The sequence below is a fragment of the Panthera leo genome, chromosome A1 (assembly GCF_018350215.1).
Source record: "Panthera leo isolate Ple1 chromosome A1, P.leo_Ple1_pat1.1, whole genome shotgun sequence".
In the NCBI taxonomy this organism is placed as follows: Eukaryota; Metazoa; Chordata; class Mammalia; order Carnivora; family Felidae; genus Panthera; species Panthera leo.
Window position 1 is genome coordinate 201,890,585 of NC_056679.1, and position 144,179 is coordinate 202,034,763.

General features: G+C 36.2%; 1 long non-coding RNA gene across 1 annotated transcript; it reads left to right on the forward strand.

Annotated features, from left to right (window-relative positions):
- The first annotated feature begins 37,375 nt into the window (after positions 1-37,375).
- LOC122201864 lies at positions 37,376-119,253 on the forward strand. The gene is made up of 4 exons (XR_006194354.1): positions 37,376-37,447; positions 95,725-95,848; positions 99,107-99,262; positions 118,903-119,253. It is a non-coding gene; the product is annotated as an uncharacterized LOC122201864 (long non-coding RNA).
- The last annotated feature ends 24,926 nt before the right edge of the window (positions 119,254-144,179 follow it).

Below are 144,179 nucleotides of genomic sequence, written 5' to 3' on the forward strand. Positions count from 1 at the left end.
GATAAAGTTCCAAAAAACACAAAAATGTATATGCTTAAATTTGAATTGATACATTGCTTACAACTGCAAAACATTGGAACAATCTAAAATATTCCAACATAAGTGACTAGTTGAATAAACTATAGTATTCCCACACATTGGGGAACCAGGAAGCTCTATAAAAGAATGAATAAGCTTCCTAGGAATTGAAATGGAGGGATTTCCAAAACACATAAAGTTAAAAAAGTGAAGAGAAAAAGGTTAATAGTAGTATTCTACTTTTATATAAGAATATGGAGAAATAAGAAAATCTAAATATATGTATTTAACATTATAAAGAGGAACACCTGAAGAAATACCAAAAACTAGTGGGATTGGTTATTTACAGAGAATGGGTGGGATCAGGATGGGAGAATTGAGGGTGTAGGAATAGAAGAAAGGCGTGGGGAGAGGAATGATAGTTCTCTGGGTATTTTATATAGCCTTGACTTTTGGAACCATGATAATGTTTTCTAATCTAAAATGAATGAATGAATGAATGAATGAATGAATGAATAAAATCAACAGAGATTAAAAAAAAATCTTAAAGTACAAACAGCAACAAGTCTCAAATGAATACCATAAGCATGCTAACAAGACGAGAAAAGAAGGAATACTAGTAACCTTTGAACACAGTATTTTAAATATGTCCATTAGGATGAAAAAGACTGCTAACCAATATCGAAATCTAGTTCCTAGCTTTCTTCTCCAAATCCCTAGTGGGATGGGTTGGCAAATTTGAAAGTATTTCTGGTGTATTCTAGCATTAAGCAAATAAGTAAATATACTGATAGTAATCTGATTCAGATATCTGTGTTGAAGAGAGGGTCATAGCGAATACTGTGTTATGTCCCCAATTCCTATTTTAGGACTGAAGAATATTTCTCTTGGCTACTAGCAATGCTGCCTCGCTCAGTCCTGAGCTGTCACCGATCCATGGGAATCACCCATAGCCAAATAGAGCTGTCTAGCCTTTTACAGAGTGGATGATCCCCAAACTCAGCATACCACATCCTTTATAGAACTATTTGGTTCTTAGTTTAAATGATATACATGAAAAGTAATGTTAGCCAGGGATTTTCAGTCTGTGGCCCATAGGCCAAATTCAGACAACCATCGAATTCAGAAGCTGCTTCCCTCTGGATCTTCAGAGTGAGTAGTTGCTACAGATACCATATGGCTCACAAAACCTAAAGTATTTACTTTCAGGCTTTTGTCAGGGAGGAAGAACTTCTCCCCTTCAAGGTCCTTCTAGCTGGACTTAGAATCAAATTGACGTAAGAAGATTAACAGGAGAAAATCACATTTAATAATGTACATATGAGGAATCTAGTTAGGTTCTAACAGGAGGCCTGAAGGCCAGCAAAAAGAAAGCCATGGCTGCTATGGGGCAAGTCAGAGGCCTGTCCAAAGCGTGTTTTGGCACACTCCAAAACAAAGCCAACAGAAGCCAGATCAACCCAGACAGGCCCAAGATGGCAGGTGTCATGACAGGAAACACTTGACTAAATAAGGAGGAAAAAGTGTGAAACCCTGCTTCCAAGAAATCCCTGCCCCAAGTAATGAATATTTCACCCCCTTGTTAACCATTGTCAATAAAAGAGAAACTCAAATTCTGGTGTATGCAATCTCTTGGGCTTGAGCTTGCCTGCTCTTATAGCTCCACAGTGTACTTTTGCTTTCATAAACTTTCCTGCTTGTTCTGCTTATCCACTGTGTTGTGTCTGTCCTTGAATTCTTTCTCCTGAAGAGACCAAGAGCCTTCAGTGACATCTTTGGGAGCGATTGGGTTGAGGCCTCAGGTTCCAGGCTATCTCCAGTTCACCTGGCAATGAGGCTGCTGGAAACTCTATAGGCAAGGTATCTGGCCAACATCTCCAAGGGGCTCTGTTGGCTCCCTAAAGTCAGCCTTAGTTCCTTAAACCTGTCTGGTCATATCTGAGTTTATGCATGTCTCAAATATGACATTCCAGTCGAAGTCTTGATAATATAACTAAAGTTTCCAATGGTGTCCTCTTACAAGGAGGACAGATTCTGGGGGCAGCTGGGTGGCTGGGTGGGTTGAACTTCGGACTTCGGCTCAGATCATGATCTCATGGTTTGTGAGTTCGAGCCCCACATTGGGCTTACTGCTGTCAGCACAGAGCCTGTTTCGGATCCTCTGCCCCCCATCCCCCGCCCCTCCCCTGCTCGTGTGCTCTCTCTCAAAAATAAGCATAAAAAAAAAAAAAAAAAGAAAAACAAGTAAAACAGATTCTTATTGAACTTATGCAAATAAATATATTGCCATAAAAATATAAGAAAACTCAATGGGTTTTTGAATTCTGGAGGGTTCAGTAGGGAGAAAAGGGAAAATTTTCAATTCTACTTATAATGGTATAATTTATCAAATTGCTATGGGTCAGTTAGCTTAAGAAAAGATTTCCTTAGATCTGGAAAAACAAAACATTTTTAAAAAGTGGCTGAGTTTTAAACAGAAAGCCATAGAAATTATGATTATCTTCCTCAGTTCATTCAGTCCATGTTAATTCTTGTTTTGTTAGAATCCAGTTGTTCCGCTAGTTTTGGAAATTCTAATTTGTGACCTTAATGTTAATCAGAAACTTATACTCAAGAGTTCTTTTTATGAGTCACTGAAGAGGAAACACATTTGCAATAGCATCAGTGTAAAACGGTAACTTAAAAATGGCCATGGTTAAAAATCTGATTAGAGTTCATTATGATGCAATGGACCTTTTGTTATTTCTGTGACACACACCACAAGGTAATAACATACCTCAATATCATAAATAGGGTTTTCTACAATTTTTAGAACACTTATTTTAATTACAAGCTACACAAATGTAATCTAACAAATAGTATTGCTTATTTGACAATGTTTTCCGTGTAATTTAACACACCAAATAAGTCTAATTAGTCTAATTTCTTACAAAATCTTTGAAATGTTCCAGCTCTCTGGAACATCTCAGTTAGATTGTGGTTAGAAGATTTCATTTTAGAATTTGACTTTGGGAAGTACGTCAGAAAATATCAAAAGATTTGAACATTTGATTAAATAGGATCATAGATTATTATGAAATAATATTTAATTATCCATTTAACCTAAGTGACAATAAAAGATATCAAAAACAAATACATAAGGTTACACAGATGTGAGAAAAATTTACCTTTTTAATCCTTGTTTTCTAGGCAGAACTTGAAAGATAAAAACATTTACAATGTCTTATTAAGAGTAGATCAATTGTCTAAGACAACTTTTTTTTTTTTAACAAAGAACTTGGTTATTTGAATTTTTATATTAAAACTCATTTACTTACATTTATTCCAATCTTAGCCAGCATTGCATACACAAAATTCCCTTCTACACCATTCCCTCTCCTTAAACCTTCTATAACTTTACTTTCAACAAGTTTTTTCTTCTTTAAATAACCAGTCATAGGACAAAATTACTTTCTTTTCCCTTAAGAAAAATGTATTTCCATTCCTCACTGTTTTTTTTCCCCAAAAATTTCAACTCTTACTTTTTCTGCTTACAGCATTGTTTCTCATATTTCTAGGAGTCTTAATTACATTTATTCGAATTCTTAACTCCAGGGCACCTAGGTGGCTCAGCCAGTTAAGCATCTGACTTTGGCTCAGGTCATGATCTCACGGTTTGTGAGTTAGCACATCGCATGGGGCTCTGTGCTGTCAGGGCAGAGCCTGCTTTAGATCCTCTGTCCCCCCTCTCTTTCTGCCCCTCCCCCATTCACTCTCTCTCTCTTAAAAAAAACATTAAAAAGAAGAATTCTTAATTCTTAGAAACCTTAGTTTCTAGTGAAAACTAAGTAGTAAGGAATTGTGAACAGTTTGCTATACCAGTATTTTTTAGATTAGCAAATTTATGAATACATTTTATAATTTCTAGAAATGTGTTTTTTTATTTTATTAAAAAGAATTTCATGTTTATTTTTGCGAGACAGAGCATGATTGAAGGAGGGGCAGAGAGAGACAGAGACAGAGACAGAGAATCTGAAGCTGGTTCAGGCTCTGAGCTGTCACCACAGGGCCTGATGCAGGGCTCGAACCCGCGAGCTGCAAGATCATGACCTGAGCTAAGTTGGACCGCTTAACTGACTGAGCCACTCAGGCGCCCCTAGAAATGTGTGTTTTTAATGTGCAATTTTATTAAAGCATAAATCAAGTTTACTAACAGACTCATACGTATCTTTAGTTTATTGACATAAGACAAAAGTAGACAAATCTATATTTAGTGCTTAACATTTCATTATTTTATCTTGTTTGGAAAAGCTAGATATGCAACAAATTCAACTTTTATCTAACTCAGCAAAACTCTGAACTTTCAGGTTACCAAACATTTTGGAGGCCACCCAGTAGTTTACATATAAACCTTTCAATCTTATTTACATGTATTTAACCTACTTATTCTTAACAATAATGTTTAGATTACCCACAAACATGATGGGCATTGGACAAAGTTAACCATTATTTTCATTTTTCTTTTTGACAAATAAGCAACAGAGACAACACGAACCTATTCGACCTTCATTAAACACAGATAAATTAAAAGTCTTCCAACTAACGCATAAACAGAAGGCAATTTTATTTTAATTAAACCAACAACCTTAAATTCACTTTAGTACTGAATATTTTCCCAGATTACGTAAACATGAAAAAAAAGCATTTTGATTTGTTTCTATCTTTCAGGATTTTGGAATGCCCAATTTTTACAAGTGCTTGCTTTAGAACCACCTAAAAAGAGCTCTTTTGCAAATTAATTTTAGCAATACCATCCAGAGGTGGAAAAAATGTCTTATGTTTATAGCATATATGAACACATACACAGACAAAATTCATGGAAACACACACAGACAAAATGCAAACAGTCTTCTGGCTTTTATTCTATTTGTGGAAAGGACATTAAAGGCCCAATTCCCAAATACATTCTTTTTTTTTTTTCTTTTTGTGAAAAACTTTCCTGAAAGTCCTCCATAATTTTTTGTATTTCAAAGAATGGCTCTTAAGTCCTAGAAAGGTGGGGGTAGAAATTTTACATCATAAAGACAGAGGAAGTATTAATGTTTTCTCCAAAGTAGAGATTTGGTGGCTATCTGTCTGTTATGAGAGGTGCAAGAGTCTGGACACAAAAGCCATTTTAGCAGTTTGTATTAAAACAAAAAACAAAAAAACTCGGGGCATGGGTGGCTCAGTTGGTTGAGCGTCTGACCTCAGCGCAGGTCACGATCTCCCTGTTGAGGAGTTCAAGCCCCACGTTGGGCTCTGTGCTGACAGCTCAGATTCTGGAGCCTGTTTCAGGTTCTGTCTCTCTCTCTCTCTCTCTCTCTCTCTCTCTCTCTCTCTCTCCCTCTCTCTCTCTCTCTCTCCCACCCCCCCACTCATGCTCCTTCTCTCAAAAATAAATAAACATTAAAAAAAATTTAAAGTCCTTTTCCCTTTTATTTCCTCAATTTCAAGCAATTGTGTGCTGTGTTTATGTTTTAAAGACATGTGGCTTATAATTTGAAGGGATAGAAAGAATGAATTTGTTGTTTGTTTACAAAGTGTCAGGGTAATTGTGGTTTAAAACTTACCTTTTTTTCTTAAGTACAGGACACTTGTTTTAAAGTCTTGATCTTTCATAATATCTACAAACATTTTGGAATAGGTGAGGTTTGGGGATTGGTAAAGAGTGGTGAGCTCTGACTTGTTTCTAGAGTTGCATTTCTGGTTCTGTAAAGATTTGAAGGACAAAAAGTTGTTTATAATTCTGCAGAGAACTAGATTACAACTTGAATCTCAAGCAACTGGACTGCCTTTTAAACAAAATTTGCTTCTTTTATATTGGGAGATTTTTAACTAAAATTGGAATCAAAAGATTTTCATCTTTGTAAAACCTGTATAAAGCATGTTAACAAAAGCCTTCTTTCCGGGTATGTAATTCAACCTTGGCTTCTATTGGCCCTGAAGAACATTGGCCTTTCACAGATCATTTGTAGGAGAGCCCAAGAGAAATTTTTGGTCTTGTTTTCCTGTAAAGGGGGTTTGTCATTAATCTTCTTAATCTCTAAATTTGGTAGGAACTTTTCAATGTGGAAGTACAGGGCTTTATCATTTAAAACTTTTTGCTATGGAGGAGACAGGAATTCTTTTGCAGTGGGGATCCAGAATACACCTGTAAGGGGCATTGCATAGGAATGCCTGAGGCTGGCAGGGCTGGATTATCAATCCCTGGAAGGTAGGATCAAAGCAAGCCTTACAGCCATTCTCAGGTGCTTTTGTTAGATGTATTTCCTGGCTTTAGTATTTACGTGAGTAACACGTACACTTTGAACTTCGAGATTAGGCTTGAGTGCTCCCTGGATATCTTATAAGAAAGGTAAGTTAAAATAGGTAGATGAGGCCAGATTTTAAGAAAAATTTACATTGGAGGTGGAGATTTATTTTTAAATCTTAAGTCTAATTTCTTTGATTTCATTTTTGTCAAGGGAATCCCTAAGGTTAGCCATTATTATCAATAAGACAATTGAGAGCTTTCTATAAAGATTATTGTTCTTTCACAGGTAGCCAGATTAAAGGATCTTCATCTGGCCAATGACAACTAGGAGCTAATAGTGACTCAAACAACTAAGCCTTAATGGCTTAGCCAAAGATGCAAGATGCCTCCAGAGAAGGCAAAGGTGATACAGCCCCTTGATCCAAAAGTTTACTCCCAAAACTAGTCTAAGAAAGGAAGGACCTTTGCTGCACAGGCAGTAAGGATGGTGTGTGGTGAAAATAATGTCTCTGGTCTCCCACAAAATTATGAGATGCCTCTAGTCACAGACCCACTAATGTGTGACACCAAGTAAGAGATACTGGTATGGGACTTTTCAGCACTAATAAGCAACAAAGGTTGAGACAACAAAGATTCCAATGGGCTGGAACCTCTCATGACAAACACCCCTGACAGCTGGCACAGTCAGAGAGAGACAGAGAGGGAGAGAGAGAGAGGAAGCAAGTTAGAGTCGGATCCCTAGTCTATTTGGTCATCAAGGTGAGCCTTGGTAGGTACATCTCCAAATGGTGGAGAACAAAGACCAAAAAGAATGTTCTCACTGGTCACAAAGCCAAGCTCTTAGGATACAGAACAAGACAACAGGGAAATCTATGCACATCAACAAACTTGGCTAAGCCCTGGGTCTCTTGGAGCTACACGAATACCTAAGAGGGATCCGCTGTGGGGTTAGAGACCATGTGTTGGTTTAGACTGTACCTCATTGCATGGAAATTTTCTTGAGGTTGGCAGGTGACTGCGTGTCAATCTAATTTGTTCTTTGACCAATTTATCCTATCACAGGAGTCTTTTTGAGGTGGGAAGCACTGTAACAGCTTTTAAGTGTTTGACCTGTGCCCACCAGTTTTGTGACTTTGACTTCTGAGGTATATCTTAGCAACAGTTTTACCTTATGTGCACACCAAACAAAAGAGACAATAAAACAAAGACCATCTCTGGGAGGAAATGGATCAGTATCCAAAAGAGTACTCTACCAAATTTAACCAAAGAGTTGCTAGGCCCAAGGAACTAGTTCTACAAATATTTTCTCCTGCTAATCTAAATCTAGAAAGAGAGAAAGAGGACTGTCACCACTCTTGTTCCATAGGACTCCACGGAGATTCTGGGAGTCTGACTTAAGAAATCTCAACTTCTGCTGGCTGCTTGTCAGGTGTCCCAAGGATCTCTCAGCTGTAGCAGAGTCTGCGGCCAGCGGTGTCCAGCAAGTGAAAGTATCCTCCCAAATCTGCCAAAAGTCAGGGAGAAAGACTTTCCCCTCCTCTTCAAAGTCCTTCTAGTTGGACTTAGAATCAAATCGACGTTAGACAGATTAACAAAAGAAGATCAAATTTAACAACGTATACACAGGGAATCCACACAGACGTGAAATTCCAAAGACAGTGAGGCAACATGAAGCTTATATGAGCTAAGGAGAGGAGTAGGGTCGAAGATATAAAGGGGAGGAAGGCCATTAGCAAGAAGATGAAAGAAAATGTTTTGAAACAAACAAACAAACACACAAAGATTGCCCTATTATGCAGATAAATCTCTTAGGTAAAGGGGAGTCTTTGTTAACAGCTCTCTTCCTTCCAATGTCAATTTAGGCAACTGAGGACCTGGAAGAGAGCTTTTCTTGCATTTGCTGAATTTTGATTAGTATTAACTCAAAATAATGTTCAGGCCAAAGTGGCCTATCTTGGCGTAGCCTGCTCTTGATCCCTACACTCTTTACAGAAAAAGGTGATGCCTGCTCTACAAAAGTATAAATTTAATTGTTATAAAATATGCACCAAGGGGTGCCTGGTTGGCTCAGTCAGAAGAGCATGAGACTCCTTGATCTTGGGATTTTGAGTTAGAGCCTCATATTGGGTGTTGAGATTACAAAAAATAAATAAATCAACTTAAAAAATATGCATCAAGGTAAAAATACTCATAGGACTTAAGTCAACTGCATTGTATAATCTCTTTCATTAACAGCAAGAAGGAACCCATTCAATGGATATTTTATTGATTGGTGAAGTCAGTTTTTTTTTTAACATTTCCTGCATGGAATATTGAAGTCTGTGGATATTATTTTTTAAAAAGTTCTGCAGTGAAATACTTTTTGAGACATGTTGCATACCCTCTTCCTGTCCTGGAAAGTCCTCATATTCATATTAAAGCCCTAAGTAGCCAGACTTCCTATTTTCATTGTGTATGGAAAATAAAACATGTATGTACGACTTGTGACTTTTTTTTCAAGCACATAGTAGTTCAAAAAGGAAAACAATTATAGCCTCTGACCTCACTGCACAGATACAAATAAAATTAAAAACAATTTAAAACAATAGTAAAAACTGCACATATATAAGAATAGAAAACTCAGCAGTATGGAAAGTTATAGGACTAAAAATAAAAACCTCCTCAAAGCGCCTGGGTGGCTAAGTCAGTTAAGCATCTGACTTTTGATTTCAGCTTGGGTCATGATCTCACAGTTCCTGGGTTCGAGTCTCCCATTGGGCTCTGTGCTGATGGCCTGGAGCCTGCTTGGAATTCTCTCTCTCTCCCTATCTGCCCCTTCCCGAACTCGTGCTTCCTCTCTGTCTCTCAAAGTAAATAAATTGATTTTTAAAATTGTGTAAAAACATAAAAATAAATAAAAACCTCCTTCGTCCATTTTCTTTCATTCAACTTCTCAGATAATGACTGATTTTTTTCCCCCAAATTTTCTAGTTTCTCAAAAGGAAGAAAAAAAGAAAATTCAGGTATGTCTATTTGTATATTCTTTTTGTTGTTGCTTTCCAGGAAAGAAATCACATGATACATAGTGTTTTGCATCTTGAATTTTACACCGAACATGTACTTTTAAGAGTGTGAACGACTGGTATTCACTTTTCTTTTCTACGGTAGCCATTTTTCTTGGTAGGTATCCTGAAACTTATTTAACCAGTCCCCTGCAGATGAGATAGTTGCTTTTGTATTTGCTGTTTTGTTGTTGCTGTTAATTTATTTTTGCACTCACAAAAATGCTGAAATGAAATCTTTGTACCTATATTTTGATACAATTTCTATACCTATCTATCTATAAGTAAAATTCTGGCCATGGGATTTCTAGGTAAAAATTTAAAATATAATTAAAATGTCTTCTGTAAAAGTTAAATTGTTATATATACTCAACAATGAATGGAGTGTTCTTTCTCTATAGTCCTATTAGCAATAAAAGTCCGTTTATTTGAAAACTACTTTTAAATGTCTCATATTTAAAGGTAGATATTGAGGAAATATTGTACTCTGTTACAATTGCTCTTCTGTTTATGAAATGAAGCACACAGATAATGAAGTGAAAAACTAAAACTAAGAAATAAGCATATATTTATATTTTATTATTTGTAAAGCTATTATTTATCCTTTATAGGATATTTGTGAGGTCAAAATTTATAAAAATGTATCATGGGGCTTAAGAAACTGAACTGAGTTGCATTAAAGAAAGACTTAAGCTGATTACCAAACAAAGTTATCATTGTGTGATTACTAAACTCATCAGAAATAACTCCAAAGAATTCCCTTGCTAAAATTAGATGGAAAGGATATCAGAGAAAAGATACTGGTATCCTGTAGATGTTATTTTGATAGTTGCTTACATTTGTTTGCTGGATTCAAATGGCTAGGGATTTGAAACATATCCAAATGACCTCCATCTGTTTTCCTGTTTGTCCTTATTGTTAGGTAACAATCTTGCTGGGTATTTTAGATTTCTCTCAGGGATATCACGTTTACATTAAGCACGAGCTAACAATGTGATGTTACCGCAAAGAGAAGAATCAGGTGTCCAGTTAAGACTACAGTTGTTTTCACAAAGAACCTCTTTCTGGTTAGCTCTTCTGTAGTCTTAGGTTTGAGAGTCTATCAGTCCCTTCCAAAGTTAAGGCTTTGGGGATTCAGGGCCAACTAAATGCATTTATATGTGTATGAGGCTGCATATAGTCACACAATAAGAATTTACATCAAAAGGAGACTGTTTTAAAAGCTCCTTGTAGCCTTTGAAAAGTTGGCTTCTTGTCTGATTCAGAAAGTTGACATATCTCTTAATTAAAGGAACCAGATACCTTCTTACTGTTCCTTCCCTTTCTGTGATTCTGTGATTTTTGTGGTATAAGTGGTTTGACTGGCAATAGCTGCTTTTATTTTCCTAAAGGAACTCCTGATATTTCACAGAGCCAGAGTTAGGGATTAGCTGAAAATGCTGGAAAATTCCGGATTCCTCACTGTCAAAAGAGTAATAGCAAAAGGCTTCTTTTTTTCAATTTCACTCGAAAAGGATGAGTGTTGGTTAGGGTGGTTTTCTAGGATTCAGGGAAAAGGCTATGTTCATTCCTAAACTTCTGCCCTGCTCTCCTTCCCCCAGCAGGTGTACTTTCTTTTCTCCTGCTCCTTATTTAAAGGATATTCACATTTACAAGCTCAGCTACATTGTCCTCCTGGAAGTGTTCCCTAAAAGGTCAGAATTCTTTTCCAGATTCTCCTCTGAATTTCTTTGTAAGCGTCCTTTTCTTTTTAAATAACTTCATTTCAATCGATGAGATAGGCACAGCATATAGACAGCTGCCTGTTTTGTAGATGTCATAGTGAGGCTTCTCGGTTAAATACTTTATGCAAAATTGGCCACAGGTATAAGATAGAGCTGAAACTAAAGCTGTATTTCTCACTTCAGTGTTCTTTTGCCTTAATGTGCTGCCTGTTTCATTATAAAAGGGTTTATTCTGCAATTGTTTATTGTGTGCAGACTATGTGCCTGATAATCTACTTGGTATTGAAGAAGGATATAAACAATGTAAAATATCTTTATCTTCTAATGTACTTATAACCTAGTTGGATAGAAAGAGACATATAAAATAATTGAAGAATAATATAAACTAAAAGAATATTGCTGGGTGGGGGGGGGAGACAATGTGATTCAAAAAGGTCAAAGGTCAATTGTGAGGTAAGATCCAAAAGATGGGTAGGGTGCGAATTTTTAGAGTGAATGGCAAGGAGAAGAAATTTGAGATGAGAAGTGTTTTTTGAAGAATATCTTACCTAGAGTTGTGGGCAATGTTAGGCAATATGGTGAAACTGACTGTTTGAGATAGGGATCTAGAACCGAATGCAGGGGACCTTTGTCCATTTGCTCCTTGATGCTCTTTCCTCCTTTCTGCTGCCCAAAGTACTCTTTCCCATTTTCACCTATGGGGTTTGGGTAGTATTATTAACTTCACTCAAATTCTTTAAGCTAAATTTGTACCACCTCAATGATTAGTACAGTGTTGGGCAAATTAGAGTCAGTGAGATGTGACAAGATGTTTAGTGGGACTCTGGGGAATGGGAAATACCTCTTTCTTTCATAGGAAATGAGGCTGAAAACTTTGATAATCATTTTCTTAACACAAAGGAAGAAACTGGATATTCCGGAGATAAGTAGGTCAAGTCCGAGGATCAAGACAGCACCTCAAAAGACAGGCAGAAGCAAAGAAATATGTTAGAGTTGAGCCTGATCAAGCCTTGCTTGAAGATATCATTGCTCCTTTTTACAAAATAGTAGATCTCCTTTTTGCTTAAATCACTCTGAGTGCTCTCTTTCCACACACACACACACACACACACACAACACACACACACATCTGAAAATCAAATGTGTGGCAGTTTTAATTAAAGTCATAAATGGGATCTGTTTATAAAGGATACCCAAACTGAACTTTGTAGAATATCTACTTTTAGGAGGCAAAAGACATGTGTATGATGAGCAATTAAAGGAGTTAGGGTGGTGGGAGGAAAAAAAAAACATAGTTCAATATAATAAAAGTGAAGAGGGGACAAAAATCCTACAAGAGTTAGATATCAATGCCATGTCTGCAGTATTTGAGCTCTGCATCACTCAGGATGAGAAGCTTCTGGAGGCTGCAGATGTGAGATCTATTGTCATCCCAGTCAAATGAGAGAACTCCCCTGACCATTGATTAGTGCCTGCTGTGTTCTAAGACTTTTCTCTGCATACTGTGGTTCATGGACCAGCACAGGTCATCTCAGACATATAGAGCCTTGGTTCCTGTTCTCTACCTTCAGATTCAGAATTTCCATCTTAATGAGTTGCCCAGGTGAATGAATGTGGAGCCTGAATTTGTTCTTTTTTAAAACCTATATCAGAGAGTGATAGAATCCCCACAAACAATGATCTTTTACTACCTAATTGTCCCTGTAATGTTTTCTTCTCTCTTCTTTCTAAACCAGTCCATCTATCTAATACTGATTTTCCCATTTTGAAAACCATACCCCCCTCTACCTCTTCATTATAACTAACCTCCCTACTCCTTCCTCCAAATCAATCATTTATTCCTGTACGCTATGTTGAATTTAAATGGAATGGTAAATTTAACTTGTTCAAGTATTCATTCATTCACGTATTCAGACATGCATATATTCAGACATGCATGTATTCATTCATCCCTCTATGTCTGAGGAAGAATCAACATAGAGTACAGCTCAATAATGGTGAGTGAGAATGTCGATAACAGCCACGTGTGCTATGTCTTCCTTTGGTAACTACATTCTGAAGTCACCATCCTCTTTCTCTTTCTCTATCTCTCCTCTTCCATGTTCTCATTAAAGAATATAGAAATGAAGGGGGGACACAGAAGCATCAGTGGAAGAAGGAGAAAAGGAAAGAGAGAAGATAGAGTCATTGTCTATTAAGGCCGTATATTTATGGAATTGGTGCTGTTGCAGTCAACGAGATGAGATATCTGGAGGATAAACTTACAGAATGACAGAATGCTACCTAGATTTTCTTCCAGAGACATTCTCTTCTCATGTATCCTGAGTTCTAAAGTGGCCACTTTGGATTCTCTCCCTCAGTCTGTGGGAAATTCAAGTATCACCCACAGGTGATGAGCTTGAAATGATTCACACTTCCGTGGGGTGTTAGGTTGAAAGACCCAGGGAGTGTCATAGAGCACAGACTCCCAGACAACTGTGAGCATCCTATGATCACGTAGCAATTTCTTGAAAAAAAAAAATGAGAAAAAAAAGTCAATATAATGAGTTGTTTAAAAAATTAGTCTTTCTTATATTTTGCTGTTGCAGTATCTTTTATTTTATAAAATAATATGTAGAAAAGGTAGTTGCTTTAAATGAATCGTCCTTGGCAAAATAAAAAGTTGGAAACCGTAAGTATGATTACCTACATGGAAATTTGAAAATTTTTATGGTGTCTTCAGGATGTAGGGAATCCTTTCCTTGGTTCCTTGTCTGGAGAACTGTTTTCTTCCTGTCAAGGCCCTGTGTAGCCTAAGAGCCTTCCTACAGCAAGGGTGTAAATCAATTAGCAAACATTGGAGACAATGACAAGACAGAGCCCAGGAGAAGGAAGGTATTCGTGAGGCGATCAACAGTAGGTATTTCAGATGACAAGAAAATCTCCCCAAATGTATATTTTGTAGATCTAAGTAGTAATTGTAAGACGTAAGGATAACTAAGTTATAAAAATACCGTTGTTAGGATAGTATGTTATATAGTTGTAAAAAAGCCTGTTTTTCAAAAGGCCACCAAGGTTATAACAGGATTAGCAAATATACACCTCTGGGACAAGGAAGAAAAAGTTTCTACAGTCTCTTCCCTACAACTTCCCAAGTATATGTGTGTGTATACACGCATGTGTATTTTAATTCCTTGGGAAGGATGAATTAAAAGTTAACATACGTTTAAGATGACTCCAGAGGAAATTTAGGATGTTAGAATGCCTTGAAGTTATCATTATGGACATTTATTATTATGGCAGTTACCTTGCCTAGCTGTAAAACATCATCTTTTACAACTCTGCATTTGGATAGGTGATTTGTTGCAACAGATTCCCAGAACATTAGACTTGGAAAGGACTTGGAGGACTTACAGTTACTGTCCTCATTTAAGAATAAGAAAATTGAAAAAAAAATGAATAAGAAAATTTAAGAGATTTTCCTTGGTCACAGATCTAGAAAGTGGCAAACCTAGGTCCTGAATTTAGGTCTTCTGATTGTAATATAATTTTTTTTTAAGTTTATTTATTTATTTTCAGAGAGAGAACACGTGAGAGGGGGAGAGGAGCAGAGGGAGAGCGAGAGAATTCCAAGCAGGTTTCGTGCTGCCAGTGCACAGCCCTATGTGGGGTTCCAACTTGTGACCCGTGATATCATGCCCTGAGCTGGAACCAAGAGTCAGACGCTCAACCTGCAGAGCCACCCAGGTGCCCCATAATTTTTTGATTATACTACACCAATTATAATATTTTTATTTTTTTAATTTTTTAATGTTTTTTATTTATTTTTGAGACAGAGAGAGACAGAGCATGAGTGAGGGAGTGGCAGGGAGGAAGGGAGACACAGAATCTGAAGCAGGCTCCAGGCTCCAAGCTGTCAGCACAGAGACCAACGCGGGGCTCGAACTCACAAACCAAGAGATCATGACCTGAGTTGAAGTCGGACACTTAACCGACTGAGCCACCCAGGCACCCCTATAATATTTTTAAAATAGGGTGATTGTTGTCTCCCTCTCTCTTTGCCCCCCCCCACTCGTGCTCTCTCTCAAAATAAACTTTAAAAGAATTTGTAAAAATAGTTTTAAAATGACAAAAGAACATTTCAGTCAAAATTATTAATAATGAATAAAAAATTATTAATGGCAAATGCCCTAGAAATTAAACTACCAGTGAATTAGGATTCTGCTAAATTTGTCAACTAAATTATCACATTAACATGTGGTCTTCCTTTAAGTATATAATAAAGAATTTACCATTCATTCATTCCATAAATATTTATTAAGGGTTTATTAACTGCCAGGAAGACAGATAAAATTAAGGCTCTTGTAGAATAAAATAAATCCCAATCCAAACCAACACTTTTTTTAAATATTATCTTCTTAAAAAAATTTTTTAATGTTTGTTTATATTTGAGAGAGAGGGAGAGAGAGACAGAGCATGAGCAGGGTAGGGGCAGAGAGTGAGAGAGGCACAGAACCAGAAGCTAGCTCCAGGCTCCGCACTGTCAGCACAGAGCCCCATTCGGGGCTTGAACTCATGAACTGTGAGATCATGACCTGAGATGAAGTCAGAGGCTTAACCGACTGAGCCACCCAGGCACCCATTAAATATTATTTTCAAGTTAAGCTGTTACTTTGGTCTTCATTTGTTCAATAATTAATTCTCCTCATAAACATTTTCTGACAACACACCATTTCAGGTATCATTCTAGGTACTAGGTATACAACACAGAACAAAACAGACGTTTCCGGCTTTCCTATGGCTTCCAGTTCAGTTGGGAGGACAGAATAAAAATGTATTAATTGTGTTATGGAATTACATCGGTGATAAGAAGTGTGGTATGGAAGTGTAGGAGATTTTATATGGCATGATCACAGGAAGCATCACTCAAAGAGTTCTATTTGAGCAAAAACTTGAAGGAGTTGAAGAGCAGTATAGAGATCTTCTGAGGCATAGAAAACAGTCAGTACAAGGTTCTGAGGTGGAAGTATATTTGGAATGTTCAAGAACAGCCAATAAACCAGTGTGGCTACGTGATAGTGAGCAAGAAGGAGCAGGCAGACATGAGAGCCAACAGGTCACAGACCAAAATTAATAAAAATCATTGATAAAGAGAAAAATCTTAGAAGTTCTTTGCTTCTCTGGGGTATATTGGAGAAAAAATTACATAGGAAAAAATAAAAATAAAGATGCTGGCAGATTTCTCACAGGAAATAACACAATGAGAATATCAAATATTTCGGGAAGAAAAAAACACAGGAAATAGAAAAGGAGATGTTTCTCAACTCATTTAATGAGGCCAGCATTACCCTAATACCCAAACTAGACAAAATATATCACAGAAAAAAAACCCTATAGACCAATATCTCTCACGAATATACAGACAAAAATTCTTAACAAAATTTTAACAAATTTAACTATATGTTAAAAAAATAACAAACACATCATGACCAAATACAATTCACCTCAAGAATGCAAGGTTTGTTTTAACACTCAAAAATCCATCAATATAATTTACCTTAGTAACAAAAAAACAAAAGTGGATTAATATCTCAATAGATGTAGGAAAAAGAATTAGAAAAAACCCAGTAACTATTCCTAATTCAAATACTCTTTAAACTAAGAGGGTACCATTAAAACCTACAACTAACATCATACATAATAGTGAGAAACCGAATACTTTCCCTCTAAGATCAGCATCAAGGATTTCTACTCTCAACGCTCCTATTCAACATCTAGTCAGTGTAATCAAAGAAATAAAAGGTGCTCAGATTGAAAAGAAAAAAAGTTAAACTGTATTTGTGGACATGACAGTCAATATAGAAAATTCTATGCAATTGGCAAAAGCAAACAAATAAAAATTAATTTAACAAGTTTAGCAAGTTTGCAGGATACGAGATTAACATATAAGAATTAATTGCTTGCATACCATCAAAGACTGCCAGTAACACACTTGTAATTGAACACACTGAAAGAACATACACTGTGCAAGGTATGAGTTTTAGGCGATTTGGGAAGGATCCAAGTAAGCAGGGATTCTAAATAAGGTGCTGCAAGAAAGTGGGGACAATACAATTGTGCATCTTGATTAACCTTACCTAAAAGGAGGGCAGAACAGAGCTAGGGTAAAGTCATACTTGGTAAAGAAGGAGCAGATAAAGCATATTACTGTAGAGTACCGTACTATAAAGAAGTAATATACTCAATATAGTCATATTGGCCCAGGGAGGAAGCTATTGGATATTCTGCTGTTTGCCCACTGACCTTGTTTTCTTCTCTGCTTAGACAAAATTATCAAGCGGCCTTGATTTGTCACACAGCTTCTTGGTAGCAGAGTGACCTTGTTGTTCTGGGAGATTCTTTATGTCCAACAAGATAACAACATGGGCACCAGGATAGCTTCTAAAAGCGCCATGGCCTGTTTGTGTCAGGTTGGCTTTCAGATGTCAGGGATTCCCTTTTCCTTTCTAACATATCTCTTCTAAGAAGGTCAAGTTTTTGAGAGATGAAGCAAGAGTGGAGGAAGGAGCTGCGAAAATCCGTCAGGCTCTCTCACAGGCTCCTGCCCCTGAAATTTTAGCTGCTTTGTATGTTGAACATCTTTATAAAATTCCTGCTCTTACTTAAACAATCTCAAAAGCCACTCTGTGCGTGTGTGTGTGCTTTATTAATATATCATGAACTGAGGCAGAGATATGCAATGTGTGGGTTGAACTGCTTTTGGATATGATCTTGCAAAGAGTAGATGAATTCAGGAGCACTTGGGGGCTCAGTCAGTTAAGCTCCGACTTCAGCTCAGGTCATAATCTCATGGTTTGTCAGTTTGAGCCCCATGTTGGGTTCTGTGCTGGCAGCGCAGAGCCTGGAGCTGCTTTGGATTCTGTCTCCTCTCTCACTGCCCCTCCCCCACTCATGCTCGCGCGCTCGCTCTCTCTCTCTCTGTCTCTCTCTCTCTCTCTCTTTCTGAATCTCTCTCTCTCTGAAAAATAAATAAACATTAAGAAAAAAAGAATAGATGAATCCAGAAATTAGATCAGCAGAAACTCAGCCCTATCAGTATTCTTTCCACTACATTGTGCTATATATTTTTTTTCATTAGTAGGAATTTGTTTAGTAAATCCCAGATAATACTTCAATGTGCCATATCACCTCATAGGTTTCCCATATTAATGAGCCAGATCATGAGCCAGCATGGAACACATCTGACATAAATTATGTCGGAAAAGTATGTCTTACTTTCATTAAGATGTAGAAACTAAATAAGTGGAAGAAAAAAATGGAGTTCATACCTCCATTTTAAATTTAATTTTTATTAATAAAGCCTTCCTTGAATATTCCTCTGGAAATCATATTTTCATTTGTTTGTCTACATCTCATCTCTACAAATGGTATTTTCCAGTGTAAGAATTGACACAACTCTCATTCCTTCTTATACTAAGTCAGTGGTTCACACGAATGAGGACTCAATGAATAGTTGCCTGTTGCTAACATTTGGAGTCACAACATAGATCTCTGTCATACCTCATTTTGCTGCAGAATTCAAATATATTTAATGTTAGTTTTAAATGCCTAAAAGAATATTCATCTTGGGCAGTGGCCTTCAGTTTTTGATGTGTAAGAATATCTAACTTATTTTAGTAAAGAAAAGTTTCAATGAAGATATTCATTTCAGTACAACTCTAGGTAAAATTGGAAACAGTGAGGACTTTAACAAAAAGTGAATGATTAAGTAAATCAGCATATACTCAAAGCATCCATGAAAAATGAAGATGCTAATGATTACGTGAAAAAAAAATCTTAAATAGGTAGTGATAAGTATAAAGACCAAAATATTAATATGCAAGTCATTCTGATTACAACTCTGGTAAGCTGAACATAACATATAGAAACTGGTGAAAACTGGTTAAACTCCTGAATGGGAATATAGTTTGTATTTGCATGGCGGGGCAATATATCTTCATTTTACTTAATGTTTTAAAAATAATCAATTTGGTAAGGTTGTTACATTATTTTACAATAAAAATTATAAGGATATTTATAACTTAACTCAGTTTGAAATTTTATCATATGATAGTTTTTAAATAAAATTTAAATAATATTGAAATTTAAATCTTTCTTAAAACTTCTGTTTAAAATATTGACCCACGTTTCAAGAGCACAAAAATATAAAATTATATACAGATTTAAGAAAAGTAGAACCTGAAATTCCTATCAGAAAGAAAAAAACACTGATGATTTTTGCTTCACAGGGGAGCAGTGAGTTTTATAAACTGAAGTTAAATTTTAATTCCAATTTTGACAATTGTGTAACTTCACAGATAGCCAGCAGGTGTCAGACTCACACTACCTTATACGATATAAAAATTCACGTTGGGCAAAGAGTTGGAGTTTTGTGACTTTTTCGAGATACTCAATAAAGTAAATTGAATATAAGGTGGGGGGGAAATACATAATTCTATTTTACAAGTTGGGAGAAGAACCTTTAAGACATGCTTTTAGATAAGAACTTGATATTAATGCACTGATTGGAAAATGGCAAGATCTGGAAAGTTATTTGGCATTATTTATTCATAGTTGAAATTTAAAAATTCATATTGCTTGAATTAAAAAATGAGGGAAACATTTATGCATGTATATGAAAATTATTTCATAATATTATTAACTGAGAAACAGCAGTATACAGTTATCATTACATTTGTGTGTGTGTGTGTGTGTGTGTGTGTGTGTGTGTGTATCTGTAACAGGTATATTGATATATTAAAGGGTCATAATTTTAAAAAGTGTGTATACCGACTTTTGACTCATGTCATGATCTCATGGTTCATATTTTCGAGCCCTGCATCGGTCTCTGTCCTGACAAAAAGATCCTGGATCCTGCTTCAGATTCTGTGTCTCTCTCTCTCTCTCTCTGCTCCTCCCCTGCTCATGTGCTCTCTCTCTCTCTCTCAAAAATAAATGAGTAAAAAAACATAAAAAATGTTTAAAAAATAAAAAAAATGTATATACATTAAAGGGCATCGCATTAACAGTGATCATTTATGGATGGTGATACTGTGCTTAAATGTTTTCTTTTTAAATTTTTCTTAATGTTTTTATTTGTTTTTTGAGAGAGAGAAAGAGACAGAGCATGAGCAGGGGAAGGGCAGAGAGAGAGGGAGACATAGAATCTGAAGAAGACTCCAGGCTCTGAGCTGTCAACACAGAGCTCGATGTTGGGCTCGAACCCATGAACCGTGAGATCATGACCTGAGCCGAAGTTGGCTGCCTAACTGACTAAGCCACACAGGCACCCCTTTAATACAATACTTTTAACATTAAAAGGAAGGTAGTTTTGTAGTTTCCCTCACCCTGCTGTCTGCAATGTTTTGTTTAGCCTTTGTTTGACCCTTGAATATAATGGCTCCGTTTCTGCTTTTGTTATGTCACTTGCTTATTTCTTGTTTTATTTATCAAACCCTTAAAAAGCACAAATATTAACATATTAATCCCATAACAACCTTATAAGATAGGTGCTATCGTTAGTACATTAGAAAACTGAGACACAAAGCAGATAAGTGACTTGCTGAGCTCATCATTTAAAATCAAGTAGCCAGATTCCATGTTCTAAACTCCTCTGGTAAACCTAGAAATGCCATATGGATGGATGATAACATTTTTAAAGTGACAAGTATTTTGAAAATTAGCTAAATACAAGTCTCAGTCAGCAAAAGTTAGATGATGTATAGAAATACAACTTTATGTTGTTTCTGCCTTTAACACTACTTTAGATCTAGTGGGTTTTTCTGCTGTTTGTATGTCGTTCTTGTGGAAGGAACTGCTCGGCTGCCTCTAGGGCTCACCAGCTGAGGGAGCTCTCTCCAAGGACTTAATTTACAGCCCTGTCTGTCCATGCATGATAGAGATCTATTCTTACCCTGGAATATTGCTGTTTCTGGGCTATTATACTTCTGAAGCATCATACATACTTGCCTATTCTCAGATCCCACCAATTTATGTGTGGTGTTCATTCTTTTTCAGGCCTCTCTCGGCTGTTCGGCGTCTGTCCCCTCTTTCTCAGATCCTCTAATCACTCTCAACTAGCATCTCCCTTTCTTTCTTTCTTTCTTTCTTTCTTTCTTTCTTTCTTTCTTTCTTTTTCTTCTTCTTCTTCTTCTTCTTCTTCTTCTTCTTCTTCTTCTCCTCCTCCTCCTCCTCTTCTTCTTCTTCTTTTTTTAAATTTTAATGTTTATTTTTGAGAGAGAGAAACACACAGAGTGTGAGAAGGGGAGGGGCAGAGAGAGAGGAAGACACAGAATCTGAAGCAGGCTCCAGGTTCTGAGCTGTCAGCACAGAGCCTGATGTGGGGTTCAAACTCAGGAACTATGAGACCATGACCTGAGCTGAAGTCAGATGCTTAAACGACTGAGCCACCCAGGTACCCCTAACATTTCCCTTTCTTGAGGAAATGAGCATTAGAAAAACCCAGGGAGCTTGAACATGGCAAAAGGCAAATGAGAGTATGGGAGAAAATACCAGTAAAACATATTAATATTTCACAAATATTTTCCAACACATCATGAACTATTAAAAGGAGAGAAGCAAATTTTGAAAGTCAAAGGTCTACCTATTACATCATGCAATTTTTATAGATTTCATATTACATTATGATCTCAGAGCTTTCCCCAATTTCTGAAATGCGTGGGAATAATTTTATTTGGTATGGGTGAATAGTAGCCACATAAAGAGTATCATTTTTGAGTTTCCCTTCTCTTTAAAAAAATTTTTTTAACGTTTATTTATTATTGACAGAGACAGACAGAGCATGAGCATGGGAGGGGCCAAGAGATGGGGAGACACAGAATCTGAAGCAGGCTCCAGGCTCTGAGCTGTCAGCACAGAGCCCGATATGGGGTTTGAACTCACGAACCGAGAGATCATGACCTGAGCCAAAGTCGGACCCTTAACCGACTAAGCCACCCAGGCATCCCTCCCTTCTCTTTTTTAAAAACTTCATAGAAAAGAGAGAGACAGGGAGACAGAACCAGTGACAGAGATTGAGAGAAAAAGAGATTCATAATTACTCTAGGGCAAATTAATCTTTTTCTTGCTGCTATTTCCCAGCTCTCCACTGTTTCGAGCCCTTGTTTCATACTTCAGCGGGTCTCTTTACTGAGTTTTGTTTAGTTTTTGTATGCTTCTTACAATCTTTTATTTACCTCTTCTTAGCAGTGTCTCATATATGCTATTTCTAGCTTCCAATAGCATGTGCATTTTCTGCAGAATTACCATTTGGTATACTGCTGCTGGTCTGATTAAAAGGATGAACTCCGTCAGCTAGTGTGGACGGCTTTGCTTACTGATACTAAGTTGCACCAGGCACTCACTACTGAAACTATTTTCAAAGCTTCCCTCTGTGAAATATGCATTCTGAAGCTTCTGTAGTAGTTTTCAACTATCTGTTGAATTGCATTACTGTACTTTGGCTGGAAACCAAGATATGCATGTATAGTTGAGGTTTTGTTGTTGGTTTTGTTCATTTCTTTGCTTGCTTTTTGATGTGAGCTGACCAGAGATGGACGGTGCACTCTAGAATGAAAGGTAAAGGCATTGTATGTTACTATAGATGTGCCAGACTATTGTGTCCACTCATTTCTTGCTAGGGTAGACTTTCATATCTGTTCAGATGAGGATACATGCTTATGTATAACACAGCATTCCAGAATAGATTTCCCAAACTTTATGTAGGAAGAGTGTTCACTTGGGAAATAACAAGATAGATTATTTATGGGTAAAAGTATTATCTATTCTTTGTACCTTCCAGAAATGTTTGTCCAATAGAGGATAATTTGCATATTCCCTAAAATAAAAATTCTGACAGAAGTTATAATTGCTGCCATCAATGACTGAAAAGCTTTTAGAATATTTTACCTTCTAAATAAAGTTCTGAATAGAGCTACCCCTTTATCAAAAGTGCTTTTTAAAAGTCCCTTAATTGTGAAATTACATAGAAAAGCTTCTAATTGAATATCTTTAGTTCTGAGTACTAAAAACTACTAAGCTATTCAAGCAGGCATCAGCTGTCAAGACATAGGGTTTTTAGTCTCCTGTGAACACATGTAACCAGTGCAACCTTTATGGAAAGAATTCCATTAAATGTTAGAAGTACATTTGAGTGCAGTTTCCATTTTCTAGCGAAATGGCTGTTTTCTTTGTAAGATTTGTTGGTTTTTATAAGGATTAAATGTTCTTTTTTAAAAAATTTTAATCATGGACATGAACTAATTTGAGAATAACACAAAAGTTTTCTGAATGAGTTAACCATTATTTCAAATATTTAAAATTTACCTAAAATTATGATACTAATAATGCTTTATAAATTTTTTTGTTACATTTTGTCCAAGTGCTTCTGATGACAAATATTTCTACATGAAAAGAAAGTCTTAATAATAGTCACTAGTAAAGAGAAAAAAAGAAAGAAAATAAAAATTTATGTATTAGGAGTTGAAAGTTAGCTAGTAATAAAAGAAGGAAAAAAAAAAAGAGAAAGGAAATATTCATTTCATGAAGGATGACCCAACTTTTTGAGCCATGTTTTAAGCTTCTTATGAAATCAGACAGAGCAAATGGACCTTTGGGTATCTAAGCCCATATAAAAGGCAGTTTAAGCGAAGAATTATCTGTGGTTGAATACACATGTATATGTGTGTGACAACAGGCCAAGTCTATTGTGTTGTTAGCCAGGGAGGGCAGATTCAATGAAGATTTTGATACAGCCCATAGAAAATTTCTCCTTTCTTTTGAAAATCTATGGCTGAATTCTCCTTCTTCTTCCTCTTCTTCTCCCTCCTCCTCCTCCTTCTTTTTTTTAAGTAGGCTTCTCTCCCAGCACAGAGCCCAACATGGAGCTTGAGATCTAGACCTGAGCTGAGATCATGAGTCCAATGCTTAACCAAGTGAGCCCAGGTGCCTCCTATGGCTGGATTCTTAAAACCTCCTATGAAGATAGATGACAGTCTTTGTTAGCTGTTTTTCTACACACAATAGTGTTTTTTCTTTTTCTTTCTTCCTACCTCCCCCCCCCCCTGCCCCACCCACTCAGGGGTAGGATTATGGAATATCATTGTTAGAAATAATATTAATTTTTTTTTGAGAAAAAACTTACCAAAAAATCAATAGTTCCCAAACATGCAAAATGTCTGTTCTTTCTCCAGGAAGGCCATCTTATTGATTCCCCTTAATTTCCACTTCCACAAGCTTTTCTTCAATTGCTGAATAAATATAAAATATTTTTGTACAACTCCTCGTCATCAGAGGATATCTAAATGGTCTTGATCTCCATAAAATAAAATAATGATTTGTGTCACTGTAAGTGTCCCTCCCCCCCCTTTTTTATGTAACCACTCAGGTGCCCCTTCTTTTTTTAAGTGTTCCTTAAAACATTTAAATAATTCTATATTTAAAAAATCCCTACTGAATTCACAGTATGATCAACCAAACAACTGATAGAAATCTCTTTTCTATAGCATCCAAAGAGAGCTCTTCACTGGACAGATGATAACTCAGCTTTGAAACTTGAAAATAAATAGTTTGGCATTGCTGTGTGAATTAAAAGATCTGTTTTTCATTAGCATGTCATTTTTTAAAGTTTATTACAATTGTCAGCGCAGAGCCCAATGTAGGGCTCAAACTCACGAACCATAAGATCATGACCTGGGGCAAAACCAGGAGTCAGATGCTTAACTTACTGAGCCACCCAGGTGCTCCTAGCATGTATTTAGAATGGTCTGATCCTGCCCTTCTCTCTTCTTTAACTCTACTCAAGAGACCATTTCTGCAATGTTACAGAGACTTCTGTCACATAAACAAGTCATCTTAACCAACTGATGAGGTGCTTTTCTCCAAGGTCTGTGAATCTTGAATCCAATTTTGCCTTTTGTTCTCTGTATTCTCTAACTTCCTGCAATAGAACCGTCATGCTTCATGCTATTACCCTCTATTGCTGTGGACTGGATGTTGGCTTATAAAAGCAGTATCTGCTGAGATGAGTAAGCTCTCATTTATATACAAAAATGATTCCTCCATAGGTTAGTGTCCAAAAATGATGATATATTTTTACTTGTTTCTCTATGCTTTCTTCCTTTGATTTTTCTCACATTTTCGGTTTGGCCAGATGGAATTGGGGGCACAGTCACTGGAACACGCTCTTTGATTGCTAACGCTAGCCCTGACTAAGCACTGATTTGTTCTTAGAATGTGGCCCGGGCCTAGCCAGTACTAAGCACTTAATAAATGGTTGAATGAATGACTACATAGAATTTATGGAGGAAGAACAAAAGAAACTAACTGGTCCATGAGGTAATTGAACTTATAATCTTAGCTTCATCTGTAGAAGTGTTTATGTCCAAACGTAATTGTATGGAATCCACATATTTATTTCATAAAGAAGCTTTGAGCAATAGTTTGGCTGGAATCCTCCCCAAATACCATTTTTTTTCTTTCTTTCTTTTCTCTCTTTTTACCATTTAGTAAACCAAAATGTGGAAACACTTTAAAATAAAAATTGAGATCAGACAAGAAAACTAACCATGCTTGTCAGGTTGCTGAATCAAGTCTGTGCATGAAATCTGACAGAACAAGTGCTCTCTGGGGCCCTAAGGTTGTTCAAGTACATGAATTGCAGCTTAAGCATGCAGGCTTCTGGGGAGAAAGCCAGCTACAGACAGTGTCCCACTATTCAGGGACATCCCTTGTCATTGGCGGGTGGTGGGGGGGGGGTCAGAGTGCGCTCAATTGCTGAAAACCTCTGTTTATTTGCTCTTAATTTTAAGCCACAAAGTATTAGAGTCTACTCGTCTATACTGTCTTATCTTTACCTTATTCAAAGTCCCCTCTTTTTTTATGTATATATATTTTTTCTTTTTTGATGTTTATTTATTTTGGGGAGGGTGGGAGGGAGGGACAGAGAGAGGGAGAGACACAGAATCCAAAGCAGGCTCCAGGCTCTGAGCTGTCAACAGAGCCGGATGCAGGGCTCCAACTTATGAACAGTGAGGTCATGACCTGAGCCCGAGTCAGACACTTAACTGACTGAGCCACCCAGGCACCCCAATGTTTATTTATTTTTAGAGAGAGAGAGAGAGAGAGAGAGCGAGAGAGAGAGAGCACATGCATGTGCATGTGAGTGGGGGAAGGGCAGAGACAGGGAAAGAGAGAGAGAACCCCAAGCAGGCTCCACAGCACAGAGCCTGATGCAGGGCTTGAACCCAAAGGACTGTGAGATCATGACCTGAGCCAAAATCAAGAGTCAGTTGCTTAATCGACTGAGCTACCCAGGCACCCCCAAAGTCGCTTCTTTCACAACAGCACCAACAGTGAAAAAATCCTGTGTCACATTTAAAAGGTTCCTAGCACCTGAACTTATCACATTGTTTAGAAAAAAAAAAATTCTAAATATAGGATTGCTGTTCTTACTACAGATAAATCCCAACTTTCTTAATAACTCCTCCTTTCCAGGAAATAAATGATGCTGAGAAAATGTGACATTGGACAAAAATGTCTTATTCATTATTTATGGCACCAAGAAAGAATAAATTACCACATGCATTTAAAATTTTTTAAGTCAGTGTGAAGGCTTCTTCCAGTTCTAATGTCTTGTGATTCTAAGAATAGGGGATATATTTTAATGGTTGAAATCATAAGAGTCATCAATGTTTACTAAGCATTTTCTACATACTCGACACTGTTAAGTAATTGCCTTGTCACATTTCATTCTCAGAAAATGTCTATAAGAAAGGCAATGCTATTACAGCCCATGACAAGGTGGGGAAATGAGGATTAATGAGGTTGAGATGGGTCTAAGTTTCCAGAGGAAAAAAAGTAGAACTGACTTTTGAATGCAGGCAGTTTGATTAAAGGGCCCAAGTTTTAGGCACTCTATACTAGAACCAAAACATTGCAAGCTTTTGTTTGCTACTCTAAGATTTTACCTAAAATGGTTTTATTCACCAAGTATATAGAGTCAATAGAAATTCTGAAGGTAGTATTTATGAGCTAAAAGGGAAGATTAAAGCTTTTTTAAAAAATTCTTTTTAAGTTTATTCATTTTTGAGAGAGAGGGAGAGAGAGAGAAAGAGAGAATGTAAGCAGGGGAGGGGCAGAGAGAGAGAGGGAGACATGGAATCTGAAGGAGGTTCCAGGCTCTGAGCTGTCAGCACAGAGCCTGATGCGGGGCTCGAACTCACAAACCTGTGAGATCATGACCCGAGCTGAAGTTGAACGCTTAACTGACTGAGCCACCCAAGCGCCCCAAAGATTATGACTTCTTTATAGACTCCAGTCTCCCTATCAAATCCCCCATAAATGAACAAAAAATGTAAAGAAAAAAAAAAAAGAAACTGACAATAAATTTACCATCACCACATAGGGTAAATAGCATCATTTAATTCTAAAACCAGAGCAAACATACAAACAAAAACCAATGTCTCGGTAAAGAATGAAACATACATTTCTGACCAGAATAGAAAAGCATAGCCTGGTATTGTTCCTTATAGTAACCACAAACCCCAAACGCCTCTTAGTGAGTGGAGAATTTTTACTAATAACCCCAAACCTGGAGAAAAATAGAATGTTGATACACTTTCCCCCTAACTTCTAAGGAAGCACAGTGGAGATCCTTTCTGGTAAAGATGAAGTGAAAGAAAATAATAGGCCTTGGGAATTAAAGTTCTAGCACTATGTTCTGAACTGGGGAAATGATTCAAAGTTCAAAGGTATTTCTCCTATAGGAATGGCCTGCCCCACTCTCTAATCCCACTCCAAACTCAATGCAATATGGGCTGCTAGATTAAATGTTTATAATGAGGGGTGCCTGGGTGGCTCACTTGCGTAAGTATCCAACTTCAGCTCTGGTAATGATCTTGCAGTCTGTGTTCAAGCCCTGCATCGGACCCTGTGCTGACAGCTCAGAGCTCAGAGCCTGGAACCTGCTTCAGGTTCTGTGTCTCCCTCTCTCTCTCTCTCTACTCTCCCAAACCCAAGCTCTCTTTCTCTCTCTCCCTCCAAAAATAAATAAACAGTAAAACATTAAAAAAATCATATAACAAACAATTACTTACTGTTTATCCAGAACTCAAATTTAACTGAGTGTCATGTTTTTATTTGCTATAGGATGTGTAGGTAAATTTGGATTTCAGATAAACAATGAATATTATTTTAGAATAAGTATATAGAAAATGTTGCAAGGGACATACTTATACTAATAAAAATATTGCTGATCTTAATCTGTTTTTCTTCATTTCAACATTGATGAGATTCTTTAGGAAATAATATTTCTTGTCATGAATATATATTGAAAGTTTTAGTTTTATTTTTTCCTTATTAAATTAAGTACAGGGGCTCCTGGATGGCTCAGTTGGTTAAGTGCCCGACTTCAGCTCAGGTCATGATCTCATGGCTTGTGAGTTTGAGCCCTACATCGGGCTCTGTGTTGACGGCTCAGAGCCTGGAGCCTGCTTCAGATTCTGTCTCTCTTTCTCTTTGCCCCTCCCCTGCTTATGCACTCTCTCTCTCTGTCTCTCAAATAGAAATAAACATTTAAAACATTTAAATTAAGTACAAATAAATGAAATGTTTTAAATAAAAAAAAAAAACCTCTTTATTCCTATTTTCGTTTTAATAAAAATAGTCCTAACATCTATCTACTATCTTCTTAGTGATTTATGTACTGGTCTACCTTGTACATTTCCACTTTCCTATCTGTGTATTCCAAAAAATTAGGATGATATTACCTAATAGCAATGATGATAATTTTTCAGTGGTTGTTTCAGGGTAAGTTTAAGGTTTTTTTGTACTTTCTGCACTGTTTGATTCTGTATGAGTATATATAATGTTCACAGAAACAAGAGAGCAAATAAAAGAGATAACTGTGATCCAAAAAATAAGATGTTAAGAGTGGAAAATCTGGGTCATGAGTAATTATTTTCTTATGTATTGTTCTATTTTCTTTTTTCTTTTTTAAAAATTTTAATGTTTATTTATTTTTGAGAGAGAGAGAGAGAGAGAGAGAGAGGCAGATAGAGGAAGACACAGAATCTGAAGCAGAATCCAGACACTGAGCTGTCAGTACAGATCCTGATGTGGGGCTTGAACTCATGAACCATGAGATCAAGACCTGAGCTGAAGTCAGAAACTTAACCAACTGAGCCATCCAGGTGCCCTGAGTCTATTTTCTTTTCTTTTCTTTTTTTCCTTTAATTTATTTTTTTTAATTTACATCCAACTTAGTTAGTTACCATATAGTGCAACAATGATTTCAGTAGATTCCTTAATGCCCTTTACCCATTTATCCCATCCCCCCCTCCCACAACCCCACCAGTAACCCTCTGTTTGTTCTCCATATTTAAGAATCTCGTATGTTTTTGTCCTCCTCCTTGTTTTTATATTATTTTTGCTTCTCTTCCCTTATGTTCATCTGTTTTGTATCTTAAAGTCCTTATATGAGTGAAGTCATATGATATTTGTCTTTCTCTGGCTAATTTCGCTTAGCATAATACCCTCTAGTTCCATCCACATAGTTGCAAATGGCAAGATTTAATTCTTTTTGATTGCTGATATATATATATACACCACAACTTCTTTATCCATTCATCCATCGATGGACATTTGGGCTCTTTCCATACTTTGGCTATTGTTGATAGTGCTGCTATAAACATGGGGGTGCATGTGTCCCTTTGAAACAGCACACCTGTATCCCACGGATAAATGCCTAGTAGTGCAATTGCTGGGTCGTAGGGTTGTTCTATATTTAATTTTTTGAGGACCCTCCATACTGTTTTCCAGAGTGGCTGTACCAGCTTGCATTCCCACCAGCAGTGCAAAAGAGATCCTCTTTCTCCGCATCCTCGGCAACATCTGTTGTTGCCTGAGTTGTTAACGTTAGCCATTCTGACAGGTGTAAGGTGGTATCTCATTGTGGTTTTGATTTGTATTTCCCTAATGATGAGTGATGTTGAGCATTTTTTCATGTGTCGGTTGGCCATCTGGATGTCTTCTTTGGAGAGGTGTCTATTCATGTCTTTTGCCAATTTTTCACTGGATTATTTGTGTTTTGGGTGTTGAGTTTGATAAGTTCTTTATAGATTTGGATACTAACCCTTTATCTGATATGTCGTTTGCAAATATCTTCTATTCCATCAGTTGCCTTTTAGTTTTGCTGATTGTTTCGTTCACTGTGCAGAAGCTTGTTATTTTGATGAGGTCCTAATAGTTCATTTTTGCTTTTGTTTTCCTTGCCTCGGGAGACGTGTTGAGTAAGAAGTTCCTGTGGCTGAAATCAAAGACGTTTTGGCCTCCTTTTTCCTCCAGGATTTTTATGGCTTCCTGCCTTATATGTAGGTCTTTCATCCATTTTGAGTTTATTTTTTGTGTATGATTTAAGAAAGTGGTCCAGGTTCACTTTTGAGCATGTCGTTGTCCAGTTTTCCCAGCAGCACTTGCTGAAGAGACTGTCTTTATTCCATTGGATATTCTTTCCTGCTTTGTCAAAGATTAGTTGGCCATACATTTGTGGGTCCATTTCTGGGTTCTCTATTCTGTTCCATTGATCTGAGTGTCTGTTCTTGTCTTGTCTTGATGATTACAGCTTTGTAATATAGCTTGAAGTCCAGGATTGTGATGCCTCCTGCTTTGGTTTTCTTTTTCAAGATTGCTTTGGCTATTCGGGGTCTTTTCCGGTTCCATACAAATTTTAGGATTGTTTGTTCTAGCTCTGTGAAGAATGCTGGTGTTATTTTGATAGGAATTGCATTGAATATGTAGATTGCTTTGGGTAGTATTGACATTTTAACAATATTTGTTCTTCCTATCCGGGAGTATGGAATCTTTTTCCCATTTTTTTGTGTGTGTCTTCTTCCATTTCTTTCATAAGCTTTCTGTAGTTTTCAGTGCATAGATTTTTCACCTTTTTGGTCAGATTTATTCCTAGGTATTTTATGGTTTTTGGTGCAATTGTAAATGGGATTGATTCTTTGATTTCTCTTTCTGTTGCTTCATTATTGGCGTATAGGAATGCAACCAATTTCTGTGCATTGATTTTATATTCTGCCACTTTGCTGAACTCATGGATTGGTTCTAACAGTTTTTTGGTAGAACATTTTGGGTTTTCCATATAAAGTATCATGTCATCTGCGAAGAGTGAAAGTTTGCCTCCTCCTGGCCGATTTGGATGCCTTTTATTTCTTTGTGTTGTCTGATTGCTGAGGCTAAGACTTTCAATACTATGTTGAATAACAGTGGTGAGAATGGACATCCCTGCCATGTTCCTGACCTAAGGGGGAAAGCTCTCAGTTTTTCCCCATTGAGGTAGATATTAACATTGGGTCTTTCATATATGGCTTTTATGATCTCGAGGTATGATCCTTCTATCCCTACTTTCTTGAGGGTTTTTATCAAGAAAGGATGCTGTATTTTGTCAAATGCGTTCTCTGCATCTGTTGAGAGGACCATGTGGTTCTTGCCCTTTTATTGAAGTGATGTATTACATTGTCTGTTTTGCAGATATTGAGCCAGCCCTGCATTCCAGGTATAAATCCTACTTGGTCATGGGAATAATTTTTTTAATGTATTGTTGGATCCAGTTGGTTAATATCTTGTTGAGGATCTGAGTCTATTTTCTTAAAAAAAATTAAAGAAATTCTAAGCATATACATAATCTCTGTATCATTTAGAACTAGAAAGCTAGAAGAAATGGGAAGGCAGCTTATAAAATACTAGAAATTTCCCACCTGCAAGAAATGAATCCACCTGTAAGAAAAACAGTAATATATATATGTATATATATATATATACATATATATATACATATATATATACATATATATGTATATATATATGTATATATATTGGGCACAGTGGAAAAACAGGCAAGAATAGGGAATAAAAAAAGACAAAGTAAGAAGATTAAAAAATCTTCTGTTGAGAGCTAATTTTAGACATTTTATAGAAAGCCAGCCTTGCATTATGAAATCACTTCATGGCACAATTCTCATTTACTGCCTGGTATGTGGACTGGTTTTACACTAGGTGAAGACTGTTTAATTTCCATTGTCTTCTATCATGGAATTTCCTTGCTGATTACAGAGAAGCAGAAAGAGTTAGGGCTTTCCCATCCCAGTTTTCCACTTTCCTTAACATCTGGTGACTGACTGTTTTACTTACTGTGAGAAACCACAGACTTGTGTCCAGGACTAATAGTGATAATTGATGACCTGATCTCTCCAGGCAACCCTTTCTCCACTGTCAGGATATGTTTCATAACTACCTTTCCCAGATCTTGAACTAAGCTCAAATATCTCATTCTGAACTATTGGTTATGTTACCCAAGATACAATTAATCTAAAACGGCTAACTAGAGTATTAAGTAAATTTAGATAAACCAGGGGATTCTTTTCCTTAAACTTTATTTATTTTGAGAGAGAGAGACAGAGTGCGCACACATGCAAGTGTGAGTAGGGGGAGGGGCAGAGAGCGAGAAGAAGAGAGAGAATCCCAGGCAGGTTCCTCACTGTTGGCACCCAGCCCCAGGCAGGGGGTGGGGGTGGTGAAGAGGGGAACCCTCACACCATGAGATCATGACCTGAGTGGAAATCAAGGGTGAGAAGGCTAACTGATTGAGCCACCCAGGTGCCACAATTGGGAGTTTTTTTAATAGAAAAACTTTACAGGGGTGTTTTGTTGCTGCTGCTACAATTATGAAACCTGAAGAAATAATAATAATAAAGGTAATAATTACAATGGTGAATCAAGAAATTATAATTGTTTACATGTTTATTGTTTATGCAGATGTATAACTTAATGATAGTCTTTTTTTATATTTAAAGTTACATAATTTACATGCATAAACAAACATTTACAATAATCATAATTACAATAATTGCTATTTTGGCCGTAAAACTCAGCCCCTCCTCCATCCCACTCTAATAATGAATCTCATCACATTAGATGCTCACTTGCCCATTTGTGTCATCTCCTAACAGGTTCCACCACCCTCCCACCCTTGCTCGCATCTGATTGATCAGGAGACTCTGTTGGAGGTGTTTGGCCACAACTACCTCAAAGAGACAACCTCTCCGCCTGCCATCTCCAAGCAAGAAGATAAGTATGGACACAGCCAAGAACAAATTGGTGGACTAGGTGTTTCAAGCAAATCTACCCAGACTCATCATTCTGGAGTCTGGCTCACACCATCTCTCAAGCAACCCTGAGTCCTCCAAAACTTCCCTGGAAACAATGGTCAAAGTTCCATCTGGATGTCGATGTTTCCCAGGAGCCGGGCAAGGACTGAAGGGCTGGATTCTGTCTCAACAGAGGTGCGAAGGGAAGAGGGCCAAACGAGCCGTGTTTGGGGAGGGAACTCCACATGCACCTACCAGGAGTCTATGACCTTCCAGGATGCCCAGGGCCCTGAGACCCAAGACTCAGGATACAGGGGCAGGCTCCTGAGGCAGTAGGTCTATGTCTGTCTGGCAAGGTCAAAGGTCGTAGCATCCCCAATTCACGGTTCCATTATCCTTGAGGCCAGCTGTTCCTCCCTGAAGCTGGGTCAGGTCTAGAACTTTCCCCAGGAGTCTATTGCTCCAACTCCTCAAGCTTTTCCCCTGAAGGACAACCCCAGGGATTTGATCTCTTTCAGACCCAGCCAACTAGCCAGCACTCTGCACTTGGGGACCTGACCCCTTTACCTAAGCTCCTCTATAAGAAAGTGTTTTCCTCCAGGTGCCTGGGTGACTCAGACTGTGAAATGCTGGACTTGCGGTCAGGTCATGGTCTCACAGCTCTCCAGCCCCACAACTGGCTCTCTGCTGACAGCTCAGAGCCTGGAGCCTGCTTTGGATTCTGTGTCCCTCCCGCCCCGTCCCCCCCCCCCCCCCTTGCAATCTGTCTCTCTCAAAAATAAACATAAAAAAAAAAAAAAAGAAAAAGATAAAACGGAAGTGTTTCCCTCGTTTGAATACCATGGGGGAAGCCTGTGGGCGGGCGAGGACCGGGAGCTGGTGGTGCGGCTGTGTGTGGGGATGGAGGGTGGGGTTCCCCAGGAAGGTAAACAGGAACCCTGATATCTCGCAGGGTGCACTATGTGGCTTTAGGTGGGTGGGGGGAAGAAGCGCAGGTCCTGGTGGAAGGGCAGGGAGAGAAGGGGCTGGGATGCGCTCAGCATCAGGAGAGGCTCAGAAAAAGGCTGGGTCAGGCGTGAGGCACGGCTTCTGCAGCCACTCTTCCAGGAAGAAGCCCGATATCTCGAAATCTTAGAGATCTACGGGTGCCGGCAGGGGAGTCAACACCGCGATGTCAGGTGCAGAGGTTCTTCTCCCAGACTCCTTTGGCTTATCAAGAAAACTCCAATTCCTTCCCTTCCATCCCCCCGAGAGACAGTGCTGCCGGCGCTTGGCTCCAGAGGCCAGGCCAGGTGTGGGGAGAACGGGCTGTGGCCCAAAGGCGGTGCAAAAGCGCACCCGCCGAGCGCAGACTGAGGCGGTGAACTGCGCAGGCGTGGACTGTGGGCCGCAAAACTGTTGTTTCCCTGAGGACCTAAGGCTGCAGGTGGCCCTCCAGATTCTGGTGCGGAGCTCTGGGATGCAGCCGGAAGTCAGCCAGGGTCCCAGGCCTCAGCAACCCCAACTCTCTGTTCCCTTAGCCTCAGGGCACTTGACCCTCCCACGGCTGCGAGGTGTATAGAGTTCGTCCCAGGAGATCAGCTACTGGTAAATAAGAAGTACACTTAAATAAGTTGTTTTTAATGATAATCGTACCATTCACACCAAAATAGCAGGAGAGGCAGATAATGGGCTGTGAGCTAGCTATGTATTTTGGAAAGCCTCTCCTATTCATTATACTGTACAATTGTACAACTATATTTTACAAGTATCTTGAATGTTATTTTTAAACAGCCTTTATTTGTAGGCTACTAAGTATTTGGGTATTTAAGAAATTTTGTGTAGGTATTTGTCATACAAATAGAGTGAAAAAGATCTTTTCTGTTGAATAATGTCAGTGGAGGGCAAACATGGTATATGGTGATATATCTTTCCTGCGATTGGTATAGAATATTTTAGCACATAGGGAATTGAAAAGTATGGTCAAAATAGAGCAGTTTTCTGGAAAGCACAAGTAGGATTTTCTTTTTAATTTGCTGCTAACTACCTGTGGGACTCTGAAGGAGCTCCATCAGCATATTTTCTGAACAAGATTCAGTTTCAGGTGGAGAGATAACCCAAATTGTATTGGCCAAACTGAGGTCATCTGTCCACCCATTGGTCAGAGGAGAATTGAGCCCCTTGATTTACAGTCTTATCAAGGACATGCCCTAAAGGGAAAGGTTCTTTTGTTGAAGAAAAATTGATACATTTTTTATGAGAGGGGGGAATAGATTCCTGTAAGACAATAAAATGGATTTCCACTTAGGATAGGTGGTCATTAGTGTCCTAACAGCCTTAGTTTCTTAACATTCTGAAATTGATTTATTCTATTTACTGTACCTTATTTGCTGCTGTTTTATTTAGAAGTTGCTAGAAACTGTGCCAAGTTCCAGTCTTTTAATCTTAGATGAAAATAAGCAAGGTCAATTTTTAAAATGTGACACAGTTGTATTGCATTTGTGATGTACATTTTTTACCTTCTGTCAAAAGATAAATTGAGTCACATAAAAATTTTCAAGAATTTGCAAAAAAATTTTTTCCCAAGAATTTGAACAACCATTAGTTTGAATCAGGCAGCACCAAATCAAAAGTGGTTAGGAACACTTTGCTAGCATGACCTAGGATAAAGGCTTTTTATACAGCAGATGTGGAAGCACAGCAAGAAAATTAATTAACTGATTAGGTACAGCCTAAGCAGTTGCCTTATTTGGGAAAGCGTAGTTGCCTCTTTGTGATTGGTTGTTTATAAATTTTATTTTCTCTGATACAAGTTGTATTTACAGGAATAGACTCTGGTTTAGATTTTGGTTTGCTTATGTAGGCTACTAATGCTTTGGAGCTGCTGTAAGAAAAGAAATCTCATTTAAATCTCTGAGTGAACTCTTGGGGAGCCTGGGTGGCTCAGTCAGTTGAGTGTCAGACTTTTGATTTTGGCTCAGGTTGTGATCCCAGGGCTGTGGATTAAGATTCCCTCTCCCCCTCTTCCTCTCCCCCTCTCCCTCTCTTCCTCTTCCTCTCTCTCTCTCCCTCTTCCTTTTCCTCTCTCCCCCTCCACCCCTCCCTGACTCATGCTATCACACACACTCTCAAAATAAATAAATTAATTAATTGAAAAATCTCTGAGTGAACTCTTCCTTTCCAATATTTTTTACTCCACCTATATGATGATGAACCCTATACCTATATCTAGAGCAGACCTCTCTTTTTGAGCACTGAAGTCTATTTGTCCTGTGACACTCTGTCTAGACATCTTTCTTCCCAAACCCTCTCTTCTTCCAGAGCTCTAAATCTTAATGGCTAAGCTGGAAAGCTTGGAGTCATCTGTGACTTTTCCTTCACCAAACATTAATTAATTGTTTAAAAATTGGTCGTCCCTACCTTCTAAATCACTTTGTTCTTTGCCCACATTTTGATTTATGTGTTTAATGCTTGCCATTAATTAATTGAGTAATATAATATGTTACCTGCTAACTGAGTCATTCACAGAGGTGGAGAAGATAGACAAAACGAAATAATTTTAGTTATTTAATAAATGCTGTTTTGGTGGTATGAATAAATTGTCTTAGGTACTTTAGATAGTGTGCAGTAGTGGGAAAGGGATGCTATAGAAAGACAGGCCTGTATTTGAATCCTGATGAGCTGTATGGCTTTGGGCAGATAATACAATCTCCCTTAACCTCCTTTCCTCATCTATTAAAGTGGAGATGAAGATATCTATCTTATGGGACTCATGCAAGCGTTATACATGATTATGTAAGTGTATCATATAAATATATGTATATTATGTGAGGTTATATATAGTATACACATATACTATATATATATGGCATGAGATATATAAGTTTACACATTTGACATTGGACATGCATTTATTTGCAGGTACTGTTTGTTAGCTACTGTTAAAGTTTTTATAGTGCCACTATTTAAGGAAATTTATAATCTAGGGGATAAGACAAAAGAACAATAAAGGCTAACATTAGAGATGGCTTCTGTTATCAGTACTGTTTTAATACCCTATGGGTAATAATCCATTTACTTTGTAGAATAATCCTTTGAAGTAAGTGCTATTAATATATTGACATTAGAATAAAGACATTGAATTACTGATATAATAACTAATTTGCTCAAGGTCATACCTCTAGTTAAGTATGGAGCATGGGGTTGAATTCAAGGACTAGTAAAGTTTCGGGAAAAAAGATACAGGTAAGAATAAAAAGTCACTGATTTGTGGAAGTTTATATATAATAGATACTGTTTTCTTGATGAAGCAGTATTTAAATTAATCTTCTAAGAGTAAAGGGAGGTGTTGGTAATTTTACAGTTTATCTTAGAATGTAGTGAATTACATGTTCAAGTAAACTGTTGGACTTACAAATCACAGAAACAGATGAATAAGTTTATAACCTAATCTATGCTATTGGATTAAATTCCCTGCAATGATATTACTTAGATAAATCTATTCATTGAACATGTTTGCCAGCATAAATGCCTTTCTTTGGGTGCATGCATGTAGAGAATCATCTTTATTTTCTTATTAGAATACCTCAACCAAATGCCAGAAGTTGGGCTGGGAGTGAGGAGGATAGGTTTTTAATGTTTTGCCTTCTTGTAGATGATGAGTGCAATTTCACAAGCATATCTATCTTACCTTTATGGTTTGCCATCCTTAAAGAAACTTGTTACTCTTGAATAGGACTGGTGAGTTACTAGAAATTGCTCAGAGCAACGGCTTCTTTTTTTTTTTCCCCACTAAGGGGAAAGTAACCAACAGGAGCCAGACACTGGATGTATCTTTTACAGCTGGTACGCACGTAGTTTAGCAGTTTATATTTGATTTATCTGTATGCCACTCAGTAGAGCTTAGCATTTTTTAAAAACAAAATGTGATGTGAGGTTAGCAAGATCACTCATAAAAGTAGATCTGAAGAAAGAGTCTGAATTCTCTTTGAATTTCCATCTGAGCTGTTTAAATGCTGACCCACTGGCAGGTGCTTACATGAACACTGGATACTGTTCTTTGACACCATCTTGGACAAAAATAAGCCTTTCTTTGGGTTTTGCACACTCCAAGGGAAACCAGAAAATGTAAGGAGGTGCCAGACGCAAAGATCAGCAAGGCTATAAAAGGACAAACAGCCCAAGGTACCAAATGTTTCTTCTCTAGTTGGAAATTTTGTACAGAACATGAAAGATGAAAGTGAGATCAGGAATGAGTAAGGGCTGCACTGAAACAAAACAAAACAAAGCAATTGCAGACTTTTAAAATAAAAAGGAAATGTGAATTTTGTGAGAATATATTTTCACATCTTTATTGCCTTCTTCCAGATCCCCTGTATTTTGACAATATTCTTATGGAGTTCTTAAGCAAATGACATCAGACATTTCTGAAGAAAATACTTTCTTAAGGTGGCTTTAAAAATTTTTTTAAAAAAAGATTTGAGTGTAGAATGAAAACATTTTGGCTGTTAGCATTTCTGTTAGGAATTTGTATCAATTTCCTTTCTTTAAAGCAGTAGTTTCTCTGCATGTACATTCATGCACACTTCTTCTTTACCTGTATTTTTTAAGTCTTTGATGTGAAATAAATTTAAGTTTTTCCAAAATGCGTTTTCTATAATATGGGCTGGATGTATTAAAAACTTGTGATAAGGAATTTAAATGATTATTTAGTTAGAAAAAATGAAGTAATACTTCACTTCAAAAGTGAAGTAGTCTTTTTAAAAACATTCCATATATCGCGTTGAAATAACACATGTGCAAACTTTAGCTCATAGTCTGTTTAATTGCAGAAGTAAGTAGTTACTTGTGTGGTGGTTTGCTTAATTTTACGGCAGGGCAGCAACTTCTGGAGATGAATCATGAGTTTTTGAATGAAGGTAACCCCCTAGTCTTTCACTCCTAATTGGAAACACAATCAAGGATATAGTGGTGGGTCAAGACTCACTCTGGCCAATGAAAGTAAAGAGAAGTCTGCTGGAAGTGGGTGGTCTTTTGCAAAGGCTTTGATTTCTTGATAATGAGGGCAGATACAGCTTTCTTCTTAACACCCTCTTCCAGCCTTAAGCAAGATCTTAATGCCTGAAGCCCCAGTGGTCATATTTGGCCAAGAGACAACAAGGATTAGGATGAAAAGTCAACAAGATAATAACCTGAAAATAGAAAGTGCCTGTGGCCTTGAAAGCATTCATGAGCAGCTAACCAAACAAGACCTGCTAAGCAAACTGCCTATTTTGGGGCTTCTTAGATATGAAAATAAACCTTTGTTTATTTAAGTCAATATTAGTTTAGCTGCTGCTACTTTTTTTTTTGTTTATTTATTTATTTTGAGAGAGAGAGAGAGAGAGAGCGCACGAGGGAGGGGCAGAGAGAGGGAGAGAGGGAGAGAAGCCCAAGCAGGCTCCCAGCTGTCAGCACAGAGCCCCACTCAGGGCTGGATCTCAAGAACTGTGAGATTGTAACCTGAGCTGAAAGCAAGAGTCGGATGTTTAACCGACTGAGCCACCCAGGTGCCCCACTCACCATAATGTTTTTGAGATTCATTCAGTACATTGCAAATATTGGACTTGTTCTTTTTTTACTATTGAGTCCATTGCATGGATATACCACAGTTTGTTTAATCATTTACCTATTAAAGGACATTGGATTGTTTCCAGTTTTGGAGGATTATGGGTAGAGCTGTTGACAACATTTGTGTAAACATATGTTTTTATTACTCTAGGGCAAATTACTCAGGAGTGGGAGTGCTGGGTCATATTTCATCTTTCACTTTTAAGATACATGGTGAATATATATTTCACTTTGTTAGAAACCGTCACATGCTTTCTAGAGTAGCTGTTTCATTTTGCGTTCCCACAACGATGTATGAGCGTTGCTTTTGTTCCACATTCACAGCAGCACTTGATATTATTGAAATGCTTAAATTTTAAATAATTTTAGTATGTAATAATCACAATATACCTTTTCATTTATTTAGGCCATTTAAAGTTTTTTTTGGTCAGTGTTTTTTAGTTTTCATCATGCTGATGTTTTATTAGGTTCATACCTAATAACTTCATATTGGAGATATTGTACATATGATTTAAAAATTTTTGGTTTCCAATGGTTCTAATTTCCAGTTGCTGGTATGTAGAGATATGATTGGTGTATGTTTTCCTTCTATCTTGTGACATTACTTAGTTCAATAAATTAGTTCTAGGAGTTTTAAAAAATAGATTTCTTAGAATTTTACATAGACAGTCATGTTACCCATGAGTAGTAACTGTTTTATTTCTGCCTTTCCAATCTGTATGCCTTTAATTTCTATTTCTTGTGTTATTGTGCTGATTAGGACTTTAGTGAGATGTTGAGTAGAAGTGGTGAGAGCGGACACCCTTGTCTTGCTTCCAGTGTTAGGTAGGAATCATTTCGTTTTCACCTTTAAGTAAGATATTAGATGTAGATTTTTTTAAAAGGTATTAAAAAATAAGATTGAAGAAGTTCCTTTATATGCTGAATTAGCTGAGACTTTTTATCATGCATGGATTTTGAATTTCGTCAAATGCTTTTTCTGCATTAAATATCATAATATGTTTTTTCCCCTTATACTGTTAATGTGGTGGATTATACTGATTGATTTTCAAACATTGAACCAGACTGTGAATGCCAGGGGTAATTCTACACTTGATTGTGGTTCACTCTTCTTTTTACGCATTGCTATATTTAATTTAAAGAATATTTCCTGAGGATTTTTTCCTCTTTGTTCATGAAATATGTTGGTAGGTAGTTGTATATTCTTATCCTGTCTTTTCCCACCTTTAGTGTCACATTAATGCTAGGGTTCATAAAGCGAATTAGGAAGTGTTCTATACTCTTCTGTTTTCTGGAAGATGTTGTATAGGATTGGTGTTATTTCTTTCTTAAATGTTTTTTAAGAAATCACCAGTAAAACAACCCAGACTTCTTTTTCAGAAGGTTTTAAACTATAGAGTCAATTTCTTTGGTAGTTTATAAAGCTATTCAGATTATTTATTTCATTTTGAGTGAGTTTTGATAGCCAATGACTTTCAAGGAATTAGTCCATTTCATCTAAGTTGTTGAATTTCCATGTATAGAGTCGTTTATAGTATTCCCTAATTGCTATTTTAATATCTGCATGCTCTGTAGTGATATCCTTTCTTTTACCCCCCATGTTGGAAATTCTTGTCTTCTTTCTTTTTTTCTTTGTGAGCCTTGCTAGAACTTACATTTTTTTATTCATATTTTCAAATAACTGGTTTTTAGTATCTTTGATTTTCAGAATTGTTTTTGATTTTTTATTTCAATGATTTCTTCTTTTATTTTTATTATTTCCTTTCTTCTAATTTTTTTGGTTTCATATTGCTTTTTTTTCCAGTCCCAAAGAGTGGAAACTTAGGTTATTGATCTGAAGTTTTCTTTTCTTTCTTTCTTTTTTAAAATTTTTTTTAAATGTTTTTATTTATTTTGACAGAGAGAGAGAGACAGAGCATGAGCAGGGGAGGGGCAGAGAAAGAGGGAGATACGGAATCTGAGGCAGGCTCCAAGCTCCGAGGTGTCAGCACAGAGCCCAGCGTGGGGCTCGAACTCACAGACTGTGAGATCATGACCTGAGCCGAAGTCAGATGCTCAACCGACTGAGCCACCCAGGCGCCCCTGAAGTTTTCTTTTCTACTATAAGCATTTAATACTGTAAATTTCCCTTTAAGCACTGCCTTATTTGCATCTGATAAATTCTGATAATATGTAAATTCATTTCCATTTAGTTCAAATTATTTTCTAATTTCCCTTGAGGCTTACTCATGGAACCATGAATTATTTAAAAATGAGTTGTTTGGTTCCCAAGCATTGGAGACTTTACCCTTGAATCTTTATATTATTGATTTTAGTTTAATTCCATTATGAACAGAGAACATACTTGGTATAGTTTCATTTCCTTTAAATCTGTTAAGATTTAGTTAATAGTTTAGGATATGTTCTATTTAGCAGCTGTTCCACATGCATTTGAAAAGACTAGGTGTTATGCCTTCATTGGAAGGAATCTTCTATAGATTTCAATTATATCCTATGGGTTGATGATGTTATTCAGTTCTATAACCTTGCTCATTTTCTGTTTACTAGATCACTGATAAAGTAGTGTTGAAGTCTTCAACTACATCCATGAATTTGTCTAGTTTTCATTTAATTTTTGTCAGTTTTGGTTCATGTATTTGAAGATTTGTGGTTAGATGAATACACATTTAGGATTGTTAAGTTTTCTTGCTGAATGGATTCTTCTATCATTAAGTAATGTCCCTCTTTATCCCTAATATTTTTCTTGGCTCTGAAGTCTACTTTGATAATAATATAACCACTTCAGCTTTCTTTTGATTAGTTTTTCATGGTATTTGTTTTTTTATCCTATTACTTACAACCTACGTATAATATTTATTTCAAGAGAGTTACATGCCAATAGCATAGAGCTGTGTTGTTTTATTTCAAATCCTTATTGACAGTGTCAAATAAGTGTCAATCTTTATATGGTATGTTTAGATCATTTACATTTAATAATTAAGTATTGACACATTTGGAATTAGGGCTACCACTTTATATTTGTTTTTTGATAATTCCTTTTATTTTTAATTTTTCTGTCTCCCCTTGCTTATCTTCTTTTGGGTTATTTGAACATTTTTTTTTTTTTTTACTATTTCATTTTATCTGTTGTGTTTACTGTATTGTTTTGAATGTTTTTTAAAAAAATATTTATTTTTGAGAGAGAGAGAGAGAGAGAGAGAGGGAGAGAATGGGGGAGGGGCAGAGAGAGAGGGAGAGAGAGAACCCCAAGTAGGCTTCACAGTCTCAGCACAGAGCAGAACTTGGGGCTTGATCTCACGAACTAAGATCATGACCTGAACTGAAATTGAATTGGACGCTTACCCACTTAACCAACTGAGCCACCCAGGCGCCCCTTGAATGGATTTTTTAATTGGTTGCTTTAGTGTGTAAAAGTACATACTTAAGTTTTTACAGTTTATTGGGGATCAATATTTTATTACCTCAGATGTGATACGGAAACCTTATTTTTATGCAGGTTCTTTAACCCCTACCCTTTATTTTGCAGTTATCTTACATGTTATATGTACATGTATTGAAAGGTCTATCAGAAAATGTAGTTTTTTCTTTTAGCCATCAGACGTGTATTAAAGAACTCAAGAGGGAAAGCAATAATCTGTATTTACTGAAATGTTACCTATTTCTATTGCTTTTCTTTCCTTTCTGATACTCAAAACTGCCTTCTGATAACATTTTCCTGTGCCTTGAAGTGCTTCTGTTAGTAATTATTTTAAAGCTTTTTTGCTAGCTCTGAATTTTCTAAGTTTTCCTTCATTTGTGAATGTCTTTATTTCACCTTATCTATAAAATATTTCTGCTGTATGCAGAAAGCTAGGTCACCAGTTCTTTTCGTTTAGCACTTTACAAACGTTGTTTCACTTCCTTCTGACTGTTGTTGTTTCTGACTAGAAATCCTCAGTTTTTTTGTTTTTGTTTTTGTTTTTTTCCAAATCACTGTTTTATTAGAAGTAATGTAACATTTTCCTGTGGCTGCTTTCAAGATTACTTGTTTATCTTTGGTTTTTGGCAGTTTGATTATTATGGATATTGGACATGGTTTTTTTATGTGTGTGTTTATCCTGTTTGGGCCTTCTCAGCTTCTTGAATCTGTAATTTTAAGTTTCACCAAGTTTGAGATGTGTTTATCTCTTATTTCTTTAAGTATATTTTTTATACCACATTTTTTCTACTCTTTTTCTGAGACTTCAGTGACACAAATGTTAGACCTTTTGGTATTTCCCCACAGTTTCATGTCTGTTCATGTTTTAAATAAATTGTTTTCTCTCTGTTAAGAAAACTGCATAGTTTCTGTTGATCTCTTTTCAAGTTTATTCACTTTTTTCTGTCAGCTCTATCCTAATATTGAGCCCATCAAGTAATATTTTAAAATTTTGGTTATTATTTTAGTTTGAAACTTTCCATTTGCTGTTTCTTTAGAACTTCTATTTCTTTGTAGTGCCTTTCTAGTTTCTGTTGATTTCAAGAGATTTTTGTCTTAATTTTTTGCAACATTTAAAAAATAACTGCATTGAAGCCTTTGTCAAACAATTCCCGCATCTCTGTCAACTTGGTGTTGGCATATGTTGATTGACTTTTTACATGCAAATTGAGATTTTCCTGGTTGTTCATATTCCAAGTAATTTTGGATTGTATCCTGGACGTTTTGCATATTATGTTATGAGACACTGAGTCTTTTTAAATTCTATGAGGAATGTTGAGATTTTTGTATTAGCAGGCAAAATACCCAATGGCCTTCTAAACCACAAGCCCCAGTTGGTACTCCCTTGGCTATGATTACAATGTCAGTTCTGTTTTCAAAGCCTTTTCAGTGCTATTTGTGTCTGCCCCATGTGTGTGCTAGTTAGGGGCCAATCTGAGACTTGGACAGTATATATATCTTAGTTCAGTTTTCAGAGTCCATTTAGGGTCAAAACCATATATACACAGCTCAGTGGTAAGTTTAGTAGCCCGTAAGTTAATTTATAAGGTTTCTTTTCCCAGATTCTCCCTCTGCAGTCTCACTGGTATGTTCTGATGCCCTTGGAGTCCTCTGGCTTGAAATAGGAGATTTTATTTACTCTTATAAATAGTATAGTTCTGGCTTATTAAATCCACTGGGTTGATAAGGAATTTTTAAATTATGAGGTAATTTAAGGAATAAGGAAATTTCATATTACTTAAAAATATTGGGGTACTTCCTTGTAAGAATTACTATAAAAATTGTCATTGTGCTCTACCAATAGGAGATGTCAGTTGGCTCTTGCTATACATCAAGCTCTTGCTATCTTTTTCATACTTTCTCCGACATACTTTCTTTAAAGTTATTTTATTAAATTATTTTTGTGACACTTGAAGGCAGTATGTCTTATGGTGTCCATCACATCAGTAATAAAAACAATTAAGGTAACTTGTAACTAATACAACTAAAGATAACTAGTGTGCTATAATACAGTTTGATACACCACCTCAAAGCTTCTATTTATATTATTTCTAATACATAAATAATATGTATTATTATGTATTGTATAAATATGTATTTATTTACTAGGAGTGGAAGGAAAATTAGATGTTTATTTTTACAGTAAATATTTATTAAATATAGTAAATATATTTATTACATATATTAATTATACATATATTAAATATATTATTACAGTAATTATTTATTAAGTAAATAATATATATTATTAGGTATTGTACTGTTACGTATTATGTAAATACATATTTTTATTTTCTAGGAGAGGAATGGAAAATTAGATGTTTATTATAATAATTATTACATATATTAAATATATTATTCCAATAATAATTATTTATTACATAGGTAATATGTATTATTATATAATACTATGTATTATATAAATATGTAAATTTATTTACTATTTACTATTTACTATAATACTATGTATTATATAAATATGTAAATTTATTTATTTATTTACTAGTAAATTTATTTACTAGGATTGGAATGGAATATTAGATGTTTATTATTACAAAGAGTTATTGCCCTGTAATAATGATACATGAAGTCAGCTTAAAATTCTGTATATTTTAATTTGAAACTTTGTATGTTACAGTAATCTGAACCTTCTTTAAAACAGCTTCCAGGGGCTCCTGGGTGGCTCATTTGGTTAAGCTTCCAACTCTTGGTTTCAGCTCAGGTCATGTTCTCATGGTTCAGCTAGTTTGAGCCCCTTATCGGGCTTTGCACTGATGGTGCAGAGCTTGCTTAGGATTCTCTCTCTCTCTCTCTCTCTCTCAAAACAAATAAATAAAACTTAAAAAAAATAAATCAGCTTCCATTTAAGTTTAGTAGGAGGTCATGTCAACTTTATTGTAAAACATTTAACTCAACAAGCACCCTTTTATTTTAGGTTTGCAAGACTTGTCAGTCAGTTAATGAACAAACACTATTTTACTGAGTGTCTTATGTGTTCTACACTGTGCTAGTCTCTGAGCACACAGCAAGGAAGAAACTAGAATTAGGCTCCTGCCCTCCTGGCACTTAGAGGAAGAATATTTTTAAAGAAACAATTACAAGAGTATGATAGAAGTACAGGATGGTTTGGTAGCCCAAATATGAGAGTTGAAGGGATCTTAAAGGCTGTACCCCAAATCTTTGCTAAGTGGTCTTTTGGCCTGTGATTGAATTTCTCATGATGAGAAGTCCACAATCTGCTGAGTCACCCAGGCAGTTACTCCTGGAAGAATTGGACAGTTTGTAGCTGGCGAACTTGAAGTGCCTCACTCTCACTGTATTTGAGTATAGTGTTGAGATAGGTGACAAGATACCTGAGTAGAATCCATGTGTCACCATATGCCTTAGCCGTTCAATTCTTTGACACTTGTGGAAAATGATTTTTAATTCCTATAGAAAATGCTATTGTTAAGTCAACATTTTAGGGAGAGGACTTTCTTCTATGTGTCTGATCTCTACGCCGTATGTTGAGAATCATATTTCTTATGTCACTTATCACTTGTGGCAATTTATACATTATCATACTTTTTATATAAAATAGTACTGGTTCTCTTACTTTCCCAGTGCTACAGTGGTAGGACTACAGTGTCAGGTTTAAATTTGTTATTTCCCTCTTGATTATATCAGTCAGAATTTAATAAAGTATGTGGTGTTCACATGCAGTGACCTTGCAAAAGAATTTGTCCTATAGCCTCAAACAACAGTCATTTGTTGTTTGGAGCGAGTCATTAATTTTATCTGACAGATTGAAGATGGTATGGGAATTAAGGTGCAGCCTACAGACCACCTGTCTCAGCTGACTTAACCAATGACATCATTCTGCTTTCTACTGTCCAATCACATTTGTTCTGAATCTCTGACCAACACATGCCAGTTCCAGATGATACTTTTGCAAATGACCTGAATCATGACTGATAACATTTGTGTCTGAGGTTTCTATCTATCCTGCATGATAAACAGAGGTTGAAACTGATTAATGTTTTATAGTGTGTGTTCACAATTACTAGGGGGAAGTAATCACAAGTCACAATTCATTGAAGAGGACCTGGTGTTTCCTAATGTGATTTAGATCGCCTCTCTCTTAAAAAAAAAAGTGCATCTTTTCTTTCAGGAAGAGCCCCAGTGAATAAGACACCCATATACCTTTCCAATTTATTGTAGTTAAGTTGGCTGAAGTGTGTCCTAGTTTTAAGCCATTAGACTGGGTATTATGTTATTTGTTTAATAACCTCTACTAAAATGACGATGTTAATATGAATGAAGGACACTTCAGCAGCACTCATAGCTGCTCAGAGTACCATGCTAATTAGGTTTCGTGACTCACTTCTCCAGTAAAACATGAATCTGGGAAAGGAAAGACATATCTGGTTTCTTTCGGCCTGGAAGATAAACCATTATAGAAAAAATTTAAAGGTTTATGCAAGCATGCACAAACTTCCCATAAATAGAGGAAATGAATTAATGGTAAGAGAGAAAGAGGAGGGCATGAAGCTAAATATTACTATCATCATATTATTACTGATTTGCGATCAATGTAGAAAAATGATCATTAGTTAATCTTATGGCAAGTCAGTATTTAGTGAGGACTCATTATGTTTAAGGCAGTGAGAACAAGAGAGACAAACTTCCTGCGCTAAAGATTCATACGATGGAGTCGAGAATACAGATGTTTATCAATTTAGGAAGAGTCCACGGGGATATGTGAAAAGAGTAACGAAACCAACAATGGGGAGTCAAGACAGGCCTCTCTGAGGCTGACAGTGGCCAGACTGAGACCTGAAGGCGGGGAAGAGGAGGTTAGTATCTCATCTGTGCAGTTCTCGTTCAGATTTCCAAGCAGACTTCACCTGGTGTTGTTATCTGACCTCACAGTTTTATGTTGGGATAATTACGGCATTCAGTTTTCAGGTCAACTGTTGATCTAAAGATGAGCATGACAGAAGCTGAGGAAATTATTGTATTTCCCTTGAATTTTTCTTAATGTAACTGAGGAGTACAAGTTCTTTTGCTTTTAGGATATCAAGGTATGACCAGTGGTACCCATACCACCTATTTCCCCAAGTAATGAAGAAAATCTACAACACCATCGACAGCATTCACTCACTGCAGAGCAGGTAGGGCTCCATCTCTGGAGCCCTGGAGGCCTCAGTATCATCCTCTGGCACATGATCTTTACGCAGAAATCTTTAGATTGTGTCTATGTCATGCTTCTCAAGCTGTGTATGTTTAGGAATAGAAAGCCAGAACTAAGCATGATGACCTTTGAGGACATTGATTTCATTCAAAGATGTATAGAAAGGGTTAATAATTGAATTTGTAGGTAGCTGAAACCATATTTACATTAAAAGAAACACTGATATGGTAAGGAGTAGAATACAAATCTTGCATTTTTTAAATGTTATACTGACACTTTAAGTGTCTCAAATTTTAGGTGGCGCCTTTGGGCTATGCCCCTAGGTTCCCTGAGGGCTGTATTAAATTTTCTAGGCCACAAACTCAATGGAGAAGTTTAGGAGGATTATCTTTGGTGCTTTTTGATTAAAGAAATAATAGTCTATATATTTGCATTTTAACTCCACATCCTTGTTTTAAGTAAAGACTTCTCTGTTTCTTCTCTGACAATGTGGATATTTTCTTTGGTCTTCTCTAGAGGTATGACCAAAGGCTCATGTGGGGGAAACCTTGAGCCTAAACAGTTCTTGTGGGCTACAGCCCCAACTTAAGTAATTTTCCATTTCTAATTAGTAGCAGGGAATTCAAATTAGAAAAAGCCTAGCAGATGTTATAGTTTCTCCCAAGGATCTAGTGTAAAAGTGCTTACCAAGGATTTTAATGTTATTTAATTTAAAGTCTTCTTGTCTCTTCCTTTGAATACTCTTCCAAGAATCTATTAAATAACTACACTTAAACATATTTAAGTGATTCCTAAAATTTTCCAAAGCTATTTACTAAGTAGACCTGCAGATTCAAATTGTTATTTTTATTCAATACTGGATCATAACCATATGATCATAAGCCATTAATTTCTCATTTCTGTAAATTGGAGGAAAAAATTAAATAGTGTTACATTAAACACAGGTGAAGGTTGAAGTCTCAAAAGTGAAGCTAGGACATCTCATGCTATTAGGAAGATAAGGTTATACACACAGCATCTGAAAAAAATACAGTGAAAAACTCCTTAAAATGTACTTTCTTATAGTATTCAGTATATATGAAATATAAAATTTCAGAAAATTGAGTCTAGGTATATAACCAAACTACTCATTCACTGACCAAAATTTATTTTAAATGTTTCTTTAGTTTTGAGAGAAAGAGAGGCAGAGCATGAGCATGGGAGGGGCAGACTGAGGGAGACACAGAATCTGAAGCAGGCTTCAGGCTTTGAGCTGTTAGCACAGAGCCTGGTGCAGGGCTCGAACTCATGAGCTGCTAGATAATAACCTGAACCGAAGCCAGATGCTCAACTGACTGAGCCACCCAGACACCCCTCACTGACTAAAATTTAAAAGGTAGGTATAGGCTTCAACAAAATCAGACAGCAGTGGAAGCTTAGCTCCCTTAATATATCATAGGTGGATTTTAAAAAGTGCAAAGTGCATATTAAAACACAGTATTTTTCTACCTTGCATAATCATTTCACTGCGGCCTTGTCTTCATTTGCTTTTGGTATCCAGAATTCAATGCAGAATTATTTGTCATAAGCTTCAAGTAAATAGTCAATTATTTTTGAAGAAAAAATTTCAGTATTAATGGCTGGATTCACACACAAGTGAAAAGTTCCTCAAAGTTATTAATCTTTTAATAATATGAACAATCTTCCTTAAACTATTTTTTCTTTGGCTTAGTTCTTAATCCTTGTGTTTGCATGTTATATTTTCTTAAATGGTACATATTTATTTATATATTAATTCCTTATCATAAACAGTTTTCACTGTTTAATCTCTGTTGGCATGAATATGGCATGCATTCTCTCAGCTCATTTAACCAGAAAAAATCAGCCATGATTTTCCTCAAATTGTTGGGAAACTTTAAGGTCATTTCTACATGATGCTGACCAAGAAGTCGGCATCAGATCCGGGAGTTTGAATAACTACACCTGGGAAGTCATAGATAATAACTTCAACCAATGTCATCCTCTTTCTTACCTGACGTAATTGGAATATAGTATTATGTTAGTTTCAGGAATATAACATAATAATTTGTTATTTGTATATATTGCAAAATGACCACCACATTAAGTCTAGTTAATGATCATTTTTTAATTTTTTGAGTAAAACTGTTGAGTAAAACTCCAGAAAACTGTTGCAGTTCTTTAGCAGAATGTGCTCTTCTTATCAGATCCCCAGTCTTTGTGTAGCTTTGTAGACTCCTCTCCCCCTCTTTCCATTTCATACTCAGTGCCCCACTCACCCTGAGTGTGCTGTTCCCCAACCTTTCCATGCCATCTCAAGAGTCTGGAGTGATGCTTATCACTCTGCCAACAATACCTTCCCTGCTTGTGTATTTTTTGAGCCCCTGTATAAGCATCAGTCCTCATGGAAATATTTGCCTGACATTAGTAGGCAGAATTATAGTTTTCCTCTCCTGTGCCAAGTGTCTTACTACCTACCATTGGTACTATCTTCATTGCAAATTACAATAATTATATATGTATTTACATACCTTTATATAGACTGTTGGACTGTGAAGTCAGGGGCTTTGTTTTATTTTTATTTTTATTTTTCAACCTTAGTGCTGCAATTTTTGAGACATGTAATACAGGATTATTTTTCCAACATTTTATTATGAAAATATGCAAATATACAGAAAAGATGAAAAGTTGATATAATTAGCACATATATCCACAACTTACACTCAGTGATTTTTATATTTGCTATATTTGCTTTATATTATCACCTATAACTTTCTGTCTCTCTTGATATATATGTATATTTATTTTTTATTAGAATCATTAACAAATAAGTTGCAGATATTATGACACTTTTTTAACAAATACTTTAGTTGGTATTTACTAAAATAAAGACTGTTCCCCCACAAACCCAAATTATTATTGCACTTAACAAAAATAACGTAATTTCCTAATATCACCTAACACCCAGTCCATAATTAAAATTTCCTTAGTTGGTCCAAAAACTTGGGAGTGTTTTTTAAGCAGCTTATTACTAAATTTTTGATAAATAAGTGAATCCTGAAACCCAATATTGGCACAGCTTGAATGTTTTTTTAGGGAGAGAAATATGGAATGCATATTTGATATTTGAAATTCTGTTTTTTGAAATGTCAGATTAAAGCTGATAGTTATGGCAGTTGGCATGAAGCATGTAGGATTCAAGATTATAATTGAAAGCTTAATTAAAGCAGAGCAATATAGCTGCATTGGCACTTACTGCAGCAACAGAAAAGCCTTTGAAGTCAGCCCTAAAAGAGAGAATGGCATGAATCAGTCCTGGTAGTTATAAAGGCTAAAGGCATAAAGGCATAAAGGCATCTGCTGCTATTGTAAAGATATAAGGCAATGGAAGGTCATGGAGCTTAGACATCATCTAGCTAAGCCATTCTTCTTTAATGCTGTACCATAAAATTTCCTGGTTGTATATAAATTGTGGCAGCACATGCAAAGTCTCAGGTCATTTCGTACCATTAGCTTACCTAAAATTGCTTACTGCAGTCCTACATTCTAGATCATTGCCATTTACTGACGACTGAAGAAAAATTTTTAAGAGATCCATGCATAAAGTGCTGTGTAGCTTTTATTAAGGGAAGCTTCAGTCTTGTTCCCAGAATTTTCCATTCCAGCCCCTCCATAGCCTTTGCTATCATCAGCAGATGCTCTTTGTGATTCTTCCTTTGTTATTTTTCTTACTGCTGTGATTCAAGGTGGAAATTGCCATCACATGGTAACCCTGCTAGAGGAAAGTACCTCATTAGCAATATTTTCCACAGACACCAAGATAGAATAAAGGAAAATCAGAACAATATAGTAGCAAAGATCAGTAGTGAAACTGCAAGATTTAAAGAATAAAACAGCTCAGGATGTGAAAGCATTAACCTTTGGGTAATGACTTTGGAAAAATCACTTCTCTACCCTTCAGTTTCCTCATCCGTTAAATGGAAACAAAACACTCGTATCTCCCAGAGTGCTTACAAGGGAGAATCCTATGAGGCCTATCTATGAGTGTTCTTCAAACTAAAGCAGCTCCATATATATACACAAAATATTATTAACTTATATTTTTAGAGACTTAGAGTCTTATTTACATCTGATCTATTCTAGTCCTCAGGCATGACAAGGAGTCTGGCTTGTTCCCTTTAAAAATGTTTACGTGAACATAGCTAAACAGCCTCAGCCATTTTATTCTGGAAACTCTTTAGGGGAGTTAAGCAGGTGATGACATTTCTCCATATATTTTCTTGAATCATGAGGCTTGGGTATTCTAAGTTATCAGAAAGTATAGTTTATTTTCTAGTTATCAGGAGTATTGCACTCAAAGCAAATCCATCTGTTTCAAATCAAAGCACATACTTGAAGCTGTGGGGACAGAGGGACATTGGTTTTATTTTTAGTCTGTGTACCCAGATCTCTACTGAGAAGAACCCCTAGGTAGCATTTGCTTGGATGCTTTCACTGGACTGTTTATTCGTTGCTGTAATCGATTGGTTACTCACTGCTCTCTACTAAGAACAGCTTAGGTTCTGGAAAGAGAACCATTATGCAAGGTTCTAAACCCCCAAACTGGATAAAACTGGATATTACTGATTCAGCACACAATTAGTAGCTTTCTGTATGAAGATAATAGGGATAGGCACCATGGAAAGAATATAAGACAGACACAGGCCTTGCCCTCAAAAGGTTTGTAGTTTAGTGGGAGAGTTAACTGAATACATGGATAAATGTAAAATATGAAATTTTGTGAAGAGAGGTTTAAATCAAGTTCTTTCAAAGAGAAATTCTCATAATTTTTACTTCCTACATTGAAAAATTCTCTTCAGCTAGCCCTGATCCTCTTCTTACTGTCTTAGATGTAAATTCTTCTGAAGAGATGTGCTATACAGAGAAAACCTGTTTCCTGTCCCCTCATTGGACACTCAAACCACTTGTGCTAGCTTTTGGCATAGGAGAGCAAGTAGAGGCATAATGAAGAGAGAATTTAGAGCAGAGCCCACTCTTTGGGACAGCAGTTTGGAAAGATGTGGTGATGGGTGTAGGCAATGATATATATTGAGTGCCACTTTATGCCAGATACTAAGCTGTTTATCTTGGGTGAGGGAAGAAAAAATGTTTACATAGTACTATACAGTATTTTACTAAAGTTGGCAGGATTACGTAGATTTTAGACATGAAGAAAGCAGAGACTTACGGAGAGAAGGGTGCCTGCCCAATATCTTACAATTAAAAATTGCACAAATTACTTTTGAACCAGATCTCTGGGACTCCAAAAATTCTACTCTATCTTCTTGGCAGATGACCGAAGAGCAGAGTAGTAATATAGTGGAAAGAGCAAAGGACCAGGACTCCCAGGGACTAGTGAAGCCTGCCTGTTAGGAGGCCCAGAGCCAAAATTTTGAAAACGTACCTGAGCAAACAAAGTTGGGGGTACCTGGAACCAAGACAGTATACTTAAACTATATTTGTATATTTTTTAATAGACTTATTATTATGGTAGGCAGACAGAAATACAAATGTGTATATACAAATGTCTTAATAATAAGCATTAAAAAGCTAAAACATGTAAACTTTTTAAAAAGTCTGAGGTGTTTTTTAAGCTTAAACTCATGGCAAATGATTTTGCTATGTGATGGTTAATTTTATTTGTCAGCTTGACTGGGCTAAGGGATGCCCTGCTAGCTGGTAAAACATTATTTCTAGATGTGTCTGTGAGGGTGTCTGTGGAAGAGATTAGCATTTGAGACTGAGTAAAGCAGATCACCCTAACAGAAAGTGTACAGGCCTCATCTAATCCCCTGAGGGCCTGAGGAGAACAAAAAGGCAGAGGAAGGGCAAATTCTTTCCTTCTGCTTGAGCTGAGACATCCATCTTCTCCTGCCCTTTGACGTTGGTGCTCCTGGTTCTCAGGCTTTCAGACTCAGAGAGGGATGTACCCCCTCAGCCTTCTAGTTCTTTGGCCTTCAGACTGGGACTGAATTACACTACTGGCTTTCCTGATTCTCCAGCTTGTACATGGCAGATCTTGGGACTTAGCCTTCACAACCATGTGAGCCAATTCTTATACTAAATTTCCTCTTAAATAGATCTCTGTATATTCCATTGTTTTGGCTTCTCTGGAGAACCAACTGATAAAGCCAGGATCCTTTATTTGGCCTTACACTGGATTGGATGTCATATATCCTTCATGTGAATCTTGAATTTGTCATTGTCTTTTACCTTTTTGTAATCACCCACCTCTATGAAATGAGTAGGTTAAACTAGATCAGTGGTTTTTGTTTTTTTTTTTTAAGTTCATGTCATGACCCGTTGCTTGACCAAATGAAGCAGAAAATAACAAAATGCATGTCTTTAAAAACTTCCATTTTTGTGTTTTACTTGTATGGATTTTGCTGAATATATATAAAATGTATTCCTGAGGGGGATGGGCAAATATTTTTAAACACTGCCTTATGTGATCATGAAGATTGTTGCCAGCTCCAAAATAACTCTGTTCTATCTTTCTCTGAAAATCCAAGAATCCCTTTTCAGATCATATTTTCCCCCTGTGTCTTAACACTGTGGGAATGCCTGCCTTGTGAAATACCTTTGCTTGCTTTCAGGTTCTGCTTTTGTTTGTAAATTTCCCTGCCTTCTTTCTTAACTGTTCTTCCTTCCCCCCCAACTATGATGCTTCCTGGACCTTTGCTGTCAAGTATCTGCAACTGAAACACTGTTCAAAAGAAACTCATGCTCAGAATCTCAACCATTACACCTAGATGTGAGACCTGAAACCAGAAAACTAAAAGAAAGCATAAGCAATAATTGGCCTTAGCAACATATTTATGGATATGTTTCCTGAGGCAAGGGAAACAAAACAAAAATGATCTATTGAGACTACACCAGAATAAAAAGCTTCTGCGCAGCAAAGGAAACAATCAACAAAATGAAAAGCCAACCTTCGGAATGGGAGAAGAAACTTGCAAGTTACATATCTGATTAAGTGTTAATATCCAAAATATGTAAAGAACTTGTACAACCCAATATCAAAAATCCCCAAATAATCTGATTAAAAAATTCAAAGAGTACCTGAACAGACATTTTTTTTCCAAATAAGACATACAAATGGCCAACAGACACATGAAGAGATGCTCAACCTCACTAATCATCAGAGAAATGCACATCAAAACCACAGTGAGATATAACCTCATATCTGTCAGAATAGCTACTATTAAAAACATAAGAAATAACAAGTGTTGGTGAGGATGTGGAAAAAAGGGAACCCCCATGCAATGTTGATGGAACATAAATTAGTACAAGCACTGTGGAAGACATTATGGACTTTCCTCAAAAAATTAAAAATAGAAATGCCGTGTGATCCAGTAATTCCATTACTGGGTATTTACCCAAAGAAAATGAGAACACTAATTCAAATATGTGTGTGTGTGTGTGTGTGTGTGTGTGTGTGTGTGTGTGTGTGTATGCAATAAACATAGGGATGTGTGTATATATATATATATATACACACATCCCTATGTTTATTGCAGTGTTGTTTACAGTAGCCAAGATATGGAAGCAACCTAAGTGTCTATAGATAGATGAATGGATAATGTGTGTATAATGTGTGTATAATGAAATATTAGCCATAAAAAGAATGAAATCTTGCCATTTGTAACAACATGGATGGACATACAGTGTTTTATGCTAAATGAAATAAGGCAGACAGAGAAAGACAAATACCATATGATTTTACTTGTATGTAGAATCTAAAAAGCCAAGCAAAGAACAAACAAAAAACCAGACTCTTAAATACAGAGCACAAACTGGTGTTTGTCAGAGGAGAGGTGGATGAGAGGATGGGTGAAATAGGTAAAGGGGATTAAGAGATACAAAGTTCCAGTTATAAAATAAATAAGGCATGGAGATGAAAAGTGCAGCACAGGGGATACAGCCAATAATATGGTAGTAAGTAATGTTATATGGCATCAGCTGGTGACCACACTTAGCGTGGTGAGCACTAAGTAATGTACGGAATTGTCAAATCACTGTTGTACACCTGAAACTAACATAACATCGTATGTTACTTCATTATACATCAACTGTACTTCAATAATATATTTTAGGAAAAGGAAAAAAAAGGAAAAAAAAAACTATTAACTACCTTTTGCTCACCTAGACCCTTAGTCACAAACCTTCAAGATTTCTTCCCAAATGTGTCAGTGTCACTACAGATTGAATTTCTCATTCTTCACCTGAAGTATCTTTTCCTTCCTTTACAGGTTCAATTTTAAAATTATAACTTAAGAGATGCTGATTCTTTTTTGAGAAGGGTCACATGAGTTGTTCTTAGCTTTGCAAATATCAGGCAACTAGGCACCTGGTGGAAGATTATAAGTGACCGTTTTTATTCACCTGTTTTTGGTACATGAAGGCTTAGCTCGGTAATTCTCCAAGTGTAGTATCTGGACTAGTGATATTAGCATTACTTGGGAACTTGTGACTATTATAAATTCTAGACCTCACCTAGACCTATTGGATCTGGTAGTGGGGCCAAACAACCTACTTTTAATAAGTTCTCTAGATATTTCTGATGGACACCGCCTGAATTTTGATAACAACTGCTTCATTCCCTTTAGTATAAAGAAATGGTGCTGTGCCAACTTGCATAAGAAGCCTAGTGCTAATCTGTGGGAAAGAAATTCTGAGATAATCACCTGCACCTTCTGAGACCCACATGTAGAGGGTCATGACAGAGATGGGGATTGCATGAGGGACTATGATTACTTGGTAGAACGTTTGGACTGGTGTTTTATGGCCAACACAAGTTTTTTTTTTTTTAATTTATAATAGATTAATCGAGATACAATTCACGTATCATTGTGAAAAATAATTAAAGACAGTGCAGGTGATACAAACCTTATTTAACAGTTAAGTAGGCAATTTCTATTTCCAAGGGTTCAAGGAATTACAAAATGGGTAGAAGACAGGATGCTTTTATGGGAGAAGGCATAAGGAACAAGGAAGAGAAAAACAGGAAATGAATTAGGAATAAGGAAATAAGTACAGAGCCCAGAGTTGGCTTGGTATTCAGGCACAACTGACTGGCTATACTGTGCTTCTTGGTCAAGAGAAGTATTTATACAGACATGGAAGTTATCTAAGTTTTGGTCTGTTGATGTGTGACACCCCTGACAGGCTTCCCTTGGGCCTAGAAATGTATTTCAGTACTGTGAAATTTACCCTCTTTAAAGCATATAATTCATGATTTTTAGTATATTCATAACATTGTGCAAACATCGCTACCCTATACAAAGATTTATAGAAGCTGACTTTGGTAAAGTATGTGAAATTACACAAGAAGTGTGCTCAAGCCAGAATCTCTAACCCATCAGGGAGTTTTGATAAACAGTGACTGCATGTATGAATATCAGCTAGGTGCACTGTGGAGACAGAACTCACGAGAAGCACCTCACACCTGGGATGGGCAGGAAAAGATCCTTACAGCAGAGGCAACTAGTGTGTTCCAGAAAACTATTTAGGACCAACCTTCAACAGAAATCAACAGTGAATGGTAGGATTTGATTATATCCGTTTGCCAAAGGCAGGTCTGATTTATATGTATCATCCTGGCATAATTATTAATCACATGCCCTTTCACTCACCAAAATGTACTAGCTTAGGTGATAAATCATATGATCACCTTAATTAGGCCTTCTAGTTCTCTGTCTTGGAGATGCTTTCTCTCTGATACTCTGCCTAGCCTTCTCTGCAGCCCCCAATTCCAATTTTCATCTCCAAAGCTAAGTGTGACCACCACTCTGCATTGTTGTCCACCACCATGTGGACACTAGTCCACTAGTCATGGGACACTTTGGGGATTATTTCACTTTTTTACCTTTGCCACCTCTTGTCCAACATCTTGAAAGTTATATCAGATAATGAGGTTTAGTCTGTTATATGTCATTTAACCATGACATTATATCTGTGAGGTTTGTACGTGTCATTGCTTATAGCAGTAGTTTACTCTTTTTTGTTTAAAATTCCTTGCATGAGTAATATACAACAATAAATTTATTCCACTTTTGAGAGATATGTTGGTGATTCTAGTTTTTGACTATTACAAATGTTGCACGTTATTTGGTAGGCATACACACGTATTTCCATTGGACATATATCCTGAAGTAGAATTTTTGAGATACATGTTGTATTGGTCTTTAGATTTTTAAGTAGTTTTCTGAAATAGTTTACCATTTTACCTTCTTCTGCTATCAATTTATGAGCATTTCAGTTGCTCACATTCTCACCAACACTTGGTATTGTCAATCCTTTAAATTTTAGCTCTTTTGGTGGTGGTGTTGAAACTCCACAATTTGTTTCTTTCTTTTCTTTCTTTCTCTTTCTTTCTTTCTCTCTTTCTCTCTCTCTTTCTTTCTTTCTTTCTCTTTCTTTCTTTCTTTCTTTCTTTCTTTCTTTCTTTCTTTCTTTCTTTCTTTCACATTTATTCATTTTTAAGAGACAGAGAGAGACATAGCATGAGTTGGGAAGGAGCAGAGAAAGAGGGAGACACAGAATCCGAAGCTGGCTCCAGGCTCTGAGCTGTCAGCACAGAGCCTGACGCGGGTCCCGAACTCATGGACTGTGAGATCATGACCTGAGCTGAAATCAGACGCTTACCCAACTGAGCCACCCAGGTGCCCCAAAGACTCCACAATTCTTTAAGAAAAAAAATTTTTTTAATATTCATTTATCTTTGAGAGAAAGAGAGAGATTGACAGACAGAGGCATGAGCAGGGGAGGGTTAGAGAGAGGGAGACACAGGATCCAAAGCAGGCTCCAGGCTCTGAACTGTCAGCCTGGAGCCTGATGCAGTTCTCGAACTCACAGACTGAAGACGTCACAATTCTTAATGTTGAACGCTTTATTTATTTCACACTCTATCTCTTAAAATAACATTTAAATCTCACTAGCATTTCACATTTGTGGCATTTTTGAATCCAAAAATGTCACAAATGTCAAATGCTGGTAAGGATGTGGAACAAGGGGAACTCTCAATCATTGCTGGTGGGAATGTAGAGTGGTACAGACACCTTGAAAGACAGTTGGCAATTGTTTGCAAAGCGAAGCATAATTTTATTGTACAATTTAGCAATAATACTCCTAGGTATTTACTCAACTGAGCTGAAAACTTATGTCCAAATAAAAACCTGGACACACACACACACACGCACACACACAAATAATAATAAAAAATAATGTTTAAATCTCTAAAATGTATACCCTGTATTTTCAAATGCAAATAAAATCTAGGTCTGTAAAAGTTAGGATCTATTTCATACCCAATCTTTTAAAATTTATATAAAAATTTAAAAATGAAACTAATATTTATTTATTTATTATTTATTTGTTTATTTATTTATTTTAGAGAGATAGTGTGTGAGTAGGGGAGAGGGGAAGAGGATGAGGGAGAGAGAATCCCAAGCAGGCTCCACACTCAGCAGAATTTGACATGGGGCTTAATCCCACAACCCTGGGATAATGACCTGATTACTGGTGTCCAGACACTCAACCTACTGAGCCACCCAGGCACCCCTGTATGCATTTTATAAAATAGTGGCATTAGATTCCATCGTTTCTAAAATATCTAATAATTTTTAAGTCTTTATATGTATATAAACTTTACCTTATATTTTGAATTTGTATGTGGTGTTTTTCAGAATTTCTTAGTCTTTCTAGACATTAAATTATCATATTCAGGGGTACCTGGGTGGCTCAGTCAGTTGAGCATCCGACTTCAGCTCAGGTCGTGATTTCACGGTTCATGGGTTCAAGCCCCACATTGGGCTCTATGCGGACAGCTCAGAGCCTGGAGCCTGTTTTGGATTCTGTGTCTCCCCCTCTCTCTGTCCTTCCACTGCTATCTCTCTCTCTCTCTGTCTCTCAAAAAAAGTAAATAAACATTAAAAACTTATCATATCTCAAAATACTGTGCCTACTAAATTCTTCAAATGGCAGAATTCACTGATACATGATTTTCAGTAGATTATCTGTTGTGTAAATGGCCCTGTACTAGGTAGGGCACTGCACAAACCCATGAATAAGGCGTGGTACATTTTGTTTGATGAGTATGTTCTCGAAGCAGCCATTAGATGAATATACCAATGCTTATTATAAACAAACATTTCCCAGATGTTCTCCAAAGAACATCTTGCTTAAGATGGTAACTTGGACAAAAAGCAAAACATAAAAACACGCAGAACAGTTCTGTTATCAAATAATTTGAGCAAAAGATAGAATATAATGGTAAATATCAAGTACTTTGGATTTTGGAAAAAAGAGAGCCTTATTTACTACAAACTGGTTTCTCTAAGTAATACTGGTGTCCACATAATATGGTTTAATAAATGGAAATTGATTTATTCTTGGAGTACTAGCATGGAGCTTATAAGTTTATCTATGATTGCATATCTCTGACGGGAATTTGGGCTCTTGGTGTTTCCTTGGCCTTTCTGTTAATTTATCTATAGTGTTCATTAGGACTGCCTAGTTAATTTTTGTTACATTCATATATTATTGATCTAGTAGTTTATATGTTGAAAGCCTTTCCTTTTTGTTGTTTTACACTGAAATAAAATAATGTTGTCAAAGTGACATGGAATTATTCATATTCCATTTATAATATTGTATGTATTTAACTGTTATTCACTTTTGGAAGAGTCTCTTTAATTTAACTAGGTCCTTATATTGATTTCTCTAGATCCCAGTGGTTGAAATTTTCATTAAGCTGATAAGTAAAGTTAATGTTGTATTAGTATAAAGTTGGCATTTTCATCATTTATCTGAAAAATAGAATGGAAATGGTTAGTTCTTAGGACATGAGATTTTTTAGAAAATTTTAATGGCTACAATATGCTAACAAATGACTTGCCTAAAGCTTCTTTTTTTTTCCCCCTCCAATTGAATCTAGTTTATGTAACCTCTCCTAAAATCTATTTTTAGTAAATAATGGATGTTGACTGCATTATTTTAAAAGTTGATTAAACATGTCTTACTATTTAGATTATTCTTTTACTTTTTATTAGGCATTTTTAACTTTTCAAGGTGCTTTTCATATTGTGTGTTTTAAACATTGGATTTTCTTGGGCCTCAGTACCACCCTGTAATTGGTAAGACAGGTTTATTCTTTCTATGTACTACAGGGGTTTGGGGGTTTAGTCATACATTTGTAACTGATTCACCAAAGTTTACACAGCCAGTTAGTGGCAGTGAATGCTATCACCTTGGTACCTGGCTTCTATTTCAGTGATATACTAGATTAACTACTTAGGTTTTTTTTTTTTTTTTTCATAAATACTTAAAACAAGCAGTGTTTAAATAAGTAGGTATTTTATTCAAGCAGAAATTTAATGACTTTTTAGAAACTGAATTTGGTTAGAAATGATTTTAGTTTAAAGACCCTTTGGGGATTAATTCATAGCAAAGCTGTTTTCCCAATGGATACATTTTTTGCAGCAAATTCAAAAGCTCAGTATACTAAAAATGTGCTAATATCTCAATCTGCTTTTATTTAATCAGCTATGTGGCTTTCATTACTTCTTAGAAAAGAATCTTACTTCTGTTAAAATGTCAAGACAGCTTCATAAAAAAACACTAAGAAGACTGATGTCTTAAGTCATGCACCAACAACAATCTCATTATTTATTCTCACCTCATTTGTACTTGGGCCAGTGACATCTATGATTGTAGCAATGCCCCCATCTAAAATTTCGAAAAGTTGTTTGTTAAACATAGAGATTCTACCCTGAAGGGGGGCTTATTATTTGGGGGCTGCTTCTTTTCAGTCTTCATCTGTTCTTCATTTAGCTCCTTCCTCTGACTCTGTGCTCGTTCTCTCTTCTTTGACATCCCTTCCCGGTGACAGAGAACACTTTTCTCGGGATGGCCTACAGGATTCCAGGCAGACATGGCCCATGGGAAGCACTGGTGGAGGGTAGAACACTAACCACCAAGGGGGTTTCTCACTGTCCCTTCTGCCTCAAGTAGCACCACTGGCAGCTGCTCATCTTTGACACAGCTTCTGTGCTAGAGAGTTCATTCTCCTCCATAGTTCCAGCTTCCAGGACCCACCTGCACTTCTGGGCTTGAATAACAATATCTCCTTCCCTCGTCCTTTCTACTGTAGGGATGGAAAGGGCTTCTTAGAGTCGCTGACCTTTTGATTGTCTCACCTTCTTCTGTTTGACTCCTCTGCCTTTTCTTCATTTGTGTAACCAGTTCTCTATACCGAGTCCTCCCTATTTGTAAGACTGGGGGGGGTGTGTGTGAAAATTTCTTCTAGAAATTGCTAGATACAGCATTCAGTTTAACCACTCCACAGAAGCTGATGTGGCATAGTACTTTCTTTTTACCATTTTTATTCTTTGTCTTTCTTAACAATTGTTTTCCTGATTCTTTGGCTCCTCTTCCTATTTTTTTAAAAGAATTTTTTTAGTACAGGGTGCCTGGGTAGCTCAGTCGGTTAAGCTGAAGTCCGACTTTAGCTCAGGTCATGATCTCATGGCTCATGAGTTTGAGCCCCGTGTCAGGCTCTGTGGTGACAGCTCAGAGCCTGGAGTCTGCTTCGGATTCTGTGTCTCTCTTTCTCTCTCTGCCCCTCCCCCACTCACCCTCTGTCTCTCTCTCTCTCTCTCCTTCAAAAGTAAGTAAACATTAAAAAAATTAAAAAAAAAGAATTTTTTTAGTACTTACTATTTTTTTTCCAGTAATTTTTTATGTATCCAAATCTTCCCAGACCTCATTTGGGTAGCAGTGAGGTCGTATAGCAGGAAATCTCTAATTTTATATAGTGTTCCCAGACCCTACCTATATGCCTATGATACCTGAGTCTCCTTGGCAGTATTTCTTACTACCATGTGTGCTGGGGACTCCTCAGGCTAGTCTCATAAACATTGGAACATTGGTTTTATGATCATTCACTTTGCTGTTTATGCCCTGGCTAAGCAGTGCCTGGACTCTTGACCCGTGGAAATGCTTAGCTAACAAATGTGTATTGCTTTAAGCTACTAAAGTTGTGGTAATCTGTGATACAGCAGTATAAAGCCAGTACCATTGCAGACATTATTTTCAGTTGTCCATTAGACATATTTCTATACATTTCCACAATATCCACTAGGATTTCTAGAAGCCATTTCACATGCATTTTATCCCCAATAAAATTATTTCCTATTCCTCAAAGCACCTTTCCTTCTCATATTGAACACCCTAACTTATTTAGTATACTATTGAACATAGAGCTACTCAAACCAGAAATTAGGCTTCTTTCTTTACCACATTCCTAATCAGTAACCAAATGCTATCTAATCAGTCACCAAATGCAAAAAACACTTTGAAATTAATCCAGAGTCTTTACTCTCTTGCTGAAATAATCACAAATCTAGTTTTCAAACTCCAGTCAAGCCATCCGATTTTCATGTGTGAGGTTTCTGGAAACAATAAAACACCTGCCTCTCCCAAACACCCTAAAATTCCAAACAACAAAAACCAAAAATTAAAAAAAAAAACAAAACAAAAGCAAACAAAAAACCAAATCAAGTCATTCTGTTGATGACTCTCCCTCATTGCCTACATGATTAAGTTCAAACATGTTAAGTAGGCAGATAAGTACAAATTTTAATCAAAACTTTTTTTTTTAAGTTTATTTATTTATTTATTTTGAGAGAGACAGAGAGAAGTGCAGGCGAGGAGGGGCAGAGAGAGGGGGATGGAGAATCCAAAGAGGACTCAGCGCTGACAGCACAGAGTCCGATGTGGGGCTCGAATCCCTGAACTATGAGATCATGACCTGAGCTGAAGTCAGACTCTTAAATGACTGAGCCACCCAGGCGCCCCAAAACTTTTTTTTTTAGTATCTTATTCTAATATTTCTCATTCCAACTCTATGTATCACTGCTACCTCAGCATTTATCATGTTTTCTTCCCTTCTTTGCCTGGCAATCTTCCCATTATTTTCATTCACTCATTCATTCATTTATTTAATGTACCAAGTCTTGTTTATTAGTTCAGAACAAACAAAGTCCCTAACTTTGTGGAGTTCACATTCTTAGATGAATACATCAATGCTTATTATAAACAGACATTTCCCAGATGTTCTCCAAAGAACATCTTGCTTAAGATGGTAACTTGGGTGTCAGACGATAAATAATAAAACATAAATGTGAACAAATAAACACTTACTATCAAAGTATATGTGTGTATATATATATGTATGTATTTTAATTTTTTAATGTTTTTATTTATTTTTGAGAGAGAGACAGAATGCAAGGGCGGGGGAGGGGCAGAGAGAGATGGAGACACAGAATCCGAAGCAGGCTCCAGGCTCCAAGCTGTCAGCACAGAGCTCGACACGGGGCTCAAACTCACAAACTGTGAGATCACGACCTGAGCCAAAGTCGGATGCTTAACCGACTGAGCCACCCAGATGCCCCAATATCAAAGTATATTTTATGAAGAAAGTAAGTAATATAGAATGAATATCAGTGCAATTTTTGGAAGGGTACACTGAAACAGCCCCTTTAAGGAGGGGACCTTGCTGTTGAGATGGAGAAAGCCTTGGGGGAATCTGGGAAAAGAGAACTGCCGCAGAGGAAAGAGCCAATGTAAAGACTTTGGAATGAGTGTAAGTTTGGCATGTTTAACAAGGAGCAAGAGGGCTAGTGTGGCTACAGCACAAAGGACAAAGGGAAGAGTAAGGGAATGAGAAATAAAAGGTGGGCTGTGTAGGTGATGGTAAGGAGAACTTATCATAAGTCTCATAGGAAACCAGGAGAGTTATATGACCTGCTCTGTTTAAAAAAAATTACTCTATAGCCAAATTATGGAAAGAGCCTAAATGTCCATCAACTGATGAATGGATAAAGAAATTGTGGTTTATATACACAATGGAGTACTACGTGGCAATGAGAAAGAATGAAATATGGCCCTTTGTAGCAACGTGGATGGAACTGGAGAGTGTGATGCTAAATGAAATAAGCCATACAAATAAAGACAGATACCATATGTTTTCACTCTTATGTGGATCCTGAGAAACTTAACAGAAACCCATGGGGGAGAGGAAGGAAAAAAAAAAAGAGGTTAGAGTGGGAGAGGGCCAAAGCATAAGAGACTCTTAAAAACTGAGAACAAACTGAGGGTTGATGGGGGGTGGGAGGGAGGGGAGGGTGGGTGATGGGTATTGAGGAAGGCACTTTTTGGGATGAGCACTGGGTGTTGTATGGAAACCAATTTGACAATAAATTTCATATATTGAAAAAAAAAAGAAAAAAAATTACTCTGACCACTTTATAGACATAATCTCTAGGAAAAGCCTGAATAGAATTAGGGAGCTGAATTAGATCAAAGAGATATGATGGTACCCCAGGAGCAGTGGAAGCACAGAAATGTTTTATATTCAGGATATAATTTAAAAGTAGCTCTGATAGGTGATTACTAATGGATAGAATATGAGTTGTGGGTATAAGGAACACAGGTTAACCAATGTGTAGTGTGAAAAATACAGGAGAAACAATGATGACTGTTGGGTTTTTTGTCTGAGGAACCAGAAGAAAGGAACTGTTATTTACAGAGATGGAGAAGACTAGAATAGGAGGGAAGAGTGGAGTGGGGGAGGAGGAATAAGATGTCTCCTATTGACCCTGTTAAGTTCTAGACACTGATGACACTTTTAAACAGTGATAGTAAGTAAGGAATTGGGTAAACTATATATTTTCTCAGGAGGCTTCAGGGGAAATCTTGGAGCAGGAATATGTGTTTTTCTTCAAATATCATTGCTATAATGAAGTCTTTTAGTTAGAATTGATCTGTGATTTTATAAGCCTTTTATGTACCTCAATTAAAATACGTGAAGTATTATAATTATCTTTGTATATCATCTCTCCAAATGGACTCTGTGATCCTTGAAGCCAAGGATTACATTGTACTCATGTTTTATTTATTCTAGAAATATTATTGTTCCTACTCTGCTCAGATATTACTCTAGGCACTAAGAAGAATAAATAAAATATTTGGGAACATGTTTAAACTGTCTTCATTATGTTTAATACATCTTTGCATTCATGTGCTTCACACAGAGTTTGGCACATAATATTCATTTATTCTTTCATTCATTTAAAATATTTTTTTTTGTTTTTATTTTTAGAGAGAGAGAGAGTGTGTGAGCAGGAGAGAGGGGCAGAGGGCAAGAGAGAGAGAGAGTCCTAAGCAGGCTCCATGCCCAATGTGGAAGCAGGCTCCATGCCCAATGTGGAAGCAGCCTTGATCCCTCGACCCTGGGATCATGACCCAAGCTGAAATCAACAGTCAGGTGCTCAACTGACTGAGCGACCCAGGTGCTCTGGTTTGGCACATAATATTTAAATCAAATGTTTGCTGAATGAATGAAATGACTGAATAAATGTCTCCCCTTCCACTCCTCCATATTATAATTGTTTTATTAATGGATTTTTGTATTTTTAAAGGTGTTAAAACAGGGTGGTAGAATTTTAAGACTGTGCATTTTAAGCCTGGGTCAGACTTGGATCTGAGTTACTCAGGGAGTTTTAATAAATTGGGATATGGGAGCCCAATATGTAAAGAGAGACCAGTATTACCCAGGATTAGGACTTAAGGAAAATAAGCATTAATAACTATCATTAGGATTCTAATGTTCTCTTAAAAAGAGGTTTTATTCCATATTAATTTTAAAAATAAACTTTGAAATTTAGAATAGCTTTAGATTTACAGAAAGAATGTGAAGTTAGTACAGAGAGTTCCTGTATATCTCACACCCAGTATCTATCTGCTTTATTAATGCCTTCCATTAGTGTGTTACATTTGTCATACAACTGGTGAACCAATATAAATACATTATCATTAACTAAAGACCGTGTATGCAACTGTTATAAGCATTTGCATGTATGTGTCTGTGTGGAGGTACATGTGCAAGTCATTTGGATAAATACATAAGAGTAGAGTTGCTGGATTCCATGGTAAGACGACATTTAGCTTTGTAAGACGCTGCCAAACGGTCCTCCAGATGGTTCCAACAAGCAGTGAATGAGAGTTCCTGTTGCTCCATATCTTTGTCATCAGTTGGCATTGTCAGGTTTTGGATTTTAGGCATTTTGATAGGTGTGTAAGGGTATCTCATTGTTTTATTATTTAAAAAAATAAAGTGTATTTTATTTTTGAGAGAGAGAATGAACGAGCATGAGTGAGGTAAGGGCAGAGAGAGAGAGGGAGAGAGAATTCCAAACAGGCTCTGTGCTTCAGTGCAGAGCCGGATGCAGGGCTCAAACCCATGGACCATGAGATCACGACCTGAACAGAGATCAAGAGTCAAGCTCAACTGACTGAGCCACCCAGGTACCCCATGTATCTCATTGTTTCAATTTAAATATCTTTAATGAGAAATGATGTTGAGTACGTTTTCATATGCTTATTTATCATTTGTATATATTCTTTGGTGAAGGATCTGTTCAGGTCTTTTGCTTAATTTTTAATCATGTTCATTTTTTTGTTGGGTTCTAAGAGTTCTTTCTGTATTTTGGGATAATAGTCCTTTATCACATGTCTTTTGAAAATATTGTCTCTAGTCCATAGTTTGTCTTATTTCATTCTCTTAACAGTGTCTTTTACAGGGCAGAAGTTTTTGATTTTAAAAAAGTCCAATTCATCTGTTTTTATGGATCATACTTTGGTATTATATTTAAAAACATCCCCAAACTCAAGTTTATATAGATTTTCTCCTATATTTTCTTCTAGAAGTTCTACAATTTTGCATTTTATATTAGGTCTGTGATTCATTCTGATGTGTGTGTGTGTGTGTGTGTGTGTGTGTGTGTGTGTATGTAATATATAAGGTTTCTATCTAGGTTATTTATTTTTCCATATGAACATCCAGTTGTTTTAGTACCATTTATTGAAAAGACTATTCTTTATCCATTGAACTGTCTTTGGATCTTTGGGAAAAAAATCGGTTGTATAATTATGGGGATTGATTTCTGGATTCTCCATTTGTTCTATTCATGTATATGCTTAAAAAAAGCAGTATCATGCCTTGATTACTGTGGATTAAAATGATTCTTGAAATCAGGTAATGTGAGTCCTTCAAATTTTTTCTTCTTCGGTATTGGGTTGACTATTTTAAGACATTTGTTTTCCATATTCATTTGAGAATCAGCTTGCTGATATCTACAAAATAGTTTGCTGAGATTTTGATTAGAATTGCTGATACCTTAACACTACTGAAACTTTCAGTCCATGAACACAAAATATTTATTTATTTACGTCTTTCATTTTTTTAAGTTTATTTATTTATTTTGGAGAGAGAGAGAACACATGCTTGCAAGCAGGAGAGGGGCAGAGAGAGAGAGAGAGAGAGAGAGGGAGACAGACAGGGAGACAGAGAGAATCCCAGGCAGGCTCTGCACTGTTAGCACAGAGAGCGATGTGGGGCTTGAACTCACAAACTGTGAGATCATGACCTAACCTGAAATCAAGAGTCGGATGCTTAACCAGTTGAGCTACCCAGGAGTCCCTTTTTTCATTTTTTAAATTAGTGTTTTGCAGTTTTCTGCATATAGATTTTATATTATTTTGTTAGATTTACCCTTAAGTATTTCATATATTGGTACTATTGTAAATGGCTTTTTATTTAAAATTCCAATTTTTATAGGAAAACAATTGACTTGTATACTATTCTTTTATCTTGAGAACTTTCTATATACATGCTTATTAGTTGCAGAAGGTGTTTTGGTAGATTCTTTGGGATTTTCTATGTAAAGAGCCAAGTCATGTGAAATAAAGACAATTTTATTTCCTACTTTCTAATATGTTTTCTTTCTTCTGCCTGCCTCCCTCTCTCTTAACTGCATTAACTTAAACTCCTAGTACAGTGTCAAACAGGAGGGGTAAGAGGGGATATCCTTCCATTTTTGACAATCTTTTTTAAAAATTTAAATCCAAGTCAGTTAACATGTAGTGTAATAATGATTTCAGAAATAGAATTTAGTGATTCATCATTTGCATATAACACCCAGTGCTCCTCCCAACAAGTGTCATCTTTAATACCCATCGCCCATTGCCCATTTATCCCATTCCCCCACCCAACACCTCTCCAGCAACCCTCAGTGTGTTCTCTGTATTTAAGAGTATCTTATGGTTTGTCTCCTTCTCTGTTTATATCTTATTTTTGTTTCCCATTCTGTATGTTCATCTGTTTTGTTTCTTAAATTTCACATTTGTCTTTTTCACTGACTTATTTTGCTTAGCATAATGCACTCTAGTTCCATCCATGTTGTTGGAAATGGCAAGATCTCATTGATTTTGATTGCTGAGTAATACTCCATTGTATATATATTCCCCATCTTCTTTATCCATTCATCCATTGATGGACATTTGGTCTCTTTCCATACTTTGGCTATTGTCGATAGCGCTGCTGTAAAATTGGAGTGCATGTGCACCTTCGAAAACACACCTGTATCCCTTGGGTAAATGCCTAGTAGTGTAATTGCTGGGTCGTAGGGTAGTTCTATTTTTAATTTTTTGAGGAGCCTACATACTGTTTTCAGAGTGGTTGCACCAGTTTGCATTTCCACCAGTAGGGTGCAAAAGGGTTCCTCTTTCTCTGCATCCTTGGCAACATCTGTTGTTGCCTGAGTTGTTAATTTTAGCCATTCTGACAGGTATGATGTGGTATATCATTGTGGCTTTGATTTGAATTTCTCTGATGACGAGTGATGTTGAGCATTTTTTCATGTGTTGGTTGGCCATCTGGATGTCTTCTTTGGAGAAGTGTCTATTCATGTCTTTTGCCCATTTCTTCACTGGATTATTTGCTTTTTGGGTGTTGAGTTTGATAAGTTCTTTATAGATTTTGGATACTAACCCTTTATCTACATTTACAAATACCTTCTCTTCTCCCATTCTGTCAGTTGCCTTTTAGTTTTGCTGATTGTTTCCTGTGCTGTGCAGAAACTTTTTATCTCAGTGAGGTCCCAGTAGTTTATTTTTGCTTTTGTTTCCCTTGCCTCAGGAGTCATGTCAAGAAAGAAGTTGCTACGGCCAAGGTCAAAGAGATTGCTACCTTTCTTCTCCTCTAGGATTATGATGGCTTCCTGTCTTACATTTCATCCATTTTGAGTTTATTTTGTGTATGGTGTAAGAAAGTGGTCCAGGTTTATTCTTCTGCATGCCACTGTCCAGTTTTCCCAACACCGTGTGCTGAAGAGACAGTCTTTTTTCCATTGGATATTCTTTCCTCCTTTGTCAAAAATTAGTTGGCCATATGTTTGTGGGTCCATTTCTGGGTTCTCTATTCTGTTCCATTGATCTATGTGTCTGTTTTTGTACCAGTACCATACTGTCTTGATGATTACAGCTTTGTAATGTAGCTTGAAGTTTAGAATTGTGATTTCTCCAGCTGTGGTTTTCTTTTTCAACATTACTTTGACTATTCAGGATCTTTTACGGTTCCATACAAATTTTAGAATTGTTTCTTCTAGCTCTGTGAAGAATGCTGGTGTTATTTTGATAGGGATTTTATTGAATATGTAGATTGCTTTGGGTAGTATTGACATTTTAACAATATTCTTCAAATCCATGTGCATGGAATGTTTTTCCATTTTTTATGTCTTCTTCAGTTTCTTTCATAAGCTTTCTATAGTTTTCAGTGTATGGATTTTTCACCTCTTTGGTTAGGCTTATTCCTAAGTATTTTATGGTATTTGGTGCAATTATAATGGAATTGATTCCTTGATTTATTTTTCTGCTGCTTCATTATTGGTATATAGAAATGCAACCGATTTCTGTACGTTAATATTATACCCTGTGGCTTTGCTGAATTCACATCAGTTATAGCAGTGTTTTGGTGGAGTCTTTTAGGTTTTCCACATAGAGTATCATGTCATCTGTGGAGAGTGAACATTTGACTTCCTCCTTGCCAATTTGGAGGACTTTTATTTCTTTTTGTTGTCTGATTGCTGAGGCTAGGACTTCCAACACTATGTTGGATAACAGTGGTGAGAGTGGACATCCCTGTCATGTTCCTGACCTTAGTTCTTTCCCATTGAGGAGATATTAGATGTGGGTCTTTAATATATCGCCTTTATGATCTTGAAGTATGTTCCTTCTATCCCTACTTTCTTGAAGGTTTTTTTTTTATCAAGAAATGATGGTGTATTTTGTCAAATGCTTTTTCTGCATCTATTGAGAGGATCATGTGGTTCTTATCCTTTATTTTATTGATGTGATGTTTCACGCTGGTTGATTTGCAGATATTGAACCAGACCATCGCAGGAATAAATCCCACTTGATCATGGTGAATAATTCTTCTTATGTATTATTGGATCTGGTTTGTTTGTGTCTTGTTGAGAATTTTTGCATCCATGTTCATCAGGGAAATTGGTCTGTAGTTCTCCATTTTAGTGGGGTCTTTGTCTGGTTTTGGAGTCAAGGTAATGATGGCCTCATAGAATGAGTTGGAAGTTTTCCTTCCATTTCTATTTTTTGGAACAGCTTCAAAAGACTAGGTGTCAACTCTTCTTTAAATACTTGGTAGAATTCTCCTGGAAAACCATCTGGCCCTGGACTCTTGTTTGTTAGGAGATTTTTGATTACTGATTCAATTTCTTTACTAGTTATAGGTCTGTTCAAATTTTCTATTTCTTCCTGTTTCAGTTTTGGTAGTTTATATGTTTCTAGGAATTTGTGCATTTCTTCCATATTGCCCAATTTGTTGGCATATAATTGCTCATAATATTCTCTTATTATTGTTTGTATTTAAGTACTGTTGGTTGTGATCTGTCCTCTTTCATTCATGATTTTGTTTATTTGGTCCATTTCCTTTTTCTTTTTGATCAGTCTGGCTAGGGGTTTATCAATTTTGTTAATTCTTTCAAAGAACCAGCTCCTGGTTTCATTGATCAGTTCTACTCTTTTGTTTTTTTTCCCCAATATCATTGATTTCTTCTCTAATCTTTATTACTTCCCTTTTTCTGCTGGTTTTGTGCTTTATTTGCTGTTCTTTTTCCAGCTCTTTTAGGTGTAAGTTTAGGTTGTGTATTTGAGACCTTTCTTCCTTCTTTAGGAAGGCCTGGATTGCTATGTAGTTCTTTCTTATGACCACCTTTTTTGTTTCCCACAGTTTTGGACTGTTATGTTTTCATTTTCATTGGCTTCCATGTTATTTTTAATTTCATCTTTAATATCTTGTTTAACCTATTCATTCTGTTTTTTTTACACTTTAAATATCTTTTATTTTTATTTGCTGACACCTCTCAATAAAGCTAAAGAGAGGGAAATTATCCATTTTCCCATGATATGAAATGCAAAGACATGTGTATAGCCATTTGCCATCTGACTCTTCTTATGGTGGCTATTGCCTTACAGACTTTTATTGTTTTTTAATTTTTAAATATAATTTATTGACAGATTGGTTTCTGTACAACACCCAGTGCTCATCCCAACAAGTGCCCTCTTTAATTCCCATCACCCACTGTCCCCTCTCCCCCACCCCCCATCAACCCTCAGTTTGTTCTCAGTATCCATGAGTCTTTTATGGTTTGCCTCCTGCCCTCTCTGTAACTTTTTCCCCCCTCCCTTCCCCCATGGTCTTCTGTTAAGTTTATCAAGATCCACCTATGAGTAAAAATCCATTAATTATTTAGTAGGATGTTCTTTAATCTCCAAGTATTCATGGTCTTTCCCAATTTTTTCTTGTGGTTGATTTCGAGTTTCATAGTGTTGTGTTCTGAGACTATGAAAGGTATGCTCTTGATCTTTTTATACTTATTGATTTGTGACCCAGTATGTGATCTCTTTTGGAAAATGTTCCATGTGCACTCGAGAAGAATATGTATTTTGCTGTTTTAGGATGAAATGTTCTGAAAATATCTTTTAAGTCCATTCGGTCCAGTGTGTCATTCAAAGCCATTGTTTCCTTGTTGGTTTTCTGTTTAGCTGATCTGTTCATTGTTGTAAGTGGGGTATTAAAGTCCCCTACTCTTATGGTATTCTTATCAATGATTTTCTTTATGTGTGTGATTAACTGATTTATATATTTGGGGCATAAATATTTACAATTGTTGGGGGCATAAATATTTGCAATTGTTAGATCTTCTTGGTGGATAGACCCCTAATTATGATACAATGCCCTTCTTCATCTCTTGATACAGTCTTTATTTTAAAATTTAGTTTGTCTGATGTAAGTATGGCTACTCCAACTTTCTTTTGATGACCATTAGCGTGATAGATGGTTCTCCATCCCCTTATTTTCAATCTACAGGTGTCGTTAGGTATAAAATGAGTCTCTTGTAAGCAGCATATAGATGGGTCTTGTTTTCTTATCCATTCTGATATCCTATGTCTTTTGATTAGAGCATTTAGTCCATTTACATTTAGAAACATGAATTTAGTGCCATCGTGTTGCCTGTAGAGTTGGTGTCTCTGGTGATGTGCTCTGGTCTTTTCTAGTCTTTATTGCTTTTGGTCTTTTTTGTTTTGTTTTGTCTTTTCTCTCCTCAAAGAGTCCCCCTTAAAATTTCTTGCAGGGCTGGTTCAGTGGTTACAAACTCCTTTAGTTTTTATGTGTCTGGGAAACTTTTTATATCTCCTTCTATTTTGAATGACAGCCTTGCTGGATAAAGAATTCTTGGCTGCGTATTTTTCTGATTCAGTACATTGAATATATGCTGCCACTCATTTCTGGCCTGCCAAGTTTCTATGGATAGGTCAGCTATGAACCTTACCTGTCTTCCCTAATAGGTTAAGGACTTTTTTTCCCTTGTTGCTTTCATAATTCTTTCCTTTTCTGTGTATTTTGCTAATTTTACTATGATAGGCCTTGGTAATGGTCGTTTTTGTTTAATGTAATGGGAGTTCTCTGTGTTTCTTGGATTTTGATGTCTGTGTCCTCCCCAGATGAGGAAAGTTTTCTGTAATTTGCTCACTTAAACCTTCTGCCCCTGTTTTTCTATCTACATCTTCTGGGACTCCTATGATTCAGATGTTATTCCTTTTTAATAAGTTACTGAATTCTCTGAGTCTTCTATTGTGCTATTTTGCCTTTGTCTCCCTTTTTTTTCTGCTTCGTAATTCTGCATAATTTTATTTTCTGTATTGCTGATTCACCTATCTGATTCATCCATTGTTGCTGTCATGGTATCCATTTGGTTTTGCATCTCAGTTATAGCATTTTTTATTTCAACCTGAGTAGATTTTATTTCTTTTATTTTTGCAGATAGGGATTCTCTGGTGTCTTCTATGCTCTTTTCAATCCCAGCTAGTATTCTTATTATCATGTTTCTAAATTGTAGTTCAGACTCTTACTTATATCTGTGTTGATTAAGTCCCTGGCTATTATTTCAACCTGTTCTTTCTTTTAGGGTTAATTCCTTTGTTTAGTCATTTTGAAGAAAGAAAAACATTACTAAAATAAAAAGAAAAAATTAAAAAATTAAAAGAAACAAAAAATCAAATAAAGGAAGCTTGATCCTAGGCGTGTTTCAGTCTGCTTGTTGAAAGAAGCTTTATAGAATAGAGAAAAATGGGAATGGAAAATAAAAAGGATATGAAAAAATTTAAAAATTAAAAAATATATAATAAAATTAGAATAAAATAAGGAAAATGGAATAGAATAAAAACTTAAAGTAAAAAATTTTTTTCTCTTTCTGTATTTAAGAAACAGAAAGGAAAAAAAAAAAACAATTTAAGCAAAAACAGAGGCAAAAGGAACAAACAAATAAATGAACCAGCAAACAGAATGAAACCCAAAGGAAGTTACATCCAGTTTACCCTAGAATTGAAACTATGAAACACTCTATTGTCCATACACTAAGCAGGTGGAGTGACTTGTGCTGGTCTCCTGGGGGATGTGCTTGGAGGGTGCAGTTGGGCAGGGCTTGGTATAATGGTTCTGTTATCTGCTAGGTGGTGCTGGTTAGCTTAGCTTATTGGGGTGGATCAGTGTGTGTGCACTCGTGTGGGAGAGGTGGAAATGGCTTCACCCAGCCTCCTAGTCTCTGGCACAGGAACTTTGCCCTCACCTACCCGCAATCATCCTTCTTTTGTCTCAGACCTCTGTCCACTCCCCACCTCTGCCTTGTCTGTGCCTAAGCTGTTATCCATCCAGAGTTTATCTCAGATGGGGAGGTGTTTCAAAACCCCACACTTCGGAGACCCCCGTGCCTTAGACCCATGCCAACTCTTTTGGGGAAGGTCTTGCTGAGCAATGGCTGGGTGCTGGCTTGCCCCAGAAAATGTTTGCGTGCTGATGCAGTGATAGAGGTTCATAGATTATGGCAAATCAAAACATGCTACCAGCACCCGGTTTTGCTGTACCCTGGCATTTTGTCCCAATACCAGCAATACCACTACCCAATACCTGCTCTCTGGGTTTCACTGGGATCTTTGCCCGTGGGGAGGCCATATGGCCTGTACCAAATGCACTCCAATCAGGGGAACCACTTCTCCCTGTGTGGCACATGGACCCTCAGACCCTGCTGCCTCCTCCTGGGGACTCACTCTGCTTTCTCACCAGAGCACTGCCAGGTGCTTAGTTCCAGAACTTCAGATTCTGTGCTCCACTGTTTATAGAATCCTGGTGGTATTAAAACCCTCCCCTTTCTCCTGTCAGTGGTTTTGGGGAACAGATTTTCTTGTTTAGTCTCCTGAGTGTGCTTTCACTCTTTCTCTTTCTCTTCAGCTACTTTCTGGGAGAGTACTTTTCTTGCATGATCCCAATGCACCGCACTCTACCCCTTTCTTTTTCTCTCTGTCCTCTCTCTCTGAAAATGGCTCCCTACCCTCTGTGGTTTTTCTCTTCCTCCAGTTCATTCTCTGCGATGCATACCTGATCAGTTCTGTGTCTTAAGTTATGCCGTTTGTTGGGTTAATCCTCAGATCAATTTCCTAGGTGTTTTAAATGGTTTGGTGCTGATATAGCTGTGTTTCAGGGATGAGAAAAGCTCAGGGTCTCCGTACTCCTCCACCATCTTAACTCCTCCCCTTGCATTTTTGTCAATCTTAAAGGGCTTATGTTGTGTTTTTTCTCTTAAGTATGATGTTAACTATAGGTATTTTTGTAGATTTTTTAATCAAATTGTAGAAATGCCCCCCTATTACTAGTTTGTTGAGAGTTTTTTTTATGATTGAGTGTTACAATTTGTCTAATCATTTTTATTCATCAATTTATGTAAATGAATATTTTTTCTTCTTTAGCTTGTTGATGTGGTGGTTTACATTGGTTCATTTTTGAATGTTGAACCAGCCTTGAATACCTTAAACAAATCTCACATGGCTGTGGTCTATGATTCTTTTTATATTGATGTATTCAATTTTATAATATTTTAACATTAATATATGTTCATGATGGATATTGATCGTAGTTTTTGTTGTAATGTGTTTGTCTAGTTTTGCTATTAGGGTAAATTGGTCTCAGAATGAGCTGGAACAGGTTCCCTCTACTTGTATTTTCTAGAAGAGATTGCAGGGAATTAGTGTTATTTCTTTCTTAAATATTTAGTAGAATTCAGTAGTAAAACCATCTGTATCTGGTGTTTTATTTGTGGAAGTTTATTAATAATTGATTTAATTTCCTTGACAGATACAGGCCTATTCAGATTATCTATTTTATCTTTTGTGTGAAATACTTTTGTTATTTTGAGTTTTTCAGGGAATTTGTCTATTTTATCTGAGTTATCAAGTTTTAGGCAGAATTATTTGTAGAATTGTTTATTACCCATTTTTTAAAACAGACTTTGCTTTTTTAGGGTAGTTTAGCATTCACAATGAAAATTGAGCAGAAAATAGAGTTCTTGTATACCCTCTGTCCTGCATGGACTCCCTGACTTTCCACATCCCCCACTAGAGTGGTATACTTGTTAAAATTGATGAACCAACACTGACACATCATTATTGCATTAAGTTCATAGTTAATACTAGGTTCACTCTTGGTGTGCATTGTATGGGTTTTGACAAATGGATAATAACATTTGTCATTCACCAATTTAGTAGCATACAGAGAAGTTTCAGTTGTCCTGAAAAATCTCTTGTGTTCTGCCTATTCTCTCTTTCCCCACCTAATTATTGGCAGTTACAGTCTCCATGGTTTTGCCTTTTACAGAATGTCATATAGTTGGAATAATGCAGTATGTACTCTTTTCGAACTGGGTTCTGTCACTTAAATTTATGCATTTAAATTTCCTCTATTGCTTTTCATGGCTTGATAGCACATTTCTTTTTAGCAGTTAATAATATTCCATTAGCTGGATGTTTATCCATAGTTTATCCATTCTCCTGCAGAACAACATCTTGTATGATTTGAAGTTTTGTTGATTAAGAAAAAAGTTACTGTAAGCATCCATGTGTGGGTTTTTGTGTGGTTATACATTTTATACTGTTTTGTACGCTTTCATACAGTGTATAAAGAGATCACATAAAAAGTACAGGAGCTTGTGGATTGGGATGATTCTAACAATAATATCCAAATGTCCTCAATGTACACTGTGGGTTAGGGAAATTGAACACTGCATTTGCCAAAGTATTTTGTTTTGATTATGTCACTGGGAGTAGTTATGTGGACGTGTGCTAATGTTCAGTCCCTGAAAACAATACAATTAGACATAAATTATAGAATAGATATTGCAGCATCATGATCATGATCATGATCTTATAATCATTATCACAGGTAACATGTTTGAGGGCTTGCTATGGACAATCTTCTTCTGTCCTTCCCTTCCCTTCCCTTCCCTTCCCTTCCCTTCCCTTCCCTTCCCTTCCCTTCCCTTCCCTTTCCTTTCTCCATCCATCTCCATTTATTCTTCCCAGTATCACTATGGAGTACATATTACAATTTCCTCTGTTTTATTTAGAAGGAAACCAGATCTTAGAGAAGTTCAATGACCTGTACACAGCATACAACTTGTAAGAGTAGTGCCAGAATTAGAGAGAAGATTAAATTCAGAATATGTGCTTTTAACCATTATCCTATACTACAACACATTTTACAAAATAAATATAACTCAAGACCATAGATTTGTTTCCCAGGCTGGTCATTTGCTTAACTCTAGCTGATGAATCATTACTATGAAATATTGGCCAAGTCATTTGAAAAATGTTGAGGGTAGTTTAAAATTTGCTGAATTACTGTATTTTTGGGTTGTTCTTCACCATTTGCTATTAATCTATAGGAGAATCTTGGCCATTAATCAAGGCAACATATTTTGTAATAAGCAAACATTTAACATTAGTGGATTATTATATGAAACAGGCTATGTATTTGTCATGAATACACCTGATACAGATAAAACATGACTGATTTAATTCAAACAAGATTATATAAATTTGGTTTTTATTAATTTCTTTTATTCATGTGTCAATTTCATACAAATCAAGAAAGATGAGAAGTGAGAAAATCAGATCACAAATCACAAGAATGAATCTCAGTTGGAATAATTCAAGAAACTTCGAAGGATTTTTTTGTCCTTCTTGACTTCATGAAAAATGTGTACATAATATGTATGACTAAACATATGAGTGTATCATTGAGGAAAAGATCTTTCCTCTAGGGATTCTAGGCCTTGGGAGTTGTTGGTAAATGCACATCAGTTCTTTAGTTTGGGTTATATTTCCGTTCAGTTTTTCAGAAATCAGAGTCTTTTAGTTTAGGATCAGTGGAACTTTCCTACCTTGGGACCACTCTCTTCCCTCTTACTTCCTTTGCTTAATCTTACAGTTTTCTCAGTAGCTATTTGGAAATTTGTTTTCAGAACCACTTCATCTTAGTTGTTTTTGTAGATCTTTCCTAATGTATTCTGTAATGGTTGCTATTGCTCAAAATTCCATTCTTTTTTTTTTTTTTATTTTTTAACGTTTATTTATTTTTGAGACAGAGAGAGACAGAGCATAAATGGGGGAGGGTCAGAGAGAGAGGAAGACACAGAATCCAAAACAGGCTCCAGGCTCCGAGCAGTCAGCACAGAGCCCGACGCGGGGCTTGAACTCACGGACCGTGAGATCATGACCCGAGCCGAAGTCGGACGCTCAACCGACTGAGCCACCCAGGCGCCCCACAAAATTCCATTCTTTATTCCTTTCCCATTCTACTTTATTTTATTTAACTTGGCTCACTATTTTACATCCTGCCATCAACTACTAGTTATATACTGATAACTCTCAGTCCTACTTTTTCTTTAGTTTCATTTTAGTGGGCCCAGCTGTTTACTAAGATTTACTGTGAGTGATATCTTTGACTCACCATGTCAAAAACAAAACTCTCATTTTTTTCTCCAAAACCCCCTTCTCTAAGTGATTTTCCCATTTAGTACATGGTCTCAAAATCCAAAAACAGTTATCCTAAGATAGAAACTTCAGCCTCATATTTCTTCCTTCAACCCAGTATCTAATTATTTGATGAAACCACTTGGATTACATCTGGACATGATTTGGTTTCTGCCTCTTCTCTTCCTGTTTGATGTCCTATATATCCCACAACTATTCCATTCCACACAGACTCTTCCCTGTGTTCTGTTAACTTTTAGATCTCCAAACAAAAGCATGGTGCTAAACAGAACAGATCATGCCATTTCATGTCCCTTAGCTTCCATATATATGTGTTCTTCCCCATTGTGATACTCCTGAATAACTCAAAATTGTCTTTAAGCTCAAATTTGATCTTGCAAGGCAGAGTTTCATCTTTTTCTCTCACTGATCTCACTAAACAGGGACGCCAAAGACTAGCTGTTATTATATCTGGCTCTATCCCAGGATAAGAAGTAATCTCGGCACTTAGGACATATTTAATAAATGTTCATAAATGGATAAATGAGTAAAATCCAGATAAATAAATGTACTCATACTTGATGGGAAGAAAAGCAGTTAGTACAGCTTGGATACTCAATCTTTCTTGTAGTCTCTTTTTTTTTTTTATCATTGAGGCCGATGGTTTTACAATATTTATCTTTATTTTTGATGCAACCAGGTATACCTTGACCCTATATATTAAAAGACCAAAACAATTTTTAATTATTTTTTCATCATAAAGGAGTACAATTTAAGAGATTTTAATTAATAACAACATTATTGAATGACTAGTTGAATGAATAGAGTTGAATGAATAGAGTCCAGTGTCTGTTATTTTCTTTTTATTCTCATCTGTCATGTTTACTTTTCCTCAGATGATTACACAAGTATGTTTTTGTTGGACAGCATGTAAACATCACATGAGGATATAAGTAAAATTTGAGAATTTCCCCTTTGTTATCATCTAGCTCCCAGTTTCTCTTTCAGGGTAATGGTTTGTTGTGTACATTTATCTCTCCTTTTTTTTTTTAAATCTAGCATATTCATAGTACTAGCACAATAGTCTGTATATGTGTGTGTTTATGTGTGTGTTTTCATATGTATTTCCCCATAATTTTCTATCATTTTTTAAAAAAATTGAAAAAAAAAGTAAAAAAAAAATAAAAAAATTGACAATATTTCTTTGATATATTTTTCTGTATGAAATTTTTCTTTATTTTCTTCATTCGGTAGAATATTCCAGTGTGTGGATTAGATAGCTTTCCTCTGCTGATGGAAATTTAGGTTGTTTCCGACTTTTTTTTCACTTCAACAGACAATGCTGAAGCAATCATCCTTTTATATACTTTTGCAGATATTACTGATAATGGAATTCAAGCAAAGGTTATTCACATTTAAGTTTTAGTAGAGATTATCTGATTGCTTTCCAAAAAAGAAAAGCCTTTAACTGTTTTGCAAGCCCCTGTACCCTTGCCAGCAATGGCTCTTATGTGCAGTTGTAATGTGTGCCCTTGTGCTGTGGAAAACAAAAACATAGGTGGCTCATCTTGATTGAGTCTGCGTTTCCTTGATTTCTTTAATACCATTTTCTTTCAATTTTGGTTATTTGTATAGTTTTGCGACTTACCCGTCATAAGCATAGTGTATTTTTCTCTTGGGTTACTTAAGATGTTTTATATATTATTCTATTATACAGAAGTTTGAATTAGTACGTCTCACAACTATTTCCCACTTAGGCTTTCTGAATTACATTTGGCCATTTCCACAGAAGGGGAGAGCTTAAGTCCTCTCATTGTGACATTTTTATTTGGGTATAACCTCATACTTAATTGGATTTCTTATTTCTATTACTTTTTAACTAGTTGGTCCCGACAACTTTATTAGATCAATAAGGAAGTTGTTATATGTCACATTTTTAATTTGAGAAGCCTGATGATTCTAAATTAAAATAATATGAAGAAAGCAACTAGAGAGTTTAGCACATTTTAAACACTCAGTAAATGATTGTGTAATGTGACTAAGAGACAAACTTGTTTTTCTCTTAACCAAGAGATTTTAGATTTTTTTTTTCTTGGCAAGTCCTAAGAAAATTCAAACCTGAGAGATGGAACTAGAGTTCTGGATTGAAACTAGTTGATGTGGGGACATTTCCTGAAATATCCTGACCATGGTCACATGTTGTCCAGGTAGAAGTTCAGGTCTGTTCTAGTCCCAATTCAGGTCACTAAATGAACCATGCACGAACAAGGTCTATATGGTCTTTTCATTGTACCTGTGAATATGTCCAGTATTAACAACTTTTTGGCACATTTGCAATGTTAAAGCTTATGTTTCATTATTTTTTCTTCTGTAAACTTACAGGTTATACGAGTTGCCTTTTATGAAAAATTAAGTGGGTTGGTAAAATTTTGCAATTATTGTCATGCTTGCATGTCCTTACAAGGAGTGGGTGCATAGTGGCTTTTTCTGGGGACTAAAATGTAGGTGGAATTTTCCATTTTTTATGGGTCTGTGTTATGAAATAATAGTTTTGGATATTAGCATTTGAATATGCACTTAAAATGCTATACAATGCAATTCCTTCTTTGGAACATGTTCTGACTCATTTTGCTGGTTTGCAGGATTCTAAACTGTAAGATGAAAGCAGGCATTGTAATGCATATGTGAAAGCATTTAGAAAAATTTGATATTACACATGTTTTTAAAAGGCAGTATATATTATTTTTGGTCTAATTTTTGAATATTTAGCTTTATATATGTTGCTTCAAATACATAATTTGGTGCACATGATGTGGAAAACAAAGGCAAATGAAAAATTAAATTTCTTTACAACCTACATCCCATTGACAAGTCCTTGGCATAGGCAGAGTGACGTTTCTGTAGGAACTCAGCTCCCTTGACGATGACACTTTGCTAAGGGCAAAAGGCAATCTGAGCCCCACTTCCCAGGATCCTTTAAGTCTACTTTAACATATAAAAAGAAGTTTGGAAACTTCCTTTATCTCTTTCCCCCAAGATTTATGTTGGTAATCATACTCCAAGCCTATGGCCCATTGATCTACACCTGAAGGGTCTCATGACAGTTTTTACTAAACAGTAATAATTGACTCTTTCCTATCAATAGCTAGCCCCTCAAGGTCCTGGAGACCTTGTTTCCAAAATTCCTAAGAGACTTACACTATTCCTAACTCCCTCCCAACCTGAAGGTGTATAATCAGTCACCTGTCACAACCCCAGTGCAGCTCTGTCTACTGGTCCTGTCCCTGTGCTTTAAGAAAACCACCTTTTTGGGGCGCCTGGGTGGCTCAGTCAGTTAAGCGTCCGACTTCGGCTCAGGTCATGATCTCTCAGTCCGTGAGTTTGAGCCCCGTGTCGGGCTCTGTGCTGACAGCTCAGAGCCTGGAGCCTGTTTCAGATTCTGTGTCTCCCTCTCTCTGACCCTCCCCTGTTCATGCTCTGTCTCTCCCTGTCTCAAAAATAAATAAAACGTTGGGGCACCTGGGTGGCGCAGTCGGTTAAGCGTCCGACTTCAGCCAGGTCACGATCTCGCGGTCCGTGAGTTCGAGCCCCGCGTCAGGCTCTGGGTTGATGGCCCCGAGCCTGGAGCCTGTTTCCGATTCTGTGTCTCCCTCTCTCTCTGCCCCTCCCCCGTTCATGCTCTGTCTCTCTCTGTCCCAAAAAATAAATAAAAAACTTTGAAAAAAAAAATTAAAAAAAAAATAAAAAAAATAAATAAAACGTTAAAAAAATTAAAAAAAAAAAAAAAAAGAAAACCACCTTTTTGCACTGAAGACATCTCCAGAATTCTTTTTTGGCTGTTTACTCTGAACTCCAACATTTCCACATCACACAGATAAAAAGTCCCAGGAGTATTAGATTTTTAAAAGAAGTGCTTTTTTTTTTTTTTTTTTAAGTTTCTTTGGTATCTGATTTAAGATGGTGTTCTTAACACAATACAGCATCTTTATCTAGGACTTGAGAAAATTGCAATGTTGGTTGGTGCTCTATAATATTTATATTTCTTCAATTTTTATTAAATTTCTTCAATTTTCTTTAGGAGGCTCATGCTATTTCAGTGTTATCAATTATATCTTCTTTGTGGTACAACTCAGGAAAAAACTGAAAACTCCAATAAAAATGCAAAATATACTTGATCAAAAAAACCCCCCCAAAACCAAAAAACAACCCAGGTGTCCTTTTCTTAAGGGATTCTTTGCTTCTAGCAAATAAAAATGTTTTTCTCAATCCAATAAATCCTAGTACAGACACCTGGGGGCAGTACATCTCTTCACTGTCTTCTATGCAAATCCAGGAATCCCTTCTTTCCATTATAAAAGTTGCTATAGTCACAGAGGAATAAGATAGGAACTCCTGGCCATCATTTTTCATGTAGAGAGGAGGTCAACAATTCACACTTTATACAATAAGAGCAGTATTCCCAGTCTTCTTTGTTTTGGTAATGTTTCCTATTAAAGAAATGGTTAATTTTTTCCTTTAGACATCTCTTCTTGCTGCTTATATTACCTACATAATGGCTGTGTCATCAAACTAATAGTACATAGTTATTTTGCATTTGACACGCTAAATGAAGCATTTGTAACTGTTAGTGAACTGAAATCTCTACTGATTTATTTTTTATGAATAGTTTACACTCATATTAGGATAACTGTATGCATGTGTATATTTGTCTGTCTGTTTTATTTGTTCTTAATGTCATGTCCACACCTTCACCCAATAAATCTTATCTTGATTTATGCAATTCAGAATGATTGAGGCCACATTGCTAAATCCATAAAGATATCAGAAATAACATCTATAATCCTCTTACCCCACTTGACCTGATTCACCATCATGCCATGAAGAAATCTGATTTAGATTTAGAATGGACTATTCCAAGGCTCAGAAAAATGTACCGTGATAATTAGAGAAGGGAATTGTATTTAATGTGTTTTTTTTTCCAGCTTTGTTGAGGTATAATTGACAAAATTACAAAATATCTAAGTGTACAATGTGATGATTTAATATTTGTATTGTGAAATGACTCTCATAGTCAAGTTAATAAACACACCTATTACATCACATAGTTGTTTTTTCTATGAGATTTTCTCTTAACACATCTCAAGTTTATAATACAGTGTTAACTGTGGTCACCATGCTGTATGTGAGAGCCTCAGAATTTACTCATCTTATAACTGAATGTTGAATTCTTTGGCCAGCTTCTCACCTGTTCCCCCAGTCCCTAGCAAACACCTTTCTACTTTCTGATTCAATGTTTTTTTTTTTTTTTTTAGATTCCACAGATTAGTGATATCATACAAGTATTTATTTTTCTCTGTTTGACTTATTTCATTCAGCATAATGGCGTCCATGTTCATCAGTGTTGCAAATGGCAACATTTCCTTCTTTTTTTTTTTAAAGGCTAAATAGTCCATTTTGTTTTAAATATATATATGTATTTAATTAAAATTTTGTTTCATGTTTATTTATTTTTGAGAGAGAGAGAGAGAGAGAGAGAGAGAGAGAGAGACATAGCACAAGGAGGTAGGGACAGAGAGAGAGGGAGACACAGAATTCAAAGCAGGCTCCAGCTCTGAGCCCAATGAGGGGCTTGAACTCACAAACCGCGAGATCATGACCTGAGCTGAAGTCCGATGCTTAGCTGACTGAGCCACCCAGGTGCCCCTTAAATATATATTTTATATACATATATATCACTATGTATATACAGTATACACACACACACTCATATATATACATATGTATGTATATATATATGAATATCACTTTTTCCCATTCATTCTTCTGTCAGCACGTAGATCATTTCTGTGTCTTGGCTATTGTAAAAAAAAAAAAAAGCTGCAACAACAACAAACATGGAGGGGATGCAGATATCTCTTTGAGATAGTGCTTTTATTTCCTTTGGATATATACCCAGAAATGGGATTGCTGGTAACATTACTTTTAATTTTTAATATCCTCATATGTTCTATTTTTATGTTTAGTTTTTTGAAGAACTTCCAAACTGTTTTCCATGATGGCTGTACCAATGTACATTCTCACCAACAGTATATAAGGATCCTCTGTTCTCTACATCCTCTCCAATGTTTATTATCTCTTTTTGATGATAGACCTTAAACAGGTGCACAGTTATACTTCATTGTGGTTTTGCTGTGCACTTCCTTGATGATTAGATTGGATTTGACATCAGCACCTTTTTATATACCTATTGGCCATTTGTATATCTTCTTTGGAAAATGTTTATTGAAGTCCTTTGCCTATTTTTGATCAAGCTATATATTTCTTGCTATTGAGTTTATGAATTTATTATATATTTTAGATATTAATTATTTTTTGTAAATTTATTTATTGTTTGATTTGCATCCAAGTTAGTTAGCATATAGTGCAACAGTGATTTCAGGAGTAGATTCCTTAATGCCCCTTACCCATTTAGCCCATTTCCACTGCCACAACCCCTCCAGCAACCCTCTGTTTGTTCTCTATATTTAAGAGTGTCTTATTTTTTGTCCTCCTCCCTATTTTTATATTCTTTTTGCTTCCATTCCCTTATGTTCCTCTGTTTAGTATCTTAAATTCCTCCTATGAGTTAAGTCATATAATATTTGTCTTTCTCTGACTAATTTCCTCTAGTTCCATCCACGTAGTTGCAAATGGCAAGATTTCATTCTTTTTGATTGCCGAGTAATACTCTGTCGTGTGTGTGTGTGTGTGTGTGTGTGTGTGTGTGTGTGTATACACATCTTTATCCATTCGTCCATTGATGGACATTTGGACTCTTTCCATACTTGGGCTATAGTCGATAGCACTGCTATAAACATTGGGGGGCATGTGCTCCTTCGCAAAAGCATACTTGTATCCCTTGGGTAAATGCCTAGTAGTGCAATTGCTGGGTTGTAGGATAGTTCTATTTTTAGTTTTTTGAGGAACCTCCATACTGTTTTCCAGAGTGGCTGCACCAGCTTGCATTCCCACCAGCAGTGCAAAAGAGATCCTCTTTCTCTGCATCCTCGGCAACATCTGTTGTTGCCTGAGTTGTTAATGTTAGCCATTCTGACAGGTGTGAGGTGGTATCTCATTGTGGTTTTGATTTGTATTTCCCTAATGATGAGTGATGTTGAGCATTTTTTCATATGTCTGTTCACCATCTGGATGTCTTCTTTGGAGAAGTGTCTTAGATATTAATTCTTTATCAAATAGATGGTTTGCAAATATTTTCTCCATTTTTTAGGTTCCTCTTTTATCTTGTTGATTATTTTTCTTTGCTGTGTTGTGTTTTAGTTTGATGTAGTCTCCCTTGTTTGTTTTTTCTTTTGTTGCTTTCCCTTTTGATGTCAAATCCAAAAAACTATTGCCAAGACCAATGTCAAGGTGATTTTCCCCTATGTTTACTTTCAGGAGTTTATGGCTTTAGGCTTTATATTTAAGTCTTAAATCTATTTTGAGTTGATGTTTGTGTATTGTGTAAGATAAAGGTCCAGTTTCATCTTTTTTACATGTGACTATACAGTTTTCTTAGCATTATTTGTTGAAGAGACTTTCTTTCCCCCATTGTGTTTTCTTGGAACCTTTGTCAAATGTTAGTTGTCCAAATATGCATGAATTTATTCTTGGGTCTCTATTCTGTTTAATTGATCCATGTGTCTATTTTTTTAAGTTTACTTATTTTGAAAGAGAGAGGGAGAGAACACGCAAATGGCGGAGGTGAGAGAGAGAGAGGGAGAGAGAATCCTAAGCAGGTTCCACACTGTAAGTGCCAATTCAGACCTCAGTCTCACGAATCCTATGAGATCATGATCTGAACCAAACTCCAGAGTTGGACACTTAACCAGCTGAGCCACCCAGTTGCCCCTCCTTATATGTTTTTATGCCACAAGCATACTATTTTGATTACTATAACTTTGTAAAATAGTTTAATATCAGAAAGTCATGGTGCATCCAGGTTTGTTTTGTTGACCAATAAATATAACATAGCATATTAACAAAATAAAGGGTAAAAAACATATGATCGTCTCAATAGATGCAGAAAAAAGTATTTGACAAAATTCAGCTTCCTTTCATGGTAACAACTGCAAACAACTTAGGTATAGATGGAATGTACCTCAGTGAAATAAAGCCTTATATGACAAGCCCATAGCTAACATCATACTTAGTGGGGAAAAGCTGAAACTTTTCATCTAAGATCAAGAACAAGAGAAGGGTGCCTACTCTCACCATTTCGCCATTTCTACTCAACATAGTACTGAAAGTCCTAGCCTGACATAATCTTATATAGAGAAAACCCTAAAGACTACATCAGAAAACCTGCTGGAACTGATAAACAAATTCAATAAAATTGCAGAATACAAAATTAACATATAGAAATCAGTTGTGTTTCTGTATGCTATGAACTATCTGAAAAGGAAATTAGGAAAACAGTCCCTTTTATAACATCAAAAATAATGAAATGCCTGGACACCTGGGTGGCTTAGTTGGTTAAGCCTCTGACTTTGGCTCAGGTCATGATCTCACAGCTCATGAGTTTGAGCCCCACTTTGGGCTCTGTGCTGACAACTCAAAACCTAGAGTGTGTTTTGGGTTCTGTGTCTTTCTCTCTCTCTGCCCCATCCCTGCTTATGCTGTCTCTCTCTTTCTGTCTCTTTCTCTCTTAAAAATAAGTAAACATTTGAAAAAAAAGAATTAAATGCTTACGGAAAAATATTTACCAAGAAGGTATAATATCTTTACACTGAAACTATAAATCATTGATAAAAGAAATTTGAAGAGGACACAAATAAATGGAAAGACATCTTGTGTTCATGGATTAGAGGGATTAATATTGTTAAAATTTCTATAATATCCAAAACAATCTACAGATTCGATGGAATCTCTATCAAAATTCCAATGGCATTTTCCACAAAAATAGAAAAAATGATCCTAAAATTCATCTGGAACCATAATAGACCCTGACTAGTAAAGCAATCTTGAGAAAGAAGGGAATTTAAATTGTTTTTTAAATATAAATTTCTGTTATATCTTTCTTTCAGCTTATTCAAAAACATTTTTTGTAAGTAAATGGTGCTTCCAATAAAGTAACATTAGCATTATTTTCCATATTATTATGGATATTTAACATATTTTTCAGCCAGCATTTCAGAGAATAGGCTCTAGTGAGTGTACAAAACAGAATTTTCTTTGAAATGTAGAGAAGAGCTAACACTACATTCAATATGTCTGATTGGTTTTTCAGCCTCTTGATTTACTGAGAACATAACATGTATCTTATTTAAGTGTTGAAACAGTGGTCTCCAAAGACTTAACAGTGATTTTTGTCTACAACTGTGGTAAACATCTACACTGCTTTGTTGCTGTCTAGAACTTGTTCATTGGGTAGCAACACCATCCCAATGTTGACCACAATAGACTTCAGAAGGCAAGCAGACTTTGGTTCTGTACTCTGGCTCAGAGATTAGATCTCTGTCAAGGAACACACCACAGGGAAAAATTAGGAAGAGAGACTGATAGGTATTCTGCTTGAAAAGATGTTGTTTTTCATCAGATTATTACCAATTCAGATTAATCAGAAGATCAATGTGTGGTATGTTTGTGTATGTATATGTATGTGTGTGTGTATATATATATGTATATATATATATATATATATTTTTTTTTTTTTTCCTGCACTAAGTACATACAATCATGTATGCCATTATTTTGGAAATCTGACACTTTCCAAATTGAGAAATATGAAAATGTTTATTTCCTAAATCCATTCAGTCTCTAATATGAAGCTTCTCTCTTAGTCTTCACATGCTACAGTCTTCAATTTTTTAATATGACAGTGTGTATTTTAAATAATGGTTTTTGTAATTGGCCAAAATTTGTCTTGGGCATTTGAAGAGTCTCCACACTGACCTGGACTAGAAAGAGCAGATGGCCATTTTCTAAAGTTTCTCTTGTAATTTTAAAATGTTTGGCTCTAGTTACCAAAGGGAAAAGTTCTTGTCTGGCTAGGCAGATAAGGTGGATATTAGAACTGTGTATTAAGGAAAGCAGTGACCACCACAGCCCTCTCATAGTTGCAGACATGCAGGTTTTGTGACCTGATTTGACTGAGATCTTAACCATCTGAGTTGATCAGACTCGGTGGATAAATGCTTAGATTTGTGCTTTCCTGTGCTTTCAGACAGGCCAAGCGAGAGGACAAAAATAGAACGTGGAGGGCCTCTCCCTTAGGATTTGCCTACGTACCCTCTTAGGTAGCTTATTTTTTCTGAGCTTTTTAAAAGAAATTTCCTGCTTTTGAAATACTTTTTTTTTTTTTTTTTTTTTCATTTAAAGAGCCATGTTAAAAGGCCAGTTGGAAATTCAGGCATTGTCCCTAGACATGTGATACCTTAGTGGGACTGGTGGTCCTTGGAGACTGGATTTTCAGCTTTGCAAAGGTAGAAACTCAATCCCATCATTAAACACAGTCTTGATATGACTCAGGGGAACTGACTCATGCTAATGAAACTCATAAGAGACTCATGATAAGCCAGAAGGCTAGTTCATTAATTCATAATTAGAAATAGATCTGCCAAGAGGAAGGAAATACAGCTGGTCAGCACATTCTATCCTAGAAAGAAAACTTACATGCAGATGCAAAAAGGTAGCTTGGTGGATACAAAACCAGCGGAAAGAGAGCTGGGTAGCGTTAGTGGACAGTTTGATCTGCTTCTGCTGCCTTCATATTCCCTTTTCCTTACAGGCTTCTGCTTGGAAGGGGAACCTTGATTCTCCTTTCCACAGGGCAGCAGCCCTGGGAGCTGAAGAGATACTGGCCTGAACTTGCCCTGTACATCATCTTTAAGTCAGTTAGGTTACAATGTAAATGAATGACTAATTTCTTTACATTAATGTGTTAGTTCATAGCATCTTGTAACTTCTAACTTGGTCTCTTTGCTGAAGACTAAGAGAAACTTCATTTCAGCCAGCAACAATATCTTTACAAACCATTTCTAAGGATGAGTTACCACGAGAGTGGTAGTTTCTCATTTTAGAGTGATTTTCAGTCTTGGAGAGTGGCCTCCCAAACTTAGGTCCCCATGTCCTATAAGAGGTCTTTTTACCTTATTCTGTGTCAATAGTCTGTATCAGTAATCAGCCCCATTTGAAGACAAGTGAAATATCACCATATGTTCTCTGGGATACTTTAAAGTATTGCAAAGAAACGCCCTCATTAATTTAGGTGCTATAGATATCTTCAGACCATTTGTGATACCCTTTCTACAGCATCCATGTGACATGATGAGAAAAGAAGAAAAGTGGCCATTGTGGACAGTTTAACTTTCTTTTCCTAAAGAGTTTGAACACCCACTCCATGTGTGTTCAAAGAACACTATTAGTGAAACCATATTGATAAGGATAGAGAGGAATGCTGGTCTCAATTCCTACTTACAAGGAGCTGAGTGATATAATCATTATTTTTTTTCTTTTTGAGAAAAAGACACACAGTACTAAAACTGGCCAGAATATAATTTTCTCTTCTTGAGTGACTTAGAAGGAATCTTAGGGCCAGTGTCATGAATATCCATGATCACTTTGGGCAGTAGCTATCTAATAGACCTTAGACAGTATGCTATGTTTAAACATGTACTATAGAGATATCAAGTAAGGAGAGAGAGGGAAACCTAGTTATATTAGTAGATAACACATTCACAGGTGATTTATAGATTAGAATGGATTGTAAAACACTAATAAATCCCAAGACATTTAGTTCTGTCTCAGAGAAATGACTTTATGTTTTAAAAAAAGGAAAATTCTCATTTTTAGAATCTAGTGTACTTAGAAAGAATGACATGATTAAAATACATTTGATCCTAATTTTGACCAGAATTTCCTTGGTTGTGATAAAGGTTTGGTTAAAATTTTTATTTAATATTTTAGGGAATAGTATTTTGGGAATAATTTGCCAGAGTTTTTTTCTTAAAAGTGTTAAAATTCTAGTGTTGGGGCATTATTTAGCTATTTAAGGATAATACGTTTTACCACAGACAGTTGTAGTATATGAATGTAGGTTTTTTTTTTTTTTAAACTATATAGCTGAGAATTCTAGATGTTATTTTTATTTCTTATAAACTCTTATATATTCAGGATTAAAAGGTGGATCCTGCATAATACTATGAAAATGTATATTATATAGGTTCATTTGTCAGTTGCAAACAAGTAGATACTTCCCACAAGTAAATTGCCATCCATGTACCCTGCTTTTGTGAGGGGAGGTAGTGAAAACAGGGAAGGACCAAGGTTGTACCTGAGGGAGCACACTCCTGCAGCCCCCACCATGCTCTATCAGGGGTTTATTCACATACCCACCCCCTTAGCTCAGGTACCAAGTGCCAATGTGAGGCCCTCTTCAGTGGGGGAAGTTCCAGGTATTTGGGGGAAAAGTCTTGTAGATAATAAAAGTATTGTATTGGACATGTATTTTTAAAAAGACTATATCAGGAGTCTGTAATTGGTTTTTTAGTCTTCTGATTCACTGTAGAGTCAGCAAAAAAGTGCATGAGGAATCTCAAGAAATGGTTCTGTTCTATTTTCTATTACCTGTCTCTTTTACTTTCTACTCTCCAAACTCTTAAGAATACTTTTGTATAATTTTTTTTTGTATTCAGATGAAATATTTTTAAAAAAATGCTGGTTTGTGGGAAGTGCTTTGGTTTAAAAGGAATCAATAATAATAGCGAGTAAATTAACCCTCTGGTAGGAAGAGTGTATAATTCTGTCACTAACGTTTTATTTGATCTAAATTTAAATGGAGTCCTCACATCACCATACACATTTTATCCTGGTCAAAGAGATGGTGACTTCTAAATAGAATAGTGTGTCTGTCTTTATTCTTAGTCCTTGTCTATATAATTCTTCCCAGGTTACATGTGTCAGCCAAAGCTAATGCTAATTAAATATTTTAAAAACCCACTTAAAGAATTACCATACAAACCCTCAGGTTTGGGTTTAGCCTGTAGTAAAGATTGTTTTATAAATTTACATACAACATAGTTACTAACTTTGGATACAGGGACACTATTTTTTTCCCCAGTTACAATTGCAGTTTGACAAATTTTTTCCTAAATCTCATTTTTTATATTGTTTCTGATTGTGCAGAAAGACTAAGAATTGTTACTGATTAAAAAATTCTTTTAGTGCTCTTCCTCAAGCAAAAGGAAACGTTCTTGTAACAGAATGGATTGTACCAGAAAATGATACCTTGTTACAATGATGAGGTTGCAAGTTGAGGCAGAGAGAGAGGAAAGGAAGAAACAAATGAGCTAGAAAGAAAATGGGGAGCTGTGAGACTTGCTGCGGGATGACTGACTGTTTGGGGGTGTGGACACACTCAGAATTTTATACCAGGCTGATAGACATACATTAGAACCTAACATACCTTGCTCTCCTTACCCACTGCTGCTTAACAAACTGCCTCAATGTCCAGTGGCTTAAAACAGCTGATAGGTTCTGTTATTTTTTTTCTTTAATTTTATTTGTTTATTTTGAGAGAGAGAGAGAGAGCGCAGAGGAGGGGCAGAGAGAGGGAGAGAGAGAATCCTAAGTAGGTTCCATGCTGTCAGCACAGAGCCAGATGTGGGGCTTCAGCTCACAAACTGTGAGATCATGACCTGAGCTGAGATCAGGAGTCGGATGCTTAACCAACTGAGCCATCCCGGTGCCCCTGATAGGTTCTATCTTGAGATCGTTCATGCATGAGCAGTCCTTGCAGCTGGGCTGGACATGTAAGATGGCTTCTTATTCATACATCAGTTCCTCAGTGCTTCTTTCCAGCAGAGAAGTCTTCATTTTGAGATACAGTGTATGTATCCCAAGAATCACCCATTATAGGGGCACCTGGGTGGCTCAGTCGGTGAAGTGTCCAATTCTTGATTTTGATCAGGTCATGATCTCACGGTTCATGAGTTCAAGCCCCACGTCGGGCTCTGTGCTGTGTGGAGCCTGCTTGGGATTCTCTCTCTTTCCCTCTCTCTCTGCCCTTCCCCTGCTTGCACACACATGTGCGGGCTCTCTCTCTCAAAAATAAACATTTTTAAAAAAGAGTCATCCATTATAAATACATAATTCAATGATTTTTAGCAAATTTTTAGAGTTGTACAAAAATCACCAGCATCCAGTTTTAAAACATTTTGATAATTTCCAAAACTTCCCTTGAACCTGTTTTCTTAAGGTGGAAAGTGAGGTTAATATGTGGAAACTTTCCTTTTTTTCTGATATAGGTGTTTCAAACTGTAAATTTCCCTGTAAACATCTCTTTAGCTGCATCCCATAAATTTTGATATGTTTTGCTTTTATTTTCATTCAGTTCAAAATATTTTACAATTTCTTTGCAATTTTTTTTTTTTTTTTGCCATGGGTTATTTAGAAGTCTGCTCTTTCATTGCCAAATATTTCTGATTTTCCACATTTTCTTTTGTGAGGCTTTAATTTAATCCTGTTTTGATCAGAAACTTGACTTGTATTATTTCAGTTTTTTGAAATTTATTGAGTCTTATTTTGTAGCCCAATTATTGTCTATATGAAAGACTGTTTTGTATGTACCTGAAAATAATGTGTATTCTACAATCACTGGGTGGAGTGTCCTAAAACGTATGCTTATTTGGTTGATAGTGTTGTTCAGGTCACATTTACTGATATTCTGTGCAGTTATTCTAACATGTACTGAGAATGGTAATTGTTGAAGTAAGAAATGTCTCTTCTTTCTATCCAGTCAGTCTTTGTTTCAGAGCTGTTTGTTTTCAGGCTTTCTGATATTTATAATCCGTATCTGGGATTCTTACATTGTGATTTAGGCTTCAAGAGGCACGACACAGAAACTGAAGATCAGGTTTTGAATTGGTGTGGCAGAAGTTCTGTTTTTTTCAATTGGTCAGACCAGTCCCAGGCCACTCGGATACAAACAAGTGTGGGAATAGAGCCAATTTTTAATGAGGGAGATTCTTGCACAGAGAGACAAAAAAAATTGATGGAGGCTATCTTGGGATACAGGCTTATTTAATTCATTTATCCTAGGTTTGAAGTGTTGATTTTTTGTTGTTGTTGTTGTTTTTTTTTTCATTTATGACAACTAGAATTTTAGTATGTGTGGTGACAAAGAAAAATAGCCAGAGACAGTTAAAATCACCTAGGACCTTAGATTTGAATGCACATTAGTATTAAAACAGCTCTGGTCCAGGACACCTCACAGGTTGGAAAAGATCATTGACTGATTGTTAAGAGAATGGACATACCACAGTTTTGGCAGTGATATTTACACCGTCTGCAACTAAGAAATCTCATTTAATAACCTCTCTGTACAAAGCATAGTTCACTCATTCATTTATTACAAGTTTTTTTCGGATGATTTCCATCCTAGGCTATATATTTTAGTTCAGACCAACTCCACACCACAAATATGTAGAGTGATCATTACTACACCTGCCTTAACTTAAGCATTGGCTACTTCACTGTTTTAAAAGAATAAAGCTCGTTGAGAAATAGTGCAGGTATTGAGAGAATTAATCATGACAGGTTTCATGCCCCTTGTGGTCTTGCATGTGTACATATGATGGTCTCATACAAATGGTTTCATTTTGGAAAGGTAGAAAAATGTGTTTGAGAAAAGTTAAGAACTGCAGCGACAGGCTGTGAAGAAGAGGACTTCTCAGAATGAATCTCTATGTTTGACCAAAAGATTAGATTTAGAGTGAAGAAATGAGACCGCCCCTTATGTAAACTGTGATCAGTACTGTCTAAACAGCACTTAACGACACCCAGTTGCATTCGTTTCCTTTATCTTGGCTCTTGAAGTATCATTTTTTAGACCACTTTTAAGAGTGTTGCTTAAATTCTGCTATTTTAACAAATGATAATATTTTTATAAAAATCAAAAGATGGACAGTATACTTACTTTTTTTTTTTCAGGTAAAACCCATCAGCAACAAGAGCACAAGCCTGGCCGTGTGGATGGCGTTTGCCTGACCACATTACTGCCTCACCTGATAGTAGCATTCTTTAATGTTAGGCCCTATGTTTTTGATAATTGGAGGTAAATATGACAGTTATAAAAGCATAGAATGTTACAGGAAAACTCTATTTAAACACTTTGCTGTAATCCTTGATTGGGTAATTTAGCACCTACCAAAGTGTTTCTCAGTATACCAGGAAGACCCTATACAGAAAATTGTGATTTTCTAAAAGATATTAAATAGATCTATGGAGTAAGTAAGCAGCAGAGGCAGAGAAGCTTTCGGGGAGGAGCTCAGAAAGTAGATGCGGGGCCACAGAACAGCTCTGAAAAACAGTGTTGTGCTCAAATGTGACCTCTTTTAAAAGGCGGCATTCAGGTCTTTCTTAAGGCTGATGATCTGTCCAGCGGGTAAAACTGTGAACCAGGTGGTGTCCCATAATTTTCTATTGGGATCATCATTTGGAAAGAACTTTCCTGATACTTTCTGTTGTTGGTCTTACCATAGCAAGTCTATTCTCTTATACTGACAGTATGTCCAAAATTCTGTACTGGAAAGTTCATTGTCATTCAGAGCAATCCTGTAGCAGTAAAGATCTCTGAGATGAACCAGATGACAAGAATTGCCCTATCCTGGAAGGAGGTTGGCATTTACTCTCGTACTCATCTAACACACCTGCTCAAACCCAGTAGCATCTGCTTTTGAATGCATATTGTAATGGCAGCATTAAAAGGTTAATTAGTTGTAGCTAGTCAAATCTTTGAATTTCTGAGCACTTTCTGCAGAATCCTACTTTTTCAAAGTCTGGATACTTTTTTTTTTTTTTTAAAGGAAAATGCTCATTGGGTCTGCATCTACCTTTATTTATGTCCACGTATTTTTTACTTGAGCCCAGTTAATTATCCAATTATATTTTAAACACAGAATAGCTCTGATTACATAACTGATAGTTATGTAATACCTGCAGTCACTGATATAAATTGTAGTGAGTTGAGATTTTCAAGCAATCCTTTACTTCTCTCTTAGACTATAGAAGAAATATGTGTTTTTAGTGGTCATGATAAGGAGAAATTGTATAATTTTATTAGTTGTAGTTTGCATGTCAAAATAGTTTTTAATTTGTAGTGGTTTTTCTGTTTGTCATATAGATGTTCTTTATGGTTCTTTACAGACTAAAATTTATTTCCTGCTGGATAAAATGTTTACCTAATATTAAAACCTACTCTTAACTGAATCTTCAGTGCAGATTGTTTTCTGTGTTTCTGTTGTCACACATAATACGCTTATTTTCTATTTTCTGATTTCTTGGAATTTCCCAAGTCCTCAGGGCTTTAAGGTTAATTTTAAAAAAGTAGACATAGTTTATTAGAGCAGTTTTAGGTCACAACAAAATTAAATGGCAAGTACAGAAAGTCCCTGCATACTCCCTAACCCCATACAGACATGGCCTCCCCTTAGTAGCAACACCCCCCACGTGAGTGGTACATTTGTTACAGTTGATGAGCTTATGTCAACACATCTTTTTTTTTTTAAATGTTTTTACTTATTTTTGAGACAGAGACAGAGCATGAGCAGGGGAAGGGCAGAGAGAGAGGGAGACACAGAATCCAAAGCAGGCTCCAGGCTCTGAGCTGTTGGCACAGAGCCTGACACAGGTCTCCAACTCCCCAGACCAGGAGATCATGACCTGAGCTGAAGTCAGACGCTTAGCCGATTGAGCCGTCCAGGCGCCCCTACATCAACACATCTTTATCACCTGAAGTCCATAGTTTATATTATGGTTCACACTTGGTGTTGTACATTACATGGGTTTTGACAAATGTATAATGACATGCATCTACCATTAGAGTGTCTTACAGTCATTCCACTTCCCTAAAACTTCCTTGTGTTCTGCCTATTCATCCCTCCCTCCCTCCTCCCCTCCTGCCAACTCCTGGCACCCATCCATCTGGTTACAATCTCTACAGTTTTGCCTTCTCCAGAATGTTATATAGTTGGAGTAATACATTATGTTGTCTTTTCAGATTGGCTTTTTTCGCTTAGTAATATACATGAAAGTTTCCTCCATGTCTCTTCATGACTTGATGGCTCATTTCTTTTTCACAGTAAATAATATTCCAGTGTCTGGATGTACCACAGTTTATCCATCCCTTACTTAAAGACTTTTTGGTTGCGTCAAGTTTTGGAAATCATGTACAAAGGTGCTATTAAGAAAAGACCTTTGTGCAGGTTTTTGTGTTGACATAAGTTTTCAGCTTATTTGTGTAAATACCAAGGAGTGTGAGCACTGTATCTTATAAGAATATATTTAATTTTGTAAGAAATGGCCAAAATGTTTTCCAAAATAGTTGAGGCATTTTGCATTGCATTTGTAATGCATGAGACTCCTTGTCATTCCGCATCCTCACCAGCAGTTGATATTGTCAGTGTTTTGGATTTTTGCCTTTCAAATGGGTGTGCAGTGTTATCTCATTGTTTTATTTTGTAATTTTTAAATGGCATATGATGTTGAACATCTTTTCATATGCTTATTTACATCTACATATCTTCTTTTGTGAGTTGTCTGGTCAGGTCTTTAAATCATCATTTTTGGGGCACCTGGGTGGCTTGGTCTCTTGAGCGTCTGACTTCGGCTCAGGTCATGATCTCATGGATTGTGAACTCCAGCCCTGCGTCAGGCTCTGTGCTGACAGCTCAGAGCCTGGAGCCTGCTTTGGATTCTGTGTCTTCCTCTCTCTCTGTCCCTCCCCTACACGTACTCTGTCTCTCTCTGCCTCTCAAAAATAAAGAAAACTAATAAAAAAAAATTTAAATCACCATTTTTAAACAGGTGATTCATTTTCTTATTGCTGAGTTTTAAGAGTTCTTTGTATATTTTGGGTAACAGTCCTTTATCATTCTTTTATAAATATTTTCTCCCACTCTGTGGTTTGTCCTCTCATTCCAGTGACTGACTTTTTTTTTTAACCTTTGAAATTGCTCATACTTAATTCTATCTTTTTGCTACTTGACTGCTTGCTTGAATCGATGAATTATGTCTTTCGCCTAGGTTTGTATGTCCAGCTTCAGCTTGTTCATTTGTTTCTGTTGGTGGAGCAGAGAACTCAGAGTTCTTATCATGCTTATCTGCCAGACAGCTTTCCCAGCCTTGTTGTGGCACTATCTCTTGTCCCCATGTACGCAGCCCAGGAGCTGATTTATTCATGGGGGGAGAAACAGTCAAGATAGTACGTGACTTCTTTCCAGTACTTATACACACAATTAGCCTTCATTAACCTGGCCCCAACCCTTAGCAATGGATGGACATGACAGTATTTGCCTTCTGTGCTCCTTTCAAGGTTAATAACTTTTAATGCATATCAAAGAGTATATGGAACAGATAAATAAATTATGAAGAATGAAATCAAACATCTGGGAATCCATCTTCCAACTTAAGATTGATTACATTGGCGAAAACGTTAACACTACCCACGTGTTCTGCCAGCTTCCCTCAGGTAACCATAAACCTAAATTTTGTTTTATTTTTTTCTTCTGAAAATACTTTTCGAACAGATGCATAGCCCTAAATGATATATTATTTAGGTGTGATTGTTCTGAGTGTTTTAAAACTTGTAATATACCCTTTGTCTTTGGCAACTTGCTTTATTTTCCTCACCTTGTTTCCTAAGATTCATCAAAGTCCCATGTGGGTATTGAATAAGGCTTTGGATGTCCTGTCATAAGTTACTCCTCATTCCTGCCCGAACTTTTCTTCTTTCCATATTACATCCCAGAATCTCCATGCCGTTTCCCATTGAAATTATATTATTTTTTGCTAAAATAAGTTTATGTGGATATCTTTAAATTGTAGAGACTTAAGATGTACCACTTGATGTTTTTATATATTTATACATTGTGAAAAGAACTACAACCAAGCAAAATAACATCACTTCTACATAGTTGCCTCTGTGTGTGTATGTTGAGAAGATTTAAGATCTATCTTCTTAGCCAATTTCAGTTATACAATTCAGTACTATGAACTGTAGTCACGATGCCATACACCATACATTAGTTCTCCAGAACCCATTCATCTTGCATAACTGAAACTTTTTACCTTTTGACTAAGATCTCCTCGTTCCAGCTGTTTCCCCCACCCCACCAACCACCATTCTTCTCCCTGAGTTCAACTAGTTTAGAATCCACATATAAGTGAGATCATGAAGTGTTTACCTTTCTGTGTCTGGCTCAATTTCACTTGGCTTAATGTCCTTCAGGTTCACCCATTTTGTGGCAAGTGGCAGGATTTCCTTCTTTTTAAAGGCTGAATAATCCATTATAAATATATATACACTAAATTTTCTTTTAGCATTCATGGACATTTAGTTGTTTCCATATTTTGTTTTTTTTGAATAATGCCATAGTGAACATAAGAGTACATATATCTCTTTGAGATACGTATTTCATTTCCTTTGGATGTTTAACCAGAAATAGGATTCCTGGATCACGTGGTGGTTTTATTTTTAATTTTTTTGAGGAACCTCTGTACTGTGTCCCATAATGACTGCGTCAATTTACATTCCCACCAACTGTGTATAAGTGTTCCCGTTCTCCATATCCTCGCCAACACTTGTTGTCTTCTGAGTTTTTGATAATAGCCATCCTAATCTGAAAGGATATTTACCTGATAATTTCTCAAAGTAGGACTCTTTCAAAGTGGGCTTTAATTCTAATGGTATCAAAATTCTGAGCTGAAGGATTATAAACTCCTATCCAGGAAGTAGATGTACCAAAAAACATGGAGAGATTGATTTGGGGAAGTGGCAGTTTTCCCAGCAGTCTTGAAATTGCAGCAAGAAAGCGGTTTTATATTTGTCACTTAAGTTCAGTGTTTCATTACAATAAGGAAATTATTTCAAAAATGTCAACTTTTGACATGCTAATGTAGTTTGCTCACTGGCTAGCTGGGAACTAAACAGAAGTGAAAAGAATTTTTGTGACAGATTGAGTGACACATAAATCATCTAGTTAGATGTACAATGCAGAAATATATACTCTGAATTAAAGTAAATTAAATTTATTTCTATACCATTTTATATTAGACTGTCTTAGTTGAACTAAGAAATGCATTTTATATTACATATTCTCAGTTTTTCTAGAGGCATTGAAACTGTTGGATAATAGAGTTCCGTGAATATTAACTTGTTTGAATTGAATAATCTTTGGAATTTCAGCAACAAATGTTATTTGTTTTCGATTTCTGTTGCATTTATGATTGTTACCTTAAAATATTTCTCTTCTCTTCAACACACTAACATTCAAAGTGAACATATGCCTTTGTAAGTAAACATAAATCCAGTTCTCCAAAAATGTCTCAGTTAAAGCTAAATATAAGCTTGCTTTTCCACCATCAGATGTTTGACATCTGCACTGATTTTACACTAACAAACTGAATATTTTTTGAAAAATTTCCACCTAAGAAGGTGCTATATTTGAGGATATTTAAAATTTCTAATGTTTAGGAAGAAAAACTCAGCTTAACATATGGCAGTTTTCTGATTTTGACATTCATTCTGTTTTTTCAGCAGTTTTTGAGATGCATTATTCTCGCTCTCAATATGAGTACTCTGGTCCACTTTGATAATTATATCACTTTTTATTTCAATCTCACTTCTATAATGGGTAGTACTTTTACAGTAATCAGTTTTGACAACCCAAGAAATTAGCTGACTAATTAGTATATAAAACAAGTAAACAGTGGCATCAGCACCCCTTTGGAATTTTCCAATTCCAAATTTACTACCTCTAATTTCCATCGGGGATTACTCTTAGCTATGAAGCATAGTATCAAATAAAAAAGAAGAGGAGCAATAAATTTATTCTGAAAGTTTCCTTCAGTGCCCTTTGAATAAGATACGTTGCCTTCTATACTTTTTTGTTTTCTCTCTTTACTGGACTTACCTACTCTTTCAGCTCAACTAGTCAATTCTACCATCTTTCATGGGCTACAGTTCAAGTCTTATTTCTTCATTTTTTTCCCCCCTGAATACTCTCAGTGCTTCTCAAACTTCAGAGTGAACATGTATTTTTAAATATAGGAAGTGTATGTTTTGGACATTTTAATATTTTCTGACATCTAAAATATGCTGTACAATTGATTGGAATATTTAATTTGGTAGATTTTGTTATCCCCCCAAAGCTAGACATTGTATTATTTTATTTACTAAGAATCTTTAACTTCCTCTTTGAGTGGCCTTTTTTTCTTTTGGAACCTACTTCGTAGGATGACGTTTTACATGTCCCTCCACTTATGTGAGGGTGTCGTTTTTTTGTTTGCTTCTCTAATCTGGCTCAAATCAGGTTAGGCCCTTCATGTAAGTCAGTCCAATTTGGTCCTAAATTTCCTTTTCTAACAATAGGTGAAGCTGAGAGGAGAGAGAGGGAGAAGCTGACTGTCGGTGGCACTTGAGTTCTGTTTTCTTTGTTTATTGAAATATATTTGACACATATATACAGTATGTTAATTTAAGGTGTCCAGTATGTTGATTTGATACACTTATATGTTGTTATAGGATTGCCATTATAGCTATAGTTACATCCTCTATCAGATGTCATTTAAGGGTACAAACTTACAAATGGTAGTGAATAAATCTCAGAGATAGAATCCACAGTATAACAAATATAGACACTATTATATATATGTGTGTGTGTGTGTGTGTGTATACATATATATGTACACACACATATATATACATATATGTACATATACATATATATGTATATATGTGTGTATATATGTATATATATGTGTGTACATATATATATATACACCTAACAGACTTTATCTTAATTATTCCAACTACAAAAAAGCAATGACAATTGTGCTGTTTTCTGTTTTCCCTAAGTCTTCAATGCACTTCCCCTCTGCAATTCCCATGGTTTGATGGTTCAACCTTCACTTTGATTATATAAGATAGCACAGTGCACCTCTGATAAATTCCTCCTTTTACATAGGAAATATGTAAAGAGTCCTGTTAATATAAGCTATTGTCAGATGATGTGTTTTATAACCAATGTTGTTAAATTGGAGAAATCTGCATTTTTTTTTTTTTTTTTTTTGGTTTTTATTCCTTTATTCATAGTCTGGGGAAGTCTTTGCAGTAGCATTGACTGGCCAACTGACATTTGGAAATCACTATTCTGTATCAGAGCAGAATTGTTTTGCATACTATTTAATCCTGTTTCATCCCTGTTAATCTAGTCTCCTCATCTGAGGTGTAACTTCTTGCATTTAGGAACCATAAAAAAGTGTTCAGTATCTCCAACATTATAAATTACTTATTTATGTCTCAGAGTTTAGGAAGTTTCCATTGATAAGTGGTATGAGTGATGAGAATATGGAATGATTATAATTGATTAAATTATTTTTTAAAGCAAGAGTAGATTTCCTGTATTGAGTTCATTAATTTCCAACCTGTCCAATGGCGGTCAGTCGAGATCCTATTACAGCATGGCCACTGGCTGCTTAATTGGCAATAAAGTGAACCACAGTTACCAAACAACTCTCTTTAGTTAGATGCTCACTCTCTTGACAGTAATACTCTCAGATCTTGCCTTGGAATAGAATAAAATTAACTAATAGTGATTTGGCTATTATTGCTTAAAGCTATTTTGGCTTTCAAAATCTACTAGAGGTTGAACTTTTCCCTTTAGTGTTTTATATTTACCACATCAGAACTGGTACAATTAGAAAGTCTTCTGTCATTTAATCTTAGACTGTCTTTTGCAGCAGAAAAGTTATTTTCATTAGTCTTTTTCTTATTCCTGAGGAGCTGAAACTATATTTGAGATAGATGGAATCTTAATTCTTGGAATCCTCACCCAGCTGCTTAAAGCTGCCTGAGTGTCACGGAGGGGAGATGTGAATAGAGCACAAAGCCAGGGACGTTACTTGAAATCTCTGTGTGGCAAACCGATTTCTCTTTTCATTCTAAGTCTTAATCCTACCTGAAATACAGGATTAGGGCTCCATAGTTCTTTTTTTTATACTCAGACCCTAACCTCACACTTGATAATAACCATCAGAAGAGACAAATAGAAATGTAGCCAAGAAATAATGTACTGAGAGAAATGGAAATCAATTCATACCTAAGGTCTAGTGAGGAGCTGGTCTAATCTGTCACTCCTATGTTCTCATGAACACAGAGTGCGGTAGTGCACGGAATAGGAGAGTTACCTCAAATATTCTTTTACCAAAGGTCAATATTTTTTACCCTCTCACTTTGGGTTGTAGGATTCTATGAAAGGATGGATAAAACAGCCCCGGCCAAACCAAATACCACTGCTACCACCCACAGTGAGAAGCACAGCAACAACACACAGCATCTCTTCTGTGACTTTAACTTTTTTTCTTTAAGTGAAAGTCACTTCGAATACTTCCGTGGTGCAGTAAGTATGTGCTTGATTTGGCTGTGAGCTCTACTGTCCCCTCCCTTCAGGGACAAAATGAGTGAGTAGATGTGATAGTGTCGGGGAATTAGAAGGAACAGAATTGTTCTTTAAAAGTTTTGGCTTTTCTGAGGATCAGTAGGCAGAACTACATGGAGATTTCCAAGATTGAAAAATATGGACCTTCTACAATGGGTACATTAGCAATTTTGCTTTTCTTCTAACAGACTTGTTCACTGTGGTTAGCGTTACTGATTTTCCACCTGTAGGCACTTCGTAAATGCTTCTACTGTGATGTTCTTAATTGACACGCTACACTTTAAACTGTAGTTCTTTGTGGTGCTTGAGTGACTCAGTCGTTTAAGCGTCCAACTCTTGATTTCAGCTCAGGTCATGATCTCACGGTTTGTGAGTTCAAGACCCACATCAGGCTCTGCACTGACAGTGAGGAACCTGCTTGAGATTCTCTGTCTCTCCCTCTCTTTCTCCCCTGACCTCTCTGCTCGTGCTCATGCTCTCTTTCTCAAAAACAAATAAATTAAAAACAAAAATAAAATGTAGTTCTTTGACTTAGCTCTTTGGAACCCAATTTGTTGTAAGGAGATTTTGGAATAAATATGGTAAACATATTATAAAAGATTGAAAATCAGCTACTACTTTTCTCCCCACTCAGAATTTTTTACCTTAACCCGCATGCTAATCCCATTAACATGGCATTTGATTGCCTGGAAAATTTGATATTATTCGGAAGAATTGGAGTTCTTTATGAAATACTAGGTAAAACTGGTTGAGGTGTTCTCCCCAGAGAATCCTGTTGTGTATACTTTTTGCGTGAAAAGAAGGGATTCTTGCAAGTGCCTAGAAATACTTCCTATTTATCCTTTTTTTCTGTTTCCTCTCTCTAAGCAAGGAAATAATTCCTTTTACATATTCGTGTCACATTTCTTTTCAAGAAATCTTACCAGAATATGATGCTGTAAGACTACTCTGCTATCCTGGGGTGCCTAGCTGGCTCAGTCGGTTAAGCATGCCACTCTTTTTTTTTTTTTTTTTTAACATTTATTTATTTTTGAGACAGAGAGCATGAACAGGGGAGGGTCAGAGAAAGAGGGAGGCGCAGAATCTGAAACAGGCTCCAGGCTCTGAGCTGTCAGCACAGAGCCCGACACGGGTCTCGAACCCACAGACTGCGAGATCATGACCTGAGCCGAAGTCGGACGCTTAACCAAGACTGAGCCACCCAGGCACCCCTGTGCCACTCTTGATTTCAGCTCAGGTCATGATAGTTTGCGGGATCAAGGCCTATGTTGGGCTCTGTGCTGACAGTGCAGAGACTGCTTGGGATTCTCTCTCTCTTTCTCTCTCTCTTGCTTTGCCTCTCTCTCTCTCTCAAAATAAATCAATAAACTTTAAAAAGTATAAGTTAAAAAAAGACTACTCAGCCATCCTGACAAAACAGATGTTAGAAATAAAAACAATAAACTGTCTTTAATTTTTTTTATTTTTTATGTTTAAATTTAAGTTTATTTATTTTTAGAGAGAGAGAGAGAGAGGGCAAGAGAGGGGCAGAGGGAGACGAAGAGAGAGAGAATCCCAAGGAGGCTCCACACTGTCAGTGCAGAACCCAACATGGGGCTCGAACTCACAAATTGTGAGAAACCCAAGAGTCGGATGCTTAACTGACTGAGCCACCCAGGTGCCCCCAAAACACACTCAGTTAACTATTTTATAAATAATGGTTTATGCACACTTGCACTCCTATTTTCCCTTGGAGGAGACTTCAGTATGTTAGCCAGGAAATCTTCCACCCTCCTCAGGCCCCACCAAACACTTACTACGTTGGTTGAGTTGGCAGTTTGCTACAGAGTTTGTCGACTTGCACAAATTAAGATGAGTTTATTTTCGGCATCTTCCTTTTATGCTTTTATACGTGTGGGGCTGATACAGGTGTGCTGTATTCTTCTAACACCATGGTTGTTTTGAACAGCGGGACTCACGTTTCCTCTTTCAGTTTCTTCGTCACTTGCGATGAAATGCAACATGAGCGCGGTGATAGTCTTACATATACTATGCCACTTGTCCCCAGCTACACTGTACCATGGCCTTAAACTTCTTTTGAAGCCAGAAAGAGTACTATTACTAATATTGAGTAAGAATTGCTTTTTCCCCCCTCTATAATTCATACAATAATTGCATGTGGGAGCAGATATTTTTGTAAAACAAACTTTTAAGTAGAATCCTTATTTTGTTTAAAATTACCCATCTCTCTCTCTCTCTCTTTTTTAAAGTGGGCTTCACACCCAGCACAGAGCCCAACTTGGGGCTTGAACTCATGACACTGAGATCAAGACTTGAGCTGAGATTAAGAGTTCTCTGGTTAACTGACTGAGCCACCCAGGTGTTCCCCAAAATTATCAATCTCTTTAACCTGTTACCTAATCAGAGTTGCTCTACTGAGAAATGGGGACTTGAAAGTGTATGCCTATAGATTATTTTAACTAAGTTTACTTTCATTCTTTCAGGAAAAGCATTATAATAGATTTTTTTCTACCAAAAATACCCCTGAAGGGTGCCTGACTGGCTCAATCAGAAGAGCATGAGACTCTTGATCTCAGGTTTGTAACTTGGAGCCCCGTGTTGGGTGTAGAGGTTACTAAAAATAAATAAACTTAAAAAAAATTCTTGAAAGAACATTACATAATGGATGGTGCACAGGTACTATTTTTTTTTAAAGATTCTATATGCTGTACTTATTTTTAATTATAACTATTTCATTCTGTTTTTATAAAAGATTTTTGGATGACATAATTATGTCTAATAGAGTACTCAATTATAAATATGTGATAAAAGAATTATTTATCTAAATTTTGTTTATTTATTTATTTTTTGAATTTAAATCCAAGTTAGTTAACATATAGTGTAATAATGATTTCAGGCAAAGAATTCAGTGATTCATCACTTACATATAACACCCAGTGCTTGTCCCAACAAGTACCCTCCTTCATGCCCATCACCCATTTAGCTCATCACCCTATCCAACACCCCACCAGCAACCCTCAGTTTGTTCTCTGTATTTAAGAGTCTCTTATGGTTTGTCTCCCTCTCTGTTTTTATCTTATTTTTTTCCCCTTCCCTTATGTTCATCTGTTTTGTTTCTTAGATTCCAGATACGAATGAAATCATGTATTTGTCTTCTGACTGGCTTATTTTGATTAGCATAACTTACTCTAGTTCCATCCATTTAATTATTTTAATGTTTATTTATTTTTGAGAGAGAGAGAGAGAGCACAAGCAGGGAGTGGCAGAGAGAGAGGGAGACAGAGAATTCCAAGCAGGCTCCTCACTGTCAGCACAGAGCCCGATATGGGCTCGAACTCACAAACCATGAGATCATGACCGGAGCCAAGTCGATGCTTAACCAACTGAGCCACCCAGGTGCCCCAAGTGTTTTTAAAACTATGCTTATGTTAAAAACATTTAGCTGAAATTATTTATTATAGTCTAGTTTACTTTTATGATACTAGTAGGTCAGCCACTCACCAAGATTTTTCCTAGTAGACTCTATCTCTTTCTCTTTGTCTCTGTCTCTGTCTCTCTCTAGCTCAGCTAGATCTGTACTCTGTGTTATAAATAAAAAATCTGAAAAAAAGAACATCATCATGACTGAATCTCTATCTGGTAACTTTCTGGTTATCCTAACCTTGTCCTATATCGATAGACAGAAAATAGTTTCTGAAGTGAAGTGGTCTGAGCTTGTTGCAAAATAGCTGGAAAATAGAAGATGAATTTGTTTCACAAACATATAAACATCTTTTAGACTCCCCTATACAAGCTAGAATATTTTGTAGTCTTTAGTGTTTATTTTTATGTTAATATACACGAATCACTATGTTTTGTGATATTTAATCCTGATAAAAATATATTGATATGGATTGAACAAATGACAAACATATATTAGAATATATGTTAAAAAAGAGTAGGTTTTGGGAGACGGTAGAACATCAATTAATCCTGTTGAGTTTAGTAAGGAAACTATAGTCTATACAACTAATGAGAGTATCTTTCCTTGACTTCCACAGCATCCCTCAGACAGCACTAAAGACTGATGATAGAATTGTTTCAGTTCTTACCCCCTCCTTTCCTGCACCTTCCCCGTAAAAGGAGAGTTTAGTATGGAATTCTGATGTAATGGCATATTTCCCCCACTACATCACATACTAAGCATTCATATTTTTAACTGCTTGAAAATTTTATAAACAAGGAGGAAGGGCGACTACTGTTTCAACATCTCCCACACATTTTAGCCAATATTAATAACCAAAGAAAATAGGATTTATATAAATGAATGGGAAAAAATAAACATTGTTGTATGTAGCACATAAAATGATGGCTTGCTTAGAAAATCTTAGAGTACTAATTAAAAGAACTGTCAGCACTATTAAAAGTACCTAGAAATTGACTACATATAAGACGAACAAAAAAATTCAGTGAATCCTTTAACATAAGAAACAAGCCATTTAAAGATATAATGAGCACAATATCCTATTTACTCTAAAAACCTAATCAAATATCAAATGTATTAGTAATTGAACACTTCAGTACTTCTCAATAACTTATAGAACAACGAGATAGAAGATCAGCAAGGATATTGAAGAACTCACAACATCATCAACCAATAGGATATTATCAACATTTATAGAATAGCCTACACAACCCCAGCAGATTTCCAACAGAAAATATATCAAGATAAACCATAGCCAGCCTGGGCTGTAAAATAAACCTTAACAAATATAGAAAAAAATTGAAATTGTATAGTCTCTAGCCACAGTAGAATCAAACTAGAAATCAGCAGAGATAACAGGAAATTCTTAAAACACTGAGAAACTAAAGAGTACAATTTTGGGGCACCTGGGTGGCTCATTGATTGATCATCCAACTTCGGCTCAGGTCATGATCTCACGGTTTGTGAGTTCAAGCCCCACGTTGGACTCTGTGCTGACAGCTCAGAGCCTGGAGCCTGCTTCGGATTCTGTGTCTCCCTCTCTCTCTCTCTCTACCCCTCCCCTGCTCATGCTCTGTCTCTCTCTGTCTCTCTCAAAAACAAACATTGAAAAAATTAAAAACATTTATTAAAAAAGAATACAATTTAAAATAATCCATGGATCAAAGAAGAAGTTCAGGGGAATCAAATACATTGAACTGAATGAAAATGAAAATACAATATATCAAAAATTGTGGTAAGCAGCCAAGGTAAAGCTGAGAGGGAAACTTATAGCACTAAATGTTTATATTTGAAAGAAGAAAGTTTCAAATCAATGGTCTAAGTTCTCACATCAAGAAATTAGCAAAAAAAGAGCAAATTTAAGCAAACAGAAGGCAGGAAATAATATAGACCAGGAATCAATGAAAATGAAAAAGCAAGCATAATAGAGACAATAAATAAAACAAAAGCTGGTTCTTTGAAAAGATTAATAAAACTGACTAACCTATGGTAAGACTGACAAAGAGAAAAACAAAAGACACAAGTGACTAATATCAGGAATGAAATGGGAAATGTCAAATAGATCTTGGAGACATCGAGAGGGTAATAAACACTGAACCACTCTGCACACATATATTCAACAACTTAAATGAAATAAATCAATTTTTTGAAAAGCATGAACCATAATAACTCATTTAATATGAAATAGATAACTTGAATAGTCATACAGCTATTCAAGAAATAAAATTTGTAATTTAAACCTCTCAAAAAATAAATCTCCAGACCTTGATAATTTCCCTACAGAATTCTACCAAACATTTAATGTAAAATTAACACCTATCCTATCCAGTCTTTTCAGAAAAATAAAGAAGGAGTACTTTTCAGTTCATTTCATGAAGCCAGTAGTATCCTGATACCAAGTCTAAATATAGTACCACAAAAATAAAATTACAGTTCAATATTCTCCAAAAATATAGATGTGAAACTTTTAACAAATAGAATTCAGAAGCAGGTAAAGAGAATTAAGCACCATGACCAAGTGAATTTCATTTCACAGATACAAATATGATTCAATACGTGAAAATCAATCAGTGTAATCCATATTAACAGGCTAAAGCAGAAGCATCACATGATCATATGAGTTGACACTTAAAAGCATTTGACAGTATTCATCACCCATTCAGACAAGAAGTCTCAGCAGAGTAAGAGAGGAGAACTTTCTTGATAAAAACATGAAAAAAATTAAAACTAACATTTATACTTAATGGTGAAAGACTCAGTGCTTTCCCCTAAGACTGGGAACAAGGCAAGGACGTGTGCTTTCAACACCTGCTGTTCCACATATTATTGGAAGTTCTAGCCATGACAGTAAAGCAAGAAAAGGGAATAAAATACATACAGGTCAGAAAAGGAAGAAATACGACTTTTCCTATTTGTAGACGATGTGATTTTCAACATAGAAAATTCAAAGGATTTTATAAAAAAACTCTTAGAACTGATAAGTAAATTTGAGGTCACAGGATACAACATAAATACACAACAATCAATTGCATTTTTATATTCTAACGAGCATTTTTATATTCTAATGAACATGTGGAAACTGAAATTATAAATCCAGTATCATTTATAATTGCCTCCAAAAATGAAATGAGTAGTAAACATGACTTACATACTGAAAACTGTCAAATGCGATGATAAAAAAAAAAATCAAAGAAGATCTAGGTAAATGAAGAGCTATGCTATGTTCATGGATCGGAGTACTCAACATAGTAAAGATCTCAAGATCTCCCAAATTGATATACCAGTTTAACATAATTCCTACAAAAATCAATAATATTCATTGTAGATGTAGAAAAAGTTATTCTAAAATTTATATGGAAAGACAAAGAAACTAGGATAGCTAAAATAAGTTTGAAAGAGAAGGTCAAAATTGGAGTTATCACTCTACCAGATTTATCATATAGAGGCAGTAATCAAAACTGTGTTGTATTGGTGGAGGGACAGACACATAGATCTTTGGAATAGAATGGAAACCCCAGACATAGCATTGCCTGCTAATTGTTGAGGAAGGTGTAACAGCAGTGAAATGGAAGAAGGCTAGTATTTTCAACAAGTGGAGTTGAAATAATTGGATGTCTGTAGGAAAAAAAAAAAAAGAACCTTAATCTAAATCTCACACCTTTTTACCAAAGAACAGATCCTAAATATAAATGCAAAAACTAAAAGTGTAAGACTTTCAGAAGGTAGCATATGAAAACATCTCTGAACCTAAGGCATGGGGAAGAGTTTTTAAGCATTGCACCAAAAGCACAATCTGTTAAAAAAAAAGTAAATTGTACTATATTAAAATTATGAACTTGAGCTCTGAGAGACTTTATTAAGAGGATGAAAAGAAAAACTACTCATTGGTATTAATATTTATATACCACGAAATCTGACAAAGGGCTCAAATCTACAATTAACTCAAAACTATAAAGACAGATGATACACTTAGAAAATGGGCAAAAAACATGATTCATTTCACCGAAGAGGATATACAGATGGCAAATGTGATGTTTGAACTCTAGCCAATAGGAAAAAGGCAAATTAAGACTATGGGATGTCACCATACACTTACTACAAATATTGAAATAGAAACAGTGACAAGGGGGCACCAGGGTGGCTCAGTTGGTTAAGCGGTTGACTCTTGGTCTCGGCTCAGGTCATGATCTCACAGTTCAGGAGTTTGAGTACCGAGTTGGGCTCTGCACTGGCAGCACAGTGCCTGCTTGGGATTCTGTCTGTCCTTCTGTCTGCTCCGCCGCTCCCCCCCCCCCCCCCCCCCCCCCCCCCCGGCCAGCTCACTCTCTCTAAAAACAAAACAAAACAGAGCAGAACAAAAAAAATCTGAGAAAGAAGTAGTGACAAGGACCAAATACCAGGGAGAATGTGGAGGAACTGGATCACTGATACATTGCTAGTGGGAGTGTATAATGTTGCAGCCACTTTGGAAAACAGTTTGGAGGTTAAAAAAAAACTGTACGTGTACTTACCACACAACCCAGCAATTGGACTACTAGTCATATATGCCAAAGAAAAGGGAACTTATGTCTATATAAAGATGAACACAGATGTTCATAGCAGCTTTATTTGTAATAATCAGAAACTGGAGACAACCAAAAAGTCCTTCAGTAGGTGACTCACTAAATACATTGTGGTACATCCGCCTCATGGGTACTGCCCAGAAATAAAAAGCAATCAACTACTGATACATGTGACAACTTGGATGAATCTGAAGAGTATGATGTTGAGTGCAAAAATCCAGGCACAACAATCACATAGTAGTTGATTTCATTGTATAGCTTTTTTGAAATGACGATATTATAAAGATGCAAAACAGATTAGCGATTGCCAGGGGCTGTCGATGGTAGAATAGAGCTGGGTGGATGGGATTAAAAAGGAGTAGGGTGAGTGGGACCAGCTCTTGCTGGCCCACAGCGAGATCCTGTTTGTGAGGAGCCAGGCCTCCAGGGAGGAGCTGACCGAGCTGGCCCAGCAGACCAACCTGGAGGAGGTTGAGCTGGGTGAGGACCGGGACCAGATGGACCTGGAGCCCAACAAGGTGCGGCTGGGGCAGCAGAGGGTGCCGGCTGCTGTGTTCCGAAGTCTGAAGGAGGGTTGACCCCACCCCTGCCCCTCATCCATCCTCCCCAAATCTAGCCTATGTTTGTAAAAAAATAAAAGAAAATAAAAGAAAGAAAGAGAAGGGAAGTGGCACAAGAGAAATCTTTGTGGTGATGGAAGAGTTCTGTATCTTGGTAATAGTTGTGGTTACGTGCGTTTACATGAATATGAACATGTGGCAAAATGCCCTAATATGCAGGTTTTGACATTGTACCACAATTACGTAAGAGGGAACCACGGGGGGAAACTGAGTGAAAGGTACAGCAGATTTCTCTACACTATCTTTTCAACTTCTTGTGAACTTCTAATTTTTCAGCATTAAAAATGAAAAAAATATATATATAAAGGAATCACTACCTCATTTATAATAGCACTTGTATTAGTCAAGGTTCGCCAGGAAAAACCAATAGAATATCTATGTCTATATTTCCACATAAAGAGATTTATAATTAGAAGTTGGCTCCTGCAGTTATGGAGGCCGACAAGTCCAGAATCTGCACAGGCAATGTTCCAGTGCTAGCATGAAGGCTGGAAACAGGAAGCAGGATAGAGGTGAAAAGGAAATAGAAGCAGGAAGAGGTGATGTCCTAGTTTAGAGGTCACTGGGCAGGAAGAATTCTGTTACTAAGGGGGAGGGTCAGCAAATTACTCTATTCAGACCTTTAACTGATTCGATGAGGCTTACTCATGATGTAGAGGGCAATCTGCTTTCTCAGCCTCCTGATTCAAATATTAACCTCATCCAAAAACACCCTCACAGAGTCGCTCAAAATAATATTTGATGGATACCTAGACACTCCATAGCCCCGTCAAGTTGACACACAAAATTGACCTTCACAGCAACCTAGTTAAATATTGAGAAACTAAAAGAACAAAGTTTAAGTATAAAGGGACGTACTTGGTTTAATCCCCAATTTAGAGTTTGTCTCCTTTTGACATAGTAAGTTAAACAGAATATAACCAAACATTTTTTTTATTTTGGTTTTTGAAATTACCATTTTACTGGTAGTATTTACTTTTGGCCATTCTGAGTGTAGCAGAGCTTACTCCACTGAAGATAGAGGTTATTTTTACAGTTAAAATTCACTCTAATTTTGCTTAATATGGTACTTTAGTAAGCTATGTAAAGTCATTTGTTCTAAAAGACAAATATACACTTAAATTACTTAAACTTGTTTCTTTGTATAACAAATGCAGTTCTCCTAAGGCAAGACCCCAAAGCACAAGAGTATTTTGTGTAATAGCAAAATCAACAGAAAACGTGTATGTTCTTCCACATGCCAGTATTAAAGAACAGAAACTTGTGATTTTTAAAAAAATTCTAAGTACTTATTTATTCCTAGGTTAAAAATAAGACTCATTGTGTTAGAAGACAGATAATATAATATTATTTACAGCCTTGTAAATGATCCTTAATACAAGTCCAATTCATCATATTATGGAGAAAACTGAGAGAGAAGTTTTAAGTGACTCGTCCAAGGTCACATGACTGATACCTGGCAGAAGCTACACATGAAAAATTTCAGGTGACTGAGATTCTTCTCAGTCATAAACTTGGAATATCATATTAAGAAGTACACTCTCTTTTTCTGTGTACTGTTAAAAAATGTTTTCACTTTATCTTATAAATAGAAGTAAGATTCCAGGTTTTATGTAGTAGAATGTTTTGAGGAAGTGAATACAAAGAGGAGCTGTTTTTAACCATGCTGCTCTCATTAAAGGAAAACAATTTTTATCTTAGCTCCTTTCACTGAAGTAAAAATTAAGTAGTATTTTATCACATTTTTCTTCTTTTCAAAAGAAAAACTGGCATGCAAAATTGAATGGCGTCCTCTGGTATTGTGGAAGCAGAATTTCTTTTTTTTTTTTAAATTTGCTTTAAATTTTTGAATTTACATCCAAGTTAGTTAGCATACAGTGCAACAATGATTTCAGGAGTAGATTTCTTAATGCCCCTTACCCATTTATCCCATCCCCCCTCCCACAACCCCTCCAGTAACCCTCAGCTTGTTCTCCATATTTATGAGTCTCTTCTGTTTTGTCGCCTTCCCTGTTTTTATAGTATTTTTGCTTCCCTTCCCTTGTGTTCATCTGTTCTGTGTCTTAAAGTCCTCATATGAGTTAAGTCATATTTGTCTTTCTCTGACTAATTTTGCTTAGCATAATACCCTCTAGTTCCATCCATGTAGTTGCAAATGGCAAGATTTCATTCTTTTTGATTGCCGAGTAATACTCTATTGTATATATATGTATATGTATACTGCATCTTCTTTATCCATTCATCCATTGATGGACATTTGGGTGCTTTCTGTACTTTGCCTATTGTTGATAGTGCTGCTATAAACACTGTGGTGGCCTTTGAAACAGCACACCTGTATCCCGTGGGTAAATGCCTAGTAGTGCAATTGCTGGGTCGTAGGGTAGTTCTACTTTTAATTTTTGAGGAACCTCCATACTGTTTTCCAGAGTGGCTGCACCAGCTTGCATTGCCACCAACAATGCAAAAGAAATCCTCTTTCTCTGCATCCTCAGCAACATCTGTTGTTGCCTGAGTTGTTAATGTTAGCCATTCTGACAGCTGTAAGGTGGTATCTCATTGTGGTTTTGATTTGTATTTCCCTGATGATGAGTGATGTTCAGCATTATTTCATGTGTCAGTTGGCCATCTGGATGTCTTCTTTGGAGAAGTGTCTATTCATGTCTTTTGCCCACTTCTTCACTGGATTATTTGGTTTTTTGGGTGTTGAGTTTGGGTGTTTGAGTTCTTTATAGATTTTGGATACTAATCCTTTATCTGATATGTCATTTGCAAATACTTTCCCCATTCCGTCGGTTGCCTTTTAGTTCTGCTTATTGTTTCCTTCACCGTGCAGAAGTGTTTTATTTTGATGAGGTCCCAATAGTTCATTTTTGCTTCTGTTTCCTTTGCCTCTGGAGATTGTTGAGTAAGAAGTTGCTGTGGTCAAGGCCAAATATGTTTTTGCCTGGAAGCAAAATTTCATATCATATTAAGTGATTATTTTTTTCTGTAACTTTTCATTGCTAATTTTTACTTTTCATTACTATACTTTATTATTTTTAAAAAAAAATTTTAATGTTTATTTATTTTTTTGAGACACAGGGAGTAAGTGAAGAGGGGCAGAGAGACAGGGAGACACAGAATCTGAAGCAGACTCCAGGCTCTGAGCTGTCAGCACAGAGCCCAACCCAGGGCTTGAACTCACAATCTGTGAGATCATGACCTCAGCTGAAGTCGGATGCTTAACTGAGCCACTCAGGCGCCCCATCTTTATTATTATTTTTTAAGGTTGGGGTAGTACATCCATGTACTAGGGCTAAAGTTATAAAAGAAATTAAATAGACATTCTAAGCAATTATTTGAAAATCCAAATAAAAATGTGTTACTCTGTTACAAGTAGCTAATCAAAGCCGTCACACATTTCTTTTTGCTTTTACCCTGAATTGATTAGAAAATAATACCTCTTTTTCATTTCACTTGTATACTTACTGAGTTTCCAATTGATCAAAGACGTTACTGAACACAGTGGTTTACATTAATGTGATTTAAAAAGGTTTTATCCCTTTCTAACAGTAAGGAAGGCAGAGCTTTCTCAGTAGGGAGAACTCTGCATCCATTTGTTGAATTTCCAGGCTTTTTTGGGCAGAAGTAGCATAATTGATGACAGATGAACAAAGAATCCTAGTGAACTGGATTCACTTGGTTTGGAAAAGATACAAGTGTGCAGGTGGAAGAGAAAGGGCTAGATTTGTAGACCATTTGTATTTTTCTCATATCCTCTTGTATCTTTTTACCATTTTCATGATCCTGGACTCCCTGTGTGCTTTCACACCAGTCCTTAGGGCTCTATGGGGAGTTGCTCTCAGGCTGATGGAAATTATTTTGTTTGTTCATGTGGACAGGAATGCCTAGGAATTGGCGTCCTCCGCTGCTTAGCCCTTAAACCAGTGATGACACAGTCTGTAAATAGTCCAGCTTTCTCACCCCAGATTAGCACTGCCTGCAGAGCTCTCTGTGGGATTGAGCCAGAGAGATCCCTCATGGAACTTTGCCCCAGATTGCACCACCCTTCCTTGGCCTCTGTCCCTTCCCAGAGCAATTCCCACACTTCCATATTGAGGGTTTTAAAAAAAGCATTGAAGAAATCTAACTTACATTTAGTAATTATCCAGAGGATATGATCTTATAACTGCAGTGTCAAATGTGATTGTTATGAGTTTTTTTGAAAAGAGTACATGGAAAGCAATACCATTGTTATCTACTAATAAAACCTAAAAGAAGACATGCACAAATTAAAGGGGTTAGTAATTAGAGGGTTTGGTGATTTTTCTGTACACAAAATCAATTGTATAGTAATAACTTGTTTAAAAAATGAAATGAATTAAAACTGGGACATTTAAAATGTATCAAATAATTAGGTGGACACAAGGAAATTACAAAATTTTACTGAAACACACCATATTCGTGTGTTCAAAGTTTCAGTATGGGGGCACCTGGATGGCTCAGTTGATTGAACGTCTGACTTTGGCTCAGGTCATGATCTCCTGGTTTGTGAGTTTGAGCCCCACATCGGGCTCACTGCTGTCAGCCTCTCAGCACAGAGCCCGCTTTGGATCCTCTGTCCCCATCTGTCTGCCCCTTCCTCGCTTGTGCTCTCCCCAAAATAAGTAAATATTAAAAAAAAAGTCTCAGTGTGAAAAATGTGAAAATTTTTTCTATGCAGTTCTATGATTCGATATAATTCCAATGAAAATACTTTGTTTTGGCAAGACAGTGATGCAGAAAAAAACATATGAAAGAATTATATACAGTTATTTCATTAAATTAAAAATCCTTCTATTATGTAGGATAAATATGTATATGTAAAAATAAAAATAGATATTTACTCAATTCATTTATACCCTAAATATTCACACAATGAAAATGAGCAAAACTGTGTTTTTGGGGAAGTAGGGGATTACTTATATTTGTGACTGCCTTATATTTGGATATATACTGGGAAAAATAAGTTTTGTTTTTTTAAAGAGCAGTATAGTTCAAACGTACCTTTTCTGGCTTGGTATTTTGTGGTTGAAATGCTTTAATTGATACTTTAGCTAGAATATGGGTTGCACTTCCCTCCTCCTGACTTGAGTTTCTCTGTCCTTCCCAGAGCACTGTGTTCTCTCTCTGCCAAGCCCTCCTCCAGACTGTCAGACCTACTGGGTGATGAGGAGCCAGTGCCTGGCTCCTCTGTACTGGGTGGGGTCTCTCCCATGGGACTGTCACAAACCTTTTCCTTTTGCCAACCCTTTCTGCGCATCATCCATATTTAGCTTCTTTTCTAATACTTCACGGTTCCTCTTCCCTCTCTCCTTAAAGGCCTTTTTCCTCTGTTACTTTATTTTTGCCTTGGGGTTACGTAATCAATCTTGTTCTTTGCCGTTTGCATCTAAACCTGGATATCAGAATCCTATGTTAGGTATAGCAGGCTGGGGGACTTGGCTTCCCTCCCGGCTTTCTGGTAGCTTATTGGAGGGAGAGGTTTTCCCTCAAGCAAATCTGAGATGTATAGATATTCCAACAAAGGACTAATTCAATCCTTTGTCACTTTAGTTTCTTTCAAAATTTTATTTTGGAATTGTTGCTTCTTAATGTTGCTTATGTAGCATATCTGTATGTTTCTTTTGCTTTCTTTTATTATTTTTTCCTACTTTCTCTAATCCATTTCGCTATTAACTCTGGTGCTATTCTCTCATTGTATTGTAAACTTCTTAAGATAAGGACATTTTTTTTCTTCTAACTTTTTCTCTTAATTTCTCTATCTTTGCTAAAAGCCCAAGTGGAGTATGCAGAGTATTGCAAGCACTTTATGAAAGTTGACTGCTTTGAGAAAGTAAATACCATTAATTTCAAAATTATTTCAATGGGCAAGAAATTTCATTTCAATGGAGACATTCTAAGTCTCAAATACCACATTTTCATTTTTTCTTTGAACAATTACAGTAGAAATTCATATGTGTAATAATAATCACAGATATTATTATTGAGTTATTCTAATTTTCTAGGTGCACAAATGCATTGTCATGCTTTTCTCAAGATAATGAGGAAAGATTTATTCCACAAAAGACAGAACTGAAGCACAGAAGAGCTAAGTTGACCAAAGCTGGACAGTAAGGGGTAAAGTTGTGAATTGAATCCAGGCATATTTGATGTTATCTTAATCCCTTCTATAAGTAACAAAAAGTTTGTGAAGGCTTGCTATAGCACAATGTGGGAAATTGTTCATCTCTTCTATTTCTCTGCCCAGAAATCTTTCCTGTGTGTGATTTCTCATTCCATGTAGCAAAGTCATCATCTCCTCCTATAATAAATACCTGCACAAATGATTTTTCCTTAATGTGTAAAGATCCAAGTATAGTGTTCAGCATAAAGTCTCATTAAATGACAATTCTTATTTTTATTAATCCCTGGTACTAGTGATGGTTCATTTTTTTTTAATGTTTATTTATTCTTGAGACAGAGACAGAGCATGAACAGGGGAGGGGCAGAGAGAGAGGGAGACACAGAATCTGAAGCAGGCTCCAGGCTCCAAGGTGTCAGCACAGAGCCCAACACAGGGCTTGAACCCACGAACTGTGAGATCATGACCTGAGCCGAAGTCGGATGCTCAACCGACTGAGCCACCCAGGCGCCCCAGTGATTGTTCATTTTAAATGTTCCTCGTTAGGGTGTAGATTTGGGAATGTAGTGGATGATATGGTGACTAAAAGATTAAATATAATGATTTTCTAAGTTTTTTTAAAAAAATATTATGATCAGTTATGTTAGCACAGATTTCATTTCCAAAATTCTACCCATGGTGGGAAAAAAAATCTTTCAGATTTTGTTTTTAGTTGCACTGTCATGAACTTTTTCACAGGCTATAGAAGTGTGAAGTCTTCTATCAAATCTAGGTTTTCCCTTCATCTGTATTTTCTTGACATGGTTTCTATAAAGATAATTTTGCTTATTTTCTCAAAATAATATCATTATATTATTTTTCAAAATAATAATTATTTCTCAAAATAGTGCATTTTTCTATCCTAATCTTGTTTCATTTGTCAGTGTTCTACTTCCTTATGTTGTATTTGCATTTTATCCATTTTCTTTGACTTCACTATGTGTTTAAATGGAAATATTTTAATATTAATGAAAATACTGATAAATTAGACTACAGCAAAGTCTAGAATTGTATTCATCAAAAGGCACCGTATAGGAGATGAAAACAAGCAAAAACCTCGGAGAAGTTGTCTGCAACATATATAATTGACAATTAGCAACGGTTTTCTGAAGCCATTTTATATTTCAATATGTAGGATTGTTTATTGCTATATATTTGATAACCTTGATGACAAAATAAAATGTGTTGTAGTAATTACAGAAAATATATTTGTAATTAAGCAAGAGACACATATATTGAAAATATCGAATGAAAGTAATAACCGATGATAAAGCTTTCACCAAAGAGAGAGTTTTAAATAAAACAAAGATAGACAAAACTGCCTCTGAAGATTTAACTGGGAGACATGGGCGGTAGGGTTGCTTGTTGCTATTGTTTTTGTCATTGTTGCTCCTGGCGTGGCATCATTGTCAAAATACTTGATGAAAATTTAACCTTCTTTCCATTGTAAGTCATTAATAAGTCACTAAAATATGCCTTGGTGACAGTTTTTTCTAGGGATCATTATCTCAGAAACCAATGTGCTCCTTTCAGATGTGGTTTAAATCTTTTTTTTTTTTTTTTTTTTTTTTTTTTAATTTATGATTTGGAGCTATGTATGGAAAGAGCACAGCATTCATCTGAGACGAAACTCACTCTGGCCAGATTTTTTTTTTTTTTCCAGAAATTCCTATTATCTGTATGTTGGATATTCTTTGCCTGCTTAATGTTTTATTTATTTATTTTCTTGAGTCATTTTAAACTCTTCACCTTTCCTATTTTTTAAACTGTTTCTCTTTTTAATCTATTTTTCTTAAGGCATAATCTGTGATTTTTATTCTCTTCCCTTCCTTGTAAAACTAAAGGCAGTTTAGTTTTCATTTCTAAAATAACTTTTTTTTTAAAAAAAGATAAATTAATAAGCTAACTTATTATTTGTGTATTTCTATTTCTAATGTATGTTGTTTTTTCATGGCTTGAGTTATTTTAGTAATAGATTATAGTTTATTTTAATATAAAATGTTACTGATTTAATTTCTTCTATAAGATGTCTATCTGGCATTTGAGAGGTGTCATTCTGCACCTTTTCCTACTTTTTCTTTGTGGGAGATTTGACCTCAGTAGTTTTCTTCTGCTTATTTTAATGTGAAATTCATTTTCCTTTCCTTTTTGAAGAAGTTGTGGCTCAAAATAGCTTTTCTAAGTTCATAACTCCCTCTTCTGTGTTTTTATTGTTGTGTTAAAATTAGAATGTTGACTCTTGAGATCTGGACTTTTTTGTCTACCTCTGCTTTTTTCTGGCCCTTCTTTTTTCTTCGTCTCTATTGTGCCTATCCTATTCCACTGGGAATGGTTTTCTCCTTGACGTGAGGTCATATGCTAGCAGGGGATCTTGTCAGGTCAGTTTAGCGAGTCTGTGGGCCTAGGCTGCACCTGCCACTGCAGTCCTCGTGCAGACCTCTGGAGCTGACCTGCCATCGGAATGGGCCGAACCCCTGGGTGTCAGCTACTTTTCTCCCATTAGCTGGCCTGACATGCTTGCCAAAGAATATCTTTGCCTGTTCAGGGGCTTTTTCTGTTCTCAGATTTATAGATGTGCTGTTTCTTCCCTCTGCTTCATCCCATAGGGACGTTGATGTCATGCAGTTCTTGTGACTGTTTGTGTCACTCAAATCTCTCTTTTTATTTTGACTTTAATGGATATTCCAAGGTTCATCGTAAGTCTTGTCCATGAGCTTGCGTTTTTGGCTGTCTCATTGATACACCTATTTTTATGTTGAGATTTGGAGAGATTCATGAACTATGACACCATTGCCATTATTTCCCCAGGATCTTCTTGATATCCTTTTGAACTACATGTTTAGCTGCCATTTATTTTATATTTTCTCTACTTTATAGACTTTGAGTGATTTATGGTATATTTATTGACGTTTCTTTAATGCCCCTACACTTAGGAAATATTTATTGTTTGTTGAAGCTGTTTTTTTAGGTCAGTTTGAGACTCCTCCAGACAACATTCTGATAGAAGAATTGCAACTGTAATTTAACCATATATTCTTAAAATTTACTTTTTCCATAGCTGTGGAATGTACTGCCTTAATCCACAGGTACAAAATCTACTAATGCACTCTGAATATGCCTTTTTGAAAGTAAACCCTAGACAATTTTGATACATCCTATTTTGTTTTTAATTTTCTAAGGCAAGATACAAAAATAAGATTTGAAAAAGAGTACAAATATCCCAATAGTAAATGAGAATCTTAGAATATGGGACAAATTAGAATTGTATCAATTATATAAGAAATCTGGGAGAATCAGGATCAGATAAAAATAAATTGTAATTTAAGATATATGCATTTTTTAAGTGCACAATTTCCTGGACTCACCATGCCCTCCATACAGAAAATTGTATACTACTATCCATACTTTAATATGTCTCCATTTTTCACGTTTTACACTAAGATGATAATTTTCTTCACAGTTTCCCTTTACAAAGTCTTTATTAGTAGTAAACTGCTTAACTGCAGAAATTTAAATATCATTTACATTTTTGTAGCGTATTACACAGGTGGACTTTTGTGGGGAGGCATATTTATAGTTTTGGAGGATGGTTCTTGATAGAATTCTACCATTATTTTCTCTATTTCTTATAAGCAAGAACTATACCTTTATCAGTTCGACAGTAGGTAGGTCTGACTATATCAAACACTGGGTATAATATTGAGGGATTCACCAATGACAAAAATATAAAGTATCTCTACCTTGAAGAACTATACATTCAACAAACAAAACATGAAGTAAATATATTATTCAGGCTGTGGTAAGCGCTCTGAAGGAAATGAATAGGATGATGTAAGAGAGAGTACCTGAGTGGGAGAAAGGTCCCTGAAGAGCGGACAAATGAGCTGAAGTTTTTGAGATGAAAACGAGCTATTTTTTTGAGTGAGTTGGGAAAAGGATACCAGGTGGATTTGGCAGCAGGTGCACCTGGCCAGAAAATGCTTAAATGTGCAAAGAACAGAAGAATGAGAAGCATGACTGCAGCTTAGGGCAAGAAGCCTAATCAGATGTAATTTGAGAGAGAGAGAGGCAAGAGCTAGATCATGCACAGTGCTAAAGGCATAGCAAGAAATTTTAATTCTGAAAGTGGTAGGAAGCCATGAGAGAGGTAGAATTGAACACTGGTTGAGAATATGGTTCAAATCCCAGCTTTTCCAACTATGAATTCTGTAACTTTGGGCTACTTAATATCACCTTTTTGGTTTCCTCATCTTTAAAATAGAGATAATAATAATAATTTCTGTTCTTATCTTTGTTGAGAAGATTGACTTTAAAAATTCATATAAAACATTTTCAAGTTTGCCTGGCATGAATAAGACATCAATAAGTGATAGCTATCACCATTGTCAGACGGTGCTAAAGAAGAAATTGATATTCAAAATAAAGATGACTCTGGCTGCTTTACTGAGAATAGACTGAATGAATAGGAAGCTAGTGTGGGGGAAGGGAAGCTTGTTAAATGTGTACTGCAGTATTTCAGGATGGAGGCTGAAATGATAGAGCAAAATGAAGCAAGAGGTCTATTTTTTAATGTTTACTTTTGAGAGAGAGAGAGAGAGACACAGAATCCGAAGCAGGCTCCAGGCTCTGAGCTGTCAGCACAGAGCCTGACGCTGGGCTCAAACCCATGAACCAAGATCATGACCTGAGCTGAAGTTGGACACTTAACTGAATGAGCCACCCATGCACCCCAAGAGGTCTGTTTTCAATGGAATAAATTTGAGAGACATTGAGGGAATTATTTCATGTGAAGATGTCAAATGAACCAATAGACATGTCTGAAACTCAGGAAAGACATGTTGCTGGAGATTATACATTTGGAAGCCAGTGAAAGCAGTGGAATTGGGTATGTTTATCTACAGTAAGTTTAGACAGGAAAGAAGACTGGGACCTATGGTGTAGGATCTATAATTATTTTTTGTTGTTTTTGTTGAGAAAAACCAGTAAAGACACAAGTGTTAATTTATTTGAGGAGACAGCAGTTTGGGGTTTATACTGGGCCAAACCTTGTGCGTCTTCACAGATTTCATTCAGCGCCTCCCTTTTTCTCTCATGGTCTTACCCCTCTATCCATACTGGGCCATGACTCTACTATTAGACCTGAGGTCACGTCTCCTTCCTAAGAACCCTGTTAAAGGCTAGGTAGTACAACCGGATGTGGGGAGGAGTTAGAGTTTCCCATGGGGTGAACGTTGGCCAGTTGGAGCCAGAGATAAAAAGGAGTTCTAGAGGTAGATTACTTCCTTTTATCTCTCCAGTGGACCACTGCAAGGGGCAATTTCTTCTCAAATCCTCTTTACAAAGTCCCCTGTATCTGGCAAACAGAAATTTTGCGTGACTTGCTGTCTGTACTTATGGCTTCTGATGAGGTGATGACCAGTACTATCCATTTTTGCAACAAAGTACTTCACATATTTTCTTAACCTGCTTCCATTTTTCCTTATTCTCACTAGTTTGGGCTTAAATGTAACAAATAAAATACTGCTTTTAAACTTGCCTCACACTCTGAGTTATGTAGGACCCAGATGAAAACAGAATCCGTGGGGACTGAAGATGCTGCCAACACGCAAGGATGGATGTGTCTATGATGGTTATTACCTCCCTATGCCCTTGTAGTTTGGATGATTAGCTTTTCCTCTCTTTGGTCGTTATTCCAATATTGTTTTCCATATTTTCCTTCACATTTGATTTTGTTGTAGTTTCTCATGGATATATTATAGGTAGTGCTATTTTCTTTATTGGGAAGTAAAAATGGGAAAGTGATACTTTACTTTTTAAAAGTGATATTAGCAGCCATTAATTTTTCAGTGCCTAGTTCTAGTAATTCAGTAGGTGTTGCAAAATTTTTTCATTATTTGCAGGAATAGTCTATCAAGCGAAATTTCACCTTATCACCCTTTGTTTACCCAGTGGTCACAGATTACATACGAAAGGGTGGGAAAGTGTTTGTCTACCTTTATTTATCAGTTCTCAAAATAAATAGTTCCCCTAACATAATCCAGAGTTTACCAATTAGATGTTTACTTTTGGAATTATTGTGAAATCAAGGATCTAAGCATATTTGATGTGTTTTGTTGTTCTGCCATTAGTATCCATAGTAATTCTCAAGTATTCTGTCTTTAGCCACTGAAAAGTCCTTTCAGTTGGCTCTTCTGTTCTTTTGACATGCCCTAACTTAGTTGTACATTTGTACATTTTTCTGGTTAGGTTTGTTTTTGTTTTTGTTTTTGTTTTAGAATTCGTTGGAGTCTGCTTTTAGCCTTTCCATGCACATTTTTTATTGATCTGCTATGGTATTCTGAAAATCCCTCTCAGTTTTAGCTGTTCTCAGATGGCTTTGTTGAGCTACCAGTAAAAAGTGTGTTGTTTATTTTGGAGTTTTCAGGCTTATAAAACAAGCAAACATTTCCTCTCCTTTCTATTCTAGCATGTTTTTCTGGGGCCTGTAGGTGCCAGAGAGTTTGGGTTTCTCCATGGGGAGAAAGAAGGAATACAGGGTAAGGGAAACACTTGGCTGATAGTTAAAAATTACCTTTTTCTACTTAAAATATTTCAGATTATTTTTCGTGTTGCTCTTCTATATTATATGTAATTCAAATATCAACCTTGCAAAAAGTATTAGAGATTGTATTTGACCATGAGTAACTAAAAACTAAAATAAGCAGTGGATTAAACAAATTAATTTTCTCAGATAAGAAAACTGAAGTAGGTGGTCAGTGTTGTTATAGACCCTCCATTGGGCTTCTTCTAGCTTTCTTTTCAGCCATTCTTAGCAAGTAACTTTGCTCTATGCTTTTCTCTCCATGATGACAAGATACCTGCCCCAACTCTTGCATCGTGTCTGTGATCCAGGCAAGCAAAGGGGGTAGGAGAAATGGTGAAGGCAAAGGCTCAAACCAGCTGGGTCTGTTCTCCTCCAAAGAACCTTCATCGTAAATCAACCCTAGGATTTCACTGATCACTGTTGGGCCACTTATTTCTTATTGGTGACTCGCTAAAAGGCTGATAAGGTGGGTTTGTTCATTTGTTTGTTTCTCTTTAGCTGGGGATATCCCACCATACCAAATTAAAAGGGGTTTATTAATAAGGATGAAGGGACTGTTTACTAGCCAACTTACAGTCCTGCGACCTTATTTAATATATAAGAAAATGCATCAAAGAAAATTGAAGTAACTTTGCAGAGGTTCACAAATCCGGGAAACAGGAAAGCTGGAAATTAGTCCTACTGGCTAAAATGTTGGTTCTCATTTCTATACCAGGATGAATAGGCAGGGTTTAATTTTGAAGGTCTTTTTTCCTTCTGCCTGGAAGTATGCAGTTTTCCCATCTGCCTGGAGCCCTATTGCTTTAAGGTTACTCTTCTTATTCAAGTTTTGTTTTAAAAGATTAAACTTTTAGTACTTAAAGTTTTAAAATTATTTTGCATGTTCTGATTTGTTTCTTTTGTTAACTTGTGCATTAGAAAGGTCAAAAGGGGCTATTCCCATGGTTTAGGTTAAGAAATTAGGATCATGATTTTAAATGACTTGTCCAAGGTCATGCAAGTAGGTAATGGTGAATTCAGGGCTCAAATTCAGACCCTCTGATTCCGGTTTAAATTACTATTTGATACACTACATGGTCTTGAGACAGTCTTTTAGCCTATGGCAGTTGTACCCAAAATTTAATAGTGAGGAGTTCTTTATATTTTCAAAAATTATGAGTGCTCTATAGGAGAGTAGTTGTATTTTTAGTACAAACTGATTTTTAACATTTGAAATAAACTAATTAAAATGCACTCTATCTCCTGTAATATAAATATTGAAAAATATTTTCACAGTGGAACCTGTATTCCAGTGAATAAAAGTTTTAATAATATTACCACTTTTGTGTACTTTTTGTGGGTCAGACATTGCTCTTTATCTTTATTATGTATTAAATCTGACAAAAATTCATTTCAAAGGTTCAAATGTCTAAGTTGCAATCCAAGTAATATTGGAATTGGAATTCAAGTCCAAGTTTATTTGACTGCATAACCTGTTAACCTCATGTGCTCAAGTATGTGTGAGATACCATATTTACTGAGTATATATGAAGTATGCATAGATTGCTTAGCTCATAAATTTTGGACCTTCTTGCTCTGTACTGACAGCATCTCTGGTAGGTCACAAATTGAGTGTCACGGGTAAGTGGCTTAATGCCTTGGTGTTATGCATATTATTAATATTAATTTATTAATATTAATAAAATCTTTCCATGAAAGATTTACATTCCTTCCATGAAATGATGCTTCACATAAAGGTATGGGGGTTTATTTATCAAAGGAATACACTAAGGTTAGGTAGATCTTTCTCAAAATGCTTTGAAGGTCCTAAATAAAGACAAGTGATTTTATTTTTACCAATTTTGCTGTAAAAAGGAATGCCTTACAAGAATCCGTCAGAAACTTACGAGCCCAAGGAAACATCTCTCCAGGAGAAACCTAGGTTTAGAAAGGCAAGCTAAGGAACTGAGATGAAGAATAGACCATGACTTGCATTATTAAGTTAGAGGAATGTACTTTCCAAGATCTAGTTGTCTCTAATTTTAGGATTAACATACGTGGTATAAGTCTTAGGTAATGTGGTTGAGTTCCAAAGACACGTAGGAAAATCAGTGTCATTACTTTAAAATTACACCTCATTTCGCCAAGCAGCAACTGAATGGCTTGAAGTTGTTAATTATGTTACCATTCGAGAAAAATGTGTCTTTGTGAAATGTATCTTCACTCCCTCAAACGTTTTTTGTTTTCTGAAACTATTAGGGAAACTGCTTAGAATCATTGTCTTTTATGAACTAGCATGTAAATAATTAATTCAAAAAGCCATATCAGTGTACCTGTACAGGGTCAGAATTTGAGAATGGAATGAGATTAGGTGAATAGTTGTTGTTATACAAGGAAATAGAGACATATCAGTTAACAGGACATTGTTATTTACATAAAATTTGAACCTTCGCACACTTCAATTTGAGCACGGTTTAACCATGAGATATTCAAGCTGAAAAGACCAGTCAGGTAAGCAGATGATCAAAGTAGACACACAGAAGAAATGAACTCATTAAATTATACATGGATACATGTCTGCTTAGTCACCGGTATATCAATACCAATTCACTTCTTGATTGAAAATCAAGACATGTATAAAACGAAGACAATGAAATCATAATGCCAACAATAGTATAGGTAAGAATTTTGTGTTTATTTTTATAAAGTTACATTTAACTCTGAATGATTGGAAAGTTGAACTTAATTTGACTTTAGAAGAGGTGTGTAAGGGAAGGAAGCTATTCAAAATTTTTTCCCTGATCTGACTCATCCAGAAAGATCCCAGGGATATTGTCTCATGGAAAATATATGTTAATAGGGAGAGAAGACTAAAAGTGCACATTTGTGAACTACATATATTGCTTGTGTGTTTAAAACACTTGTCACCCTATTCTTTTGTTAGTTTCACGGCACCTTCAATGGGCAGTACTTTTCAGATGTTCTCCATTTTCTGGGCATAACAGACATGTCTTGTACTCAGGCATTACTTTTTAAAAGTACGTTATGCTTAAAAAAAAAAAAAAAACAGGTGTGGGGAGCGCCAGGGTGGCTCAGTTGGTTAAGTGTCGACTTCGGCTCAGATCATGATCTTGTGGTTGGTGGGTTTCACCCCCGCATGGGGCTCTGCGCTGACAGCTGAGAGCCTGGAGCCTGCTTGGGATTCTGTGTCTTCCTCTCTCTCTGCCCCTCCCCCCCCCCCCCCCCCCCCCCGCCGCCGCTCATACTCTGTCTTTCTCACTCTGTCTCTCTCTCTCTCAAAAAAAAATCAACATTAAAAAAATTTTAAATAGGGGCACCTGGGTGGCTCAGTCGGTTAAGCGTCCGACTTTGGCTCAGGTCATGATCTCGCGGTGTGTGGGTTTGAGCCACGCGTCAGGCTCTGTGCTGACAGCTCAGAGCCTGGAGCCTGCTTGGGATTCTGTGTCTCCCTCTCTTTCTGACCCTCCCCTGCTCACGCTCTGTCTCTGTCTCTCTCTCAAAGATGAGTAAACATTAACAAAATTTAATAAAAGTATGCCGTGCAAACTACATTCTGTCAAAAATATGTATCACTAGTTCAAATCATGTAATGAATTGCTTATTTCAAATAGGCCTCTTAGGAGTGGGTGGTGGACCTGCAGAACGTAAACTGTAAAAGATAAAACTCTTTGTAGCTTAAGAATAATCACTGTGGCTCACAGTCACTCTGTGTGTCCTTAAGATGGACAGCATGTGATTTATATACACTCGTCCCACCTTCTAACGCCTGTACATACTTCTTTTTCAAACCACATCAGGAAAAGTTTGCTTCATTAAAAATTATTCTGAAAGGAAATGGCCCGACAGCTGTCTAATTTTCCAGAGACTTAGGCCTGCTTTCTTCCATATTGAATGTTTGTCATAATAAGTACCTTCTCTTATTAGTTTAGTCTCTTTGCAGCTCAGTTATTAAAAATAAAATCCCCAAACAATTTGCTCTTCCAGGATTTGCTTTTGAAAATGAACAATCTTCTAGGATAACTGTAGAAGTAAAAATATTTTATTCCATTAATATGTATATTTTCACTATATAATTCTAAGGAAAATTATTTTTATGGTCAGAAATACTGCATAATAGTTACATTGGTAATGCTACTTACAGAATTGAAGAAAACTAGGGAAATTTTCAGTCTTTGAGGAAACATTAGATTTATGTAAAAAGTAATGATTTTGGAGTAACAAACCTTGATGATCCAAGAATTTGACAATTACTGTGTTTCAGTGGTTCTTATATAGAGATGATTCTGTCCCTTTCCCCCAGTGGACATTTAGTGATGTCTGGAAATTTGGATTGTCAGATTTGGAGAAACATTCCTGGGATCTCCAGGGCAGAGGCCAAGAATGCTATTCAACATCTTGCAATGCCCAGGACAGCCATGCCCAACACCCATGTAGTTACCAAGGTCAGTGTCAGTAGTGCCAACACTGAGAAACTTTCCATCTGATTTGCTTTTTTAGTGCAACTGTATGCTCAGTGGTTACAATATTTAGAATCTTGTACTTCGGAGTTCTAGAGAGAGATCCTTTCTCTAAATATGACTGATTAATTTTTCCATATATTGATCTTGGATGATAGTTTTACTGTACATGTGTGGTCCTTAATTATATGAAAGAAAAAAAGAAAAACCAGAATTTTAGGTGTAGGTGTAAATTTAGGGATCAGTTAAAACTAGTTTAGCTTCTCACGTAATATGTAAGATAATAGAGATTTATAGAGTTTATTTGACTTACTCATAGTCATATATTTACTGACACAGCCGGGCTTCCCAGTCTGTTACCCTTCAGACTAAACAGATAAAAATTTTACCCGTAATTTATAACATAATTTAACAATAAGCCCTTTTGAAATAAATATGATGTCAAGTAATCAGTTGAGAAAGAAGTATTGGTTTCGGAATGGTTAAATTATTTCCAACATGTATAAATGATTTATATAAAAAGGTGCCCTTTGAATAAGCCTTCAGTTCAGGAATATCCAGTAAGTATTTGTTCCCCTAAAGGATCTGAACTGAACCTGAAATGTTAATATCACAAGAGTTGAAATGCTATTTCTATTTGAGAAAAAGCAATTACGGAAACTCATAGACATTCTCACTCTTTTGGTATCAACTTATAATTATTTACGGTTTGATTATCTTCTGTGTGAAATGTGAAAGTCCTTACTCTCCTGATGTTCTGCTTTTTCTTATTTTGTTACTCATTAGCACCTGTCCTAGAGAGAGAGAAAGAGCAAGGAAAGGAGCTGAAGCTCCAGGCAGTCAGTGTTTTTACTTGTTAATAATAATCATAAAGACAGAAGAAGAAAGGTAGAAATAAGATTTTATCATCCTCAATGCATTCAGATGTGACTCATTGCAAAGGACATAGAAAACAAGGAATAATGTTTCACAAATCCTTTACTTAGGATACCATGCAATTGTTAAATAAAGCAGTCCATTATCTCTTAAGCTCATTAATCATAAATAACAGCACATATTTTTCTTTGTTTTGCAAGTTACAGTTAACTTCTGCTTTTCATCATTTACACGGTTGTCACAATGTCCATTTAAGGTTATCAGGTATTAATATCTCCTTTTGTACAGATAAAATGGCTAAAGTTTAGAGAGAGGATTTTTTTCAAGGTCACATGCTTGGAAAATCATCAAACTAAGGGTCTTATGACTCCTTAACTAAACTTGGACTATTTGTAATGTTCTATTAAACCCATTCACTTAAAACAGGTAGTTTAGGTGGGAAATGAATCATTTATGTTTTTGTGGAGCAAATTTTTATAAAGATTATTATAGTAACTACAATAAAGTTATTTGTGTATGCCTAATTTAATGCATTCTTGGAGAGCAAAAAGATATTTTGGGAATTGTTGTTCTGGCTTATTAGGGTGCATGTTTAATGCTTTATTAAAAGTAGATTTGTGATGAATATTGCTTATGGGACCTTCCATGGATAGTTAAGCCACTTTCATTCAAACATCTGTCTCCAAATTGTAAGGTTTTAGAGAAATGTCTAAATAGTGTTGTATTCTCTAGAGCATTTAGCAGATTGTGTGGCACACAGTAGATTTGCAATATATAACAGAAGGAAATACATTAAAGAATGAACAAGTAGATTGCTTGGGAATCTTGAGAAAGTAAAAGTAATTATTACTTTGGGTACCATAAGGGAGGACTGAAGTTTTGAATGAGGAAGAATCACTGTCTTGAACTGTCTTTAGGATTTGGTTGATTATCCTGGGGATGAATATAAATGCAAAATTAATTCCAAATGATTTTAAGATGTGTCTTTAAATGAGGGTCTGCCACTCCTCTTTATTACAGTGCTCATAGTCAAACTACAATTAAGATCTAGACAATTAGGTCAAGTAAACATTGAAAAAAAAAATATATATATTTATAACCATTTTAGTTTGGAGCAATCCCTTTTCCTGGGCCACTTTCTCCATAGAAACCTAGGTAAATTCAGAGAAACAAAATGTGTCTCCCAAATATACTTTTTATTAAAAGTTGGATTCAATTCATGAAAATAACTGAATGAATTCATGGCATACATTCACAGCAACTGAGAAAATCATTATGGTCACTTTGAGACTGAGAGGAACTTGAGTTGTTTCTTGAACATTAAGGATAAAAGCTAGAATTTGAATAACCTCAGATAATGACGCTTGGATGAAGGATTTTATTGTTAGTGTTTCAGGGAACAGAGCCGGACAGCACAAGAAGCTTGATCTTGGAATTGAGGGCAAGCCACAACTAAAATCCAGCCTTAGCAAAATAAGAGAGATGACAGAACCAGTAGCTCACTTTCTTCAGGTGGGAATTCATCAGCAAGAGAAAAGGGGGTATGTTCTTCATAAGAATATGTGAAAAGCTTTTTGTCTCTACAGTAATTTTTCACAAAGAATAAAGGGCCAACAATCTTACTAATGCAAATAATAGCTCCTTCCTACTAAACTGCTAAAAATCCACTAACCAACCAATAAGCTGAAAGTTTTTTTTTTTGTTATTATTGTATCTGTGTTCTGATTTTTGACTAAATAGCTATGTTAGCTCTTCTCTAACTTTTAGCAGTGCTTTCTTTTCCTTCTTTCTACATCGGATACTGTTACCCACTTTGTAATTCACTTTTTAGATTTGTGTATTCTGTCAGGATTTTACCCATCTTTGTATTTCTCACCTCATTCCACAAAGCCAACAGAATTGGTGTCAAATATATTGTTTGCTGAATAAAGAATGACTGAAAGGAGCAGAATGTGTAAGACAGGGCTAGAGGAATGATTAAGTAATATTTAAGACAATGTTTGAATACGATTTTTGCACTTTCAGAGATCAAATAAGATCAGAAAATTTGAGCTTAAAGAGAGTACAGAAATCATTTGGTTCAACCTTATCACTGTAGCTGTAAATGGAGGAATGTCAGGGTATTTGATCTAATTTAAAAGAACAAGTTAGTGGGAAAAATATTCCAATACTGGGCTCTTTTTTTCCCAGCGATTTACCCTTTTCATTTAATCAAATCTATAGATTAGACAGAGTATCACATTTTTCTTCACGTTGAAGCAGAGAATATTAAGTTTGTGTACATAATGAGATTCTCACACTTAAGGTGCATTCAGATAACCAGGAGGCTTGTTGAAACACAGACTGCTGGGACCCACCTTCATAGTCTGGTTTGGGGCGGATCCACAAATCTGCATTTCTATCATGTTCTCAGACCTTGCAGATGCATCCAGGAGTAATACCTTGAGGAACAACCTAGAGTATGATTTTCTGTTGGGAATGGGGAGAGGGAGAGTGTCACCTTCTAGATGGAAAAAAGAACTGTGTGACATTTCTTGTTTCTCTCTTTTTATTCCCTTAAGCCCCTCTGGGAGGTGGAGTGACTTATGTAAGGGGGTAAATGTGGGAAGGTGGGTTCGGCAGGACTCTTCCTCTCAGGGTGGTTGAATTACAGGCTAAAGGTTATTCCAGTGTTCTTGTAGGAGCTCGCCCCTTCTAGGGAACATTTGCTAGGATTGACAGGCTGAATGGGAAAGTCAGCTCTGTTCACATATTAATGAGCTGTATTGGCTAAAGTGAGAGTAGAATACACTCTACTCTTTGACCTCTCAGGAAGAAGGATAATGTTTTGATCTCTAGATTGACTCTTGGTTTTATTTCTTAATAAAACAGAATTAAAAGAAGGCAAAGGGCGTTTAATTTATTTGGGGCCTCTTCAGGAGATCCCTTCCCTCTGATGCAGAGAAATTTGTTATAAATAGCTCAAGTATGTCAGGCTATTACATTCACTTATATATTCTCTTAAAAAGTTTTACGTAGCTCGATGAACATCTTAACAGCATCTTCTAGATATTTAAGCATCCCCCAACAATCCTAGACTTTCAGTTTCATATTCTATTCAAGAAAGAGTCTGAGGCCTTACAGTCTAGAAGTACTTGAGCTCTCTCTCTTTGGAGTGAATCAGTATAATCTGTAGTCCAACTTTTACTTGCCAAATATAAAAAAAGTTGCGGATATCATATTACATTATTTGCAATAAGTCAAACCTGGAGTACAATACTTCTTTTTTTATATCCTGTAATGCAAATAACCTGCATAGATTTATATTTAGAAATTTTTCCATATTTAAATTTTATTAATATTTAAAAACAAATGGAACAAAAGTACATGAGTGCCTTCTTATTATGCAGAAAAAAATAACAAAAAAAGAAAAACACTTTCAAAGAAAGTGTTACTCTTTATGGATCCATTCTCCTTCCCAGAGGCAAAAACTATTACAAGTTTGCTGGGAATCTTTCCAAATTTGTTATATGTTTAAATGTATAATTTTTTTGTGTGTTCTTATTTAAGTGATGATGATGCATATATTGTTTTGTTTCTGGATTTTAAAACTTTATTTGATATCATATTGAATACATAAATATGTAATACCAAATAATGTATTTAAATATTTGAATAAGTTATGAAGTATAATAATAAAATACTTATCAAAGACTCACATCTAAAGAATTAGAATACGATTAGTACCAGTGAAGCTACTTGTATATAACACTCTCCTCTTACTAGTTACCGCCTAGTTAGCTACTATCCTGAATTTTGTGTTTTTTATCCTGGGTTTGAAGATCATTTTCACCACATATGCACATACTCCTAAACAATAGGCTGTTTGGTTCTGAAGTTTGTAAAAGTGGTGTCATAGCATAAAAAGCCTTCTGCAAACTTACCCTTGATACTCAGCATTCTGTGATTTGTTCATACCGTGGCACATAGTTATGTTTTATTCATTTTTACTGCTCTATCTACCCAAAGTTATATCCTGTTGAATAATATATAGATTGTTAATAGTCTCGATTTATAATGAACCATACCACCATGAATATTCATGTATGTTTCTGGTTCACCTGTGAATGAGTACATTGAGGATACAAAATAGGAGCACAGTTTCTGAGCTGTGGGGAATATATATCTTCAGCTTTACAAAACAATGCTGAGCTGTTTTCTAAAGCAGCTATACCAATTTATAGTCTTATGAACATTGGATAAAAGTTCCCGGTGCACCACGTCCTCATTAATGCTTGATCCTTCAGTAACCATCCTGTTGTAAATCAAGTTTCTGGGATCACTATTCTGTTTTGTTCCCCTAATCATTTCTCCACTGTAAACCCCAGCTGTCTCTCCTAGTGGCTATAGCTTTCTAGTAAGCCTTGATGTATGGTAGAGCAACTTCACTTGCCTTGATTTTCTTCTTCAAGGCATCTTGATTACGTCTGTGTTTTTGCTCTTTTACATACAATTTAGAATCAGCTTGTAAAACTCCTCAAATATCCTTTATGGATACTTTTGGATTTTTTTAATCTAAAGATCAGTTAGGGGAGAACTGATATCTTTAGATACTTGGACTTTCCATGTATGAACATGCTATAATGTTCTCTCTGATTCTCCTTCCCCAAACTAGATTTCAAGATGCAGTATACAAATTTGTATGCAAACAAATAGCATTGTCTTACTACTTGATTCAAAAAAATTCTTATTCTTTTGCTATGAGTGACTAACCCAGTGATTATTACAAACATAATGACCAGCTAACACCTGAATGGGGATCAGTGTCATATTATCCATGGAAAGAAAACAACTTGTCTTTGCAAATAAGTTATTTACAAATAAGCTATTTGCAGATAAGCAGTAGTGGAGAGAAGGTGGCCAGCTACGAAAAGAAAGAACAAGAGCTGAAGCCTCAGAAAGAACCATAGTTTTCTGCTTGTCCTCAGCCCAGAGAAATAAGAATGAGAGAGCAAAATGTCTGAAGTAATGACAAAATCTGACTTAAGACAGGAGCAACATAGTTGTGAGGAGACGGAACCTTGTATCTTGGAGCCGAGTAGAACTACTTATTGTTACTTTCAATATGAAAATTGAGAGTTTAAAGAAGTCAGACTGATGCAGATGATTCGATTACATCAACATCACACTTTAAGATCCTGACATATGCCTTGGCTAACTACCGGCATATGCTTGTCCTAAAAGTACAGATATTAGCTTCAGGTGAGCCAGTGGATAAAATGTCAGTGACTGTCAATGTGATTTCTCTCTGCCCTTCATTTTCTAACCTACTTTATACATTTTACGTAACTGAAATTTTTTTATTCAGTTAAGAATACAAAGAAAGTAAAATGTCTATGCTAAATTGTTACAATGATTTCTTTTCAGTTTTAGAGACTCAGAAACAGAAGCCTTTTTTTCTCTTACCAAATGTCACACAAGGTTATTGATCATTCTGCTCCCAAGGAGTACCACTCAGCAAGACCATTTCTGCATTACTTACACTACTGCCTCCTGGATCTTATGATTTCCCTCTGAAGACTTATTTTTTTTATGTGCATAAAATGTGACTATACACAAACACACACACATACACACACACACACAACCACCCAATATGGCACTGGCCCTTCATCATATATTGACTGTGTGACTAGCATGTATTTTACTGATGATTCCAGTATGATCTTTTATCACTTTATTTTTCTGTTTCGTGACTCAATGTTTGGCCTGATGGTTTTGTGTAAGGTTAGTCAAGCCATGCCAGATGTTCTACTATTGAAGTTCTGGAAAGCGTAAATAGTCCATTGTCTTTGGTTTGAAATAGAAGTTACAGGGCAGAGAAAATAGCCTGTTTTGGCTCTAGGAACACAGTACAAAAAAGCACTGAAGTGTTGTTTCAAAAAAATATATCTGCAACATAAAGCAAACCTTGTCTTCAGTGTGCTTACCAGTGGCAGTAATGTCTCCAGTGTGTTTACTGGGAACAACACCTGATACCTTAGCAATATTAACAATAGCAGTGCTAGAAGCAGCGTAAGTTTATTTTTGCACATACCATTTCCCCATGAGGAAACGCAGTGAAGAAAGACATTCTTTGTAATTTCTTACAAAAAATGTAAAATGTTAAGCAAGCAAGAAGAAAAGTCACCCACTGTGCACTACTAGCTGTCTTCTTCCCATAAACATATAGTTATAAATAAGCTTCTGAGATCATGTAACATATGCTATTTGGCTTGACTTATAAGCATCATTTTTTAAAAGTTTATATATATTTCAGAGACACAGAGAGACATAGCATGGACAGGGGAGGGGCAGAGAGAGAGGGAGACACAGAATCTGAAGCAGGCTTCAGGCTCCGAGCTGTCAGCACAGAGCCCAACGTGGGGCTTGAACTCACAGACTGCGAGATATGACCTGAGCCGAAGTCGGTCGCTTAACTGACTGAGCCACCCAGACACACTGATAATCTCTTATTCTACTTTGTCTTCCTGGATGATCTCCCAGGAAAATCCACATCTAAACCCAAACTCCCATAATAGAGTTTGGATTTTGATTCTACTTGCTGCTGAACTTCTCCATTTAGGTGCAGAAGTTAACTTCTCCACTTAGGTGCAGAAGTTAACTCAAGTGCAGCATGTACAGTCTCAACTTGTTATCCCTCGCCACCAACTGGTTTGTTCTTCTAATTCTCCATCTTATTTGTGTCACTACCAACTCAACCCCAAAACATTGGCTATCTGAATTTTGTCTTCCCTTGCCTTCTCATCCAGTCAATGAGCAGGTCTTCCCATTTTACTTCCTTCTTTTTAAGTTTATTTTTATTTATTTTGAGAGAGAGAGAGAGAGAGAGAGAGAGAGAGAGCAAGCAGGGGAGGGGCACAGAGAGAGGGAGACAGAATCCCAAGCTGTCAGCACAGAGCCCGACGTAGAGCTCGAACTCGTGAACTGCAAGATCATGACCTGAGCCGAAGTCAGATGTCCAACCGACTGAGCCATCCAGGTGCCCTTTAGGGGCATCATTTTTAAAAGAGTTAATTCAGCAAGAATTCTTCAGAGATATACCATTAGGATGGGTTAGTAATAGTTGTTTTGAGCAAATTGAGTAAAAATTAAGACTTCTTGATCTTTATTTTACTCTGTTAATGAATAGATGAGCTAACATTGGCGAGAAGCAGAATTGACCTAATTATTTTAAAAATGTTGAATATGTGTTGGGGGTTATGTTGGATAGTATTAAAAACAGACAAAGAAATATGCTATTATGTCAGATGTGGCAGACATATAGTTATTTTGACAGACAGTTCAAAGAGGGGGGAGCCTGAGGGATCTGCAGAGTCTTAAAGGAAGGAGGAGTAATGAGAGGGTTGCTGAAAGGGAGGTAGATAAGTGATGTGTGGAGAGAAGGAAGTCTGGGGAGAAGAGTATAAAAATATAAAAAATCATCATGTTACCTCTGAAAAATATGGAAACATCAGTTATGCTGGAGCACTGGGTTATGTTGGGGAGCAATTCGAGCAGACAGATGTTTTAAGGATAGGTTCCAGAAGAAAACCCTGATATCCAGGCTCTGAAATCTGAGTGATTCAGTCAGCCAAAAGACAAGAATGGCTTGTTTTTCTTTTTAGAGTTTCTGATCTACACAAGGGAAAACTAATCAACAACATTTACTGCTCGGTCTTCTGCTTTTCCTTTCCAGCTCACTGGCTCTCTGTAAAGTTTCCCGGGTGGACACTTTTCAGACCTGGAGCACCTTGCTAAGATTATTCCTGGCTTTTGGAAGACTTCCTTTGACTGACTAGGTTTGAGGCACTGACCTCTCTAGCTAACCTTTTTTTCTAACCTTTATTTTTATCCCTTTCTGCCTGGTTAGCATATGCCCACATTCTGCATCTGAAGTCCGTCAATAAACCTTTCATACAAGTCTAAGAAGCATTGCTATAGACAACTAAAGGGAAAGGGGGTGGAGAGAAAATTCTATAGGTATTATCTAGACATGAAGCTTTTTCTACCCTTAGAATTATTTCCTTGCCTTTGCACTTCTTAAGAGTAGGTTTATAAATTGAAGGCATTGGTCTGTTTCAGTTTGTTGTTGGATCATATCACACACTTTATTTAGTTCCTTTAGGATATTCCTATTTTATTAGCATGCTGTTACCCCTTGAGGATTTAAGTTAGTAGGAACTTGGTACAAGCATATTGGATTGGTTAATTGAAATGTTTCTCGTCTTATCACTTATCAGTAATTATGATCTGCCCTACGGTATTTCTTTTGTCATATAGCACAAACGTTATTTGGAAATGCAAGAGCTTACTAAGAAGGCCTTATAAGAAAGTACTAATTGGCCAAAAATTCTAATTTTTGAGTGGATGTCACTAATTACAAATTGTCAATCACAAATGCTCATTCACACAAATACAGACATACATACTTCTATTAAGGTACATTCTAGTTATTATTGGGGGCCCCAGTGGCTATCTTGAGTTATATAGCCATGTGAGAACATTGCAAGAAGTAAGTGAGAAAAGAGAAAGCAGGAGGGAAACAAAGGCAGTAGTAAGAGAAGACAGGAGAGATTGATACCATATTAACCAGGGAAAACAACAAGGTATTTGAGAAACCAAAGAGACCAGAGGGAGAGAGGGGTATAAAGACGGTGGGTGTGTGGATGTGGGTGGAAAAGATGGGCATGGCGTATCTGGGCAGGAGTAACTCATAGATTCTGAAATAAGTGCTTTCTTCTGTGAGGCATGACGATCTTTATGGTTTGTTGCTTGGCTTCGTGCATTTTTCTAAATTTTGTTGTTGGAACCACTTACTGTCTACCTGCGGTGTGAACCCCAGTTTGTATCCTGAGATTCTTATTCTGGCTTCATGAAAACTACTCAGTTGATGACTTAATAGTAATAGCTGGAGATCTAAGTTATCAGTCTGCCATTTTTAACAGAATAAAATTAATATAAAATGCATTTTATACTAATTGCTTTAAAAAAATCTGCATTTGAATCTGGTTCCCTAATTTTTAAAGCTTGTAGATCATAAGAAATTATTTATGTAAAGTATATGTTTTAATTGATTTTTTTTTACCTTAATATTCAGGACTATAGAATCGTAGACCAGCCACTGGAGTCAAGTATTCACATAAGTGACATAATTTGTTGATAGATTCTCAGTTTGAATTCTGGAATCAGATTACCTGTGTGCAAATCTGGGTTTTAATATTTTCTAGCCATGAGATCTTCATGAATAATTTAGCCTCTCTGATCCTCCCTTTCCTCCTGTATTGAGAGGGAATCCTAACAGTACCTACTTCAGAGAGTTGAGATATTGAATGCATAAGCCCCAAGGTGAACCTCAGCTTGTTCCCTCTTGAAACATTTGTGTATGTGGTTCCTTCTGCCTGGTACTAGTCCCCCCAGGTCTTCTCATGGCTCCACCCTTTATTTCCTTCGGGTTTCTTGTCACTGACCATTCGTTCTGGAAGAGTATCCATCCTTTTCCCTCATAGTGTCTTGCTTTGTTCTTTAATTTTCCTTCTACACCCAAATTATAATAACATATAATATACCTGTCTGCTTCTTCCACTGTAGAGAATTTGTCTGACTTATTACCACTATACTCTTGACACGTAGAAGATGTTCCAACAAATATTTATTAAATGACTGAATGAATTTATATAAAATACTTACCAAAGGAAACTACCATTAATTTTAACCATTAAAGTTAAGTGCTAATATAATAAATATTAATTCTTGCACACTGTTTGTGAAAAAATATATATAAAGTAAATTTCAGTTTGACCCTGAGATGATAAAGTTACAAAGCATTTTTTTTTTTTGGTAAATCATCATCAATGCAATTCTTAAATTGCATATCTTACTTTAGATATTTAATCAGCTTTTTGGGATTTGAGGGCATTAAGCAAAATGAATGGTTTTTCTGAGGTTTTATAATTATAGAATGTATATTTTTGTTAAGAAATAAACAACTAAAAACTCTTTTCATCTGTGAAATATATATATAAGGAAATGATATGAAAACATTAATTCCCAATTAAAATTTTTTTTAATGTTTATTTATTCTTGAGAGACAGCGTGTGAGCAGGAGAGGCGCAGAGAGAGAGAGAGAGAGACAGAATCTGAAGCTGGCTCCAGGCTCTGAGCGGTCAGCACAGAGCCTGATGCAGGCTCGAACTCATGAACCGCGAGATCATGACGTGAGCAAAAGTCGGATGCTTAACTGACTGAAGCACCCAGGCACCCCCTAACTTCCAGTCTTTGAAGACTGTGATTAAAAACAAGAATTAGAAACTGGGGCACCTGGGTGGCTCAGTCAGTTAAGTGTCCAACTTTGGCTCATGTGATCTTGTGGTTTGGGTGTTCCAGCCCTGCGTCGGCCTTTGTGCTGGCCGCTCAGAGCCTGGAGCCAGGTTCAGATTCTGTCTCTTAGTCTCTCTCTCTCTCTCTCTCTCTCTCTCTCTCTCTCTCTGCCCCTCCCCTGCTCACAGTCTCTCTCTGTGTCTCTCAAGAATAAGTAAATATTAAAAAAAACCCCAAGAACCAGAAAGAGTGAATAGTTTTTCTTTCCTATGTAGACACATATACAGAATAAATTATCAAAATTATGAAAGAAATTCATCCACCCAAACCAGTAACTTAATAATGAACACAGAATCTGGATTTTTCCCCTTTTTCCCAGAGGAGAGGTTCATTGTTATTATTAACATTTCATTGAATAACCACTAAGATCTGTATAAAGCATTAATTTATATATGCATGCCATTATAAAATATATTTGTTTAAAAATACAAACTATTTTAGAAAGAATGTATTGTTTATATAATACACCATAAAAATGACAGTGCATTAAATGAGCCACCCTATAAATAGAAAGGACTTTCACAAATGACCTAAACCAGTGGTATTTTGGAGAGGATGCTTCTTTCAAATAAGAACTTGGCTTCACCTACTGTTGTAATCTGTGTGTGACGTACAGCATCAATCACCATCTGATTCTTTTCCCATTCATTTAACCTGCCTTGACACATGGTTGTGTGTGTTTTTGTGAGGAGTGAGGCTGGAGTGTGGTGGTTATACCTTCTGCCTAAGTTTCCTGTTTTCAGGATAGACAAATGTCAACAACTGATCTTCTTTTCATTTTTGATATTTAATTTCAATACTTTTGTGTATAACAGTAAAAATGAAAACTAAAGAAATGAGATTAGTTCACTCTTCTAAAGTAATACAGAATTCTGTACAAAATCTAACATTTTATTATTAAAAAATAAGATTGATTTTCTGTTAAGTAACATTTTTTTCTGATTAAAAATCAATACAAGTTTATTATGGAATAACTGGAAGCAAGTGAGAGTATGAAGAAAAAAAACAGTAATGACCCATGATCCTTCTATCTACAGATAATATTTATTTAAAACTTCAATGAACACGTATACATATGCATGGAAATATTAAATGAAGGCTTAAATCTTGGTTATTCTTTCTTTCTTTCAATTTCTGTAGTTTTTTTCCAGCTATCTGTTTTGTTATGGTTTTGTGTTTGTTTTGTTCATATTGCCTCTTTCTTTGACTGTCTCTACTTTGAACAATTCCTCTGTTTACCTGAAAAATAAACATAAAAAGTCAACAGCTGTAATCATTTTACTACATGGCTGAGAAGATTTGAAATGAGTTTTTATTGCTGTTTGAACTAGAAAGTTACCTCCTTGTAAAGAATTGGAGAGAATTTTTATCTTACCAAATTTAGTATATGTATATTTATAAAATTATAGGCTTTAGAAAATTTAAGCTTATGCTTTGATTATAAGAGTGAAATTTGAGTCATTACATGCATACAAAGTTAGAATAATTCCTCCAAATTTCTGTGATGGCACAATTATAACACAGTGGAAATAAAAAATGTCCTTTGCTCATCAAGTAGAATTATGTACAAGATGTGTCATCCTTAGTTCCCATGTAAGGGAGGAGACTTTTATATTAAGTGCCAATGTTTTTTCAAAAGTGGATTTAGCCATCGTGAACCTCAAGAACATTATTATTTCTGGAGTCAACATGCACTTGATTTCCTTCAAAAATTCCATTATGAGCAAGGCTATATCACCCCTTAATCTTCTGTAGTATTCAGTCATCCATGAGGTTTCTCACAGTTTCGCAGGCAATAGCACTGACTTGAGACTGGCATTTTTGTGTCATGCTGTCAAAACAGTTAATTGATTTTTTAAAATAACACACTTTCACATTCATATTTCTGTGTACTGAGTGGAAAACGGCTGTCCATAAGAAATCTTAAGGCTGACAGTCAATAAGTAATTTAATGGTGGAAATGTAAATATAGGGTCATATTAGTGTGGTTTAGTTTTACTACTTTAAACTTGCCACAAGTATTTCATTGGTGATGCTTGTTCTGACTTAAGAAATAAAACAAAAGTGAATGGAATTTAGGGGAATTGATTAGATAAAGGTATAATGATTTGTACAATCCACTTCCACTTGTCTCATTTTGCTTTTCCCCTCTCTCTCCCTTAGACTTCTTTCTTATAAATAATATGTCCTGATTTTTGATGGACATTGCTTCAGCTAGTTGTTAATGTAGGAAGGGAAGCTATTAAAAAGAGAATCTAAAATGCTAAGATACTAACCTATGACAGCTGATAGTATTAAATTCTTCACCTCCTTTACCCTTAGCATTTATTACATATTCTTAGGCTATTAACCAATTTAATTCTAAAAAGTTTTGAGTGACTGAGAATGATCAAAGATCCTTTCTTGAAGGCAATATTAGGGAAAAATTAGGTTTTGAACGGAAGGGAACAGATGTCTGATAAGGACAGTCAAAATTCTCATGGAAAAAGAAGGTCCACTAACATTCTAGAGATCCAAGATTCTCATGAAAAAAGAAGGAAGACATTCATATTTAGGAGATCTCATAACAAAACACCATAGTTTGTTTTCTGTGGTTGGATGATATAACACAGATGCCTCTAAGGCATCGAAGCATCTAAGGCCACATTAGTAAAATGAATAATATGTGTTTGTCCCATCTCACAAAATGTTATTCCCATCCTGTCTCCAGTATTACCACAGATATTTGAAAGGTCTCTATATAATCATCATCATTGTCGTTGTCATCATCATCGTCATTTTAATTGATAATAAATGTCTTCATAGGTG